Source organism: Hippopotamus amphibius, chromosome 11 (genome assembly GCF_030028045.1).
Source record: "Hippopotamus amphibius kiboko isolate mHipAmp2 chromosome 11, mHipAmp2.hap2, whole genome shotgun sequence".
NCBI lineage: Eukaryota > Metazoa > Chordata > Mammalia > Artiodactyla > Hippopotamidae > Hippopotamus > Hippopotamus amphibius.
In genome coordinates this window covers 19,074,242-19,218,420 of record NC_080196.1, presented here as the reverse complement: position 1 = coordinate 19,218,420, position 144,179 = coordinate 19,074,242, and the positions used below count along the sequence as shown (strand labels likewise).

Here is a 144,179-nt window from a genome sequence, read left to right as displayed (position 1 = left end):
AGAGGCGGAAGCTGCCCTCTCTGGGTGCTTAGGCAACCCGGGGAAAAGGAAATTGCCTCGGGGGCAGTGCGGCTGCTGGGGCTGCCTGGCTGTGGGCCGGCAGCACACGCTGACTGCCGGCTCCAAGATGCAGTATCTAGACCCTGAGGAGCTCCTGGTGGATGAAGAGGATGATGTTTTTGGTGAAGGTAAACATATCTTTCTGGCAGGAGCCTTTCTGGTCTACTTTTCTTGGCTTTGACACTGTTGGAAACTTTGGCCCGGCTTGGGTAAGGGACTTGAGGACTTTGAAGCTTCCTGGATGGGAAGGCATCCCAGGAGTGCAAGGCAAAACCGGGGACAAGGGGACTGAATGGTTCAAGCCGTGACTAAAGGTTTAGTTTAGGGTAGAAAATAGTACTAAATTTTCCCGTTGTCCCTCTTCTGGGCTCTCTTGTCTAACACCTTAAGGGAAGGAAGTCTGTCTCCAGACTCAGCACACAGCAGGACGGCAGGGCAGCAGTTGGACAAAGGGGCCAGGGATGGTTCTCCACAGTGCCATGTGCTTAGCTGTGCACTACCTGCCTCTCCCTCTTTCCTCTCTCTGCCTTTGGCTCTTTCCCTCTGTCACTCTTCCTCGGACTCATTTGGCACCCCAACTCTCTCACGGATGCCTTTCCCTTTTCCTCTTCTTCCGGCTGGGAGGTGGCAGCCTTGTGACATCCATTGCCTCGCTTTGGTTTCCCCAGGTAGACCTGTGTTTTGGGATTTGATTGTAAGGGTTTCAATTTGAAATGGCTAACTTTGTAATCTACAGATGCCTTGTTCAAATGCTGCCAGTGAGATTGGGCCGTAGGCAAGAGCTTTTGGAAAAAGCTCCAAGAATTTGGAACTGTCTAAATAAATGGTAATCTGGACTCAGGGACCTCATAAATTGATTTGTATCCACAAGAACCATACCTGGTAGTTTTTTAAAAAAAACTCTATCAAGTAATTTTTTTAAAGGAGCTCTAGTAAAATTTTTTGCAGTTACCCAAGTAGTACAAGTTCATTGAAGACAAATGAAAGAGTATAGCATAATAAGAATCCCTTGTAATCTAATCATCTAGGAGGTAACCGTAATTGATGTCTTTACATTACTTTGTTGTAGCCTCAGAAATATTTAAAACCATCATTTGGGTTTTTATCATAATTTCAATCAGCTTAAAGAATATCTCCCCGAGTTTCCTTGCTGTTTGCCATGTTCTCGAGCTGTTGCTCTACTTGGATGACAGGTAGAGCCACTCTGAAGTTTGATCTTAGGCTCCATTCCTTTCACTTCTATACTTAAAGATGTTTTCTCTGTGTATACATACTTAGATATTTACTCCCTTCAGGAATTAGAACATGTTTACAACTAGGAAGATAAGCCTAAGTGGAACAATTTCATAATTATCTACCAAACCTCCAAAATACCGGGCCACATTTCTTTCGCCAAAGGGATTTTTCTCTGTTACCAATCAATGGCTGCAGTGATAAAGAGCGCCACCTATAGACGGATACAACCACCACACTACGGATTAAGTGGCTCCACTCCGAAGGAAAGCGTTAGAGACGTCAACAGAGCAGGGCTTGATGAACCTGTAAGATCTCTCTCCTGAGCATTCATGATTATCGAGGTGATTATTTGAACTTCAACAGGCACAGCAAAGAGTCAAGTTGGGAGTCAAACAACATTCCGATTCAAATTCTCATTTTGCTTATTACGTATGTGATGTAAGCAAGGTAATTGCTAAACGAAACCTCTGTTTCCTCAGTGGTGAAATGGGTCAGGAATACCTATTGGGTTGTACAGAGTATCTTCATAATAGATTCATAATATTTGCATTGTACTTTACAGGTGATATGCTTTATACTTTCCAGACTGATTATCTCATTTAACTTAATCTCTAAAGGTTAGAAAGAGAATCCTTGCAACATCCAAGGTATTTGTATTCAGTTTTCAGAGTCATGAATCGTGTTTGCCTATTCATGTGAAAGCTTGTCCTGGTAGTTCCTTCATTTAGTAAGCTCCCTGCAGGGTAATAGTCAAGATCTTTGTCTCCAGACTCGCACTGCCTGGGCTTTGCCACTTAATTCACTCTGTGACTTTGAGCTGGTTACTTTATCTCTCTGTGTCTCAGTTTACTCACTTATAAAATAGAGTACAAACTTCCTAGGGCTGTGTGTGGATTAAATATTGTTACAAGGAAGGTGCTTAGAATAGTACCTCAAATATGGTAAGCACTTAATTTATACTAATTCCTACTCCATAGTCACAAAAATGGATTCCTTTGTTAGACAGCGATGTATAAAAGGAATTCTGCACAGAGTTTTTCCCCATGTCTGGTTAACCTAGTATATTCAAAATAGGACATATTAGAGGAAATTGGTGTATAAACCACTTTTTGGGGGCATGATAGGGTGGAAACAGCGCTGGACAAATGGTCAGGAGCCTGGATTGTAGCCCTGCATCTGCTGTTATGTAGATGCAGGATCTTGGGCAAGTCCCTTAACCTTGTTGACCCTCATTTTTCACCTCAGACAAGAGGGTTGATTACACATTCTCTCAGATCTCATTTGAAAAGCTCCAGCATTCTATTACTTCATCTTTTCTGCACAATGGCATACATCTACCTAGAAGAATTCAAGCTTGCTCTAGGTTTCCTCCATGCTTTTAGCTCACTTTAACATGCCTAAGAAAGCAGAAGGCTTTTGGTCCAATGAGTTTCCCCTAACATAAAGCAAGGAAGATGTAGGAGCTTGTTACTAAGGCAACCGTATTTCCAATGGATACATTTTTCAAGGCTCTTTATTGGAATCTAATTGCTTTGCACTCTTGTACCAGCTTGTGAGGTACACCAAAGTGAATCAGCTGTATTTATACACATATCCCCATATCCCCTCCCTCCCGAGACTCCCCCCCACCCTCCCCATCCCGGCCCTCTAAGGCATCACCCATCATCGAGTTGATCTCCCTTTGTTATACAACAACTTCCCACTGGCTCTCTATTTTACAGTTGGTAGTATATATATGTCTATACTACTTTCTCACTTTGTCCCAGCTTCCCCTTCGCCCCCCGCCCCCCCAACCCCGTGTCCTCCAGCCCATTCAATAGATACATTTTTAAAGGACCGTTTCTCCCTAAAGAAACACAAATTTAGAATTTAGGTCCATTTGGTTAAAAGTATATATAATCCTTTAGATTTATGGACCACATGAAGATCTGGGAAGACAAAAAAATGAGTCATGTTCACAATATATTTTTAACTGCCTTTCTGAGATCCTATTTGCTTCAGCTATTGTTTTCTGTGGTTAAAGAAAATGTTAAAGTTCATGGAATTAGGAAGCATTGTTGTGTAACTTTGCTCTTGTTCTAGGAGAGAGTTGCATATGGTTAGTGAGAAGGAGAGAGAAAAGCGGTCATCCAGGTACCCACCAGAAACCCCAATATTTATTCCTCCCTCTCTCTCTCTCACACACACACACACACACCCCTGCACACACACACACACACACCCACCTCAGATTGGCTTATCAAACATCATCATGCCATTTAGAAAATGGTTACTATCAGGTAGACTTTATCCTTTCTTGGGTGAATGATTGATTTGATTAGCATGATATTGAAAAACCAGTAATTGGAATTAGAGTGCTCCTTTCCCATTGTTGTTTCAAACTTATCAAATTAAAGGGCTTTCATCTGTTTTGTCACTGTGCCTTCTTGACAGCCAGTCTGGTGTATGTTAGCGGAAATAGCTGGATGGATAATAAGAGTAATGATAACTACTCTTAAGAATTATGATGGCAATAATAATAGAAAGAAAGTGTCATGCACAGTAGAGGCCCTTGGCCAGCTTTCAAGAACAGAGCAGAATTCGTGTGTGGGAGGAAACAGTTCCCCAGGTGGTGGTCAGCCAGTAGTTTAGCAGCCAAAATTACTCCTTGGCACAAGTTACAGTTGCAGCTCTTTCCTTAGAACCAGGAGCCCTGGCTGCCTTTATTTTCAGCACTGCGGGGTCATCAGCTGTCAAGTGCATTGATTAGAATAATAAAACACCACGCGTTCACCGTCACGTGGGCAAAGTATTTCTCAGCCTTATATATTCCCTGAATACTTACATGCCTTTTAAGCGCTTGCTTCTAGAAAGCCCACAGGAAACTGCAGAGCTTTTGCCAGACCTACGAATGTTCTGGTACAGTGCAGCAGAGCATAAGAATACTTCTCCTGTCCTGGATTACAGTATCTAGGAAAGTTGTTTCAAACTCCCCAAAGGAGAACTCTCCTAGATAGAGAGAAACTGGCAAAAGGAAGTCCTCTTGACCATTAGCTGCCTGTTGCTCTTAAAGAGACTGACAGATGCTTGGGAAAAAAGGCCACACACTTTTGAACCAAACCTCTCTCCTTTCCCCAAGCCAAGGAAGTTAGCATTTTCTCCCCTTTCAATGGGAACTTCAGCTCAGAAGGAGCAAGAAAATTGCAAAAGGTTTATCAAAAAGAGAATATCTACTTACAGTAGAACAGATGCCCACTTTGTCTTACTGTGTAAAGTGCTTATGAAGCTGAGGTAGATTTTTTTAAAAACAGGTAAACAATTATGCAACCTGTTGTAACCTGGCATGTTTTGATGTTTACCGAATTACATTTGCCCTTTCCAAAATTAAAAGAAAGAAGGAAGGAAGAAGAGATTAAATTAAGATTATGTACAAAACCAATAAATCCTGGAAGTTCAGACTGGTTAAGCCCAAAATATGTGTTGAAAAAGAGAACATAAAAGTGTAGGTGCCTTGGCTAGAAAGAGTTGGACCTTTTTGTTTGATTATGCCACGTTTTATAGCATATAAATATAATAACTGTTATTTAGCTATGTTAGTCCTTTCTCAAAAACATCCATAGCTGGGATTCTCAAGTGGACCCAAGTAATGAGATTGGAGAAGGGGAGGAAGAGGCACCCCTAGTTACCTGGGTTGAAAAAAGTTGATCACCCTTTGCTTTCACAATTTTCCAAGATTGCTTGGGTCAATTTCCATCCCTAGACTCCTGGATAAACACTTCAGTTGGAAGTTGTTTTCCCTGCTTTATTTGTCACAGGGTCTGGAGCAGACACAGACCTCCCCACAATAATTCATGCCTGTGTGACCTATGCCTTGGATTACTGCAAAACATTCTCTTCCCATAGATGTCTAGGAAGCTTGCTTTGGCTGATGCCAAAGAGATGGTGTCATTTCAGGGGCAGAAACTAAAATAGCACATTGCGCTGAAGCTATGCAGGCATCTTAGCCACCAGTTCAACCCCCTGATTTATGGCCCCCAGTGACCTCAGGGTGACTTATTTACATCAAGCCAAAGCTAAAAAGGGGCCCAATATCACAAATAAAGCATTTTAAATGCTTATTTAAAATCTCTATGAACAGCCAGTAAAGTCTTTTTAGGAATGGTATGAGATAACCTTGAGTATATCTTCTATACTAAGGACTGGAGCTGAAAACTACAAGTATATGTACACCCATTGTTTGTGTGGGGGGAAAGCAGTTAAAAAAAAAAAAAGGAAAATAAATATGTAGTTGTTATGACCAAAGCAGTGAAATAAATTGGGAGCATTGCCCTTGCTCTTTGATAGGAATTACTTCACTTACGAAGTCAACATATTTATTAAAGAGATGTGATATACCCAGTTATGTGTGCCTCCTGTGTTTCACTGTGCTTAGCAAATGTCAGCTTATTCCACTTCTCATTTATTTTTGGACAGCTAAATTTTGTGTATTGATTGTTTACCAAACAGCTGTGATGTTTAATGGAAATGTTTGTGATTCAGTTGGTTTCAGGAAAGATTTTAATTTTTATTTATTTATTTATTTTTCAATCTCTGTCCTGCATGGCCTAATAGTCTAAGAACATTTTCTTAACAAATTTATTTATTTATTTATTTACTGGTTGCCTTGGGTCTTTGTTGCTGCGCACAGACTTTCTCTAGTTGCAGCGAGTGGGGGCTGTTCTTCACTATGGCGTGCAGGCTCCTCATTGCAGTGGCTTCTCTTGTTGCAGAGCACAGGCTCTAGGCGTGTGGACTTCAGTAGTTGCGGCACATGGGCTCAATAGTTGTGGCTCACAGGCTCTAGAGCGTAGGCTCAATAGTTGTGGCACACGGGCTTAGTTGCTCTGCAGCATGTGGGACCTTCCTGGAGCGGGGATCAAACCCGTGTCCCCTGCACTGGCAGGGGGATTCTTAACCAGTGCGCCACCTAAGAAGTCCCTAAGAACATTTTTTTTTTAATTAATTTATTTAGTTTTGGTTGTGTTGGGTCTTCATTGCTGCGCACAGGCTTTCTCTAGTTGTAGCAAGTGGGGACTACTTTTTGTTGCGGTGCATGGGCTTCTCAGTGTTGTGATTTCTCTTGTTGTGGCACCGGGGCCCTAGAGCGCATGGGCTTTAGTAGTTGTGGCACACGGGCTTAGTTGCTCCGCAGCATGTGGGATCTTCCCAGACCAGGGATTGAACCCATGTCTCCTGCATTGGCAGGCAGATTCTTAACCACTGTGCCACCAGGTAAGTCCCTGAGGAGAGATTTTTAAAGAAGGAAAAGGTGTTAGTTGAGTGAAGTTGAAATGACAATTTGAAGTACCAGAAGAAGGACAGAGAGGAAGAAAAAAAATAGTGACTGGTCCTGGCAAGTAAAAATGGAGAGAAGAAAATGAAACCCAATGCAGGGGCTGGTACATCCATGTACTTCTGTGTCAGTATGTTCCAGGCTGGGTTGGGGGCTGGTTTCTGGGGAGACTGAAATGTGGATATACCTGGCTAACCAGGAGAGTGATGATTCCATAGCCTGTGTACAGTCCTGAGTGAAGGGATTTGTCAAGAATCTGAAGCGTTTGATCCTTGTTGATAGACAAACCAGGTCGTTTGAGCTGAAAAACCACTTCACTTTGTGCTGTGTAGACAGAGCATATCTCATCACTCATCAAGAATTTCCCTTCAAGAAAAAAAGAACAATTTACTTTATCATTTTTAGATAATTTTAAAAGAAAGATGTTGACATATACACTGGGATAAAAATCAAAAGGCAGGTGTAATGGCCAGTTTCACTCCAGAAGGCAAATTACTGACAATTTATATTATTATCATTCTTTCACATGTGGACCTTCCATATCTTACGCTTTTTCATGCCTCAACTTGCTTAACAGAGGCTTCAGGCAGAAGACCCTTAAAAGATCAATGACGGATACAAAGTAAAAGTTTTAAATGTTAAAATGTGAAAGTGAGGAAAATATGAAGTTTAGGCAGAGTGAGGTGTATTTCCCAGCTGAGAGAGAGAGAAACCACTGTGTCAAGCTTTGTAAAGATTGTCATCAATAGATAAGCTAGTAAACAAAGAAAAGATCTTGAGGGTATGTCATCTTCTGCTGTATTAGGAGGTTTAACCCCAGGGAATAATTATTTGTGAATAAAATAAAGAGAAGAATGAACAAGTTGCTGCCTTCTGGAAAATGATAAGGTTACAGTGCCAACTTTTCACTGCAAATCTTTCCTTCTTAGTCTTTGGTTGATTGGGAGTTAAAAGTTTAAATATTTACACTGTACAACTCAAAACAGCAACAGGGGAACACCGGCTGGTCTCTTCTCCCTCTTGACGTCATTCTAAACTGTCCATTCAGTGTAAGAAGTAATGAGCCGATACACAGGAAGAAAATAACTTGACTTTCAGATCACAAATTGAGTCAGCTGGCTGAGAAGTTGAAGATATATTTTTTCTCTCTCTATGAATTGGCATTCAGGAAACTCTAAGAGGGAGTAAATATGAAAACGTGGGATTTTCCTTCCTATTTATAACAACACAGTGATAGAATGGCATTTGAAGAAAAGTGTGTCAAAGAATCAAATATGCGGATACGATTGGTAGAAGGCACTTTTAACCACTTTCAGATAAGTTATATGACTGAAATATTATGAAAAAGAAGCTCTTCTTCAACTTCTAGTTTATATGCTGAGGGTTACCAAGGATGTCTTGGAGATGGGACATACCTCTCCATGAGCCTCTCCAATGACTTAAAAAATTAATTAGGATTTAAAGTCAATATAAAACATGACAAAAAGCTTTTTCAGAAAACATTTCTATTTTGAATGATCTGCACTCTACAATCTGAGTTAAAAAATCATATACTTACTCAGCAAACAGTTTCCAGTGGAGGACAGCTCCCTTTTCTGGCCATGTTGCTGCACTAAGTACTTTGCATACAGAAATTAGAGTCACCCATATTTGTAAATCTTTGATTTTTCGTTGTCATTCAGACTTCCAAACTGGGGGAAGATAGCATAGTTGAAAGAGCCAAATATTTGGATTCAAAAGACCTAATTCAAATTACTAGTAGTTTGACTTTAGGCAGGTTACCTAATTCATCAGAAGCTTCACTTTCCTTCTTCCACTTGGAAGTGATGATAATTATGGTGGTGATGGTGGTGGTGGTGGTGTGGTGGTGATGGTGATGTTAGAAAAATGATGATGGTGGTGGTGGGCAGCTCCCCCCAAAATTGCTTGAAGTTAAAGGAGATAATGTGTGCTATAATGGAAAACCAATAAGGGCTTACTACATAAACATCAGTATTTCTTTATTGTGATTTTCTCAGCTGTCCCAGTCTCCCAAGCCTGTATAATTCCCCTCTTCTACTCTTGGCCTGTGATTAACAAAGACACAAGCTGATGAGAGCAGAGCTATTGAGACTGCTCACTTCAAATGCTTTCCTGGGAATATAGAGGCGCGTCTGGCTCATGAATTAACAAGCCTGGCTGCTCTCTGATCTCCACCATGTGACCAAGGCAGGACTCAAAATAACCCCTTCGCTTGGCACAGAATAAGTATGTGATTTCCTACCTTTTTTTTGCCTTAATCAATCTGGTCTCCCTCTGAAAATCTTTTAAGTATTAAAGAGTGATGTAAGCTATGGCAGGTTCTTGCGGGGAGAGTCCCCTTTGCCTGGGTCAGGAATGCTGGAGGTGAAGAACCATATCTCTTGCTGTATCTTTAACAATACACAGGCCCTTTCTCCTGGGTAAATGTTTACTTGAGGTAAACACACCACAGTGACTGCTTCCCCATCACCGCTTTACAGAGTACTTTTTAAGACGTAATCTGATAAAGGCTTGGCTATCTATATTTGTTAAACCATTTCTAATTTAAAGATAACACTTATTGAAACTTGAATTATATATATGTTAATGGCATTTTAGGACAGTAATTAAGATTTTAAACAAAGCCTCTACAATGTTTCCTCTAGTGGTGTTTTGCTTTCTTTTTACTTCCATTGCTTTTTAAAATATTTTCAATGGTAAACCTGCTGGAGAAAATCATGGTAATGTGTTTATGTACATTTGCATGTAAATATATTTATGTGCGTGGATGTTTATAGGAGGACAAACATTAGTTCAGTTGTTCGATCATAACACTGTTCTGCCTGGGACAGAGAAGGCGTTAATAGGATCTACCCCCTGTGAACTAATCACCAAATCTTTATTGAGCACCACTCAGTGAAAGTTAGGACCAGGGCACAGAGCTGGTCAGGCTGGAAATGGTCCCAGCTGTAGGAGGGTAGACTGGGGAGGGCTCAGGTCAGATACTCCCCACTCCTGGAAAGACAGTCTCTGGTGGATCAGACGCATCATCTTCTGTTTGAGAAAAGACAACACCTCTTGTCATTTACAGCATGGACAACAGTGCAGAGGACAGAAGAAAACCCTGCGTGTCTTCCTAACATTAATGATACCCCCAAAAGACAGATATTTATGCCTTTATCAGCTACTGGGCAATGTTGAAAACTGCACGTAGCGAGTTAGTAACTCTGTACCCACCTCTTGGCCTGGGCAGGAGTTGGCAAACCATGGCCTGCAGGCCAGATGCAGCCCACTGCCTGTTTCTGTACATCCTGCAAGATAACAATAGTTTTTACAGATGAACATTTGCAATCAGTTTGATGATCGGGAACGTTGACCTTGAACTCCAATTAAGGAACGTGTTATCCAGAAGAAAAAGAATTCCGTTTTTCTCCTTAGTAGACTGGTGTTACAAAAAAGAAAAGAAAAGCTCAATTATTATTACATTTTGAATTTTGTCTATAAAAAATGTGAAATTTTGTTTTCTTTCTTGTCATGTGTAAGTATACAATTCCCTCATTTTTTACCTCTTGGTCCCCAAAGCCTAAAAATTTACTACCTGACTCTACAGAAAAAGCCTGCTGACCCCTGGTTTAGGTCATCAAGTTCCATCATTTTGCCTCTTAAGGTCACTGAGTGTTTCTTAACCATCTCTCACACTAGTTCTTCCCCTTTTCATGTCTGCTGGGAGGGTCTTATCATTTTTAAATCCCCATTTAAGAGGAGATTTATCCCTTCTTGTTTTTATAAGTATTCTTTTTAAGGGAACACATGTTTCCATATTACATTGCTCTGTAACGCCAACTGGTAGGATGATGAAAAATTAGTGGTGCAAGACGAAATCGAAGACAGAATGTGCTGGGTGAGGGAGGGCAGAGAAGGCAGCATCACGTAAGGGGAGACACACAAGAGGACTAAGGCCCAGCTCTCCCAGCCCATCGATGAATTAGGTGAAAGAAGGTAGCACGCAGGAGGTGTCCAGGGCCCTTCCCACTTACTCCTCTGCATCACTTCAAGGCGCTCTCCTCCTCATTTGACTCTTCGGGTTCTTTTCCCCGAGATCTGAAACCCTTGACCTCCTTGGAAGAGGTGACTGATGCACGAACGTGGCTCAAGGCTGTCTTCTTGGCTTTTCCACACACACGCCACTCTAAGTCTCCCAACTCATCAAGGAGTGATAGTGCCAGACCTCAGGGACATTGTTCAAAGAAACCACGAATTGGGAATATAGCCCCTTTACGTCAGGAGATGACACAGGATTAGCAGAGATTTGATCATCCCCAAAACGGTGCTGGCTCTTGCCCACTGTTCTCCGTCTGTGAGGCAGACCTGCGGGTGTCCGCTCAGCCTGCATGTTAATTCAAGGACAAGGAAGCCTTTTCAAAACAGGCATGAAGGAGAGAGCGAAAAGCACCACCACACACGTTCGGTGGGGGCCCCTCAGCTCCTGGTTGCTAAGCATTGGAAGCAGCTGGAATGTTTAGCGCTGTTAGGCATCTCTGAGCAGTTCTAACTTGCTGGAGGGGAAAAATATCTTACTATTAAAAAGAGTTCGGGAGCCGTTGTACAGTGTCTGTGAGACTATAAAATGGTGCAGCCACTATGGAAAACAGGTGCAGTTCCTCAAAAAATTAAAAGTAGAATTAACACATGATCTACCAATTCCACTTCTGGGCATATACCCAAAAGTACTGAAAGCAAGGTCTTGAAGAGATATTTATAGATCCATGTTCACAGCAGCAGTATTCACAATAGTTGAAAGGTAGAAACAACACGTGTCCGTCAGCAGATGAATGGGTCAACAAAATATGGTCTATACATGCAATGGAATATTTTTCAGCCTTAAAAAGGAAGGAAATTCTTACACATCCTATAATATGGAGGAAACTTGAGGACATTAATCTGGGTGAAATAAGCCAGTCACAAAGAGACAAATCACTGTATGATTTCATGTATATGAGGTGTCTAGAGTAGTCAAACTCATAGAGACAGAAAATGGCATGGTGACTGCCAGTGGGTGGGCAGAGGGGGAAATGGGGAATTGTTGTTCAATGGGTGTAGCTTCAGTTTTCAGTTCTACAAGATGAAAGGGTTCTGGAGATTGGTTGCACAACAGTGTGAATGTACTTAACACTACTAAACTGTAGTCTTAAAAGTGATTAAGATGGTAAATCTTACACTACATGTATTATATTCACATATAAATAAATATATATATATTTCCACATTTTAAAAAGTTAGGAATGGATACACCAAAAAAAAAAAAAAAAACCCAGGAAAGAACCAGGCAGTTCCTGAAAGTCTGCAAAAAGAGACTGCTTTTTCTTGAGCCATGTAAACTTAACAGGGAACTGAATTCCCATGTGAGATAGAAATTTTTCCAGGGAGCTGTTTCTGTCCAAGCCTGGGCATATCTGACACAATCTTAGAAAGACAGTTTTCTCCATAACAGGATGTGTAAGAATTAGGTCTGGGAATTTTTTCTACCAATGTCTGCTTCATTGGGAATCCGTTTTAGAATCTCTGTATAAATATTTTGAGCTTAGCATTTACTCCTTTCCTCTAGAAAGGAGTTGCATAATTAGCAGATGCAACCCCCTCATGAGCTTATGAACTATATAGGGATGGAAGATGTATTTTTTTCATTCATTAGACTACCTGTTGATAGTCTACCATGTACTAGATTCAGTTCTACTCAGCTCTTGGGACCAGCAGTCAATATAACAAAGCCCCAGCCCTTGTGAAATTGTGTTGTAGTGGAGAGAGCCGGACAGTAGACAAACAAGTAAAAATATGATGTGTCAGATGGAGATAAGTGTTACAGAGAAAAAGTAAGTGCAGGGTAAGAATAATAGAGCATGGTGGTCAGAGAAGGCTTTACTGACAAATGCCCAGAGGCTTAAAGGGACTGCAGGGTTGACCTGGCTATCAGGAGGAGAATGTTCCAGGAAGAGTCAGCACAATGTGAGCTCGGCCAAGAGCAGTAGAAGATGTGATCCAAGAAGTTTCTGGGGACTTGGTGGGGCGGGGGATGGGGGTGGGGAGGAGGCGGTGGTCCAGCTCTTGTATGGCCTTACAGGCCATTCATTGTAAGCATCTGGGATTTTATTCTATGGGAGATGGGGAGCCACTGGTGAACGCTGAGTAGAGTGAGGTAATCTGCCTTTCAAAAGGATCATTCTGACTACTGTCTGGAAAACAAAAATGGGGGCATAAAGGCCAAAAGCAGGGAAGCCCGTTAGGAAAGGATGGAAACAGTCCAGGAGAGAAACGGTGGGGAACTTACCAGGCCTGCTACTGATTGAATTCTGGAGGTAAGGAGGGAAAAGTTACCAAGGAAGATTCCAAGACTCTGGCCCAAGCATCTGAAAGGATGCTGCTGCTCTTTACTGAGAGGAGGAAGGCTGCTGGAGAAGTAGGCCTGGGGCAGGGGAGTACTGCCATGATGGGGAAGCAGGAAGGAGTCCACTTTGGGACAGTTTAGATATAAATAGTGGATGACTTCATGAAGTCCCACTCCACGTACCCAGAAGAGTGGGCACTAGGAAATATCTGTTGCAGTGTTGATGATAAAGCAGCATATACGTCAATGAGAATTATTCATAGATTTAGCTCTGGCGTATGGGGATTGGGCTATATAAGCTATATGGGCTGTTCCATAAAACCAGGAGGTGGAGAATGCAATACACGCTGTGCACAAACACTTAAGGGAAATTAAAGGCAAGATCGGGGGAAGGGGCGGATCATCTGGGCAGGCTTCTTGAAGGTGAATACTTGAAGGAGTGCGCTTAACATCCTTGGAGCATTGTTCTGACACATAGAATAACTGTGGAAATGTATCTATGAACTCTCCATCTTCACGTGGCCTCTCTGCATTTGGTGCCACGCTCACCACATTAAAATGCTTGCATCTCTTGCCCTTTTGGTCCAAGGCTGTACATCCATAGCATCTCAGCTGAAAGAGATCTCTTTAGAGGTTTTGAGTCTTATTCTGCTAATAGGCAGGCAAAGGGTCAATCCCATTGCTAAACTCCCTGCCTTTTTTCCTTCCCCAAGGAGATTTATCAGCCTCCCTCAGTCACGCATCCATTTAACAGTCAAGATCCAGCAATCGGCACATTCGCTTGTATTTTAACTCAAATCCCACGAGCTATGTCTTCAATCACTTCATTTTACTCTAATCCTAGGGGAAAACTGTTCTTCCTCCTCTAAGATAGTTTTTCGTATCCTCAAAAACCATTAAAGGAACATATTCACATGCCAGTAATTCTCCAGATCCTGCAATAGCCAGTCAAATATTTGTATTCCACCAGGCACTTGAGTTGAATAGTATATCTTTGCCGACAAGAGGGCAAGTGTATTCCGAGTGCCGAAGAGGACTGAATGTCTGTGAATTAGGATCTAAAGTGCAGGGGCACATGCCCCACAGCTGTTGAACTTGAATTTCTCTTTGAATGCAGCACCCAGGGCTGAGAGGCACTTCTCAGAGAGGCCTGTGTGCCCTGCCCTCGCCCAATGCTTACATCCTTATTCTGATCTGGCTGCCGTCTTGGGTGCAGAGAGCAAACGAGAGCAGGTGTTCAGATTTATCTTCCTCAAGTAGCCCCTTGAGGCTCGTTGAGGACGGGTCAGTGAAGGAAGAGGCTGAAATAAAGCCTTCCAGCCCCCAACTCTCGTGCCTGCCAGCAGACAGCTGTTCCAGACGCTTCCTGCTGCTGCTCGTGAAAACATAACTGCAATTCAGTGAAAGATATTTAATAGGGGATTGCTCGGAGCAGCTCCTTACTTTGGAGATTGGCTGAAACCAAAGCATTTGGATTTGTTGCCATCGCTGTGAAATTTTCATCTCCAGCAGCCTTAGCGTGAATGACCTATTTTGAATGTGACAGCCGATTACACTTCAGTGGCGTGAATAATTTAATAGGTGCGAGAGCTCTGTCAATGCTGTGATATTACAGCAACCTTGCCTGCCTGGCTAATTATGGAGGGTGACAGCGCCCCGTCCTGTTGTCACAGCTCCTATCCGAAGCTTCCAGGGATGTGGATTATGTGTGAGCAGAGAAGGAAAGAGGGGAAATGGGGCCAGGCCTGGTCCCTGCTACCAAAGAAGGCTTTGTGGGTTGAGCAAGTCAGCTGCAGGAGTCAGATTTCCACTTTCACCTCTGCAAAGCGAAACTGTGTGGGGGCCCACAGGGATGGAACTTGTATCCAGAATCCCAATCGTGCATAAAATGTATGTTAGTAGGGAGAGGTGGAGGCTGTGAAAGGGTGATTTAGGAAGGAAAGAGGCACTGGACGCTGAAGTTAGCAGGGATAGCTAATGGTTTCCAGGCCTCACCGAGGAGGGCTTTTAAACATGCAGCTGAACTCGAGGCCCAGGAGCAGAAATATGAGAGCGGCTCCAGAGAAGAGTGACCGATCAGGAGGAACTTCGGCCATGGCTTCAGAATCTTTCCCTTGTGTTCTAAGGTACCTTGATACTCCCTCCCGCTCTCTCTAGCTTTGCTTGAGTGGTAGTGACAGCCGTTTAACTTCAGAGACCTGTTTCCGTTGTGAATTGGAATCCACAATAATGTCCATGAAGGTGGTGAAGATTAACAACCAGTGACAAAGTTTTAAGTAAATTGGTTTCTGGGCCTGTAATTCCTCCTAAAATCCCCTCCTGAAGTTAACGGTTTCAATTTCATGACTTACAGAGGGACCAACCTTTGGAAAGATTTGTGCATCACTGGGAGATAGTAAGGAGAAGAGGAATTGAATGGGATTATGTGCAACAACAGTTCTCACCTAGAACTGAAAGAAATATGAAAATAATTAAAGGAGTTTCCTAAAGAAGAAATATTTTTAAAATATGAATGACTAGATAAAAACAGATTTCATTTTCTTTTTCAATAATCAATAGGCTATTAGTAATGTGTATCAACCAGGGCAGTGTCAGGAAACTGATGGCTCCCATTAGAATAAATCCAAGAAGGTTTATTTACACAGAGATGCCTTACAAAGGTGTGGGTGGAGTGTGGGGGAACCAGAGGGCAGAGTGGGATCAACACCATCGCTAGGTCCAAAGGATGGGAGAAGAGGTTGCTAGAACCTGCAAGGAGAGAGAGCTGTATAGAGGTGGCTGCCTGGGGCGGGGGGAGCAGTCACCTTTTCTGAAGGGGCACAGCCAGCCCAATGTGACCTCAGAGGGAGGAGCCACGGAATTAATATCCTCACCTCCCTCCTTTCCCTTCTTCTAATCTACTGTTGGGGTTCCACAATGGCCAAACTCTACTAGACATCACTGGATGTTGGTGTGGTCCGTACACAGGGACCCCCAGGGCAGAGAGCGGGGGAGAGAAAGGTGGAGAATGGATGGGAAGGGGCCACATGGGACAACCTGCAAGCCAGGGACTGCAGGGGGCCCAGGGACACAATATAAATAAATCACCTTGGAGAACCGTACAGACAAATCTCTTCCTTTATGTTTCCCCTAATGAAAGTCAATTTAGAACCTTAAAAAAAAGTCTACATGTCAAGCACCTAGCATTGTGTTTACACACGCATAGTGATGCTTTCCAGTCATTTCTACTTTCATTTTGCATTATTTTATACTTATTTTAATATCTTTGTGCAATAATATTTGTTGAGTTAAATTTATGTTATTTACCTTTGGCCTTACCAGGTTCAGAGCTAAAGGAATTTGTAAAGTTAATGTTCTCCCAAAGTGTCTGTCAGTCTAGAGCAGAGATTCTTAAAATATACTCTGAGGGGCCCTCAGTTTTCCCAAGACACTTTTGGGGGGTCCCCAAGGTCCTCAGTGATTTTTAAAAATATAAGGGGGTTTAGTCTAGATTATGTTATATATATAAACATGGGTTTTTAAAAATTGAAATGTAGTTGATATACAATATTATATAAGTTACAGGTACAATATAGTGGTTCACAATTTTTAAAAGTTATATGCCATTTATAGTTATTAAAAAATACTTGCTATATTCCCTGTACGGTATCCTTGTAGCTTGTCTTATACCTAATAGTTTGTACTTTTTAACCCCCCACCCCCATAATGTCCCTCCTCTTACCCGCCCCACTGGTAACCACTAGTTTGTTCTCTATATCTGTGAGTCTGCTTCTTTTTTGTTATATTCACTAATTTTTTTTGTGTTTTTTAAGATTCCACATATGACATCATGCAGTATTTGTCTTTCTCTGTCTGACGTATTTCACTTAGCATAATGCCCTCCAAGTACATATACATATAAACATGTGTATGTATGTATATATATATATATTATATTAAATGGTTAGTCTAGATTATGCTGTGTAATGGGTCTTGAGGTCAAAAAATTGGGAAGTGATTTTCATAAATTATATTATTGTAGAAAATGACCTCTACGTGTAGTATAATAATAATGTATGAGAAATCCGATCTCAAGTTACTGGATGGAAGGGGATTGTTTGCTACATGTAGGACATGTTTTATTTCCTGTCAGCCTTGCACATTTTGCTGACTGTCTTCCACCCATGCAGCTTCCAGGTCACTTGGTGTAGAAGCTAGAAGTGGAGGTGAAGGTAGGGTTTAGGATTGGGATCATTTGCCTGAATGCATAGACCTGATTTCAGCCCCCCGAGACATCCACTCCTGGGACATACTAAAATGCTAAGGGTGTTGGCTGGTTTCCCATTGTGCAAGCAGATACGTGTGACAGTGGTAAGAAAACGACAGCCTGAGAGGTCTACTCCCTTGAGGACCTTATCATCAGTACCAGACATGGGCAAAGGAAAATGGGGTTTTGCTCTCACCAGTACAGAAAGCAGAAAGAAAGACCCAGCTGTCAGATGGAAATGCACATCTGTAGGTACGGCTTTGATGTCAATAAATACAGGTTTGTTATACACTTTTTCCAGGGGAAAAGGTGACAGAAGGCAGCAGGGGCACTATATGCTCTCATTCCTGACATAATCAGTATTTATTGATGATTCTCTATGCTCATTAATATAGAGGTTACAATCCTGTAACTGGTACTAGGCATATTTCCTGACATCAAGGAGTTTATAAACTGATGAAGAGACATGTCCCAAATATTTATGACAGAAGGAAGGTGTGTGATAGGGCCTTATTCAGGGGACACACAAGGGACTTGCAGGAGGATGCAGGTAGGGTGTAGAGGGCCAATGAAGACATCGTGAAGGATGTAGCGTTTGAACGGGGCTTCATAGGCTAGGTAGGGCTTTTAGAGACAAAGATCAGAGGTAAAAGAAAAAGTGATGGGTAACTCTCAGCAGAAAATTTCCAGGCAGTAGAAATGGCCTGAGCAAAAAGGTAGAAGTAGGAATTATCAAGTGTTAGAGCCAAAGGAAGCTTGGTGATCAAGTGGTCCAAACCCTTCATTTGACAAGTGAGGACCCTGAGATCAGAAAGATTGCGACTCACCCTGAGTTTTCTACTGGCAGAAGCAAAATACAACCTATATGTTTCAATTCAAAATCCAAGACTTTTTTTCAGGGCTGTTTCCCAGACACCAAACACAATAGGAAGAGTCAGACCTTAGGGCCGGCACTGCAGAGTGGTGGGGGTGCAGCTGAAAGGCTTCTGGAACCACAGTGTAGTGCCAAGAGGATTGGGTACCTGTTTGGACCTTATCCACACCTGTGTTTCCCAAAGTATGTTCTGAGACAAGAACAGCAGAATCGTTGTGTGCTTGTTTAAAGGACTGAATTAGAATGAAAACCTGCATTTTAAACTCCTTCCTAGAGTGATTCTTATGTACTCTATAAATTAGAATATTAAAGGGGAATAGAAGTTATAGCAGCAAATGAAACATTACTAGATGTGAGCAAGGTGGAGGGTAAAGAGTTACAGTAGAAGAAAGGAGTTCGAGAATCTTAGAACTGGCAGCATTCCAAGTCCTGATTTGGCATACATTTGGGTGACCAAATGCCTATAGAGGAAGGTCACAAGAGTAGAGAACAAATTGCAAAATCAGGGAGTTAGATCTGCTATCCACATGCATATTAAACATCATAATTCTGAAGAGAGATTAGATCTCAGTGGTATCTGGCTGCCTCTCTCCAGGACTAGTCAACTAGACCAAGAGTAAAAGCCAGAATATACCAGCATCATAGGCAGAAGGAAAATATAGACATATAAATGGATAGAGGTCCCTAGATATCTCCAGGCATGTTCTGAATTCTGCATTAAATATCTGACGCTCTAAATCAAGAAATTAAATTGGTTGCACTTTGGATGCTCTGCTGCTTTCTTCTAATGAATTGTGCATGTACTAGGATTGATTGGTGGTGCAAAGAACAATCAGCCTGGCATTGCCGATTCTGTTCTCAAACAAAAACTGGCTTTAAAAATGCCCATGAGAGAAAAACAGGATAAAATTCAGTTTTTAGAAGAGACCATTTGCAGTGCTGCTGAAGTTCAAACACCCTGTTTTATGGCACCAAAAATAATCACAGTTCCCATAGCACCCATAGTACTTCCTCTTTCATAACACCCACCTCAGTTATTTACGGCTGTCCTCACCACCAGGCTCCCCAAGATGGGTTCCATGACTTTCCTGTTTACTTCTGTGGCTCCTGCCCTTAATAGAGTGCCTGGCACTTGAACTGAAACAATAGCTTGTTGAAATAATAGCTGTCATTTGCACCTAGGGATGTTTTAAATTAAAATTGATACATGGGTGGGGCAGGGGGAGGGGAACTTGTGTTAAGCTATTACTCCTTTGGATGGAATCTTTCTTTCCATTGGTGTGAAAGAGTGACAAAGTCTCACACTAGCAGAGTTTTCTATAACATCCCCACCCCAGTGCAGGGCTCTGCCAGGGTATCTCTGAATACTTTGATCAGCGACGTTTTTGAGACAGAAGAATTGGAGAGCCCTCACCAAAAGTCACATCAGCCAGCACCCTGATCTTAGACTTCCAGCCTCCAGCAACTGTGAGAAAATACATTTCTGTTGTTTAACCCTGCCAGTCTGTGGTCGTTTGTTATGGCAGCCCTAGCAGACTAATGTAGTGGGGAAATGGAAAGCCTGCTTCTCTCCAAGGGAGGTGTTAGACCCTGCTCCTCCCCCCCAGGTTTCTCCCAGGTAGCCTATTAGCTCTGATGCTAATCTGCAGTAGCTCTTATTTCTCCCAAGACTTTCCCTGCACATCTGTGCTTCTTTCCAAGCCTTTTCCTCTAAAATGAGGTAAATGGAGAAATGTTTGGAACCATCCAACTCTACACAAATAGCTGTAATACAAGGTGGCAGGTGCCCAGCATCTCAGGAGATGTTAAGATCTAAGATGTTATGAAAGTTCTGAGGTGAGAGGGCAGGGAATGGGGCAAGAAATATGGGGAAAAGCAGATGCAGACTAGAGTACTGAAGCTGGATCTTGATGAAGAGATGTGGCTATTAGAAAATGGGTGAAAGCTATGAGGATGGAGATAGGCTTGGGGGTGGGGTTGACAAGGGAAATAAAAAGATCAAGGTAAGAGTACAGGTGTGCCCCCAGAATGGCAGAGTTACTCATCTTTCATTCAGTAAGTAGATATTGAGCTCTTGCTCTGTTCTGGGGATACGGTGTATAAGACAGAAACAGTCTCTGCCCTTATGATCTCACAGTCCAGTGAAAAAGAGACAAGGGACAACTAAAAAGGTAAAGAAAACCATTATAATTTACAATTGGTGCTATAAAAGGCATGGGGCATTAAATTAGAAGAATTGAGGGGAAGGATATACTTAAAGATGTGGGTGGCCAGGGAAGTCCTCTCTGAGCAGTGACTTGGCATGTTTAAGGAACTGAAAGAGGGACCTTAGTCAGTGACCTGAGCTTAGTAAGAGGGAGGCCAGAGGCATGAGTGAGCCTGAAAGGACTGGAAGGAATTGGCTCACCAGGGTCTTGTAAGCATTGGCATGGAATTTGTATTTTATTCTATAATAAATGGGGAATGAAGGCAGGGTTTTAAGCAGGAGAGTGGCCACAGTATAATTTTTTTTTATAAATTTATTTATTTATTTATTTAATTTATTTATTTACTGGCTGCATTGGGTCACAGTATAATTTTTATTTTTAAAGATTACCCTTTCTACTAGTTATCTATTGCTACATAACAAATTATCACAAACTCAGCTGTTTAAAACAACACATACTTATTTTACAGTTTCTGTGGGTCAGGCGCCAGGCACAGCTTAGCTTCAGGCTGTAATCAGTGTGTCATCCAGGGATCCAGGGCTGGGGTCTCATCTGAAGGCTCACCTGAGGACAGACCCACTTTCGAGCTAACATGATTTATGGTGAGATTCTGTTGCTGTGAGCTGATGAACAGAGAACCTCAGTTCCTTCTCACATGAGCTTCTCCAACACGGCAGCTTGCTTTATCGAAGCCAGCCAGGGACAGATTCGGCCAGCAGTATAGAAGTCAAAATCTTTTATAATCTAATCATGCAAGTGACATCTCAGCCCATTTGCCATATTCTATTGGTTAAAACTAAGTCACTAGGGCTCACACTCATGGGGAAGGGATTACATAAGGGTGTGAATACTAGGGGGTGGGAATCATTGAAGACCACCTTAAAGTTGGTCCCCCACAATAGAGAATGGATTCTAGGGAAGGGCAAAGTGGAGGCAAGGTGATAAGTGATACAGGCTAGATAGAGATGAAGGATCTCAGAGGAGGGTGATGGTAGTAGAGCTGATGAGAGGTTACCAAGAATGGGAAGTGTCTTGGAGACAAAAGCAACAAGTTTTGTTGACAAACTGAGTGTGGGAGGTAAAGGAAAAAGAGGCATCAGTAATGATTTCCAGATTTCTGGCCTTCTAGCCACTGGTTGGATATTGGTGCCATTTTTTTTTTTTTTTTTTAACTAAGATGGTTAACTATAGGGGAGGACCAGGTCTGGTTTATGAGGAGAAGAATCAACAATCGGCCAGCAAGAAATTAACAGGAATTTTAGGTAGATACTCCGATATCTGACCTTAGAGGAGAGTTCTGAGCTGGAAGTGTAAATCTGGGACTCTGCAGCACATGAACAAAAGCCCTGAATGAGTAGAGGAGGCCGCCCTGCAGGGCCCTGAACACCCCTCTAAGCTGTTTATGTGCACATCATTCCTAGAACCCCACTTAGGCCTCTGTAAAGTGCCTCAAGCTATGTTTAGAACCCTGTCCTTCACTTGCCCTAATTCTAACTATCTTTTAAGAAGAGCATCCAGGTTCCATCCTCTCCTTCCTGCTGGTTTTGCTTACTTTGGGGGGCAAGGGGGGAGTGTATCATTTGACCTAATCCTACTTGGCCTTGTGGTCTATTTCACCACGGTCTTAAACAATGTCATTCAGCTCCCACTCTTCATCTCCTTATTGCCATTTAGGTTGTAAACTCTTTGAGGGGTGGGAATGGGGGGAATGTTCTTGCTTTTATCCCCTGTCCCTCTCTCAGTTCTCCACAAATACTTATGGTATGAATGAATGTTTCAATAGCAGTTTTATTTATGGCCATTTTAGTAGCTGCCAAGGGGCCAAGGGGTGCTATGGGAGTTGTGCAGCTGTTCGGACCTTTGTGAACCTCAGATTTATTGACACTGGAAAGGACCGGGGCAGTTATCGACTAGGTAAAAGGAAGTGAGAAAGGAGGTAGAGTAAGGAAATGCCTGCAAAACCTGGCCTCAGCTGTCAGGTTTCAACAGGGATACAACAGGGACAAACCCAGGTCTAGACTGGAGAGAAGAATGAGAATCTATGACAGACAGGATAGTGGGACCACTACCACCCATGTTTGCAGGTGCCGAAACCCAGTTTTCACACATGTATCTAAAGTTGATTCAATTGTGTCACCTTGGACAAGTCACATTAACTCCCTTGAACCTTGGTTTTCCCATCCATGAAATGGGAGCAATAATATCCACTGCAGACTTATACTCAGGAATAAATGACGCTGTGCTTGTAAAGTATCTGCTCTAGAATCTAGGATATAAGAAAATAGTCAATGAACTATAAGGATTGTAAGGATGATGTCAAGGCAACCAAACTCACTAGGGACACATATATCGACCAGAATACCAATATTGAACACATACGAGAAATAGCTTGCCAGGAAGCCTGGAATGTTATCATGTGGGCAACACATTTTCTCTGCTGGAGGAAAGTCTGCATGGGAAGACTGAGTGCTGTCAGCAACTATTTAGTAAGTCAGAAGAAGAACAGAGGGAGGTGGGTGTCTGGAAAACTCCAGCTGTCATGAAGCATTCAGCCTTTCAAGGCACTTACTGCTCAGGCTGTCCTTCACGGTCTAAGCAGAGACACGGTGACCAGAGCTTGCTCTTGGGTGCCCTTTCTAGGCGTCAAGCACACGCTGCTCCTACTGTTGTATCCTTAGGTCAGTTATGACGTAGTTGATTAGGCTATGGTTGTGGTGGTGGCTCAGAGTCCAGGCTGAGGATGCGGTCTCCTTATCACAACTGGATAAGGACACAGTGTCCTCAAATGTTCCCTTTTGGTCCATACCTATGCTCATTGACTCTTCCTCCCTCACAAGGCGACTGAATCTCAAGTTGGGGAGTGGGGGTTGGACATTGCAGTACCATTCTATTTAACATATTCTACGAACAGAATTTACTCAGGATGGTGGCTTTACAGATAAGGAGACTGAGGCATAAGGGATTCCCTGTTTAAGGACGGAGGCAGAGACCTTGTCTCTGGGTCCTTGTAGACTCCCAGTCTTGGACAGTTTCCACTCCAGAGACTCTTTCTATGGAATGTCTTTGTCAGATCCACACTTTCCTAAAGGAAAGCTTTATATATAGTTCAAATCTGCCAAAACAAAATAAAAAACAACTCTGTTTCTCCCCATTGTTATAAGATTTCTGTGCTCAAGCAAGCCCTAGTGGAGAGCCCACACAAAGCAGAGGTCAACTTTCCAACACAACTCTTGCCATGGGCAACCAACTTCACCCCCCAGCACACTCACCACCACCACCACCACCAAAGTCGCCCCAACGCACTGTTCAATGCACAGCCTCTCTTCGAAAGCCCAAAAGGTTAACCGAAAGGCCCTTTCCTGGCCTCGGCTGGTCTCCCCTGCCCTCTCCCTCCAATGGACTCGGTCCCCTGCGCGAATTTCCAGGATAACTCCGAAGTGGTGACACCAGCTAGTGCCCAGGAGCTCAGCGTGGCCGCGATCAGCTGGACGCGGACAGCAAAGCGCAGCCCTCGGACTTGGGCCGAAGTAGCTGTCAAGCAGCTGGCTCCCCCACCCCTCCCCGCCCGGGTGACGCGGGCGGCCCCGCGGCCGCGCCCCGCCCCCCGCGCTCCCCGCCCCCCGCGCGGCCGCTGCGCTCGCTCCGCGCGCCGCCGGCCCCGCAACTTCAGCCCGCGCCGCCGCTGCCGGGAGCGGACGCGGGAGGGCCGCCGGCGCCGGGGCCTGGACGCGGGGCCCCGACTGCTTCCGGAGACCCTTTGTCCCTGGAGCCGAGGGAGCGCGCTGGGGCTGTCTGCAGAGCCGGAGGTGCGGGCGGCGCGGGGCATCGCACTGGCACGGAGGCTGTGATTCTCAGCCGGAGACCTCAAGTGTCCCCCTGTCATGACAAGGAGCCTTCGTCTTTAGGTGTGTGCACCTTTCTATTTGTTCTTTTTTTGCTTCTGATTTTGCTGACAACCCGGGTGAGGTCTGTGTGGCGGGGGTGTCCTCGGCTTCAATGAGTGTTGCCTGTGAAGGAGCCGTTGGGACTGGGGCGTCCTCGGCTTCTTCCGCCGCCTGGGAGGGGTCGGGTCTCTGATGCCCACAGGATAGAGACGCTAAGTTGCTGAGCGGTAGGGGGCACAAGCACTTTTGCAGGCAGAACCGAGGGATGCCCAGGAGAGTGGAGGGACCGGCCCAGAAGATGGTAAGGGACCGCGGCTGTGCCCTGGGGCTGGAGCATTTCTGGGGTGAGGGCACGCGCGGCCGGATGTTAGGTGCCCTGGGCGGGGGGCGGGGGGGGGGTGCGAGCGCCCTGAGATGCGGGTCCTGAGCGGCCAGCTGCCACCGAACGACTTCCCGCACTCTCAGCGCCCCTGGGGAGTCCAGTTTAGGGCGAGGATCGCAGTGTCCGGGGTCCTAACTTGCTCCCAGGCTGCCCCCAGGATTCAGCTTGGCTGCGAACCAGCCTCATCCCCGCGTGTCTGAATTCCAAATTGACAATGTGGGGTGGGGGGGATGAGAATTGGGAGGAGGGGCAAGAAGGAGAAATGTGTTGGATTGATGCCGACCAGGGTCGGAAAAACGGGGGGAGGGGTGATGATGCACCTGAGGACGGGAGGACCCCTCCAAGTTTCTGTGGCTTGGGAGGTGGTCTAGAAAAGGGAAGCATTTGCAACTTTGTTACCGCAAGACTGTAACCTATCCCCCTCCCCCAGGATAGAGAACCTCATTTTAGAAGGGGGTAGGTGCTGTTGGAAATTAGACAAGCGGAAGCCATCCAGATGTTAAGGTGGCAGAAGCGCTGTGCCAGCCCCTCGTGCGAAGTGACAGCTCCCGCAGGAGCAAGAGAGCAAGTGGAAAAGCAAGATAACCAGGCGGATTTTGTTGGGGGAGGGGCGGGGGATGGTACAGAGGGAATGTTGGCAGCGTCGAAGGTTCTTATCCTGAAGATACCAACGTGTTGCTCGAGTGATGGAGAGGAAACGTTTAAGCTTTTGGTCCGGGGGAAACAATCATGATTGTCTTGGGAAACATGTTGGGTCTGTCTTTCCTCCCCGCTCCCTACTTCCTCCCTGCTCCCCACTTCCTCCAAGCTCACAGCCATGCACTTGGTTGAAGTTCTAGGACTGTGACTGATCATCGCCCCCATTCGCAAAGACATCGCACTTGGCGCTGTGTATGGGACTGGGCATCTCCTGTGAGCATTTGTCCCTTTGTTATCTGACACGCGATCACTTCTTCCTTTTTGTTTTCTATCAGGTTTATCTGGCTTTAAGAATGTTCCTCTCCTCCTACTCACCCCCACCCCAGCATATTCCTATTCACTTATTTCCCCTCTTCCTCTTGTTCCTCCAGCCTCTTTGGACCAGCCTCTGAGTTTTCCCTCTAACCCCCACCATCTACCTCCATTGTGTCCCCACCAGACAGCTTTAGCTGCTGTTCCAAGTGAGGGATGTCAGCTGTGAACTCTTGCAGAAAGAGCATCATCAGGCTACTCTCCAGTGGTTAATTAGGAAGCAGCCAGTGGCTAACCTTCTCTAGGAACAAATCACAGGGGTGTGTCTACTCAGGGTAACAGCCACTAGAGGAAAGGGCCTCCCTGCTCTTCACCAGCCCTCCTAGCCCAGCCCTCAGGCTCAGCCTCTTGTGCCCAGCTCCCCCTGCAGTTGAGATACTGCCAAGTCCTGGCTCTTCCCCAGGAAGGTGATACATGTGTCTGTCCAAAAATCTGCTGCATCCAAACATCTGAAACCTGAATACTGCAGAATCTGTGTAGTAAAAACGTACTGCATGTGTTGCTTTTCTGAAAGAGCCCCGATGGGTGCTGCTTCTCTCTTCCTCTGCCAGGCCAGTGTGGGATTTTTGCTCTGAATATTTTATCTTCAGGATAAATATAAAGAAAAACCAAGCTAGAGTGAGGAAAAGCTAAAAGCCTGAACTAGGGACTTGCATAAAATTCTGAGTACCTGAACACAAATGTCAGCAATGGCTCTCTTTTTGTTGACTGCAAAGTCAAACTATTTCCAGCAGAGAAGGGACCCGTCCCTTTTCAAGGGTGACCTGGAGAAACCAAGGGGCCTGGGAAGGAGATATTTATATCTACAGGTGTCGGTAGCTAAACTCATATCAAAATTCTACTCTTTAGTATTGAAGTCCATTGACTTGGGGCCCTGCTCATGATGGCCAGGTGTCCTACCCTGTCTGAGGTTGCTGAATGGATACGTCCCTAGTGTGGTAAAACCCCACAGTGCAGCTGTGATACCAACCACATGCTCACTTCTGAATATAACCAGATCACTTCTCTGCTATATTTTGGGTTAATCCACAGATTATTGGCTCACCCCTTGGTGTCAAGAGACTAAAACACAGACGAAGGCAGTTCTGGAGGGTGAGCAGCGCAGCCTGCACGTTCCATATTAAATATTGGAATTGGGCGAACAACAGTCCCTGGGGTTGAAGCATTTGCAAACCAGTGTTTTATTTTACTGTTCATTGCATTCATTGGGTTGGGGAAAAAAGATAAAAAGCTGTTTTGTGTCTATTCTGAAAAGATGTCAGAAGTCTCAAAACAGGTTCTTGCTTTCTGTGGAGGAAGTGGTGGTAGAAGTGAAAGTCTGTTTTATTTATACAGTGGGCGCTCCTCGGGGCAGTGGCACATTTGACTTTCCACTTGGGCCTCCGCTGCCCTGGTGGCCATGAGCAGGGCCTCCTGCTTCTGAACAGCTCCTTTACCAAGGTTATTTTCTTCTGCCAAGCTGAACTCCACGAACTGGAGGAGATAGACAGCTTGTGTTTGTAGCCATTCAACCAGAAAAGAATACCAGCTGAAAACAGACAATGAAGCAGGGGAATTGGGGGTGGGGAGAGGAGGTACAGATAGGCCAGCAGCACATAATTGGTTCCCCAAAGGCAAACCTAGATGTGGGATGGCTCGTAAAGCAGTTGTCATGTAAACACCCCACAGTGTGATTATTAGAAAGATCTGTTCAGCAAAGGAGAACGATTATGACTATGTGCCTTTTCATCTGGAGGGAACCCTCCTTCGGCTTCATTCCTCTCTGCTTTCGAAATCATTGCCTTATAGATGGCTTCTCTGCACAACATCTTCCCCCTGAAAATGAAAACCTCCCCATTGTGCACATGGCAGCCTTTCAGCCGGTCCAACTAAACAAAAGCACTCAATGCACAGATCTTGAATGAATTAATATCGAAAACACCCACACATCCTCCTCCCTCTTCCCATCTCCTCTCTGAGGCCACCAAGTTCCTCTTTGGGTGAATGGCCAAGGTTTGTTGTTGTTGGATGTTTTTGTTTTATTTTTTATTTTTTTAACTTAATTTAATTTTGTTTTTGTTTTTGGTCACAGTGCACTCATCCCACTTTAGTTGGAAGTATTCCCTAAAAATAGTAGATATTTTTCTCAGAATGTGACCAGCTATCTAGAAAAGATCATTTTACACATGGCCTGATGCTGGGGCACCCTCCCTGAAAACACCATCAAGAAAAGAAGCCACTCCGATTTATTTCCTTGTGCCCATTGTTTATATGACACTGATGAGCACTGCGTGGAGGAGATGAATGTTTTCACACGTCCATCACGCTAATTAAAAAGAAAATTAGATTTCTTTTCAACAGGGAAAGCAAATGAGGCGCAATATTTCTATGCTGTGTTTCATAAGATCAAAACAAGCTCTCTGCCAGACCGCGGAGGGCAGAGTCTCAGACAAAGGGAATGCTTTTCACACCATTTAGCATTCGAAAATATAATGAAATGATTAACAATCATTTTTATTTCTGAGGTGGATTGGAAGTCCAAGTCCTCAGTGTTATGTAATTTAAGGGAGTACTTGGATCTGGACAAAGTTAGATTTTTCATTTAATATAAAAGTGTAAGATATTGATTATACCTTCTAGGAAGTGCATAGTCTGGTAGAGAAGGAGGAAGAACCCAGCTGCATTGGACAGAGTGCTGTCCACACATGTCTTGGTTTGCCCTGTATACATCTGTTGTTGCAGCATAATTATTGATAGCACCCCTTTCGCTCAGGATTATTCCAGTTTGCTCACCCTAGAAATAAGGGCTTTGGGAGGTCAGAGAAAGGAGAAGGCGGCTGTGATTGAAATAGTCAGTGAAGATTTCATCCATGAGCCTATGGTAAGATTACAGATAAAAGAAGGGAAAAGGGAAGACTCACCAGATAAGAAGGCTAGGAAGATTGTGAGCTCCCTGAGGGCACAGAGGATCTGTTTTGTTCATTCCTGGATCCTCAGGGCTTGCATGCTACCTAGCAAATCATAGGCATCAAATGGGAACTCACTGGCTGTGACCTAGATTTAAGATCAAGACTGAAGGTAGGAAAGTTCAGGACAGCGAGGCAGTGTGCCTGGCAAAGGTCAGATGGGCACGATTACGAAATAAGGCTATTAATAATGGTGATGGTGCTAAAACCAAGCTGCTGGCAACGTCCATCCCGAAAAACAACCTGTGTACAGAAGAGCAATGCCTTGTAACTCTTTCTTGTATAAGTCACTTGTCTTTGGGGTTTAATGCTGTGGCTTTCACCTCTAGCACTGGAAGTGATCTCTTCCTTCTCAAGCAAATTGTTCAGGAAGGGACTGAAGGAACAATGACTCCATTCTCTTCAAGCTTGTCCCCTTCTGTCCTTGTCTTCTAGGAGGACATTTGGAAGAGAGGCAAGGGCAGGGCGGGGGGGGGGGGTACCTTACAAATATAAAAGCAATACAAAGAGCACATGGTTTCTCCTCCCCCCGATAGGAGGAATAAATCCAAAGTGACAGTTTCCTGGAGCTAGTGCAACTCCCAAGAGGTTATTCCTAGAACAACATTTGCTTTCCTTACTTTTTGCTATATATGAAGGCCTGGAGTGACTTGGTCTTGGCTTTACCTGTGACAGTCCATCTTCTAATTAATGTGACCCCCACTGATATACAGAGGTTCAAGGTTAACTTCCCAAAATGAAGATTCCATTATAACTACCAGGTAACCCTTGAATGGCAATGCCATACTTTTCATTTATAAAGTTATTTAGCAGCCTTTTAGCCACTTTGAAATGATCCGTATCTTCTGAAATTGTAATATAATTTAGTATTGTCTTGGTGATGGTTCACCCTCAGAAATATGTGAAGCTTAGAAAAGAGAGAGATAGATACATACTGGGATATAGCACTGAGAACATGCATCAGGGTTCCGTTGCAGATAACAGAATCTACTCGGCAGGAAGGATATAAAATAAAATGATCTACGGAATTGTCAGGTCAGGAAGGCAAGGGAAACACACTCTAGGTCGAGCTTTCTGGAACAACTTTGAAAATCATGTTGTAATGGAGTCACTGCCTGATCAGTAATCAAGAGGCTGCCTGCTGATTTAGGAAGCTACTGCCTCCAGAATGAGGCTGCCACGGCCACGATCAGGAAACAGCTAGCCAGGAAGCCACCACAGAAAAACCGGATAGTCCATGAAGGTGACTACCAGTGTTGACAATAGAAGAGGCCAAAATACAGCATAGTAGGCAAAATAATGTGACCCCCCTCCCCCCCCACAGATATCCGTGTCCTAATCCTTGAAACCTGTGAATGAAGATATTACCTTACATGGCAAAAGGAACTTTGCAAATATGATTAAGTCAAGCACCTTGGAATGATCCTGGATTCTCCATGTGGGCCCAGGCTAATTTCATTGGTCCTTAAAAGCAGAGAACCTTTCCCAGATGTGGTCACGTGACTATGGAAGAAGGGTCGGAGAGATGTAATACTGCTGACTTTGCAACTGGAGCAAGGGACTCCCTGGTGGCACAGTGGTTAAGAATCTCCCTGCCAATGCAGGGGACACGGGTTCGATCCCTGGACCAGGAAGATCCCACATGCCACGGAGCAGCTAAGCCCATGCACCACAACTACTGAGCCTGCACTCCAGAGCCTGTGAGCCACAACTGCTGAGCCCATGTGCCACAACTACTGAAGCCTGTGGGCATAGAGCCTGTGATCTGCAACAAGAGAAGCCACTGCAATGAGAAGACCGTGCACCGCAATGAAGAGTAGCCACCACTCTCTGCAACTAGAGAAAGCCCACAAGCAGCAACGAAGACCCAACACAACCAATAAGTAAATAAATGAATTTTCAAAAAAAAAAAAGAAGGAAAGAAGAAATGTGGGTGACCTCCAAGAGCTAGAAAAAGCGAAGAAATGGTTTTCCCCTAGAGTCTCCAGAAAGGAACACACCTGTGTTGACATGTTGATTTTAGCCCAGTGAGATCCATTTCAGACCTCTGACCTCCTGAACTATAAGATAAAAATTGTGTGTCACCTTATGCCACTAAATTTGTAGTAATTTGTTACAGCAGCCATATGAAATGAATACCTCCCATCATTTCTGCCTTCAACTCTCATGGCAAGTACACCTGGTGGAAGGCACCTGCATCAGGTGCAGAATCCGAGCTTGCAGGGGATTCTGGGAAATGTTGTTTTCAGCTTCTGGGCTTCGGTATTGAAAGGCACCGAGAGGGGGTAGGAATGACGTCGAGGGCCAATCACTCATGCCCGGTGCAGCTGCTGTGGGAACGCCTGGGGAGCCTGGGGAACCACAGGTGTATATGCACGGCGCCCTGAGGGACGGAGGCACGTGAACATGCAGAACAGAATTGGATGCCTGAGATTTTTAGGAAGTTTAACAAATGCTATTAAGTCATTAAGGCACAAGGGGGAGGGGAGACGAAGGCATCAGAATAGTTGCCTGTTTTACCACCTTGAAGTTACTGTCTAATCTGTTAGCTATTGCTGGCAGGGTGGTACTAAGGAGAGTTTGTACGTAAGTATCAGTATTAGGGATAATTATTGACATACTACAACTTTTCTCAACTTTCTACAGTCTATGTGGCAGACTGTATTCTCCAAAGACGGTGTAACAGTATCTCCCTCAACAGCATCTCCCACCCCACAGGCCCTTCCTACATAGTGACTTTGATACTCTTGCCATTGAGAAGTGAGATCTTTGTTCCCTCCCCTCAGAATCGTGACTCTCTTGACTAATAGAGAATGTGACTTGCAAGGCTAGATCACAAAAGATAACTCAGCTTCTTACTAGCTCTTGAAGCCATCAGCCACCATGTAAGCTATCTGACTATCTGGAGGTTGTCGTGCTGTGAGGAAGCCCAAACGAACCGACCACGTGGAGAGGCCTGCGACCACAAGAAGACAGAGAGGTGCCCGGCCCGCCACCAGCTCCTCTGGTCCCTACTGCTCCATGTCCAGCCACCATATGACTGCATGATAGACCTTGAACCAGACTGTCCAGCAGAGCCTTTCCCAGCTCCTGACTCACTGTTGTTTTAGGCCACTGAATTTTGGGATGATTTGTCACGCAGTAATAAATAACCGGACTGGTCCATGCCATCAGATGCAGAAAAAAAGGTCAATTAAAACCACAGTCTTGTGTTATTCCTATCAGATTTCTTCACTGTGAGGTAAATAGCATGACGGTTGTCAGTAGTAGAATAACCAAGTCTAAAGTCCACCTTCTCCTGCTGTAGAATATTGGCCTAAGAAACTCATTCTTAAGATATGTATAGAAGCAAGCAGTTTGTTAGTTGGTTTATTGGGGGAGGATTTAGGAAAAGGAGAATTGGTAGCATTGAGAAAGAATTTCAAACTGGCTAATTCAACATGTGAATAAGCAAGACTCCCGGTAACTTCTTTTGAAAGTAGAATTGTCTCAGTGTGGCAAGTAGAGGTGCTGCAAATCTTTGCTTTGGGGAGTGTCATCAAATTAGGGACCCACTTAGGAGATGGAGAAAAAGAGATGAAACACAGTCGGACTAACACACGATGAAGTGTGTGAGCCCTGCCTCCCCAGCAGGCTGACTGCTCTGGTTTCTTTTTCTACCACTTCTTTTTTGCACATGCCTCCTTCCTTGATACCTAACATTTACTGCTCCTGAAGTGCAACTTCAAGGTCCCCTTGGAAATAGTACATAATAATACAATTAGTCTAAGTCATAGTACCTTATGTTTCTGTGGGGTTTTGCAGTTTTCAACAACTTTCATCACATCCATTATCCCATTTACACCAGAGAACCCCATGATGTAGGCAGGGCTAACATTAATGTCCCTGGTTTCACCAATTAAGAAAGAAAGCAGAAGGACCAGCTGGCTTGTCTACAGCCACGGAGCTAGTATGTCTAAGAGGCTGGGTGAGTGCTGAGCTGTTCTCACCCCCATTTGGGGTCTGCCATCCCAGAATATCCACTCAACTGGCCTTTGTAGCAAAATCATGTTAAGCTGAAGAGAGGGAGGGGTGACTTGTTCTGCCTGCCCACCACCTTCGGTCACCAAAGCATGGCCTATTTGAAGCCCAATTCATTGAGAGCCTGAAGCATGACTGTCTTCTCTTATTACCTGACTAATAATCTCAGTTTGATACTGTATTTTGCAAGTGGAAACCTGCCCCGATAATGACATAAGAAAGGTCAGGAACTGCTCCCTTTGCTCCCATGACATCCCTAAAAAAGCTTGCCCTTTGAATTTTGTCAAATGGTCTTTTGCCTAAAATAGGATAGAAATGACATGTGCTGTTTCTTTTTTAAGGGTTATTTATCATTACTTTTTTAGATCCTCAATGTGTGCTTCTTCACATTAAGATATTTTCCAGATGTAATTTTTTTTTTTGACTCCGAGTATTGCAAAATGGTTCTCCCGCCACTAGTGGAAGAAAACAGCCAAAGCAAGAAGAGGCTAGGGGCTACATTAATTCAAGGTGCTTTCATATATGTGAACATACAGTTATCATGCTAGAGGTACTAAAAAAAATATTGAGAGAATGTGTAGTTTTCATTTAAGGAATGAGTCTCACTCCTTTGCAATCTAATCAGGGGGGAAATAAATGTAGGTTTACCTTGCATGTAGATTCTAGGTACCAAAAAGACCTTCGTTGCATCTTCTCCCTGTGAGTAAATTATGTGATTATTATCCTGAATGTAGGCACAGGGGAGTCTGAAGCCATTGCAACTTTAAAAAATAAACCCAATTTCTGAGTTATAGATGTGTCCACTTGTATCTCACACCACATGTTGACATAAAGCCCCTCTTCCATAGTGAAAAATCAGATCTAAATAAAGTGTTTTATATAATAATATTAATAATAATAGCTATCATTTAATAGCATTTCCGGTTTATCAGGCACATGTATTCATTTATTAAATTCTCACAGTGACCCCAAGGCAATTACTATTATCATCTGTCATTTATAGATGAGAGAACTGATGTTCAGCAAAATAGGTAAAGGCAGAGTACGATTTTATTTTTTTAATTTTTGATTTTTTAAAATTTATTTATTTATTTATTGGCTGTGTTGGGTCTTTGTTGCTGCACACAGGCTTTCTCTAGTTGTGGAGAGTTGGGGCTACTCTTCATTGCGGTGTGTGGGCTTCTCATGGCTGTGGCTTCTCTTGTTGCAGAGCATGGGCTCTAGGCACATGGGCTTCAGTAGTTGGGGCACATGGGCTCATTAGTTGTGGCTTGCAGGCTTAGTTGCTTCCCCGCATGTGGAATCTTCCCGGCCCAGGGATCGAACCTGAGTCCCCTGCATTGGCAGGCAGGTTCTTAACCACTGCGCCACCAGGGAAGTCCCAGAGTACAATTTTAAATCTGGGCTGCCTGGTATCTGTCTGGGCTGTGACTGTGGATGTATATATACAAAGACCCCAAATTCCGAGTTTCTGCAACTGCTGCTTAGTAGCATGTTCCACAAGCCTGAGTTCGCCCACAGAACTCAGCTGGGTTGTGGTTGCCAGGTCATTTGGCTTAGCCACTTAGTACTCAGATGCTCCACACAGTTTTTAGGTTGAGATTCTTAGCTGATATCAAGGCATTAATGAGACACTTCAGGATTCTATTGTAATCACTGAGAAGCTCTTTCACATTATCCAGCCAAAAGTTTCATTAGTCCAGCTAAGTGAGCAGTGTGGCTGTGCTGAGAGGGACCGGATCATGGGGAAGCAGAAACTTTTCCTCTGAGTAAATGATGCGACCTGATAAATGATGCAGTGTCAGTGGCAAGCCTTCCCCTTCCTCATGCAGACACCTGTCTCTTACAATGCCTGCGAGATCTGAAAACCCAACTGAAGGGGAGGGAAATGGAGAAAAAGCAAACTGGAGAGAAAAAAGGAGTCATGCCTTCTCTTTTAGAAGCACTATTGTCTAATCTGAACCCACATGTAAAGTGTCCCTTGATCAATTTTGTCTTAATTACTGAATGTAGGAAAACAAGATGATTGTTAATTCATGCAGTTTAATTTATGCATAAGAGAATTACGCAGGATAATTACCTGCAGTTGAAGGAAATGAATAGTGTCAGGTCTGGTTAATCCATGCATGGTTCACCCTTCCATCCCTCTCTCAGAAAAGACTTAAAGTGGCAACCAGTGTGTGTGATACTGCATTGGTTTGTTAAACAGAAGTATTTTTTGCCTTTGATTTGCATCACAAATAGAGTTCTCAGATTTGGACTGACTACATTTGAATATAATTTTCAGAACAAAAGCTTTGATTCACTGACTTAACTCCTGTTTGATCCTTTCCAGAAGTGCCCATTTTTAAAATCAGTGCAAGAGAAATTATCTTCACGGGCCCTGAGTAAAATTTCTTTCATGGGAATAATTCAAAGGGAAGGATGATTATTTCATTTATCGAGATTTATGGGGGATTTATAATAATGATTGCTAGTTTCCACACTGTCCAGAACCTCCGGGAATCCCATGGCTTCCAAAAACTAAAACTGAAACAAGCAGCTGGAACAAATTATGGGACAATGGGTGGACACGGATGGAAACATCCTCGAGACTTTTGTCAAGCAATAGAGAGCTGTTAAAGTGCTTTTGAATTCATCTGTGGTAATTGGGAGAAGAACGAGATTTGGTTAAAGTTTATTTTAAAAAATTATTCTTCACAACTTTTCAAAAATTTTAGACAGGTTACAATAATATACAATTAAAAAAGAGAATACGTATCAAAGGCAGGAGCTCAGAAAAGTCAATATTCTAACTTTAAAGAATTAATGTTTATGCTACAATTGAGCAGCAGATTTTGCTCTGAACTTCCTTGTAGCCAGACGAAAGGGGGTACATACTTGGTTATCACTGAACTTATTGCTATCATGAAGATGGACATGCAAAATACAACACTTCCTCAGAGGGCCAGTTCTCCCAGCAGTGAATTATAAAAGAAATGTCTTATGTGGGAACATACACAGAGGGGGTTAAAATGAGCTCATTACACCAGAGCATTGCAGTGAAGTTCAAAAGTCAGCACTTTGCACGTTGACCTTCACTCTTATTCTCTTTTCCCTCTATCAGGTTCTCCTAAAGATCCAAAAGGAGTAATCAAAGGAAACTTCATGAAGAGAAAAAGAAATATATGTATATTTGGCCTTCAATTGCTCCGTTTTGGAAAAAAAAAAAAAGATTTAACTTTTGTAAGGCACCGTTACATGACAATCAGATTTTTGTCTTCAGACAAGTTTAGCCCTAGGAGTTGGGGGTGACGCCTCCCTCCTACACGCCTTCTCAGGGGAGCCCGGCTGAGACAATTGAGTCACAACTTCATGATAATCTTGTTACAGTGCCGGAATTCAGCACTTGATATCTTGGGTTTTAGCAAGGCCAACTCGATTAGCAAAATGAAGCAGAGCATAAAAACATAAAACTTTCATTATTTAGGTAACGCCATTTGTCTTTTTATCTTGACCTTGATAATGATGGTGCTGATGGTGGTGGTGGTGGTAGCACGCATCCGTTTTACTGAGTACATACTCCTTGCCTGGAGTTATGCTTTACAGGCTTAATGTCCCTTAATCCTCACAATAACTTAACGATATAAATGTTATGAGAGCCCCATTTTAGAGAAGAGGAAACTGAGCAGAGATCGTCATCCAAGGAGGAGATTCACATCAATTGTGAATCTGATCTTAACACACACCACACAACTTGAGGTGTCTGTGTGTGCACGTGTGTGTTTAAGCTTCTGGATCCTGCCACTTCTTTGCTCTTACTTACTGCTTCTCTCTGTCGCTTACAAAGACACTGACTGTGACAATCTCTAAGATTCTGTCTAACTTGAGACCCTCTATTAATTAGAGCTGTGATGGCATGACATTGTCTCTGAGCTTACTGTCAGGAAATACATAACGTATATATATATTTGTTAAGTTTGTGTACTCTCATTTACTAAGACAAAGGCTCCCACTTAAACCATTTTCCTTGACTCTGAAAGTACTAACAGAAACATAACTGATAAATTTGATACTGCCCTTCCCTGCTGAGAACATTAATTGTGGCACACAGCGTGGTCTGAAATCCAGCTCTGGAAGGCAGCAGGAGGGTAGGGGGTGCAGTCACTGGCTGTGTCCAGCCACCTGTCCACGCTGTTGCCCCCTGTTTCTCTTCACCCTGAATACCCCAAGCTGAACAGTTGGAGGGCATCTGCTCTTGGGGCTGGAATACCCGCACTGCTGACTCGGAAACAATAAACCCATCCTGCCAAATGATATATTTTTGGTACAGAGAAAAATTTTGTCCCTCCTAGGGATCAAAATACATTCTTACATGAATGCATGCCATTTTTTAAAGACATTGCCTAGTTCACATTCCACATTCTGCTCATCCCATTGGATTGTACTCAACACCCACATTTAATGTTCTCTGTACTTTCAATTCCAAAGTCTTGGGATGAGGTTTAAGAAACACACAGTGTGAATGACATCCTTCAAAAAAGAAAATGTTCAGAGCAGCTGGTTATCTGGAGGGCATCCTCTGCAAAGCTCACAAATCATACCATAGAAAATCAACTCTTAAAAATGCCTGCTTGGTGGTAAAATATCCTAGGATCTTGTGCCATATTTAATACCAACTGCATTTTTTTACTTAGGAAGAATCAACTTTTTTTTTTAGCCCCCTCTGCAGATATTATATAGTCTCTACTTGAAGTCTAGCTCAGCTAATTCAAGAGACTTAAGAGTGCACAGTACTTATAAATGAGATCCTAGGTAAACTATAAAGCTCATGAGATCAACCTCCTTTGAAAGTTTTCTCCTCTGGGAGATGCACAGGAAGTCTCCATCTAGACCTCATTAAACTGGAGACAACTTGATAATACATCCTTATCACTGTAAGATAAGAAGAGGGAATGCTATTCTCTGTTCTAAGCACTTTAATTCATTAGCCTATTTAATTTTCACAGCAAACTATGAGCTTGGTTCCTTTCCCAGTTTTTACAGATGAGGTAATTAAGGTCTGGAGAGGTTAAGCAACCCATCAAGGCTATACAATATAAAGTGGTACTGCTGGGCCACAAACCCAGGCAGGCTGAATTCTTTGGTCTCAACAGCCCTGAGATGGAAGGCTCATTTGTTTTGTCAGCACACAAATGGAAAGTTGGAAAGCAGAAGATTAGATGACCATGAGTTCCAGTCCTGATAGGCAGTTACTTTTGAGCCTTTACAACAATGGAAAAATTTTTCTTTTAAATCCTAAGATTCCCAGAGCCATTCCTTTTTGCCACTAAATAAATAAGAGAGACAGTTTTGTCCTGTGTTTCTAGTAAAAACTGCAATGCCTTTTTCAAATATTCTTTTGTAGTGGAGTTGGAATCAAGTGACTAACGAACATTAATGACGCAATTTTTTACATACTGAAAGAGTGGAAGGCAGATGTGATCAAGCTTATGGCATACTGTGTGTAGAGAGGAAAATTAAGCCCTAGGAAGATTTTTTTTAAGTATCTCTGGCCAGGCTCCACCCCAGATCAATTAAAACAAAATCTCTGGGGATGAGGCTCAGACAATCACATTTTTAAAAAGCTCTCCAGGTAATTCTAACATGCAGCCAGGTTTGAGATTCTCTAAATTATATTAGGCTCTTTCTAGATGTTATTGATAGTTTTATCAATAGGAAGGTGCAGAGGCTGATATATAGGTTAAATATTTATTTTAATGCAGGAAATATCTTCAAATAAACCCAATAATTCAGTTCCTAACAGTGAGCATACTTTCTGGATTTAGTCACAAGAGTTTAAGGTACAAGGCAATACCCCTGAATAGCAAAGATTATCCATTCATTTTTGTTGAAACCTAAAATGCTGTTATTATTGTTATACATGTTATACTGTGTTATAATGAGCATCTCGTTGTGAGGAATGGTTATGGAATAAGAAAATAAAAAGCAAGGAGAGTGATAGTGAGACACGGATATTGAACACTCTGAGCACCTGATCAGTACTGATTAATGATGTCTGTGGGGCCACAGGGCATTCTGAGTACTGATGACCCTCCACTCCAAGTTGATGGAAAGTCACGTTAAGAAACAGGCAAAGGGGACTTCCCTGGGAGTCCAGTGGTTAGGACTCCATGTGTCCATTGTGGGGGGGGCATGGGTTCGATCCCTGGTTGGGGAACTAAGATCCCGCAAGCCACATAGCGGGGCAAAAAGAAAAGAAAAAGAGAGAAAGAAACAGGCAAAGAAAACTGGAGGAGGAATTCTGCTTTCTTAGCTAAAGGAAAATGGAGATGAATAGAAGCAAGACCACATGTGGGAGGTAGAAACTCTGATTCTAGTTCCAGTTCTGCCAACAGTCTTGTTGGAACAATTGTCTACAGGTCAATTTCCTTACCTAGGAATCATGGTAACTGTCCTACCTAGTTTACAGGGTTGCTGTCAGGATATAGATGTCAAAGCATTTGGAAAAGTAATCTGCAAACATGAAATGTTGTTATAAATCTCCTCATTAGGTGATACTACAAACAGCTGTGTGGCCACCAAAAGATGCACCATTCTGTTCATTTTTATTCCGCAAAGGGTCACCTATTCCAAATTCTTCTACATTTAGCATCAGGTACTCAGTTCTTTGGAAGCTCCATATGGTGGAGAGGGCCTCTGTCAATTGCCTTGAACACCTAACTTCCCTATACAGAGATTGTTTCATCTTTTCATTTTTGCGTGACTAATGCAAATACAAAGCTCCGTGCTGCCAGTATGTTCAAAGTATGTATTTGTTTCTCAAGTCCTGACAGCCTTAGACCGCTCTGTGCCCTTGTCCATGGTGAAAGCCTCAGAATATTCCCACAAGCTTCTCCCTACAAGCCAGAGGACAGAGGCGAAACCTGAGGCCCCCGACCACACAGCTCCCCTCCCTGTTGATCTGCTCTATGTCCAAGAGAGATGGTATGGTCCCAGTGTGGGTTTCTGTGTTTACACAGATGTTGGTCTGGGAGGAGTCGAAAATTAGGTGAATCTGGAATTTATTAAAGACAGTTAATTTGACCACCAATGTGGTCAAATTATAGGCTTCTTGTTGCTTTGACGTGGGATTGGGTCGACCCACCAAGCGAAAAGGCTAAACCAAATCTCCTTCTCCTTCTAGAGAAAATAGACAGATTTCCCTTCTCCCTGACCTCGTCTTTATCTGCACCGAGATTCAAGGAGGATGGGGTTATCGTGTATGACATTCATCCTGCATCTCCCATTCTTACCTTCACTGTGTTCTGAAGTGCTCCATAAAGGGGGTGAAGGTTAAGAATTCCTGTCTCTGATACTCTGCTTGCCTGCTTCATGCTAGATGCAGGCCCTGACTCCCATATGCTGTTTGGGATTGCCTTCTTATTATCAGCGCTGGGCCAGCAGACACCCAATAAATTAAAATGTTCAAGTATGCACGCAGATAAAGCAGATGGGATAACAAATTGCTAAAAACCCATCACCCAGTGCAATGATTGTCAAGAATTTTCCACACTTGCTTCATCCATCCCTTTTGTTATTGTTGTTGTTAAAGCATCTTAAAGCAAATCTAGACCATATGTCATTTCACTCCTACAAGCTTCCGTGGGCATCTCAAAAGTGTGGATGTTTTCCTGCATGATCCTAATTCCATTTTGCACCTGGCAAAATGAGCAATATTTCCTTAGTATCATCTAATATCGAATCCATATTAAAATGTCCCATCTCAAAAATGACTTTTTTCAGTAAGTTTATCATCATGATCAAAACAGGGTCTACACATTGCATCAGGATGGTATGTCTTTTGAGTCTCTTGTCCTTTCTCCTCCCTTTTTTCCCATGAATAAATGATTTGATCAGTAGGGAGTCTGAAGCCCCGTGAAGATCTGTCCAGAGGAAGCCTATTACCTGCTTTATTTCTTCCAGGCTGACCAAAGAATCACTAGCTCACTCTACTGTTTATAACTTTGACCAGGCTGACCAGATGGTGGGGTGGTGGAGACAGTGGCTGAGGACCCTAGAAAATGAATGAAAACCACTTTCTCACTAGTGAACCAGAGACAAAATTTAAAACAGAGCCAAAGAAGGCCAAGCATTTCAGAGTGAGATTTGAGTCCCAGAAAATAAAAAGTAGCCCTTCAAACAATTCTAATGTGACCCAGAGGATGGAGTGAATTCATAGGGAATGGCCTAGAACAGGGTTGAAACTGGGGAGAGTCAGGTGATGGAGTGGTGCCGTAGGAGAGACAGGTTGTCTTAGGAAGTCTTCCAACCCCTCTCTTTCCTGCTCTATAAACATGAATCTGCTCCCCTCTAGGCAGATTGGCTAAAGGCACGAACCGGCGAAGGGTCACAGCCAGCTAAAAGCGGAAGTTAATTTGCTAGCTGAGTGGGAGCTCGGTGTGATTTTAGACATTATGTGGGCATCTGAGAGGGGAAGCAGTGCCTTTGGGCTCAGAATCCAAGTCATACAGCATTTCACATGTGTACAGATAAGCCTGTAATGTATTCTTTTGTCTTTGCTGTTGGGAATTTGCCACATGTTGGTGGGGCTAGTGTGGGATCCATAAACATGTGCTCTTTCTTTGCACTAAATTGTGCTTTAAGCTAAGGATTAAAGGAACTTTGTGCTTCATTCCTGTTTTCACAGCTTCAAATCCTCTGGACAGAGCAAGGGATAGTAAGAAATGATTTTATGCCCTTGACGTACCGTTAAGAAGGAACATCATTCTGCTTTGTTGGATCATCTAGGTGTTTGCACATTGCTATACCTAACTGCTTCGCATTCTGGTTATAAATTATTTGGTTTTGGCAACCAGAAATAACTCAGCAGATGTTGTTCATATGACCACCTTCTTGGTATGCAGCAGCAAGGACCAGTGATGAAACCACTATCCCTATTATAGCAGTTTAATTTGCTAAAATTACCATGCAGAGAACATGTGTACAGGCCTCTGGGAAACCACCCAACTTTGAAACTGCTGGCATGTGATGGCACTTTCATACACGGCCTTATTCTCTTCAGACCACAGAGTAACTTTCTGACAGTGAGTTCTTCTGAAATGTCATCATTTGTGCCCTCCTTTTTCTCTTTTTTTCTTTTTTTTTTACCACCTCTACTTTGTTTAGTAATAATTCACATGACTTCATACTAAACGCCACAGGTTTAGGGAGACCCAAGTAAAATTATCAAAGAAATTGACTTCAAGGCAGAGAGAATTAACAGGACAGATACACTTCTCCCTATTAATACGTAATGATTGGGAAGTGCCGACATTCAACTAGCTCATTTCCTTAATAAAAAACATCTTTTTATTTGCATGTTGCTTAAAAATAAAGTTAGTGCTTGCTTCTGCAGCACCTATGCTAAAATTGGAACCCGACTGAGAAGATGAGCACGGCCCCTGTGCAAGGATCACATGCAAATTTGCAAAGCAGTCTATATTTTTCTATTATACATAAAATAGATAAGCAATAAGGATTTACTGTATAACACAGGAAACTATATTCAATATCTTCTAATAACCTATAATGGAAAATAATCTGAAAACATATATATATAAAACTGAATCATTTTGCTGTACACATGAAACTAACACAATATTGTAGTAAATCAACTATACTTCAATTGAAAAAGTTAAAACATAAGATTTAACAAACATTTCTATGCCACTATCAGACTGTAGTGGAAACACAACAATATTGCTTCATGTAATAGATTCACTCCAATACCACTATCCCTTTATCGATGATTAATTTTCATAATAAGTCTGTGTTATGGAAAGTCTTTCTGTAAAGTTAGTTACATAAGCGAATCATTCCAATAGCTAACAAGAAGCACCTGAAGTTGATCTGAACACACCATCATTTACAGACTTCTAAAAACTGCATGACGCAGGCTGTAATCAAGAGATCAGAACAGAGACTGTGAATACTAATGCATATCTTCCCACATAAATTCTTTCATCTTCCTTCCTCTGGATGAGCCCTCACTATTTTTTTTTTTTTTTTAGTAGAAAAAGCCAAGTTAAAGAGCTCCAGGGGCCAAAGCTGAGAAGGCGTCCAGGTGTTCTAACTCTGCATCTCTTGGTCCCTTTGAAACCCCTATGAGCTGCACTTTATACCCTCATGTATTATATTCAAGTCTATAATAAGATGCCTGAATGCTAAGCATTTGAAGTGCTGCTTTTAAAAGTGTTGTCATAACAACAGGAATAAAATGACAAATGTAACTTGAGTTTGAAAAGACTGCCTTAGTTTCAAGTCCATTGCTTTACCTAAATAAGGGCTTAACTGTCACCTCCTAGTGCAAACGAAGGCTGTGATCGTATGACGTTACCATAATTGAGTCAGTGTCTTTAGCTATAGTTGCCATCACATAAAATTGTCAGTCAGTCCTCCATCAATGCAATTTAATTGCTCGGATGGCCAGAAATAAATTAATTGACCATAAGAAAAATCTATTAGTTTGATTGTGTAGGCCATATCTGAAAAGCTTTAAGATAATTTTTTATCCTTTCTCTGAGATGAACTATACCATGTAGCTTAGTTATACGGCTCAATTCCATTTTCTACCAGACTCTCATGCCCACGAACGAATACCAATGTTGGTCACCCATGCTGGGCAAGGGAGTGGTGCATGATGTGTGATTATGCTACCTGGCACACTATTGGGTACATTCTTCTAGAACCTAAGGATTTTTTCTCTTTAAGCTGTCCAAAGATGTAGCTCCATTCTAGTGAAAACAATAAAAAATATAAGCTTAATATATATGGAATCTAGAAAAATGGTGCTGAGGAACCTAGTGACAGGGCAAGAATAGAGACGCAGACGTAGAGAATGGACTTGAGAACACGTAGGGGAAGGGGAGGCTGGGATGTAGTGAGAGAGTAGCATTGACATGTATTCTCTACCAAATGTAAAATAGATAGCTAGTGGGAAGCTGTTGCAAAGCACAGGGAGATCAGCTTGGTGCTCTGTGATGACCTAGAGGGGTGGGGTGGGGAGGGGGGAAGGGAGGCTCAAGAGCGAGGGGTATGGCGATATATGTATAAACTTAGCTGATTCACTTTGTTGTACAGCAGAAACTAACACAACATTGTAAAGCAATTATACTCTAATAAAGATGTATTAAAAAACGAGCTTATAAAAATGGTAATTTCAGTAAAGTGAAATAACAATAGAAGATGTCGGTGCATTTTGATGCTGTTTTGAAGTAAAGAAGCCACAGTCACCAGTAGCTCGAAATGAGTTGCCAAGCTCTAGGGGTAAACAGGCTACGTGCAAGAAAAGCCTGAAGGAGTTGATAATGCCAGGCATGGGGCCATTTTCTTCTATATTGGAGTGTTGTTTTTGAATCTGATGATCAAATAATAAGGATTTCTGGTGGGTGTGTTTTTTTCTCAGCAGAATCAGCCAAGCTGTCTATGAGGACCATGTTTCCAAGAAATTTTCCCTTTTGATGTACATGGTTTTTACTGGGTTTTAAAAATATATAGGTAAATTGACTTCTTATTGCTAACAGCTTTGACCTTCATTTAAATGCAAAATGTTTTTCCCTTCAAACCAAGAAACAGTTGGTCCTGTTCTGATGTCTAGTTTGCACCAAATGAGGGTCTCTGAGTGTTCCAGACTTTGCATTTTAAAATGAGTTAGGACAACATTAGTCAAAATCCATTCAACCCCTCTTGACATTTAAGCAAGTTTTATGTCCTGAATCATTTCTTTTCTAATTATTGTGAGGCCAGCTGCTTCTCCCTGCATTTATTTAATCCACCAGAATGGAAGAAGAAATGGAATTTTCATTTTCCCCAGGCTGAAATGGTGTCAATTATCTAGAAGTTCCTACAACTGACTGTCCCAGGGAGTCGACATGCAATTAATGTTTCTTCTTTACTCTTCAAATGGTTCAGCCAGGCCCTTAAAATAGCTTCACAGTGCTCTGCTGTCATTGCTTTGAGGGAGAAGAAAAGAGAAAGAAAGAGGAGGACAGTAATGTCAAGTTACTTTATTTCTGCATATCTCTTCACCTGTAAAGTATGTATGGTTTTATAATTAGTGCATTCTATTTGATGGGTAAAAGTCAGATATATCTTCAAAGGGCTCATTCTAGTTAGCAGAAGAGGCCATTACTCCACACTAAGATTTTTACATACGTTTTATCTCATTTTCTCCTTGCGATGACATTGGTGACTTAGGTCTTATTATCCTGATTTTATTGACAAGAAAAATTGGAGCGCAGAGAGAACCTGGGTGAAACCTGGGACTAGCCTGGCTCCAGAGACAATGCTTTTCTATCCTACCCTGCACTGAGCATCGAAGAAGTTGGTACAGACAGGTGGTACCTACACTCAAGAAGTTTGTAGCTTATTAAAGAGATGAAACATTCAGGGAAATAATTATAATACACTGAGTCCTTGAGTATATTAATTCCATTAATAACTGGAAGTTTTGTCAGAAGTAGTCACAGATGTAGAAAACAAACTTACAGTTACCAATGGGTAAGGGGGGGAGGGATAAACTGGGAGATTGGGGTTGACATATACACACTGCTATATATAAAATAGGTAACTAATAAGGACCTGCTGTATGGCACAGGGAACTCTACTCAGTACTCTGTAATGACCTATATGGGAAAAGAATCTTAAAAAAAAGAGTGGATATATGTATATGTATAACTGATTCACTTTGCTGTAGAGCAGAAACTAACATAACTTTGTAAAGCTACTATACTCCAATAAAAATTAATTTTAAAAAATCAACACAATAAAATAAAATAAAACCAAGCTTTGAAAACAATAAATAAATAAATAAAATAGAAGTACAACAGCAAAGAATAATTGGAAGTTTTGTGGTTCACAAGGCAAGATCCCTCTGGTTGAGCTGGTTGATCTGCTCAGAAAATGGTTTTTGTATCAAATGAGAGTCATGGATCAAACCCATTGGATAAAATAAGAATCCATGAATCCATCCCGACAGTCCTGACAATAAATAAAAACAAATAAATAAAAGGATTCAAGAATGCTCTTACAGTAAAAAACAATGATTGAGTGTAAAGCATACCATTTGCCACCATCATAGTAATAATTGATTTGGGCAAAAATTATCAATGGATGCTAAAACTTCCTTCTGGGTTAAAGAAACAAGATACTTGTATAGCCTCAAAGTACCTCCTTACTAACCACTTACCAGTTGCAAAGGCAAAAACAGAAACTTTCCAGGGGAAAAAGTCCAACAACACCTTAACCAAGTGATCAAAGTTAACATCACCAGTAATGGGACCACGTGTCTCCTTGTGCCATCTGATGCAGTGCCTTCAGAAGGACAACAATACCACTTATGTGATGTCACTCTCAAAAGAGCACAGCCTAAACCTGATGACGAGAAAACGTCAGAGAAGCCCAAACTAAGGCACGTTCTATAGAACAACTGGTATGTACTCTATGAAAATGTCCAAGTCATGAAAGACAAAGAAAGGACAAGGAACCATCCCAGATTAAAGGAGACGAAAGGCACATTTCAAGAAAGGCTGTGCGTGATCCTGGATTGGCTCCTGGCGTGGGAATGGGGGTGGGGGGACAGTATACCAAACATCATTGGGACAATTTGTGAAATTTGAATAATGTCTGTACATTAGATAATAGCATTGTGTTGCTGTTAAATTTCCTGATGTTGATAACTGTACTGCGGTTATATAAGTGAATGACCGTGTCTTTAGGAGATACACGTTGATACATCATATCTGCAGATTGCTCAATGGGGAGGAGCAAATACACACACACGTGTGTGTGTGTGTGTGTGTGTGTGTGTGTGTGTGTGTGTGTAAGTATGTATATACAGGTTGCTCTCAAATAATTCAGGAAATAATAATGTGTATATGTGTATGGGACAAGACAACAGAGTACAATGTGACAGATGTCAACAAATGGTGAATCTGGATGAAAGATATATGAGAACTTTTTGTTCTTTTCTTGTAACTTTTCTGTAAGATTCCAATTATTTCAAAATTAAAAAAAAACCAAACCAGTCATTGGCTTTTGAACCGAGCTTCCAAAGTACCCATGGTTTTAGTTTTTATCAGTCAGTATTTAAAGTAGTTCTACTTTTTTAATAATCTGAAATTTTCTATGTTCACAAAGATGCTAGTTTGTAGCTTCCTTCACTTTCACCTGTTCAGATCACATCCATCCTTCTGGATTTAGCCAACATTGTATCTTCTCTGTGAAAATTCCTGGTTGTTCCTGTCTCATTAATCTCCCTCTCTATTGAGAGAACTGTATTGTTTTAAATTATTATTAACAGCTAATTGTATTAAGCACTTACTAAATACCAGGCATTGAGTATATTAATTCATTTGCACCTCAAAAATCTTCTGAAGTGTTAGTTCTTCTGTACAAATGAGCAAACTGGGATTCAGAGAGGTTAAGTAACCTGCATAAGTTCAAACAGCTATAAACTGTAGACCCCAAATAGAGCCCAGATTTGTCTGACTTGGGAGTCCACATTCTAATCATCTCAGTCCTATTGCTTTCCTTGGAGCATTGAGAAATAGGCATCACTTAAAATTTCACTGTATGTTATTTCTTACATATTTCTTACATCAGAAATGATCTCCCATCTGCATTATGTACAGTCATGTTTTCTTCTCCCATTAAATTATTAAAACTGTTTATAGCAGAGATCAGTCTTTGGTTCTTTTTGGATCTTGAACAACATGTAGCACCCTGCCAGTGCTGACTGAGCACATAATATGTACTTAATAAGTGTGTTGATTGAGGAGTCATGGAAAATATGGAAAGAAAACCATTGATATCAATTTCCAGAGATTCTGAAAATGAGTTCCTTTTCTTCCAAGTTGGTTGAACCTCAGACTTCATTATCACAATCTTTGTATTTCTCAAGCACCTAACTTTTTATAAAGTACTTCCTCGTTTTCTGTATGTTTTTAAACAGAAGTTCTACCGTCTATAGGTGGGAAGTCAGGTTAGGAGATGTCCAAGTAACCTCATGATTGTAAGATCAAATGATGCTTTGATCTCAGTTGAACTTTACAATGCTTGTCTTTTAAAATGGGGAGGAATTACTACTCTCATTCTCTAGATACCAAATTTGAGCTTCAGCAAGTGTAGTATGTGCCCAAGAGGCCAGTAAGAATACCTGAGCTTGGTTCTTCCATACTCTCACTGAGAAGTGAGTCTATGTTCTCTAAGTTTTTTCATCCATTCACATCACTTGTCTTAGTCAATCAGTGTAATATCTCACGCATGTATTTATTGTTTGATTAGCAAACAAAGCTGACAACTGAGAAGTAAACATTAGCCTTGCCTTGGTTTATTTTAAGGCAGTACACTGCAAAAAAAAAAAAAAAAAAAAAGCCAATGACCTAACTATATCCACTTTTTTTTTAAAGATTAGTCAACTGTTCTGTAATAGGTACCTTGCACCACATAATAAGCAGACACCTATTTTTAGGATTCATCTTAAATAATCATTTAGCATAGCAGGCTATTTACATCTGGCCCACATGCCTCTTTCAGACAACTGAATTATACTTCTGCTCTTGACCAAGATGTGGGGGAGCATAAACAGGATGGCATTGTTAGGGGGAGAAGAGCAGAGGAACACAAGCCAGGCATGAAGAAATGACTCAGAAAGCACAGTGGGGCCAGTGTGCTGCGTCGTATGTGGTGTCGATGGGGAAAAGGATCAAATCACGAAAATATGCAACTCTCAGGTGGTTGCTTATTGATTGAGCTTTTCCTTTTCAGGTTCTGATTCCTTGGCACTTCCTCTTGCAGAAGGAATGGTGACTTTTTCTGGAAATTGATAGTGATTTTCCAACAGCTTTGTTGATGTAAAATTCACATATCATAAAATTTATTCATCTTAAGTATACAGTTTGAGTTTTAGTAAGTGTATACAGTTGTGCAACTATCACCACAACACAGTTTTAGAACAGTTCCACCTCCCTCCCCCCACCCAGGCTCTCTCATGGTCCTTTGCCTGCTCCCATCCCTGGCACCAGGCAAACACCTGGGTTGATTGTGTCAGTAGAATTGTTTACTTTTGCCAGCATGTCACCCCAGCAACCTGCCAACTGACCTACTGGCCATCCCCTTATCTCAGAGGATCGTCTCAGCCTAACGTGGAGATGGTGTAGCTTTGTGTCTGTGCAACTACTGATTTCTAAGTCGACATTCTCCCCACGTGAGAAATGCTTTGGTGAAAACTGACATACCCTTACTAACTTCATTCAGAAATCATAGATGTCTGTTATATTTTCTGTCAGCAGGGGGGATCTTCCAGAATTACCTGTTTGTGTTCTATTTTAGAGAATTTGTTTAAGTGAATAAAAAACACCATAAAAACCTTATTCTTCAAGAGTTAAGACACTGATGTTCAGTGTTGTGTTTTTTTAATGTCATAATGTTTGATGTTCTGAAACTCCAGCATGTATAAACGCTAATCCGCTCCCTTGTTTCCCATAGAGAGGCCCAGGTGTCATCCTTGCAAGGGTCCACTTCGCCTTTGACCATATCTTAAAATCAGAAATAAAAGGCATATATAACGTAGACTGGATGGAGTCCCTTTTATTATCCAAAGGAGCACATGGAATGTGAGGTAGACCTAAGTACCCTCTTAAAGGTGGTTGAAGGGAAAAACTAATTTATAAACCCCTCGACATAGCTCTAAAAATTATGATAGAAAAAGCAGGATACAAAATTTCACATGCGTTATGCTCAGAATTCTGTTTTATATGGAAAGGGAAGTGTTGAAGAAAATTACACGCACCAAACTTCTGCTGGCAGTTGTCTTTGGGTGATGGAAACAATGTGGTTCTTCCCTCCTCCTTCCTGCCCTGACTTCTTTCTACTTCTCTGTATTTTCCTAATACAGCAGAGTGCTTTTATGCGTGGAAAAGCTAAAAATAACCTAATGATTCCTATTTCCTTTCATGAGTCTCAGTATACTTAACTCTAATGATCAATATTAACATTCCTTCTAGCTGACTGGTTGCTTTGTCCAGTTACCCTATCGGTTAATCAATACCTCTGACACTTCTATGGTGAACTCATCAGTTTGGAGATTCATGCCTGAGAGGTGATGAAAGGAGGTCGGCCTGTCTTACCTAACCTTGGGCGTCCCCGAGAGGAATTGTTCACATTTGGGGAGAGAAGCTTGCTCACTCAGGCTAATCAAATTCACAAGAAAGTTTAAGCCAGAATCCCAGTTTATAAAAATGTAATGGGAAATGGAGGTGTCACCTAGACTGAACTTGCAGAGCGTTTTCTTCCACTTTTGCTGTTTCTCCCGGTAGCACTGTCAGGAGTGGCATGAGGGTCTGTCGCATAGGCCTGCTATGCAGTGGGTGCCCTTCACGGCCAGCCCTCCAAGCAACCTTCCACGGTGGTCTTCTATCATTCATTCGTTTATTCTTAAGAATCAGGTCTTCTCTTGAGTTCTCCAGGTCACTGACTACCTCTCCACTGCATTCATATTGCACCTTTTATTTCTGATCTAAACAAGGCATGAGATGATGAGGTGGGACCCTCTTGATCCCTTGATCTTTTTTTATCTGCCTGAGCCCCTTCCCCAGACCCTGCCATCTCCAGATTCAGGGCTCTTTCCAGACTGCCTGCTGATTTGATAAGCTACCTTCTAATTTAAACTAGCAACGTCAGGTCGGCTGGTGGCTCATTGCACCCACCAAGGCTCCGTGCACTTGTGTCACCGTGTCATATCAGAACACATGAAATCCTATACTCATTTTAATTTCACATCTCTCTGGTGTTTATTCAATTGGATCGTACCGCTGCATAATGAGGGAGAAGGCAGTGGTTTTCACTGTGTGAAGAGTGGAGAAGAGAAACAACTGTGGCTTTCTGGCTTCTGTGCTAAGAGGCTCAGCTCAGAAGGGTAGGGTTTGTTCAACTCTTAGTCAAGGTGCAGGGGATTCTTTCCAGAAAGATTCCGTTCTTCCCAGGGATTATGGGAATGGCGGGGCAGGGGGGGCCGCCTGGTGTAATAGCCGAGGCCTCCTGGAACAAAGCAAAGTAAGAAGCAAACCATAGCAGCTTCACCGTTTGCTGAAGATTTGAGACTTTTTGGGATTTAGTGCACAAAAATGAATGTTAGTTCTGCTGGCATTTTCAGAAAGACGAGGTGAGAAGTCAATAACTTAGGGACTAGAAACGTTTTTCAGAGCCCCAGGAGTTTCAAGTAGCAGCAGCCAAAGAAGACTTTGTTGTTTTATGTGAAATTTCTTGCTAATTAGATATGGTATTTGGTGAACCTTAGCAATATGTACTGGGTATAGTGCATCCTACCGCGAGTACAGTTCCATCTCTAGAAGTCCTTCAGTTGAAAATAAAGAAACTGGTATGTAGCTCAAAGGTCAAAATGGAAACTTCGTCGGGGAATCTGAATTGTTCTGGTGTAATCAGAATTTATGAAACCTAATACGTTATTTCTCCTCTTCAAGACTTACAAACAACTATATAAACATAACTGTTACCCATCAAAGTTATATGTCCTTGTATGTAAGCTCTCTCTCCTCTCCAGTCCCAACCCTGGACAACTCCAAATGTCTGCAATTTCAAAAAAGAATTTTGCATCATATCAATCATACATAAATCCATTTCCTTTATAAAAACTGAAGCAAGATAGAAAAAATTAAAATGTTTCTACCACTTAATCCCACCTCTCCATAGACTGTCTGTGTATACTTTCAGAACTTCTCTATTCATAAATATAATTTTATGTTTTGATTCCAACATTCCTGGCGTCATACTCTATTTTGTTCTGCAGTGTATCCTGGGCCTGAGGCGGGGGGCGGGGGAGGATCTTTCTAGTGGGCATATTGTTTTTAACGGCTATGATTATGCCATAATGTATTAACCATTCCTGTAATGATGAACATTTACATCCTTTCCTTTTTTCCCGCTATTGTATTGACTGTCATGAATATCCATGTATATAACTTTTTTGTGAACTTAAGTATTTCTTCACAGGAGATAGCAAAGAGCAGATGTGATGTATTAAAGGATATGTTTTACATTTTAAATAGTAGATACTACTATTGTTGTCTTCCAAACTTTGGGTACCACTTTATATCCCTACCCACAGTGATAATGCAGTTCTACTTCAGTCCTTTCTTTAGATGAAGGGGTTGGTTCCAAGAAGCATCTTCTACTAAAATGCAAATGACAGGCAACCAATTTGAAGTTCTTAAAGCCTGAAAATGAGTAACGTAGCTTTAGAGATAGTTTTGCTGGAAGAAAGCAGGTCTGTGAGATTCTAGGAAGCCAGGGAGCAGCTTGAAGACTTAGGGCTCCAAGAGGTGGGAGTGGTGCGTCAAAAAGATGATAACCGAGTTGCAGGATAACTAGCCACTGAAGAATGGCTGAGGTATTAGAAAGCTAGTAGCAAAGAACTGTCACCCCTAATTAAGAGTTAGGGGTGTGGACGGGGGAGGTGCTTTGTGTACTCTTACCCCTCATCCTACCTGCCCTTCCCTCTCCTAACCTACTCTTTTTCTCCAAGAGCCTGTGCAGATGCCCTCAAATTTATTTTATGATTTTATGACTCTCCTTAGGCAGCGAGTCAGCCTCCAGAGGCATTGACGGCAGGATAGAGATCTCAGCCTAAGCCAACTATCAGACAAATTCTTTTCTGATAGATAATGATCATTTCTAAGACCAGATAGGCAAAACAGAACATTCACAAAACCACGTACCCCACCCCACCCCCGCCCCACATACATACCCCGCTTCCTGTTCCCAGCGGGCATCCATTCAACACATAAATGTAATGAAAAGCGTCTGAGGATTTTACCCATTCTGAAGCAATTTACAAACTCAGAATCCAGGACAAACATTTGTTTTGTTCTCAAGAAACTTTCTTACCTATTACTGAAAAGAGGGAAGAAGGAAAGTTATTTCACTATCCAGTTCTAATGTTTAATTCATTTAATATTTAAACTTTGCAAAGAGAGGCTTATTTGACTCTTTTTAAAAGTTAGACACTTGAGAAATTGTAGCAGATTATTTTAACTGAAGCTTGAAAATTTCAACCAATTCAGCATCATCCTTTTATTCTTTTCTTGGCTGAGCATCAGAACCATCTGGGGTCCTTTTCAAAATCCCAGTACTCAGGTCCATGCTAGTTAAATCAGAATGCCTGGCAGTACATGAAACTACTGATCCAGTGGGTAAGAGAAAAAAAAACTTTTTGGTTTAAAAACATAATCTCTAGGAAGTACAAGACAGTAACACAGTTAAAATATTTCAAATACTTTAAGTCTTTTCCCAGTGACCAGTGAATGCCATGATGCAACAGACCTGTTGAACAATAATTTCCAAAATGAGATAAAACTAATAAAATTTGCCAAATTGAAAATTTAAGGTGGGTTTTGTTATAAAATTATTGAGTACAGAAAGAACACGTTTTCCTGATATTTATTAAATTTTCTGGATCTTCTCCTTGATATTTATTACATTTTGTTGATATTTGCTACGTTCACATGTGATACAAAGGTGGCACAGGCATGCTTTATGAACCTAAGAAGGTGTTTTTAATGAAAATAGAGACACTTCTTAGTAAGCAACAAAGAACACTTAAGAGAACCTCATTAAGGATTTATGTGAATCATGGTTATTTTTGAACCTTCGGGGTGGGGAGGGAGAAGTAACCAGAAAGAGCCTTATTTGAACTGCATTTTGTCCTGCCATTCGTGCACTAGATATTAATTTTTACCGCACACACATACTTCTACGTCACTACTTTGAAAATTCTAGAGAATGCTCCAAAACTTAAGCCTCCCTGCCCCCAGCCCTAGCTGGAATGGGTGGGATTCCTGTCCCACCCAGATCAAAGAGCAACCTGTTGCTCATTGCAAAGCCTCTTGCCAAGTGAGTCAGCGCCTGTACCCTGCAAGAATGCATGCAGCCCCAGAGCTGCTTTCTCCTGGGGTGGGTGGGGAGGAGGGAATTTAGAAACCTGCAGCCTCATGGGGCAGGGGGCTGTTTGTTCTTCTCTCTTTGGGGAAGCAACTCATTCAAACCTCCTCCCTTGGCTGAGCTGCTTCAAATAGCTTTGAGCAGGGTCCAGTGAAGTTGGCTTTTCCATTACATCTAGACGGACTACAAGAGTGTTTTGCTGCTGTTTTTTTAGCTTTGCTTACTTGCGTGCTTGTTTGCTGGGGTTTTAAAGGGCGACCATTGATGCTATTGGTGTCTGCCCACTTTGGACATCTTTAGTCTGGACAGCGGCTGAGTCCCCTTTCTCCTGCTAGCCCGTCCCCCTCTCTGGACTGAGGTTACCTGCTAAGACAATGGTATGTGTTTCAACTCTTCCTGATCTAAATAAAATAGAATTACCTAACTGTTCTAGGGCAGTCCTTTGGGGGAACTAACCTTGGGCTTCTGTCCAGCTGAAGTTGTACTTTGACAACGCTTCTTGGTCTGTGGTGATGAGAATTTACAAAAGGAGAGCTAGTGACTGAAACGGGGCATGTGCTTTCTGCTGTATTTTCCCTTTTACCTTTCTTGCCCCTTCTCCTGTGTTCTTATCATAACCTAGATTATCACTACTTTTGTGAACGCTCTCTGTGCTGTTCTTTTTTCTCACTGCCACAACAGCGGCACGATGTTATCTTTCAAAATATACTTAAGGGTAAGAAAAGGGAGAACAAGTTTAAGTAAGTTCATCTCTCAAAAAACTTAGTGTTTTTAGCCTTGTGACTTCTAAGGGTAGAATTCCACCCTAAGACTGGACAGTGCTTTGAAAGTGAGGCAGAACCTGTCTGAAACTTGACTTGGCCTATTTGTGTGCTTTTGCTGTTGTTATTGTTGTTCTAATTGGAGGGAAACATTCCAAAGTTTTTGAGTATTTTGAAGGTATGATTGAACCTTGTTTAAAAAATAATCCCTGAAGGAGCTCTAAAGTAACTGATAATAGTGTGTAATTTATATTTATGTCTTCGCGTGTTTCTTCACATGAGAGCTGAACCCTTTGGCTTAAAAAGAACATGTCGTAGGAAAGAAGTCTTACAAGCATCTAACGACCTCATGACTCACATTACCTCATGTCACCTCTTATTACGCTGACAAGCTTAGCATGTCTTCTGTTTGAACCTGCCTGTAATTTACCTTAATCTTTTCCATTGTCTTACAGGACTACCTGCCAGAGTGCCAGAAATCATGTTGGTAGGATCCCAATCCTTCTCGCCTGGAGGGCCCAATGGAATCATCAGGAGTCAGTCCTTTGCGGGGTTCAGCGGCCTTCAGGAGAGACGATCCAGGCAAGTTGTGTGTGGTTCTCTCCTGGGATGCAGCTTGAGAGGGATGTGAGCCTTGATGCTCTGAAGAGGGTCTGCATGCATGTGGCCTCGTCAAAACACACACCTGTGTTATCTTAATCTCTTTCATGAAGAAGACGTAGTGTTCCTCAAATTTTTATCATTTAGAATTCCTCCTGCGAAGAAGGTGGCTGAAGATTTCGTACAAGCTAACAATACACATGTATAGCTCTCCCTACTCCCACTCCACCCCCGCCCCGTTTTTTTCAGATCTTTGATACCTGTTGCCAAAGTGCCTCCAAATGTTTGAGCCCATTTATCCTCTAACCAGGAACAACAGGTGTGCATTTATCCACACATCTGTTGATACTGAGCATTTTCTAAAACTCTTTTCCAGCCTTTTATGTCATCCCTAATGAGGTTAAATGTGCTTTCTTAAGTTCACTTGCCTTTTGTATTTATTTTGGGAATAACCCGTTCATTCACATCCACTGCCTATTTTGGGGGTGGATATTTACATATTTTCTTACAAAACAATAAAGGTTTTTTATATATCCATTGCAACACCATATGTTGTAGTCTTTTTCCCGCTAGTTTGCATTGCTACCTTTTTTTTTTTAACCTTTTGACCCCCTTCACCCATTTCTTCTATGCTGCCCATACTCTCTGCCTCTGACAGCCACCAGTATCTACAAGCTTGGGTTTTTGTTGTTTTTCTTTTAGATTTCATGTATGGGAGATTGTACAGTATTTGTCTTGGTTTGACGTACGTCACTTACGTATGATGCCCTCAAGGTCCTTCCATGTTGTCACAAATGGCAAGATTTCATTCTTTTTTATGGCTGAATAATATTCCAGTTTCTTCATCTATTCAGTGGACACTTCGTTTGTTTCCATAAATCTTGTCTATTGTAAATAGGGCTACAATGAACATGGGGGTACATGAATCTTTTTGAGTTAGTGTTTTCATTGTCTTTGGGTAAATACCCAGAAGTGGAATTGCCAGATCATATGGTAGTTCTATTTTTGATTTTTTGAATAACCTCCATACAATTTTCCATAGTGGCTACACCAATTTACATTCCTAGCAACAGTGCACAAAGGTTCCCTTTTTTCCACATGCTTGCCAACACTTGTTATCTCTTGTCTTTTTGATGGTAGCCATTCTAACAGGGGTGAGGTGATAACTCATTGTGGTTTTGATTTGCGCTTCCGTGATGATTAATGATATTGAGCATCTTCTCATGTACATGTTGGCCATTTGTATGTCTTCTTTGGAAATGTGACTGTTCAGATCTTCTGCCCATTGTTTAACTGGGTTGTTTGGTTTTTGCTATTGAGTTGTATGAGTTCTTCATATATTTTGGATGTTAACCCCTTATCAGATATGATTTGCAAATATTTCCTCCCATTCAGTAGGTTGCCTTTTTATTTTGTTGATGATTTCCTTTGCTTTGCAGAAGCTTTTTATTTTTTATTTTGATGTAGTCTTACTTGTATATTTTTGCTTTGTTACTTTTGCTTTTGGTGTCATATTCAAAAAAATCATAGTCAAGACCTATGACAAGAAGTTTACTACCTGTGTTTTATTTTAGGAGTTTTATGATTCAGGTCTTACATTCAATCTTTAATCCATTTTGAGTTTTTTTTTTTTTTTGACTGCGTTGGGCCTTTGTTGCTGCTTGTGGGCTTTCTCTAGTTGTGGTGAGCGGGAGCTACTCTTCTTTGCAGTGTGCGGGTTTCTCATTGCGGTGGCTTCTCTTGTTGCGGAGCATAGGCTCTAGGTGCAGGGGCTTCAGTAGTTGCAGCATGCAGGCTCAGTAGTTGTGGTGCATGGGTTAGTTGCTCCTCAGCGTGTGGGATCTTCCCAGATCAGGGATCGAACCCTTGTCCCCTGCATTGGCAGTGAAGTCCTGAGTTATTTTTTTATATGGTATAGAAAAGGGTCCAGTTTCATTCTTTTGCATGTAGCTGTCCAGTTTTCCCAGCACCATTTATTAAAGAGACTGTCTTTTCCCCATTGTATATTCTTGGCTCCTTTGTCTTAAATTAATTGACCATATATGGGTAGGTTTATTTCTGGGCTCTCTAGTCATTGATCTATGTGTCTGTTTTTATGCCAATACCATACTGTTTTAATTACAATAGCTTTGTAATAGAGTTTGAAATCACCCCACACCCCTTTTTGAAGCTCATTTCCATTGTATCCAGATTTTGGAGATTATTTTTGGTATGAAGTTATGCAGTGGATAAAGACTGACTCTGCAGACTGACTCTGGGGAGCAGATGTCTTTCAGACACAGACTTGGGAAAGTTAGTTTTCAGTTTCCCCAGTATCTCCCCTCATCTAAAATAGGACTTAGGGGAACTCAAGGAAGAAAACACAGGTAGTGAAATAGGTAACATGGAATAAAGTGGGTACTTGGTTTTTCTGACATGATAAAGGTCTTACATTCTTAGGAGCCTTATGTGCTTTGACCTGTATTGTCCCCTTTAGTGCACATGGTGATGGCAGAGGAAAGTAAGTAAGAATTAACCTGGAAGGTGCACAGCAGATACCTACTAGACTCAGAGGTCTCAGCTTTCCACTTGACGGCTGGGTCAGTGAGTAGTCTGGCCTCTTAGCTTCCTAATCAGATCAGTAGTTTGGGTTTAAGTAACCAGGTGTCCATCTTACCACTGCAGGCTGCCTCCCTGCCACTAATAGAGATGTTGAGTTTCATGTTATACCTAAACAAAATTTACTCCATAAAAATAAAGCTTAAGGGAATTCCCTGGCAGTCCAGTGGTTAGGACTTGGCACTTTCACTGCCAGGGCCCAGATTCGATCCCTGGTCGGGGAACTAAGATCCCACAAGCCACTCAGTTCAGTGAAAAAATAAATAAATAAAAAATAAAACTTAAAAAAAGTCTGTTCATCCAGCTATGTGTGCTTTTCTTTACTTTAACACTACAGACATACCTCAGAGATACTGCAGATTTGGTTCCAGGCCACTACAATAAAGCAAATATCATAATAAAGCAAGTTGCACGAATTTTTTGGTTTCCCAGTGCATGTAAAGGTTATATTTACACTATACTTTAGTCTATTAAGTGTACAATAGCGTTATGACTAAAAAAACAATGTACATACCTTAATTAAATACTCTACTGCTAAAAAATGCTAACCATCATCTGACATACAGGGTTTCTACAAATCTTCAGTTTGTGAAAAAACACAGTATACAGAATTAGCCCTTGGTCATGCTTATGGCCATTTATTTATTTACTTACTTATTCATTCATTTATTTATTTATTTATTAAAAATGCTTAGTTTTATTTTTGGCTGTGTTGAGTCTTCGTTGCTGCCCACGGGCTTTCTCTAGTTATGGCGAACGGCGGCTACTCTTCGTTGTGGTGTGCAGGCTTCTCATTGCAGTGGCTTCTCATTGCAGAGCACAAGCTGTAGGTGCGTGGGCTTCAGTAGCTGCAGCATGTAGGCTCAGTAGTTGTGGCACACAGGCTTAGTTGCTCCATGGCACATGGGATCTTCCTGGACCAGGGATTGAACCCATGTCCCCTGCATTGGCAGGTGGATTCTTAACTACTGTGACACCAGGGAGGTTCCAATGGCCCTTTATTTAAAAAGTATTCATTCACATCCCAGTCAAATTTAATAGACGCCTATGCCTCATGTCACACAGCACACTTATTTTTTTAGCTGGATTATATCCTTCTGCCTGTTCATTATTTCCACCTAGAAATGGTTGTCCTTGGCTTCCCATGAGGTTTCAGTGATGTGACATGCTTTCACTCGGAGTGTACGTTACCTGAGTCGAGGCTTTGACTCTGGGTAACCACTGCCCAGCAAAGCTTCCAGATTTCAGCAGTTAAATCTCATACCACGGAACTAAATGTAGGATGGCTCAGATCTATTAATATATGAGGGAACGTTACCTTCCCCAATAGACACTAATACAAACACAAGATGGTTAAAAAGCTTCTATGTGGTCAGATCGTTTTGGATGCCCAAGACTCAGTTTCGACTTTTCTTTTCTCTTTCCACAGATGTAACTCCTTCATTGAAAATCCTTCCGCTCTCAAGAAGCCTCAGGCCAAACTGAAGAAAATGCACAATTTAGGACACAAGAACAGCAGCCCTCCCAAAGAGCCTCAGCCTACAAGGGTGGAAGAGGTCTACAGGGCTTTGAAAAATGGACTTGAGTAAGAACATCAAACCTAATAATGCACTGAAACCTTTTTCCTTTCTAAAATGCTCAGGAGGGTGAGAAAATCTAGTCTTATGAGATAATTTTAGAATGTCTATTTCTGTAGTAGGTATTTTATTATTGCACCATAATTGAAGGAGCTTTAAATAAGTCCCAAAGGTGTGAACTCTGTTGGGTTTCCATATCATAGCCAAACATTGAAGGAGATCTGAAATAGTAATATGTTTATATTTAACTCTGTGTAATGTTGGATTTTACTTAAACACTGGTAGACAGACATATCTGTTTTAGAGATTGCTGAAGAAGGGTTCTAAACCCTTCCTGAGTATATTATAGCAATGATTTGCTCAAAATGAAACTTCCCTAGTATGTGGTGAGATGCATACCGTCGATGTCCTACGGAACTAGGTAGAATTCTGTGAGCCCAGATCCAAGACGGACTCCCTAGTTCTTGCCCTTCCCTCCACATTGGTTTTTCTTTCCTGCACTGCCAGCCTCATAGGCGTTCTCCTTTTTGACTACCTGGATAGTGTCAGATGCAACTACTAGAGCTTTCAAAATGTGGAGATCTCGGGAAAATGCAGAGCCTCTTCCCCACCAGCTCTGCACTCCACAGAGCAAGGTTCGGGTTCTTAATCCCCGCCCTCCACCCTCCACTCCACCCCCACTTTAGAAAGGCAAGGTCAACATCAGCACCAGATTCCACTTGACAGTCACGGAGTTCACGATCATGTCTCTCTTATCTTCGCAGTGAATATCTGGAGGTTCACCAGACAGAGCTGGACAAGTTGACAGCTCAGTTAAAAGATATGAGAAGAAACTCTCGCCTGGTAGGTATCATCTAATCATTAGGGTGTTAACACAGTGGGGGTTTTTTCGTTGTTGTTTTATTTGTTTTGGGTTTATTTTTCGCTAAGTAGCTTCTCTTATTGCATGGGTATGGGGCCAAGGAAGAACCTTCAAGAAAAGCAGATCCAGGGGGCAGAGTACCATCTGCTTCCTGATGTGTGTTTCAATGCTTTATTCTTAATATGTTCCAGTAATTTTGAAGCATGTTTATGCAGACAAACTTTGTAATCAGGAAAAAGTACTTAAAAAAAAAGAAAACTCCCTATATTTCTCCTCCCAAGTAATATAAGGAAATGAAAAGTTGGGGTTTTCCTACCATTGTATTAGTACAGCATTTGGAACCCAGAACTTCTCTTATCTCCAGTTTTTTAAAAATATAATAGGTCAGTGATACCAGAGAGGGAAAGGAGGCTCAAGAGGTCATTGTAGGAGAAGTCAGAGGAGTCCTTGAGCAGTTCAGCTACACACTATGTTGTTGGAGATGCTTGCAAGTTTACTCTAATAAATCTGTGAGGACTTGTCTGCTTGAAGAGGTGTTTCTAATGATTTTAAATGATTTTGTGAAGTTCTAAATGATATTATGCCTTAATGTTTCAAGGCATCAGAAAGCCCGGGAATAGTCTACATGTATGAGGTACATGAATAGCTGTTATCTTCTTTTTTAAAAGAAGTGCTAAAAGGTATATTGTTGTCCTTTTCAAAGGCTTAGACGTTAAAGGCTTCATAGAAGTTAAAGGTTTTATAGTCTAATGATACTAGAAGATTAACTGCTGCCATGTACGTAGAAGTCTCTGTGGAGTGGCCTTCAGATCTTTGAATGTCCTTGCCATTGTCCTTGAACAATGGCAACAAACGTTCCCCCTTGGAGAACAATGGCGTATGGATGGAGGAGCTTCCAGCGGAAGCTAGTATTCCATAAAAACCCTCCTGATGGGGGATGTGGGCTTAGTGTCCTGATTCTACTGTGATACTCTGAGCACACAAGAATAAACTTGCTTTCAAAACAATTTCTGAAAAGCATACCAACACCCTCAAGGACTCTTCTTAAATAGCAGTTTTTATGTCTCAATATTTAAACAGGAAGGCATGTCTTTTTTAACACATATAATCACTGCTACTTTTTATGTTAACAACATTTATTTATTTTTTTAATTTTTAAGTGAACCTGAATTTACATGCCCCTCGCTATATAAGAGAGGAGAGCTCATAGCAAGTGAACATCTTGAGGCTCCCAGAGGGCAGAGAGGACAGGGTGGAATTCTGGAGACAGAGAGTATAAATAAATATCAGCTCTTAAAAGTATTCTTACTTGTATTTAAAATAACCCAGATATTTACTGTTTGAACGCAAATATCAAAAAGTCCAACAGAACATTATGGGGCTAATCGTTATTTCACTGCTGATGCAGAAATGCAGACAGAATCCTTCAGTTCATATCAGTAATGATTTTGAGGAAGATATGTTTTAATCCAGATACTCCTTTTTCTTTTTTTAATTTTAGGGTGTGCTGTATGACCTAGACAAGGTAAGTTATTGTTCTATGTTGCGGGAGCTACTGGGAAGTAAAATCCTTCATCCTTGAGAAGTCAGTGATCCCCTTTTGGGTCCAGTAAGATCCTAGAGAAATGATGATTTTTCTTATCCTGGAGATGTTTGTGCTTTTATCTAATGAGGATGATGAATAAGTACTATGACCTACAGACCCAATGATGTGTTTAAGGTCACTTTCGGGAAGAATGTCACCAGGTTTCAGGGTTTCTCAGTGTGCTGATAAGTTTAAGAATTTCCCAAGGGTTTGAAGGTCCTTACCTGTTTTCTCTCTAAATGGAAACTATCATATTTCATCAAATGGAAGACCTCTTTGATTGGAAAACACATCATTATCTTATGTGCCACTAAGAAAAAGAGTGATTCCAACTAAATTGTGACACAGTTCTTTCTTTTCACTTAAAAGGTGTATCTTTTATATATATATATATATATATACAGTGACAAAACTCTCTTATACCTATTTTAGATGTAGATTTTTTTCCCACACCTTCCTGTATGTACAAGACCTTTAATGTTGAATCATAGTATCATCTTTTTGCAAATATTTTGAAAGGTAATAAAATTTAACATGTAATAATATTTATAACTCATATGGAAGACATGACACATAATCAACTATGATTATCTTGGGGCCTGCACAGGCAGTAGCAGTTGTAAAATGCACCCCAATTTCAGAAACATTAAAATGTGGGGGGGTTCATTTTTGAGCTGATAAAATTTATTATGAAGGAATTTAAGTGTACTCCCATATGATACTGTCCTTCCATAAACCCAGTGAATTCCATTTGGGTGACCTCTCTTGATGTTAAACGTAAGGATTTCCATAGCTAATTCAGAGTGTTTATTCAATATTTTAAAAATATCAATACTTTGTAAATTGATACTAGAGAATCTTTAAAGCAGCAACAACGATAGGAGGGAAAGGGGAAATAGTTAACATTTTCTGTTACTCCTGATAATGAGATAATAAAGATAGCCACACAAGTCTAATCAGTGAAACTGTAAATGGCTGTACTTTGTCAAACTTCTTCTTTTAATTCCAGCAAATTAAAACGATCGAAAGATACATGAGACGCCTGGAGTTTCACATCAGTAAGGTAATTGACGTTCCTCTTGTCTTTGCCTGTTTTTCAGTTCTCAGTCACTGATCAGTACACCTTTGACCTGAGCATAGTGTCTAGTCCATGGAGAATTTCTCATCCAGTTGACTCCTAAGCTGATTAGCAATTAAATCCTCCAACAGGCAGTTAAGTTGGAGAAAAAAAATTAAGAATGAAGAGCCTGATTATCTAGCACATTTTTTTACTCTGCTTCAGTTCAACAGGTATTTATTAAGTGCTTGCTATGCAGCATGCCCAGTGCCTGAAGGAGGATACAGCCTCAGTGTAGTCTGGTTAGAGATAAGATTAAACCACACTGATCCTACGAAAATCTTCACACTTGCCTAACTTTACACTTGGGTCCCGCCTACAACTTGGTACCCCCGTAGCCTTCTTTACCAACGCCTTTAAACTACTTAACAACAGCTGTCATGTAGCTCCATCAATCTTTCTCAAGCTCTTAGTTCCTTCCACTTTTCTTTACGTGGCTTGGTTTCCAGGTACCTTTTCATCCTTGTTGTCCTCTGTGTGTACACCAATTTGTCAGGGTCCCTGCCATCAGCCCTGAACCCTACAAAGAGTTGACTGATGGTCCCACCAGCCTAGTGTGGAATGGGACTATCCCCCCTGTTCTGGACACTCTCAGGCAGTATCTAGAAACAATGTCCCTTTGAAGGCAGCCGAATCACACCATTGGTAATTCCTTTTCTCATATGCACCCATCAGCCTATCTTCCAAGTGGAGAGACTGGAGGTTCTAGCAGTTCTCTCTGCTAGGACTCAGAAGCCGCAGGTTTTAGTCCCATCTCTGCCACATACTCACTGGGCTATAACATCTGTGTGGACCTTGGCTTTCCACTCTGTGCAGTGAGGCTGGAGGTACATGTAGTCAATCCAGATGATCCTAAGAATCCTTTCCAGTTTAGAATTCTGTGATGATTTGTATGTCTGTAAACATGTGTATATGCCACTGCCTTTGTGCATTTCCCACTTTGAAAGATATTTATTACCTTGGCAAATCTGAAGTTGCTTCTATTTCTGTTCAACTCAATAAATAAAACAGGGACTTCTCTGGTGGTCCAGTGGGTGTAAGACTCTGCACTCCCAATGCAGGGGGCCCAGGTTTGATCCCTGGTCAGGGAACTCGATCCTGCATACCTGATGCAACTAAGAGTTCATGTGCCACAGCTAAAAAAAGACCCCACATGCCACAACTAAAGATCCTACATGCTGCAACGAAGATCCCTCGTGCCGCAACTAAGACCCAGCGCAGCCAAAATAAATAAATAAATAAATATTCATAAATAAATAAACAATGACATCCATTAGAAGATATTTATGTGGCAGGTGAGCTTTGAAATTAGTCTGTTTAGTTTGAAAAATAGCAAGAAAACAATTAGTATTTGGTAAGAGTGTATTTATCCATCTTGTGTCCATCGTTGTAAAATATAATAATCCTGGTGGTTATTAAAGGTTGGTAGTCCTCTCTCTGCCGCATCTTATGCATGGATCCCTCACAAATCCTAACAACTTGTATTTTTTTTTTTTTGGCTCTTTATTGGAATATAATTGCTTTACACTCTTGTACCAGTTTTTGAGGTACACCAAAGTCAATCAGCTATATTTATACACATATCCCCATATTCCCTCCCTCCCGCGACTGCCTCCCACCCTCCCTGTCCCGGCCCTCTAAGGCATCACCCATCATCAAGTTGATCTCCCTTTGTTATGCAGCAACTTCCCTCTAGCTATCTATTTTACAGTTGGTAGTGTATATATGTCTATGCTACTCTCTCACTTCATCTCAGCTTCCTCTTCGCCCCCCCACCTCCCCAACCTTGTGTCCTCCAGTCCACCCTCTGCATCTGCATCCTTATTCTTGTCTTGTCACTGGGTTCATCAGTACCATTTTTTTTTTTTTAGATTCCGTAATATATGAGTTAGCATATAATATTTGTTTTTCTCTTTCTGGCTTACTTCACTCTGTATGACAGACTCTAGGTCTATCCACCTCATTACATATAGCTCCATTTCATTCCTTTTTATATCTGAGTGATATTCCATTGTATATATATGCCACATCTTCTTTATCCATTCATTTGTTGATGGTCATTTAGGTTGCTTCCATGTCCTGGCTATTGTAAATAGTGCTGCAATAAACATTATGGTACATGTTTCTTTTTGGATTATGGTTTCCTGTGGGTATATGCCCAGTAGTGGGATTAGTGGATCATATGGTAGTTCTATTTTTAGTTTTTTAAGGAACCTCCAAACTCTTCCATAGTGGCTGTACCAACTTACATTCCCACCACAGTGCAGGAGAGTTCCCTTTTCTCCACACCCTCTCCAACATTTGCTAACAACTTGTATTTAATTGACTAATCAGTTTATTTGATGAGAGCCATTGCTGACTTATAGGTAAGACAAATTCTTGCCTACAGATGGGTCAGTTTCTACTTAGAGGAGTACATAGTTATCCTTTTTTCTAGCGTAGATTGATATTTAAATGAAAACAAGAATAAACCTCCTTTAAATGCAAAGTCGTGAGCAGTTTCCTTATTGAGAATATTACAGTCTTCAGACTGTAGTGGGGAAAGGGCTGAAGGGACAGTCCCCCAGGAGGCCACCTGGGTGAAACAGCCTGGCCTACATTGGAAGGGGTATCAGCTCTTGTGTTTCTAAGTCTCCAGGGGACCTGTCACATCAGAACAATCAGCATTGTTTATTTAAAACTTCAGGGTCCTCGCCCATCCCTACCCTACTGAATCAGCATCTCAGAGTGGGGCCTGGGCATGAGCATTTTAACACGCTCACCAAATGAATCAGCTTCGTTTTAATACATGGAAACCACCCTCTATGCCATTCACCCGACCACAGAATCTTATCAGCAGAGATGCCACCACCCTTGGATCCTATACCTCCCTCTTATTCAGAGACAAATCCACCAGCGCCAAAGATGAAAGACTGTTCCTTCCAGAGTTTTGACGATTCCTCTCAGTGAAGTGGAGAGAATTGTCGAAGAGCAACGAAGAATCCTTTAACCAAGAGAATCATTTTCAGTCTCTTCACATTCATATGCTAAGCCTCATTGACATCTGTGTAGAGAAAGCAACTCTGGAAAGTTGTACAGGTAATAGGAATGCTTTTTAGTGATCAGCCAAAAGTTGGCCTTCAGAACAAAAGGGGAATCTTAACCCTGAAATCCATCATCGTCATCTCTACTTTCTTCTGGATCTACAGCTGTAGCCTCTTTTTTTGAGGGAACAAAGTTTGTACTGAAATGAAAAATTCAAGTAGTCCTAGGTAGATAACTGCCTCCCAGAAAATATAATGTCTGGTGATACCGTTCTTTTTAATCTGCCTGAAAATTCCTATAGTTCACTGTGGTTGGTGTGTTGATAACTGAAGATAGTATGAGAAACTATAGAGATAAATGTCGTCAGGAATAACTGGAGGTTTTCTCAGCACTATTGATATCTGGGGATAATTCTTTGTTGCAGGGGGCTGTCCTCTGCGTTACAGGAGGTTTAGCAGCATCCCTGGCCTCTACCATCTAGATGCTAGTAGAACCTCCCAGCTGTGACGTTGAAAAATGTCTCCAGATGTTGCCAAATGTCCCATGAATATCAAAATCACCTTGGATTGACTGAGAATCACTGCCTTAGAAGCATTAAGTGACTATCAGGCTTATATAATGAGTATGATCAATAGCCATTTGCAAAGGGTATATTATTATTTAAAAGCCTAAGTATAGAGGTATTGCAGAGAAATGTTCATTTCCACTGCTCCCACTTATTTTGTTTTAACTGTGGTATAATTTACACGCCAAAATGTTATAGTTCTTATGTTCAGTTTGATAAGTTTTGACAGTCCTGCTTCACTGTAATTTTAAGAATAACTTACCTTTGTTTTCTCTCTATTGTTGAGCCACATCTTTACGAAAACCCTTGTCAATAAATAGCCTCGAGTTCTTTTTTTTAAAAAAGTTCTAAATCTGGATGCGTGAATATCACCTTGTGACACTGTTTCTTAAAATAAAGTGATAATAGCCCAGTGTAACGCAGAGTCTTCACATAGGTGTGAAACTGTATACGCTCTTCCAGTGCTTGTTCCTTACGTAAAAGACTCCTGTCTTCATTTTCTAAACCTTGTCTCACGCAGTCCACCAGTGTTAAGTTCATTTTCATTCTGTGTCATTTGAAAAGAAAGCTCAGAGTGAACTCTGGTTTGAAATAGAAAATGAATCATAGTGGCTAAAACAAAAATGATGGATCTGTCGAAAAGGTAGGCACTTCTATAAGATCCTCCTTCTGAGGTCAGAAAGCCAAAGTATCTTAAGCACTTAACAATGGCCAATGTCACTTCCTCCGAGTGTGACAAATATTTACGTCCCTTGTGTTCCTGTTTTGATTCTGGCAGGTAGATGAACTCTATGAAGCTTATTGTATCCAAAGACGCCTCCAAGATGGTGCCAGCAAAATGAAGCAAGCCTTTGCAACGTCCCCTGCCAGCAAAGCTGCCAGGGAGAGCCTGTCAGAGATCAACCGAAGCTACAAAGAGTACACGGAGGTATGTGCCAACCTGCTCGGCTGCTGAACTCCACCTGGCCCCATCTGAATTGTCGGTACCTGCCAAGAACCAGGGGAATGGCACCCTGCAACCTCAATCTACTCTTTAGAGAGAGATGTTTTACTATTTGCCTGTCTTGCATTTCCTTGAGGCCATCGGTGGAGCTGTTTAAAATGACTCTCGGGTGGTTTTGTTGGTTGTATTTTTGTTTAGAGCCTTCTGTGGACCCCAGAGCACGTGACTTTCTCAGTTTATGTGCGTCACCTGTCAGGCACTCCCCTCCTGGTGCCTTGTAATAGGCTTATTCATGGACGTGTAAATCCACAGGATTTTAGACAGCCTGAAGCCATTCACAGAACAAGTCATACTTCATTACGTGTATAATCTCTGCACAAGTAGACTACCAATGCATGTTAAAAATTTCAGCAAATGAATAAGCCACAAATGCCCTGGTTTTGGTCATTGAAATGCACTTCCAAATTCTGTAGTGTACAGTCTATTCTAGCTTTATCCCTGCAAGTCAAACAGACCTTGTGGTTAAGATGGCTGCCCTGGATGTTGGGTTCACTCACCTCCCGCCTACGATTATTTTATTGTAAGAAACTTCCCTTCTGTCTTAAAAGAAGCAAGATAAAGAACCATGAACAGAAGCATGCTTTCCTGCTTTCTGACTGTCTCTGGGGCCCAAACATATGACACAGGGAGGTCTTCACTCCTCCGGGGGTCACCTGATACCAGTGTCTTTGATGAAATGACTGAATTATTAAAGCAGCACTTCTCACTCTCCCATGTGTCCTTGTTCAGAGATCCAATTTCATGAATGAGGTCATCAGCCTGATGAGGGTCTGTTGGACAATTCCCAGAGCTGAGCAGCGGTCTCAGCCCTGTGATGGGAGGGACGTCTTGGATGACTTGCGGCAGAATCGCTTCCTGTATAACCCTGCAGTCCCGCCTCTTGTCTGAACCGAGTTTGTCTTTTTTCATGATCTAAACAGGGCTTCTTCTTTCTCTCCTTTCAGGAGAATGCTTTTCAAATGCATAAAATGAAACCCATAGGAAACAAATTATTTTGAAATATAGTTATCTCAGTATTGTCAGGGCCGTGATCAAAATATTTTTAAAATCAAATGTGTGATACAGTACAAGACTGCTGCTTTATTAACACATCAAACTACAAGATTTAGCAGTGGCTCCAATAACTATTGAAATTTTGAAGTAGTGAAAAATAGAAATGATTTCTCAAGGTACCTGCAACAATTAATGTGACATGAACATAGACGTGACTTTTATCAGGTCTGAGTCACAGGTACTGGTCATACGGCTGTGGTGTTTTCTACATTCATGATGTATGGACATATTAGATTTCAGTTAGAGGTTAGTGGAAATAGCAATGTGGCTTTCTTTTTTCCCCATCCAAGTTGATGGAGCACAGGTTAAGAATCTCTGGCTTAGAAGCAGCACTAATTCATGAGACCTCATTTCCACACGTCTCTGAAATCAAAAGAACAGTTGCCAATGACAGAGGCTGTTCAGAGTACTCATGCAGGGGGCTGAGCAGCAGCCCGTGCCTGTCCTAGAACTTCTGCAGGTTGTTTCACAAATACCCACCTGTGGTCAAGTGCCAAGACCTGGCATCATATTTGCTCACAATTTCAAAGTTGTATAATTTCAGCAAGAGGAGAAGGAAGTCCAGGGCTTCTGTAGCTTCCTACCTCACTTGACATCAGGTGGGTTTGTATCTTCACATAACCACGAAAGGCAGGATTTTATCACAAGGAAGGTATAGGAATAGCTGGTTCTGGGTCCTTTGCAAGGGCAGCAGTGTTCATCAGTGGCTGCCTGGGTGAGACAGAAGGTGATTCTGACCATGAATGTCCTCAGCTGTTAAACTAGCTGCCTCCCGAGTTTTTCAAAGACACTGGTTGCTGTCCTGACATGCATGATAACATCGCTGATGTATTTCTAGAAACAGTAATGCATTCCTTCCCAGAGACACCCAGTGCTCTGAGGAAGAAGATTAGTTTACAAAACTGAGACTTTGTTTTCAAAACTTTCCAGCTGCACAGAACTCAACCTCAGGAAGTTTTCCCCAGCTTTGCTAAGCTATTTGAGGTACTGACATTTAAGAGTCAGAACCTTTAGCTTGCAAATCAGTCCTGAAGTCCCCTGCAAACAAAATCCAGATGGAAGCGGCCCATCTGTGGTCACTGAGCTGCCCAAACCACACACGCGAGCCCCCAGCCGTGAAGGAGGAAGAAGCTTGCATATGCTGCCCTGGGGGGTGGGTGGGTGTGTGTGTGTGTGTGTCTGTGCAGGGGGCTGCTTAGAACAGCGGAGGTGGCATCAAAAGCTTAAACTGGCCCCGCTGCAGAAGGGCCACAGCACTTTTCCTCTTGATTTCTAACAGCAGTTGCTCTGTTTAGGTCCTCAGACACTGAGGAAATAGGGCGGGGGCGGTTAGATATCTAACCCCAGGCAGAGATGGTGTCACTCCTTTGCCTTTACTGTTCCCTCAACATTAGAGTGAGGAGTGGATGCTTGTCAAACCCAAGAATCATTGTGGGGGCCTCAGGGCATGGCAGCAGGAACTCTGCTTCATTCACTTTGAGTACAGTTGAGTTCCTGAGCTCTTTTTGCCCCAAATTTTTATTAAGAAAAATTTCAAACCTACAGAAAAGTCAGGACTAGCATGTTGAACATCATATACCTTTATTTAGACTTACCAATTGGTGATGTTTTGCACATTTGCTTTCCTTCTCTCTCATATGCTCATTTTTTTTTCTTTTTTGCACTCAGTCATTTGATAGTAAATGGTAGATAACATGCCATTTCACCCCATAAATATTTTAGCACAGATTCCTTAATGATAACCTATGTAACGTATCCCTTGCATGACCACACACCATTCTCACAACTAAGAAAGTTATACCAGTCCTCCTATAGAATTATCTAATATCCTGTGCATTTTCAGATTTCCTTTATTTGGCCCAATGATGTCTTTTATAACTGTTTTAGTTTGTTTACTTTCAAAGCAGGATGGAATCAAAGTTAACACATTGCGTTTGGTTGTTATGTCGCTTTAATCTCTTTTATCTAGGATTTTTTTCCCATAATACTACTGCCTTTTTATAGAATCCAGGCCAGTTCTTTTAGAATCTCCCACATTCCGGATTTATCTGACTGTTTATAACTTAACTTGGTCTTCTATGCTCTACATTTCTGGTACACTTGAAGTCTTGCTTAGGCTTAGGTTAAACATTTTGTGAAGATTGCTACCTATGCAGGGCCCTGTAACTCACTGCAAACAGGTAAACGCCTCCTGTTTGAGCAGGATTGTCCTCTGCTCTGAGAACATCGTGTGCTTTGAAAGAAATGTAGCCCTAACACTGGTCTCCTGTGCTTTTCCTAGAACATGTGCACTATTGAAGCGGAGTTGGAGAAGCAGCTGGGGGAGTTCTCCATCAAGATGAAAGGTATTGTTCTACCTGTTTAGAGAGAGTAGGGCGCCATCTCCGCAGAGCTCCTTGAAGTGTGACAGCACACTCTTTTTATTTTCCTTGCAAAGATACTGGGCCACCCTCTCTCAACTCCCCACCCCCCACTTACATTAATTTACTGATGCTCCGGAACCTTCTTGTCCTGAGACTTACCTACACACAAATATTTACTATGACAGGATCGCAAACGTACACAAACGTGGAGAGAGTATTACAAGGAACCCCCATAGACCCATCACCTCGATTTACTAATTAGCAAGATTTTGCCACCTTTGCTGCATCTGTTTTCTTGTCTTTGTTTTTCCTTTGATGAAATAAAACCCAGATGTGGGAGTCTACCCCTGTAGAGTGCAGTATGCCTCTCTTAAAGAATAGGGACATCTTACATCATCACCACAGTGCCAAGTACCATCACTTCTAATAAAATGAATATGCCTTTGTTATGAACCCACTCCATTAGCAAATAGCCCGGTCATCTCAAAAATGAGCAGTACAGTTGGTTTGTTCAAATCAGGATCCAGACAAGGTCCATGTATTATCATTGGTCGTCAGGTATCTCTTTTCAGTTTCCTTTCATCTAAAACAGACCCTTCCTTGGCTTTTTTCCTACTTGACTTGTTGTGTTGAACCCACTGTTGTACAGAATGTCCCACATTCCAGACTCGTCTGTTGGCTTCTTGGTAGTGTCATTTAATTCGTTCCTTTATGCTCTACTTTCCTGTAAATGACATACCAATTTCTTTATTCTTAAATGTTTTTTTAGTGTTAAACACACAGAGGACTGTGCATTTTCCTCTTTTTCCCAGTGCCTTTCTGGTGTTGACTCCAGGAAGTTCCGCTCCAGAAGCATTATTGATTTGTACCACAAGCATCTTTAGAACAAAAAGAAACTCTAGTTGTAGAAAACAAAGCATCCCCCAGGGGTCAGGTTTGCAGCTCAGTGGCCAGCAGGGCTGTCCAGTGAGCAGCCACCACAGCAAGTCCCTCTTGCATCTGAGTTTGGGCCACTCACCCACTCACTGCAGGGAGGAGGGCTTGTATGTGTGTCTTTCCTTTTCTGAGGTTGCTTAGCAGCTGGACCCCGGGTTGCTAACGGGGATTTAATCACCCTCTTGTCTACTTTTTGCCAGAGTAGAAAGGGGGCGCTTTTTTTTTTTTTTTAAAGTGCTCAACAGGAGAGTTTCATTTTCCAATGAGTCACCTAACTCTGGAGGGAAATTTTTCTGTCAAGTGCAACGCCTGTAGAGCTGCTCTGGTTGAGTGTACCTGCAATCAACACGACCTTGACCCTCAGCTGCCCACACAGCTGCGTTCTTCTCTCCAGCAGATCCTGTAGTGAATGAGTCTGTTATTCAGCGTTAAGTCTCAGCACTTAATTTACTGCTCAGGTGGGGCATCTATGCTTTTTCAGTTTGAGGGGTCCATTCTCTTCATTGTGGGTCCTCACCTAAGTCAGTGGTTCTAAAACCACCCAGGCCCTGCCCCCATCTCAGCAAGTTAGGGTGGGGCCCTGGGAGATGTATGTTTTTCATCCTCAGGATGAGTCTGTCAGCAGCCTGCTCCTGGAAAACCATTGCCCTGAGTCAGCATTTCACAGAAAACACTTCTCTCTCCTTCCCCCAACTCTTGGGCACCCTCCATGCAGGCTAGCACAGCTTAGAGTCTTAGAGCTGAGAGAAATTCCCATCACGCCCATCTTCTCACTGTGAGTACAAGCAGTACCGTATTTCCCCATTTCTGACACTCACTATTTTCAAAAGCACCAATTTGGGCTGGGGTGGTAATTTCCCCATTTTTTGTTGACAGAGGACAGGGTTAAGTGACTTGTCCCAGAAGTCACACAGTACGTTGGAGTCAAACTTGAAACCAAATTCCATGGCTCCTGGCTCCTAGTGCATTCCCACCCCCCAGCCCCACATGAGGAGGGAAGTTCTAAAATAGCTGAGCAGATACTATAAACTGTTGCTCAAAGAATGGTCTCTTCTATATGGGATGGTAGTCTTCCACCCAACACACAGGCACCCCAGCAGTGGGTGGAAGGAAGGGGACGCCCTAATCCACCAAATCTGGACCTCAGGCATGGTGGTTGGTAAGGGGATGCTCTGGGGGCCCTACTGTCCACTGGGGAACCTGGCTGCCCAGGTAAAGAGCAGCTCTGGGTTATGATGGGTCACCATGATGGATGGACTGAACTTTCTGTTGCTCCTGCTCTTGCATCTCTACCCTCAATGTTGTTCTCTCTTTCCTGCCCAATGGACTTCCCTGGCTTCTATCTGGGTTAATGGTTTCTCCCAGGGGTCGCTCAAATCTGCAAATGATCCTTTATTTTTTTTTTTTAATATTTATTTGGTTGCACTGGGTCTTAGTTGCGGCTCCAGGGCTCCTTAGTTGCAGCATGTGAATCCTAGTATATGTGCTGCCAAAGCGAGCACTGCAGCATGCGAGTTCTTAGTTGTGGCATGCATGTGGGATCTAGTTCCCTGACCAGGGATCAAACCCAGGTCCCTCCTGCATTGGGAGCACGGAGTCTTATCCACTGCGCCACCAGGGAAGTCCCGATCCTCCTTTTTCATTATTGATTTATCTCACTTCCACTTTCCTAATCTAACATGAAAACGTGAACTATTTCTATGAAGCCTTTCAAGGGTGACACCCCCATGGAAATCTTCCTCTCTCTCAATAAAAGGAAGTCCCTCATGCTGCCAAGAAATCTTGCATCTTTACAGTTAGCTACTTTCTTATCTGTTATTCATTCTGTTTGTAAAAAAAAAAAAATTACCTCTCATAACATACATAGTGACATAAACTGAGGATCTTTCATAATATTCTGAGACCTGGTAATCCGACTTCCTCCTGCTATACCCTTCCCAATTCCCTTTTCACCCCATCCCAACACACAGACAGCAGTCATTCTGTGGGGTTTTCGGAGGGTGGGGTGAGTGATGACGGTGAAGACAATTGAACAAGCGCTCACTGAGCTCCTGCTGTTGGCCACGCTCTTGGCTGCATCCTAGTGAATGGTCCCTGGCCTTAACTTCCACACAGTCTACTGGAGAAAATGGATGCACGAGCCAATCTAGTCTAATTCTGTGGAATAAATGATCTACCAGACCAGTAATGTGGCCAATTGCTTAGAAGCCTGGGTGAGAGGAGGGGCGAGAAGAGTGCCACCCACCTATCTTGGGGGAGGGAAATGAGGAAGAGGAAGGCTTCCCGTTGTAACCTTTGCCTTAGAATGAGAGGACCCTGGGAAGAGAGTTGTGGAGCTTCTTGGTACCAGATTTTGAAGAGGCTCCAAAGCAAAGCTAAAGAGGGAGCACTAGACCCATCCACCAATTTACAGATGGAAAGATGTACTCTGTTACAGAAAACTACTTCTCCCAGTTATTACTTGCTTCAAATTAAGTTTCAGGCAGTGCGTATAGCCAAAAACCTGTGCTGGCCCCTGCAGCTTTTAGGGCACGTCTGGCCTCAGGGGAGGGGACATCTAGCAGCGAGCTAGTAAATCTGCATTATTTACAACTGGTCAGTTAATCAGTCAGTCCTGTAATGGGACCCCCTAGCTATTCAGCTGTCTGGCTGTTTTCCTTGGAGTAGAAAGTATGACTTCCTTAGCTTCAGGGTTGCTCCCCCCAGTGCTAAATTTTGTTAAAATTGTTATGAATATCCAATCAGATTTTTCTCTGTGTATATGCTGCCTGCCAACATTTATGATCTTATCTTTGGAAAGGAAGATCCTCATAGAACTAGAAAAAAAGGTAGTGCATTCTTCTGGCAGAACGGTCCCTGAGCAAAAGAAGAACTGGGTGGGCGGCTGCATACTGTAGCATCTGGGCCTTCCTGAGGTCATGGAAGAGCTGTTTTATCAGTAATACGTGTTTACAGTAAAACACCCACAAAGTGCAGGAAGATGCACCATGGAGATAAAAGTCCCCTCACCCCCTCCACCTCCCCATACCCATCCCGTGCTAACCCCCATGATGGTTTTTGGAGTGGCGATAAGAAAAATCTTTGTAGACAGTGCAGCAGTGATCCCAAAACGGATGAGAAAACTTGAAGCTTTCTTTTCCCAACTGAAAATCCAAACAGGCCTCAGACCAGATTCTGCAAGAAACCTGGCCAGGTTTAAAAGACACTAGGTGGTAACTGTAACTGCCCCACTGTTAGTTTCAGTTCTGCATTCAGTACCATGAGTGGCTTACACAAGCAGGTAGGCCTTGAGGAAGCATAGCACAGCCCCCAGGCCTGCCTACTGCCATGTGCCACGTTATGGTTATAATCAGAGTATAAGTGTGATACCACCTCAAGCAGGTCCAAAAAATTTTGCTGTAATAATATCATCTGAGAAGCTCAAAAACATCGCTACCAAGTAGCTTTCTCCCATCTGGATAAGTTCTTCCAATATGAAATTTCTGGTGAGTTTGAAAGGGAAAAAAAAAAAAAAAAAAACCTTCAAAGGATTTTCTCCTTTACTCTCCTTCATCCAGCACTGATATCAGATCAGTTTTTTAGGTTTTTTTGTTTTCTTTTTAACCAGGCTTCTGTTGTAATTGCATAGGTAGGTAAACAGGCAGTAGATGAATGCTGAATAGTCTGCAGAGGTTTTTAAAGAGTGCTTAGGATTTTATTAGAACTGGCATATCCAGCCAATTCTGATCTATAAAAATCAGTCGATTGTGCTTTCTTTCAGAAGTATTAAAAATAAGACTAATCCTCCAGAAAACGATTAGTGAAAATTGGCTTCTTTAATTCTGTTTTTATTTCAGTAAATCTTTTTAAGAGGCTTGTTATGTTCTACTTGTTAGTGGAAACTGGTCCTCAGTGGACTGGCTCAGTGGATGGAGAGGTGTGACGAACTGATGAGTTGCTGCCATCTACTGACAGAGAGTGGTAACAGCAGGCGCTTTTTTAAGCCTTCCTGGACCTTCTCTATCATCTTAACCCTGGCATCGCCCATGAGGCTGGTGGAAAACAGATTCATCCGTCCCACAGTCTCACAACTTAACGGGGCTCCTCATAGAAGGAACAGCCTTCTCTGCCCCAGAGAGCACCTCTTCCATCACCCCAGCAAGGAATGTCCTGTCTCGCTGTGATAGATGAAATATCCCACAATAGCTGTGCCCAGATGGTCCCCAGAAACTATTACATGAGTTTTCACAAAGGCCTGACACTTTGTTTTATAAATGTGCCAGTGTGGGTTTATAAAGAGGGAAAATAGATTCTGCACCTCTGATCGCAGTTGCTTGCTTACAGGTCTGGCTGGCTTTGCTCGCCTGTGTCCTGGAGACCAGTATGAGGTAAGTATGGGGTCAGCCTGGGTGTTGGACTTGGGGGGCAGGAGTTAGTTGTTGTCATTTTGTTTCTTCAATTGTCTTTTTATTTTTACGTTTTTTTTTAATTTGAAAAAGAAATTCGGGCCACTGAGAAAGTTTGGAGATGAGTATCAGACCTCCCGCATACGGGTCCTCTAGACACCAATTTTTAACATTATGCCACATTTGCTTTATTAATATTAATACTATTATCGTTGTTATTTTGCTGAACCGTTGTAGATGAATGCGTAAATATCATGACCCTTCACCCCAAGTTGTTTTCCTAAATATGGAAAGAGTTTCTCTCATATAAACATCGTACAGTTCTCGACATGAACAAACTTTGCATGGGTCCTTTAGCTCATGTCATTTGATATGCTATCTATATTCACTTTTTCCAAGTGTCCCAATATTGTACTTAATAGCAGTTTCTTTTTTCCTGATGCAAGATCCAGTCCAGGATATGACTGTTCATAAGTATCATGCTTGAAGAGTAATAGGATCTAGATCTTTCTTTATAAAAATATACTCCATGAAAGTAAAAAAAGCATTTTATCTTTTCCCTCTTCAAAAGGGAACTTACATAATGATTTCATCTAAGTATCTCCTCCAAAACCTTCTGTAATCATTCATCTTGGCCGGGGGTGGGGAGCGTGGAATGTATCTTCCTCTAAACAGTAAAGCTGTCCGACTGAGGAGAAACTGCACACCCTCTCCCCAGAGTGTGTCAGATTTCAAAATCCTTATCCAGCTCTGTCTCCCTTATCCAGAAGGTGGATGTCTTATTTCTTGCTTCTGGCCGCTAAGTAGATTTTAGCTGATGGTTCCTTGTCTTTGTAAAGGAGCTGGGGAGTGTGGAGAGCTGATCCAGTGCTTGTTCTATTGAAGTAGAACTAACTAGAGAAAGAGTTGAGCCGAAGGGCGCAATGCAATAACCTTTTTCTAAAGAAAGCCCTTCTATCCTAGAGAAGCAGCACTTACTCCCTTTTGAAAGTCTTTCCCCACTGGTCCTTTGCTCCATCCGCCCCCACCCCCACCCCCCAGGGAATTTGGAAGAAGCCACAGTCAGGGGGTGGCTTGAGGATGCTGGAGAAGGGGAGGGGCGGCAGCTGCTATACTTACTCACCTTTTGGATCCTGGTGTTTGGTGGAGAGGCGGGTGAGGGCAGTGGAACCTGAGGGCCCTTTGGTGTCTTCTCCCCAGATTTTCATGAAGTATGGCCGACAGAGGTGGAAACTGAAAGGCAGAATAGAAGTCAATGGCAAACAGAGCTGGGATGGAGAAGAAATGGTGTTCCTGCCCCTGATAGTTGGATTAATTTCCATCAAGGTACAGTATCATCATTGCCGTTTGTTGTCCTTGCTGGTGCCACGGCTGGATGGTCCTTCGTGGAGACCTGTGCTGTCCCTCCACCTCACAGACCTCTGCTATAAGTACATCACAAGACCTGCCCTCGTGTCAGAGCAGGCAATGGAAATGTGAGATGGGCTTGGGAAACATTCACCTCTGATTTCAGATATCATTCTGAAATGCCTGCCCTGGCCAACAAAAATAAAGGAAAGAGAATCCTGCCTTCGTCCTCTGCTGTCCTGTAAGGCCTTTGTTACCTCTCCCTCTCTCACCAGGTCACAGAACTCAAAGGTCTAGCAACTCACCTCCTGGTCGGCAGCGTGACCTGCGAGACCAAAGAGCTGTTTGCAGCCCGACCTCAGGTGGTGGCTGTGGACATCAATGACCTTGGCACTATCAAACTCAACCTGGAAATCACCTGGTAGTAAGTTGCCCTTTTCAGTGTCATCACGATAGAAACAAGTGCTGTAGGTTCGTGCTGCTCCAAGGATGGCGTGTGGACCGTCAGAATCACTGGGGAGCTTGGTACGAACGCAGACTCTCAGGCCCCACCCCAGACTCGCTGTGTCAGAATCTCTCAGGGCCCAGAAATCTCTTTAATAAGTTCACTGGGTGACGTTCACACCTGTTAAAGGAGAACCCTCTGCTGTATCACTACTCTCCTCTTTGACTTACTATTTTCAAATATTCCATTCTGCCTCCTCCCCTCCTTCATAACCTTTAGAGGTATATAAAGAAATATATCTCTCAAGTCAACTGATTTGAAAGAAAATAACTGTCCAGTATGAGATATTTTGTCCACACAAAGATCCTGATTCTTGCTATGGTGTTTTAATCGCTTAGCCCTGTTTATCTCAGATCCCTTTAGTCTCTCCCCACTCTAGATACTGAAAAAGAATATTTCCAAAGGGCCAGAGATGCCTTTTGTCGAAGCAAGGAACTTAAAAGTGGTTTTCTGAAGTCACCCTGTGTGAAGTCACTTAACCGTGATACGTTATTAAGCACTGGTTGTTCACAACATTTGATCTTATGCCCCTGGTATGTTACCAAGTAACTAGGACATGTGGAGTATTCATGTTCGAGGCCCCCTTTACAATATAGAGGGTCAGCCATGGAAGCAGCAAAGACATGTTGCCTTGTCAGCGGAACAGTGTCCACACACCTTTTGCCCAGCCTGTCTCTCCTTGTAACTTGTAATGATTGACATCTCAAATGCAAGATCGGTGCTCCTGCTGGAGGAACCCATGGTGTGATGACAGATGGCATCACTGTGAACAGACTGTTATCCTCTCAATCACGCAACAGGCTCTGGGTCAACTGAAAGGAACAGGAGTTTTCTTTAGAACCAAACAGTCATCTATTACTCTCTTGTATCACTAAAGTGTCGGTCCTCCCAAGGCTCCAGGAATTTTTACAGACTTCTGCAACGTCTTGTGTTGGGACAAGCATTAATATGTTTATGTCTCTAATATGAACGAGGAAGCAGATTTATCTGGTATCCAGGTGGGCACATAAATTGTGCTTAAAGCTGTGATGATAATCTGTGGTCCCTTGGGTGATTCTAGACTCTGTTTTCTGCTCCACTTTTTTTTTTAACTTGGTTTGTTTGCTGACAGACCAATTTGGCCAAAACCAGCCCAGTTCCCACTGGTTTGAGTTTACGTTAGTATAAAGAGGTGCTTTCTTGGCCTGCGGTCCGGCGATTATAGGTGCCTTTAACAAATGCGTGTTCATGAGGACCTGTTGTTTTGCAGTCCGTTTGACGTGGAGGACATGACCCCATCCTCAGGCGCGGGGAACAAGGCGGCCGCCCTCCAGAGAAGGATGTCCATGTACAGCCAGGGCACCCCGGAAACACCCACCTTCAAAGATCACTCCTTCTTTGTAAGTTCAGTGTGATTTCTGGAGGAGAGATGATGAGCCTGAGGCAGTGCTTGCACCCAGCCTTTGAAATGCTTCACATACGATGTTAGGGAGTCTCTGTAATTCCTAATACAGTCGTCCCTCGGTATCCGCAGGGGATTGGTTCCGGGAACCTCACTTTGATACCAAAATCCAAGGATGCTCAAGTCTCTCATGTAAAATGGCATAGTGTTTGCACACAACCTATACACATCCTCCTGGGTACTTTAGATCATCTCTGGATCACTTATAATACCTCAGACAATGTAAATGATATATAGCTGTAAATACAACGTAAAGGCTAGGTAAGTAGTTGCCAGCAAATTGGCAAATTCAAGTTTCGCTTTTTGGAACTTGCTGGAATTTGTTTTTCCATGGATGCATAACCCTTGGATACGGAGGGCCGACTGTAATGTCATCTTCAAGTTCACCCTAACGAAGCAGTGACTGAGGAAAGCACATTCCGAGATGCCTGTGGCCACCCGCGCGCAGGTGGTAAACCTCCTCTGTCTCTCCCCTCCTCTCCCCCCACTTACCTGTTGCTTTGATAAACACATGTAGACTTTTCTGCACATTCTCTAAGGTCAGGCTTTTAAAGAAGTGGATGTAAATAACGCCCTCCTTGTTTTAATCAGAAACGCTTGCTAGAAAGCTGACAAAAACATGGTAACCTGCTGCTTTCCACTAACTCCCCCATCTTGCTTTGACTTCTGAAGAGGTGGCTGCATCCTTCACCAGACAAGCCAAGGCTGTCTGTCTTGAGTGCCTTGCAAGACTCTTTCTTTGCCAAGCTGCACCGCAGCCGCTCTTTCAGTGACCTGCCCTCCCTCAGGCTGAGACCCAAGGCCGTGCTAGAGTTTTATGTGAGTGTGGGTGGCCTTCCCGGGTGTGACGTGCTTGCCTTCGGGGGCTTGTGACATGTGTGCTTTGGCATGCCCCCTGTTTTGTCTTCTCTCTCTTGCTCGTTGGCTAACGGTTGCGGGTCTCCTGTCCCCCGGGTGGGAAATTGGGGCACGCATGCTCCTTTGTGAGAGAGGCCGTTTGTCCTTTCCTGTTCATACTCTCTGCTTTTGTGCTCTGACTTTTCTCCGATGTGGCAAAGATATCCATGGTAACAAGATTGTCATTTAAAAAAAAAATGATTACACTCAAGGTCAAAGAAGATTTTTCCTTCTCAAGTTAAGCTCATGTATCACTAATATCAATCTTCACAGATGTAGCCTTCAAAACCTGGCATTCGAGGAAGTCAGAGGATTTAACCCAATTTTCCTAGAGCTATTTTTATTGAAAGAGGTTCTAAGCCTGATTTATTGTAGTGTTAGTTTTATACTATCCTAGTAAAGGAAACTCTTTAATTTGCAATCAGGATAGGTAACCTGCATTCTGTGTGTTATCCATTCTGTCACGAGAGAATCCACATAGCATATGTACACACATGCATGGAATGTTCTGCCCTTTACAGACGTATAAAAGTAACCTTTGAATGTCCAGAGAGGAAAGGCTTCGAAGTCTTCCGGTTAATAATAATAATAATTGCATCTTATTCACTGGATTAGAAAACACAGGTGAAGTGGACTGGGCTAAGCTCTAGTGGGGTTTCCAAGGAAAGTGGGATGACTACATGGGAAAGATACCCGTGAAGGCAGGTGCAGGGAAAGAGTGCAGCCTCTCTGCAGTAACTGTCGGTGGCACCGTGACACTGACACGCTCACACACTGCAAGCTGGAGGGTTAGGGAGGGAGTTGGTAGAGGTGTTAATCGCATCCTTTAAACAAGGGCAAGATTAGAAACAAATGTGCTGGCTTCCTGTGGCCTTTTGGATAAATGCAAACTCCTCAGAGTGGCCATTCCCTTCCGGCCCAGTTTTCCCAGCCCACCTCTCATCTCCCCAGGCTTCATTCTCTGCCTGACCCGCACCCCCTGAAGTCCCCCCACTGTCCTCCAAATGCATACATCCTCTCAAGAGCTCCCACAGACTGTTGTTCCTTCTAGAACACACTTCCTCCTCCTCCTGCCCTTCCTCTCCCCGTTTTCCAGGGCTGAGTGCCAGGACCCTGTCTCTCCCAGGTGGCAGCCACCCCCTCGCCGGGGCTCCTGCTTCCCAACGTCATCCCTCAGTTACAGCACGCCTTCCCCTGGGGGCCTGGTTATAGGCTTGCCCCCTTCAGCAGGGCGTCTCAATCTGACTGGATATTTGCCACTTAAGTACATGCAAATTGGGTTTGGGATTGTGAGACTCGAGAGAACCAGCTGAAGAGGAGTCTGGAATTTAAATAAGAATCGTGACCCCCCAGGCCCTGCTCCTTACTTAGCCGGCGCCTCCCACCTCCCCCAGAGCTGCTCAGGAAGTGTGTTCTGAAGTCGAGCTGAAGCTGGGCAGGACCGCTCCGAGGACCCAGGGCTTCTGTGAGATCCCCAGGAGACCTCGCGGAGGAAGTGCAGCAGCAGGACTCAGCCTTCCCCCATCCCTCCCCAGAAGCTTCCTTTTTCATCCCTCCTGAAGGAAAGCATGTTTGGGGGGAGTTGAGGGGAGGGGGGTGCAGATACAGGAGGAAGGAAACGGAAGTAAAAGCTGGAGGTAGTAAGAGGGGCGTGGGGACCCACTCCCTCCCTGTCCGCTCCCCAGGACGGTCCCTGGCCCTCCCTCCACCCCTCACCCAACCCCGGGACTCTGGGGAGCACAGTTCAATAATCGCTAATCCAGGAAAACAGTCTCAGTTTTAGAGGCAAAGAAACTGAGACAGCAGAGGATACTTGAATGCCCCAGTGACACGACTCATCCTGTTGTTAAAGTAAAAACTCTTCCAGCCAGAGGAGAGCGGAGAGTTTGGGTTGGAACTCTACGTGTTGGGAGCTGGTGGCCCAGATCCAGCGGTGATGGGGCCAGGGACCCCGCTGGAGGAGGACGGGCAGCCGCTTTCTGTCTGCTCCCCATTTCACTAGTTGTAACAGTTTTGTTTCCTGGGCTAGTTCCCAGCACTGTTGTGATCAATTGTTGTGTTATTATTTTATGGTTTATTATTATTATTATTATTATTTTGGCCGCACCTCGCTGCATGTGGGATCTTAGTTCCCCAACCGGGGATTGAACCCATGCACCCTGCAGCGGACACGTGGAGTCCTAACCACTGGACCACCTGGAAATTCCCTCGTCGTTTTATATGTAATTAAAATAGGTACTTACATTTACTTAAATAGTCAAATCTGGAATCCAGGAGAAAGCATTCATTTTGAAGGAGCTGATTTCGAGTAACTAGAAAACTCTTCCCGCAGAACAACATTTGGCACTTCAATAAGACCACAGTGTCAGGAAAGATGACTTGGGAATTGTTTTAACGCCTGCGTAAACGAGTTATCTTGGTTACCTGGATATTTCTGACCTCTGTCTTCTGAGTTCTGCTTCACGGATCACAGAGCCTTGGGGCTGCCTGACAGAGCACTTGGGGTTTCTAGACGCCCTGGGAGCTCTGGGGTTTGCGACCCTGGAAGATAGTTGTTCAGTTTATCAGTCTTTTTCTCCTCTTTTTATAGAAGCTCTGCAAATGTATTTCTGGTCTTGAATTATTTGTGGCATGGTTACTGAATTAATAAACATGTTCCAGAGCTTGGGATTTGTAGGTAGAGATTTTCAAAAAATAATTTATGAGAACTGAAGCAGAACAAAGCATCACGTCTTTCGAGTGAAATAGCATGAGTGTTGGAAAGTCTTTTAAGATTGATGCCAAAAAACAAAACAAAACAAAATGGTGGTGGTGTTCTTAACTCTGGCTGCCAAATATTGTGAGATCCTGGAATTGAGGAAACAAGCACTGTTGCCCTGCCGCCAACCTTTCCTTTTGAAAAATGTCAAACCTGAGAATAGTACAATGAACTTTCACCTAGATTCAACAATGGAAACAGTTTTTAAAGGCTTGTTTTCTCTTGCCACGGGTGCAGACACACACATACACAAAATCAGCAGATACAATGTTCATGTCATGAAAGGTCTGGTTTTTAATTTTAATTGTCTTACATTTTGTCTGGAAATGAACTGTGCCAAACACATCCCTTGTATTTAAAATCATTTGCCTTTCATCCACAGTCAAATCTACCTGATGACATCTTTGAAAATGGGAAGGCACCTGAGGAGAAAATGCCACTGTCCCTCAGCTTCAGCGACCTGCCCAATGGGGACTGCGCCCCTACCCCCAGCGCCGCCAGCTCTCTCCCCAGCGCGTGCTCTGCAAATCCAGAAATCACTGTCACCCCCGCAGAGCTGAACCGCGGCAGCCGGTCCTCCCAGAACGAGAGCCCGGATGACTCCAGCTCGGCCTCTTCCAGGAGCTCCTCGGGAGAAGGCCCAGAAGCCAGACGCCGCCTGGAGGAAGACGCCGAGGGGCCCAAGAGACCCCAGGAGGCCTGCCAAGCATCCGCGGGTACCCGGACGGAGCGCCTGTTCCTGGAGAAGGGTGTCGCAGAGGCCCTTCTGCAAGAGTCTGACGAGGCTTCTGAACTCAAGCCAGTTGAACTGGACACTTTTGAAGGAAACATCACAAAGCAGCTGGTCAAGAGACTCACCTCGGCAGAGGTGCCGGTGGCCACCGAGAGGCTGCTCTTTGAGGGCTCTGTCAGTGGAGAGTCCGAAGGCTGTAGATCCTTCCTAGATGGAAGCTTAGAGGATGCCTTTAATGGGCTTTTTCTTGCGTTAGAACCACATAAAGAGCAGTATAAAGAGTTTCAGGATCTGAACCAAGAAGTCATGCACTTGGATGATATTCTAAAAGTAAGTACCCTTTCAGGGAAATTGGATTAGGTTTGGAGACAGGTATCTTCAGCCAACATTCTATTTAAAGTAGCCTATCTTTTTTTTTTTTTTTAATTCTGCCCCATCACAGGATCAGTAGATAATTGTCATGTAAATAGCATTGATTTTTAATACTAGTAGCATATATTAATTTTTAGTTTCCTGACAACTGATCAACTTAAGGAAAATGATGAGTAGTTAAATTAACAGCTCTAGAGAATATCTAAACTCCCTTAGTCCCAGGGTTCATCATTCAGATCCCAAATGTGAAATGGTGGGTGGGCTTTTGAGCATCATAATCTCATTGAGGTGTTACTGGATATGGTTCCTCTCTGAGTATCAGGGAAGCAGGAAGGCCCTTCTCTGGCTGAGGACAGTTAGGTAGCCTGGATGTGAGAGCCATGGGCATCTCTCTCCCGCCCAGGGCACCACCTCCTGAAGGATTCCCTTCTCTGCGATTGGCCCAAATCAGTGAGCTGGAACCCCAGATTTATCACCCACGAATAATCTAGATGCCAGAGAACACCGACTCCATCAGAGATACCTTCCTCTATCCTGTTCCTAATCAGCCCACTCAGGATGGACATGGGAAGATAGGAGTGAGGTGGGGATTTCCTCTTGGACAGGAGGTCCTAATACTGACATCGGTATTGCTACCCCAGAATGTATCTGTCTTCACTTGGCATACAGATGAAATTTTTAAAAACACAGCACAGAAAGACAGAACTGGAATTTCCGTCCCGAATCCCACTGCCACTTCTTGTATTCTTTGCTTTGCCACTCTGATTTATAGTGCCATAGAGAAGAGAACTTGGATCTTTTCTCTTGAACGAGCAATTCTTTGGGGACCTGTTCTATAAAATAAGCTTGAAAATACGGTGCCAGGGGCAAGCAGAAAGTCGACCCACAGCAGACTGTTGCATCACTTGGTATGACAGTTTTAAAATGTGGCCTTCCCCGTGGCATCTGGAACTACCTTCCCAAGGCTTTTCTGACGGTCTCGGGCAGGCTGACCTAGCCTTGGAGGGGATGTCTGCCCAGGGCGAGTGATGACTCATGCTCTGACTCTCCACGTCATCTAATGCTCATGGCAGATTGAGTCAGCTGTAGGTGTAGCCTCTGAGCAGCAGGGTAGGGCGCTCCAGATCTGCTTCCTGTAAAATAGAACTCAGAAGCACCTGCTCAGGGTTCATGCATGGAGGCTGCTTATCTACTATTTCAGTGAAAACATCTTTTATCCCCTCAACGAGCTCTTGTCAGCACAGTTGACCAGCTTTGCTTAGTGGGCAAAAAGGTATTACATGTAAAGAGTTAAGGCACAATTGATCCACCTAAAATAAATGCCTCAAATGCCTAGATGCCCCCATTTCCAGGCATCTAGGGTGCTGACCAGTAGCTCAGTCCACCAGGAAGCACTAAGCAAGTCATCCGTTAGTCTTACAAAAACCTGGTGGCTATAGGTTTCTTTCCAGAGTATTATTTCAATCTGCTGTTGTTCCAAAACTATCTTGCTGCTAAAATCCTTAACTGCCCATTTCTTTGTTTTAATCAATATTTAAATACATCCATACTGTGCAAGATCAGGTTCTGCGATCTAGCTTAGGAAAGAAGACCCTAGAAGTGGGTTGAGTCAGGACTGGCTCCTCCTCTCTTTCTGAGGTGGAAAACGGTATTAGGGTTGAGGTCTGGGGCAAGTGGCTTTGTCTCCAGCCAGGATTAAAGCATCCGCTGGACAAAGCTTTCTCTTTTTTTTCCTCCTTCACATTCCTAGGATGCTAAACATCTTGAGGATCAGAAACTAAATGATGCTGCCTCTTGGACGGCGGAGATCACTGAGGGCGAATGAAACAACTCTGATTTAAAAGACTGAAAGACGGTTTCCTATGTGCTTTGTGCCATCTTGAGTGTCAGAGACTCAGACCCCTGCAAGGCCCTTCTGACCTTGTGTTACAAAGTCAGCAGGGAGTGCCACCTAACTGGGTGGGGGACATTTAGTTCTCCTTACTTGCAGAATTTGTCCCGTTCAGTCCCCACCCCACCCCCACCACCAACATCCTCTTGGAAGAACTTCTCTGCATCTCTGTGTCCGTAACAACTGGTATTACCCAGTTTGTAATGTTTCTCCTTAATGTCCAGCAATGTGGACTTCTCCAGACCATAGAATGGGCTTGCTCACATAATCCCAGGGCCCGGTCAGGGAAAATATGGAACTTGTTCCTTCAAAGACAGAGCTGTAGAGGAAGCATGGCTACCCCTTGTCGTGCCCAGGCTATTTATTTTCTCCTCGATGCTCAAAGAAAAATTACATGCTGTGAATGTAAAATTACTATTTAAGTCTGCTTACCCTAGGGAGTGTGGATTAGGTGAATTTGAGTAGTTTTCTGTTTCTGGGATTTATTTTGTGAATCCTTTAGAACAGGTGCCTTAGATAGTTCACCCCTGTCTCAGGACACTGAACTCGTTGCCACTTGGAATGAGAGATTGGTTAGTAGTTGGCATTGACTCTGTGACTCTTTAAATTTGTCTGCCAGTTGAATTTTATTTGGGGTTGAGCACTAGGTGGAGAGAGTATAGCAGTTCTACTACCCGAGACTTCTGATTGTAATATTTTTTAAACTGTTTATTATAAAAATTTCAAACAGAAGTAGAAAGAATCAAATAACGGATCCCAATGTGCCCATCCCCCAGCCTCCACAGTGCTCAATTCATAGCCAATCTTATTGTGTCTATTCTTCTACCTGCTTCCTTCCCTCTGGATTATTTTGGAACAAATCCCAGATATTGTGTCATTTTATCCACGGTTGTACTTTTTTAAAAAATGAAGATTTTAAATGAATTTTTTAATGCCAACAAAAAAATAAAAGCTTGAAAAAAAAAGAAAGTGTCGCATCTCCCGTTGGGTTGTCTTTGTTGTGCTTCTCCTTCCGAATATGTTGATATTCTCCTTGGTACCTTCTACCTTTGCAGTGCAAGCCAGCAGTAAGCCGAAGCAGGTCTTCCAGTTTCAGTCTTACAGTTGAAAGTGCTTTAGAGAGCTTTGATTTCCTGAACACCTCTGATTTTGACGAGGAGGAGGATGGTGATGAGGTTTGTAATGTTGGAGGAGGTGCTGACTCAGTATTTTCAGACACTGAGACTGAGAAGCATAGGTAAGTCTGAAGTTAGTGTCTGCTTCTATTTCTACTGTCATAGCTGGTACAGCAGTTCTTTGTTGCTGCCAGACAGGACCTGATACACATCTCTAGGAAGATAAAACCCCCCGCATGAAATTGGCTTACAGTTCCTTTTCATTGTCATGTACAACTTTTAAATGTAGTTCACCTCTTTTGGTGTTGTTTAAGGAAAATTAAGTAGATTTTCTTCCTTATAAATGAAGGGGAGATTTTTGTATGAGTGTGTGTGTACATTTGTGTGTGTACACATACATCCTGTAGGTGTCAGTGTCTACAATTTGTCCCCAATGTAATTAATTCCAAGTTAACTAGGCATACCATGTTTCTGGAGAACTCTTACTGGATGATAAGTTTGGACCTGGTTCTCCTTGATTTGCATCTTATTTCTAATTTCTTCATTTCGTTAGACTTTGCTTTTCCCACCCCCTATCTCTCTGTTCCTTTTGGCCATTGGGTCTTTGCAGTAGATGAAGCTCATCAGTGCCTACATCAAAGCCAGGTTTAAGCCCCGTGGCACATATTTTCCTTAGAACATGAGAAGGGATGACTGATAACTAATAACTGCCACTGGATCTTCAGGCCTCCGGGCGGAATATGGCCTTCTCTAGGATGGGGATGGGACAGGGCAGTGGGAAGGGGGGATAATGGTAATATATTGTTACCTCCTCCATTGGGCTTTCTTGTACCAAACCACATGTTTAGAGGTAGAGCCTGGGATCCATTCTATAAGCACAGTGAACATACTCAGCTCCATCAATTACTGCAAAAGAAAAAAAAAAAATACACAAACACTTTCCCAAAGGAAAGGGTGGATTTCCATCCGTCTTTTCTTTTGACACATTATATACACTGGTTTTCAAGTTACAGCAAGCTATAGCTGGTTCAACCTTCGCAAATCTCTCTATAGGTGGTGTAAATATTTTGGAGTTTTGTTGTTCTTGGAGGGTGTCTTCTGCCAAAATGAAACCAGGAAAAGAAAAAAATGAGAAATAGAATTTATCCCTTGAGCAAACTGGGGGCGTAGCAAAGAAAATGTGTGAAATGAATGCATGTTTAAATTATCTTTCTACACTCTACACTGAGATTTTTCTAACTTGATTGAAATTGTGAAATGCTTCTTAAACCAGATATCTTCCTATATACTTGTTAGCTTAAGCTATTACATGATCGATCAAGGTCAGGCTAAACTTTTCTTCTTGCTATAAGAAGCATTTTAAAAACAAAAACATTATAACCTTTGTAAATTTTACAGAACATTGCTATTAAAGATGTCAAGCTTGATCAATCTTACTGTATGTCATCAGAGGTATTAGAGAAAATTGTGGAAATTATTTTGTATGTGTTAAATACGTGCTGACTACCACATCGCAAGCTGAATGTTTTCCCCTTGGGAGCAAATGTGAATCAGAGGAAAGCATTCAACGCCTCTAAACTCTGGTGCATGATCTTTTTAAATTGTGGAGGCTAGGGAGCAGGAAAGCCAAAAACCACCTAAATCTGTGTGAACTAGGCTGCTCTGGTTAACATCTCTGCTGGTCATTCCTTCCATGCGTGACAGGAGGCTCTTCCCTCCCCACTCTCCCTCCTACACAGATTCATTTTAAGAATAAAATTAGATAATAGATGCAACAGATTTATTTTTAAATGTAAGTTTCCATCATGATACAACTTTAGACAGTTCAACCGCAGGGTTTACACAAAGCATGAGAGGCAGAACTAAGTGATGCAAATACCCCTTTTAGCTTTGTCCAGAGTAGAACATCATGTTTCTTCCTAGCGGCTTTCCCTTCTCCTTTTCTTCAAGTAGCAGTTGATTCAAGGCCAGGAAAAAGCCTTGACTGATTATTTCTTAATGGTATTGCACTTGGGAAACCACAAACACAGAGGACAGTTTAATCCCAGAAAATTTGGCAAATCACCCCGTCCACAGAGCAGGAAAGTACCACAAAATGAGGGCACGTTTCAAAAGACTTCTTGGTGAGACGACTTTACAAATGGTTCATTGTGCTTGAGAAGCAAACAGGGAACTCTGGAAGCAAGCTGTTTGAAGATCTTTTTTGTATTAGGCAAATTGGTGACCAGACTTAGTTATAAAGTAATTTTTGAAAGGTATCTCAATTTTTCAAGGTAGGCAAGCGCAAGACTCTTTTCAGTGTGTGCTGTGGGGGCCTTACGCGAGCCATGTTGAGTTGACCTGTGGTTTCCACACAGAAAGAAAAAGCTAACGTTTCACTCACCTTCCTGCTTCAACAGTTACAGAGCAGTTCACCCAGAAGCCAGGGGGCATCTCAGCGAAGCCCTGACTGAGGACACGGGAGTCGGGACTAGCGTGGCAGGAAGCCCTCTGCCACTGACCACGGGAAATGAGAGCCTGGACCTCACCATCACCAGGCACCTCCAGTACTGCACCCAGCTCGTCCAGGTAGGACTGGTGACTGCACTGGGTTTTCAGAGCCCAGGTTGTTGATGCACCAAGACTGTGTGCTGTTTTTTTCCTAGTTTTCCCAGGAAAATGAGAATTCAGGAATAAGAGAACCATCCTGCTTTGATTAGAACTCAAAAACTCTGAACGGCATGGCCATGCTCCCTCAACCCTGGGTTTAAAACTTAAAAACTTAGATCTCCAGACCTTAATAGGTAGCAGGTGACATGTAGTGAGCTCTCGCTTTCAAATCATTTGATAATAGGTGAGAGTAACATGATTTTTTTAAAAAAAGGAATTTGCATTCTGCCGTCTACGAATGGACTTTGAAAGCCAGTATTACTGAACATATGTTAATAGGAAACCATCACATGAGCTAGTTTTCCACCACCTCGACAGCTAAAGGCAAAATGCTACCGAATATAACCACAGTTTCCCAGATCTCAAATAAGTACTTATCAGCAACAAGAAAGAATATTTTATAGGCATTATTCTCATCGGTTCACTTGCATTCTGAGACACCCTGGGGCTCATTTTTCTTCTCATTTCAGGCTATTTGCCACTTAAGATTTTGCCACAGTGGAGCAACTGTTTTGACATTCTTTTGTTGCAGGGAGGGTTTCAGCTGTCTTGAACAAAGCATTTCCCCTCAAACATCTGCTTGAATGCTTCCTCCTCGCCCTGTGGCTTGTCTTCTCCCAATCTTGTTCTTCTCCCAGCTTGCTTGGATGTGTGGGGAACAGGAAAAGAATGCGAAAGCAAATGTATAATGGTTTCAGGGGGACGAGCCAGGCAGGAAGGGTGCAAAAAGAGGAGAAATTGTGCTTGTAAGAGCACGTGGTCAACTGGAAGATGGAGGCAGGGTGAGGACAGAGGACCCAGGGAGGCCAGGAGTGGGTTAATGTCTCTTCTTTGAGAACACACCCATGATGAGACCTAGAAGAATCTGCTTCTCCTCCACGAATAGAAGAGCCGCCGCAGACACCTCATGTGCTGTGGGAAACTGGTTGGCAATTGTGATTCTTGCACTCGCTTGGCCGACACCCCAGCAGATCTCTTCTGTTGAGTGTTGAATTTACAACCCAAGTACTGACAACCAATCTGGCAGAAGGTGCAATTTTTTTTCTGACCAAAATGGACAAGGATTGTTGTTGACTTATAGCTATTCTCTATTCACCAAGCATTGGAATGAGATGGTTTTCACAGCTGTTTGTCCTCGGTGAGCCCGAGACTGTGTTGAGCAAACTCCGCGTTCACCTTTTAGACATAAGATGATTACTTTGTGAAACACGGGAGAATTCTCTTCCATGAAGGGATGGATGTTTTCTCTCAAAGAATAATTGGTGTGCAATAGTCAGTGCAGTGTTTCTCTCTATAATAAGGCCATGGTTATAACAATTCAACCCTTCTGTGGGGAAAATCAACACTAGAAAAACAAGAGGGGAGTTCTTCTTTACGTGCTAGATGGGATGCTGCCCAACTCCTGAATCACTTAACAAAGCCAGTTAGATCTTTAAAATTAAAAAAAAAAGAAAACGGAAGCAAAAAAGGTAGACATAAAGATGTAGAATAAAGGAGTAAGGGTCAGAGGGTTGATTTCTAATTCACACTCACTCCTGAAGCAGTGAGTTTACTTATTCATTTGGTATATAATTGCAAAGAGATAAAAATGGGCATTCTGATTACTCAGCTATAAAAAGGAATGAGATGGAGCTATATGTAATGAGGTGGATAGACCTAGAGTCTGTCATACAGTCAGAAAGAGAAAAACAAATACTGTATGCTAACTCATATATACGGAATCTAAAAATAGTACTGATGAACTCAGTGACAAGACAAGAACAGGGACGCAGATGCAGAGAATGGACTGGAGAACTCGAGGTTTGGGGGGGCGGGGGGTGAAGGGGAAGCTGAGACGACGTGAGAGAGTAGCATAGACATATATATACTACCAAATGTAAAATAGATAGCCAGTGGGAAGTTGTTGTATAACAAAGGGAGTTCAACTCGAGGACGGATGATGCCTTAGAGGCCTGGGACGGGGAGGGATGGGGGGAGTCGAGGGAGGAAGGGAATATGGGGATATGTGTATAAAAACAGCTGATTGAACTTGGTGTACCCCCAAAAAAATAATTAATAAATAAATAAATAAAAGAAAAAAAAAAGACAGTATGGTATTGGTCAATGAATAACGGGGAAAAAAAGGGCATTCCTTAAGAATCATAATAGCTATAATTATGTTTAAAATAAAGCAGTTCCTTTCTACTGCATTTATTTACATGAAAGACATTAGTACATATTGCTGCACTTGACTCTTGAATTTGAAAAATTCTCTTTGCTTCAGAGTCCAGATGCTTTAGAGCATACAGGATGGTGGTACAGGTCTGCATCCTGCAGCCATGCCTACCACGTGAAGGGGGCAGGTCACTGGGAGACATAAAAAGAACTAAAACCTCAGGCAGTGACTGACTTCTGTCCTTTCCTCTCTCAAGTCCTTCCTTTTTCTTGTGACCTGCACACAAGTGAAATCACTTGCTATTTATGTGCCCTTGGGCAGGTTACTTAACCTCTCTGTGCCTCAGTTTCCTCATTAGTAAAATTGATTTTTTTTTTTTTTACTGTTCCCACCTTATTGGATTGTTGTGCAAAATAACACAAACTAATACATGTATAAGGCTCGGACCAGTGCCTGGTACATACTAAGCACTCATTAACTCTGAGATAGCTTTGATTGTAATTATGATTATTCTACAACACGCTCTTCATTTTCAGCTTGAAAACAAGGAAATAAATCCAGGCTGTGAAAAATTACTGCACTTGTAAAATAAATCTTTTTTCTGCTTCCACACTGGTGGGCAGCCTAAATATGCCCTTCACGTTTCAAAGAGGCTTTATGAATTGACAGTACATACAAGAAAGGCAATTTTATAATAGCCTTGCAGCCCTACTGCTGAGAAAATTCCAGAATTTGCACAGGCGTGAAAAAAGTTGAGAGTAACAAAAACATATCTGATTTCATCAGATATTGTAACCAGCCTGGAATGAGGAACATGATCAAACTGGAAGAGAAACGTGTATGAGTTAAACATCCCCACTTTATTCAGAAGGACAAGGTTGAATGGGGAAAGCCCAGTTGACAACGTAATTGACACAGTGGTTTTGTTTGTTTTATCAGCAAATTGTTTTCTCAAGCAAAACCCCATTTGTGGCCAGAAACCTGTTAGAGAAGCTTTCTAGGCAAATTCAGGTGATGGAGAAGCTCTCGGCCGTCAGTGATGAGAACATTGGAAACATCAGTTCTGTCATCGAAGGTGAGCCCCTGCAGTTACACCGCCGTTTTTGTAAACGATGACACCACGAGCCCCCTCCCCTGCCTCCATCTATTCGTGGTTTTGTTAGGATGGCCGAGAAGTGCTCTTGGGCTGTAGAACAGAAGAAGGTCTCCACACTAGTGTGGTCGCAGTGAACACCAGGCTTCAGCCTTCGGAGTCAAAGCAGCAGACTCCTAGGTGTTTCTAGAGGGGCCTCGCCCTCCAGAAGGCAGCCTCTAGTGTATACACAGAAGCAGCATCCCCCCTCCCGGGCAGTTTCACAGACCTGTTTTGCTGGTGTGTGTGGTTCCCTCCAGGGACAGACAATCAGGATTGTGCTTGTGCCACGGAGCTGGCTGAGACAGCTCCCATCACGGTTGACTGTCAAAGGCAAGATGCTCCCAAACCCTACTGGGAAAAGTAGAAACATGAAGAGTCAAAGGCCTTCAGGAGAGTCCCTGGTTCGGAGAGTCAGGTGGAGAACTTGACCCAGGAAAGATGCCTTTGAATTTGTGAGGTCTGGGCTACAGGCTCTTTCCTAAAGACAAGAATTTGTGTCATTTTTCATATCAGATCATCAGTGGAAATAGTGGAAAAAACTAGAATCTTCTAGATTCTCTGCGATTAAAGCTTAAAACTCCCTGTGGGTCTTTTCTATACATTTCTGCCTCCTGCTTCCGGCCCTCCCAGGAGCAGGTGACCTTGGCAGGTCTCTGAGAGATGTGAAAAGGGGCAGGACAGTCAGGTTCCTGTCTGCTCCTCCCCCAGGCCCCTCCGCACGATCAGAGCCGCACGAGTGAAATGCTGACCTTGGCACATGGCTCCTTGATCATTTCAGTCAGAGAGCCACCTGGGCAGGGTGGAAAAACTTTCAGTCGCCCTCTGCTCTGTGTCGCCCTCTGCTCTGTTCCGCCCCCTGCAGAAAAATCTCTTGAGGTTTGATTCTCTGATCCTATACTTTTTTTTTTGCTGTCAAGTTACAGGAGAGGAGAGGATTGGACCTTCTCCCAAGGGTAGACCTGCTGTTTTCTATCACCTAAAGTAAACAGCTTTGCTTCTGCTGCATTTCCTTTGCTGCCCAGGCTGGATGAGTTCCTCCTCTCAACTTCTTTGCCCTCAAGACTGCCTGCCAACAACAGAGGAATCCTGTAGTTCTGATTTAAAACCAGTCTTTAAAAAGAAAAAATAAAGAAAGGCCCCTGGTGACGCCTGCCCCACCCACACCCGGGTCCATCTGTTCATCTATTTCATTCAAAACATGTGTCATGGGATGGGGGCTTGCTCTTCTATTCCAGCCATACCGGAATTTCACAAAAAGCTGTCTTTGCTGTCATTCTGGACCAAGTGCTGCAGCCCAGCGGGGGTGTACCACAGCTCAGCGGACAGAGTGATTAAGCAGCTAGAAGCCAGCTTTGCCAGAACTGTCAACAGAGACTATCCCGGACTTGCAGACCCAGGTACAGGGCAGCAGGAGCAGGGGTTTGAGAGTGAGGGCTGGTGGGGTTCCCGTAACACTTCCCCCGCGGCGGGTCCTGAGAAAGGGCTTACCCTCAGAGGAAACATCATCTACTCAGTAAAACGGAAGAAAGGAAAGACACTGAACATGTTTTCATTCTGAATATCAGCAGGGACTTTGAAAAGGACTATATGTCTGTGTTGCTGTTGAAGTATGTATCCTTTTTTCATTCAAGTGTTGCCAGTACTGGAGTGTCAGATGGTATAACCACTTGGGGAAAACTGTTTGGCAGTTTCTATGAAAACTAAGCATGTATACTCCTACCCTGTGATCCAGCAATTCCACTCCTAAATATGTCAAGAGAAGTACGTGCTGATGCTCATTTTTTCAAAAGGACATTTATAAGGCGGTTTATAGCAGCTTTATTAACAGGAGCCGGAAATCAGAAACAACGCAAATGCCTGTGGACAAGAGAAGGGATAAATTGTAATATAGTCATACAATAGGGTGTTCATTACACAGCAGTTTTCAAAAAGAATAAATTACTGCTACAGGCAACAATTTGGGTGAATCTCAGATATTTTTTGAGTAAAAGGAGCTAGATACAAAAAGTACATACAATATAATTCCATCTATATGAAGTTCAAGAACAGATAAAGCTAATATATTGATAGAAGTTCAATTATTAGTTACCTATGGTGGGGGTAGGTGGGTAACTATAGACTGGGAAGGGGCACGAGAAAACCTAATGGGGTCCTTGCAGTGTTCTCATCTTGATCCAAATGACAGTCACACAGGTCTATAGATACACAAAAATCATCTGGCTGTACACTGATTTCACTTAACAGACTTCACTCTATCGTGTACCACAACAGAAAGAATGAGTGAATGAACGAATGATTAATCACATTTCTTAAAAGCTGCTTTGTATCTTCCCCTTCCAAATAGTGTTTCGCACCCTGGTGTCCCAAATCCTGGACCAGGCTGAGCCCCTGCTTACCTCCAGCCTCTCCTCCGAAGTCATCACTGTTTTCCAGTATTACTGTTACTTTACAAGCCACGGCGTGAGTGACCTAGAGAGTTACCTGAACCAGCTGGCCAAGCAAGGTGGGACATGTCCTTTGGTCACACTGTGTGGGGGCTCAGTTTGGAATGTCCCTGGTCTTTCTAGTCATAATTTTTAATGATGGTAATTTTTTTTCCCCCAAGTCAACAACTGGGCTAAGATTTGCCTTTTAAATGACTTTTGGACCTTTAACCTTAGTAAGCCCCTTGGCAATGAACCAGGGTTTTGCTAAGCATATCCCGGTCATCCAGCAGGGGTGTACCATGAACAGGAAGCTGGTAAATGATTTAAGACTCCGCGGTGATTTCTCTCCCTTATTAATGTACTTGCCATTTGTTGGATCAAGCCTACAGGCAATGCTATTTTATGTTGCCCTTTTTGGCAGTACTTTCATAATACTAAGGAGAAACAAGGTTCAGAAGAAGGCCAGTGGGATGACATATTGGGAAGGGAAAGGAGGGAAAGATGAAAAGCCACATCTAAGGCTTCGTATCCAGGGATCGAAGAGAACAGGCACCAACGCAGGGGTGCGGTGATGAAGCTCGTTATTGCCTTCTCATGTGGCACTTTCGAATATAAGAAATAAAATCAGTATCTGCAATGAGTGAAACCCTCTTCGGGTGTGGAGCCAGGCAGTGAGGGGCTGGTTTCTGGTTCCCAAGTTTGCGCCCTCTTTCTTCACCCAGGCTTGACAGTGGTGGCGGTGGGGGCGGGGGAGTGAGGTGTATTCTTGGGAGTAGACAGGTTGGTTTCACCGCTAGTGGCGGAAACACCTCTGACCCTGACCCTGACCCTGACCCTGACCCAGACGCGGGCTCGGCCCTCCTCTTTCCAGAACGTTAAACCCTGTGACACCATGTTGAGCATGGTGATTGGCATCAGAGGGAGAAGAAGAAAATCTTCCTCCACCCAGGGCCACTCCAGCCTGAACACAGGAGTCTGCGCTTCGCCCCCACCCCGCCCCTGAATAGCCATGCTAGTCCAGAGCTGCAGAGAGAGCGAGCCTGGGCAGCAAATGCTGTTTGTCTCACTTTGCTATACTCGTCATTTCTTGATTCTAAATTTTTCACAGTCTAAATCAAGTTTCTAAAAAGAAAAGAAAAAATCAATTTTCTGAGTAAATTTCTATATTATTCAATTTATATCAGAGGCTGTTGACATCTCTAAGCCTCCTATTGCATGGTGCCAGAGAATGACCATGGGAAAAACTCTAAGCCTTTACATATCTTTTTTCCCCCTTTCTTTATAAAAACAAAAGCCCTTCATTGTAAAAAAAACATTTAGAAAACATGGAGAAATACAAAGGAAGACGTTCAAATCACCTATTCTCCTGCTTTTAAAATATAATGTATTTTTCAGTTGATTGTGCATTGGTTTTAAATTTCAAAACGACATTATATCCCATGTTATTAATTCTTTGAAACATTTTTTAGTTTTATAATATCCTTGCATTTAGATGCATACTAATATATTTGATTATTGTTGAATGTTTAGGTTGTTTTCGGTTACTTATTTACCTGTTGTAAATAATACTATCTTGAGACTTTTTACTAGAGTATTTATAAAACAGTGAAGTTACCAGAACATCCACAATAGGAGAAATAGGAAATTAAAGCAAAAAAATCTCAATCATTCACAAATGTGTCCATGTATAGAGGATGTGGTTCTATCAATGGAATGTGAATCTTAGGTTGTATTTTCCCATCTGCACTGAGCAGATACACTCTTATCCTAATGTTTTTGTGGCTAATGGATGTCCATGCTGGATACCTAGTTAGGGATTAGAGTTCATGGAGTGTGGTCAATTTGTCCAAATGAAACTCAAAATCCTATTTTTTTATCATATTGTCCCCATATTCCAACCAACTGGATTTTTCCATCGGGGTCCAGTTTCCTGAGTGCAGACAGAGAGAAGGCTGAGTCCAGGGTCACTCAGGGCCAGGGTTTTGCCAGGCAAGAATGACTGAAATACTGGGGGCAGGGAACTTCCCTGGCAGTCCAGTGGTTAAGACTTCGCCTTCCAATGCGGGTTCAATCCCTGGTTCAGGAGCTGAGATCCCACATATCTCTTGGCCAAAAAACCAAAACATAAAACAGAAGCAATACTGTCACAAATTCAATAAAGACTTTAAAAAAAAAAAAAAAAGACACGAAAAATAAAAGAACACTGTAAAACCGGTTTACTTGTATTTTTTTCACTATTATTTTTACATGTGACTGTTTGGTTCATCTCTAAGTTATTTTAGTAGCCATTATGAGGTGGAAATCCATCACTTTTTTCTCATATGATTCTCCATTTCCTTGATATAGCTATTAGAATAACCTGTCCTTTTCTCACTAACTGGAAACATCGCCTTTCTCGTATACTAATTTTTCATATATCCTGGGTTCTGTTATTAAGTATGTCCTTGAGTTTTATTTGTATTTTCAATGAGCATGTTACTTTACTGTCAGAAGGTGACCTCTGTTTTCTTCTCACTCTCCAGTTTCCATGATTCAGACTCTGCAGTCACTGAGAGATGAAAAACTACTACAGACCATGAGTGACCTTGCACCCAGCAGCCTCCCAGCCCAGCAGGAGATACTCAGGACTCTGGCTCTGCTCTTAACCAGCGATGACAGTGGAGTTAGTGAGGCTGTGATGCTTTACTTGGCAGCAGCCTCCAGAAACGAGCATTTCAGGGAAAAGGTGGGGCACGAAATGATGGACATCAAGGCAGAAGCTTGTTTAATTTTTATGCCATTTGCTGTTAATATTTTGTCATCTATTCCTTTATAAAAGTAATTTTCTTCCACTTATTAATAATATATACTCTATAAAATGATTTGAACTATAAAAATATACTGTACATATTTAAGTACTGTAAGCCCAGCCCCCAGAGAAAACTATTAAATGTAATATATCGTGGTTATTTTCTTTCCATGTCAGAATGTATCAACTTACTTCATTCTATTTGATGGATTAATGGCATCTCGGTATATAAATAACCCATTATTTTCTTATTCCATATTGATGAGCATTTGTGTAGTTTCCACATCTGAAAAATATAATGAACATATGTACGTGTGTTCACGCACACATATATCTTATGAGAAGCTTGGGGTTAAGTCCTCAAGCTATTGGGTCAAAGAATTAGAATATTTTTAATTTTAAAAGCCATCACTCCTGATGCTAGGGAAGAGACAGTTTACCTCTCCCTTGGCTTTAATTCAACAGCCATCCAAGTGTAACAAGCATCTGCAATTCAAGCACGTTGCGGCCCAATACAAGTGGGGGCCTCGGTCCTCTGGGAGCCCTTTACAATTTGAACAGTCATTCTGAAAATCAACTCACGTCAACCTTCAGATCAGCTCAAGAATATCAAACTTGGCCCTTCTTGTCCTTGGGGAGGTCCGATGTTGAATTCTGAGAAGAGTTTGCTTAAATTTCCCAAGGCATTAGCTAAGCTAGCGTGGGGTGGGATGTACTCACGGAAAGATATTCCATTCTAATGCCATTCTGGCCCAAGAACATGAACTTCATATTGCTGTTTCCTACAAAGTTCTGATCTTTTAGTAGAATTTGCTTAAAATGCTCTTCTATGGCCAAATACCCTCACCCCCACTGAAAGAGCAAGACATGAGAGGCCCTGTATTGTGTGATTCCAGTCATAGAATAGAAGGCATGAGTGAATTGTGTAGAGAGAAAGCTCTTTTAATAAACATGAATTTTAATGGATTTTTTTTGTTGTTGTTGTTCTGAAGGTAGTGCAAAATGTCTTATTTTATCTGTAGTTTATCTCGGAGTAAAAATGATAGATACATCTAAAACTACAAACAAATCAAAATGTCTTCACGGCATCCTTCCTTCTCTTTCAGGCCTTGCTCTATTACTGTGAAGCCCTAACAAAGACTGACCTCCGGTTCCAGAGGGCAGCTTGCCTGGCCCTGAAAAGCCTGAAGGTAAGGCCCAGCCTCAGAGCCCCCTCTCAAAGGTCAACTTTGAGCTGACTTTGACTTTGAGACTAAGCCAGGTGCATAGAACAGCTTTATTTCCATATTTGGAATTACCTGCTATAGCAGCATTTTTCTTCTCCTTTACACTGCATATTAGTTTGGGAGTCCTTTTTGTCTTTTTTTTTGTTAATTGAAGTATAGTTGATTTACAATGTTGTGCCAATCTCTGCTGTACAGCAAAGTGACTCAGTTTTATACATGTATACATTATTTTTAAAATATTCTTTTCCATTATGGTTTATCCCTGGAGATTGGATATACTTCTCTGTGCTATACAGTAGGACCTTGTTGTTTATCCATTCTAAATGTAATAGTTTGCATCTACCAACCCCAAAGTTAGTACCTAGATGTGACTTAGCTTTGTTAAAGTCAATATGTTTCTGAAAACAATTCCATTTTTCAATAGCCCACAGGAATCACTTTGCCTCAGAGTCACTTTTAGCAAAGTATCTCTCATCCCAAAAAAGAGATGACATGCTGATTTCATCAATTTTTCTTGTGTACAAAAAAATAGCAGAAACACATAAAATTGGCAAAGAAGTGCTAAAATCCAATGTGCCAATAAATTCCCAGATCCTTCCCTGTGAACTCTTTTTTACTAAGCAACTCATCAGTATTAATTGTGTCAGAGGGAGGTATAAATGAAAAAAAAAAAAGGGCTGAGAATTGCCAGCGTTGAAGAGTTTGCCTTTCAGTAGTCAAGATTTAATGTTTGACTGACCTTAATCACAAAATATAAGATTAATCATCCTTGAGAAAAGAATGAAAAGGCCACACCTTAAAATCTGCCAAAATCTTGGATGGGCACAGGGACCTGCAGGCCTGATGGGACATGAAGAAAGGGATTAACACCTCAAAAGAAAAAGTTAATGACCTGTGAAGAAAAACAGCTCTGGGAAAATTTGCCTTCCTTGTTACTTGGTCAAAAAATTACCTCGAGGTGGCCAAAAAAAGCCCACAGTGGTTGCTGTGTATTTGGGTAATCTCCTGATATACAGTGACAGGTCGTGGTGATGGCTGTGATACAGAGTTAATGCAAATTAAAACATGAGGATAAGTGATCTGCACCAGTTTTTGTGGATTTACATGCTGTGCAGGTTGCAGTAAAAGCTGCAGTTTTAAACTCTAGCATATCCAGGGTCTAGAAGCACCAATTCCTCCCCTTTACCCTTTTCTCCTAGAAGATAGGATCCTTTATACTGAATAAAAGACTTCTTTCTGAATCATCTGCAGCCCCCAAGCTCCTAAAAGGGGCTCCGTGCAGCCTGGTGTGAAAAACAGTGCAGACTCAACCAACCAACAGACATCTGACATTTTTCTTTCCTATTATCAAACTGGAAACAAGCTTGAGCGGTCAAGGTCCTCAAATCCAACTTGAGGTCCCCCATCTATCTCATTGGGCTGAAGTAACTCACAGTCTCCCCAGACAGCTTGCTTCAGTTTGCCATCTTTTGGCGCCCGGCACCACCGCTGCCATTTCGTAAGCCTAGCTTTCTTCCAGGAAAGAAAACCATAATTTGATACCCATTATCGACTCCTCAGAATCACAGAAGGAGCATTTTATTTCGTAGCAGCCTCTCTTTCTACCTGCCCTCAATATTGGCATTTGTAGAGGCACCCTGCTAGGCCCTCTTCTCCCTCTACGCAGCCTCCCTGGGGAAACACCGACTCCTACGTTTTCCATCGTCATCTCTATGCTAATAACTCCCCATGTTTCCAGTCCAGGTCTTCCCTTCCCGTCTCTGATCCAGCTAGCTCTTAGGTATCTCCCCTAGGAAGTCACCTCAAACTCGACCCATCTCATCTCCACCTCTAGTCTCCTGTATCTCAGTGGATGGTACAGCCACCTCGCAGTAGCTCAGGCCAGAAACCTAGAAGGCATCAGTGACTCCGCCCTCCCATCAGCCTTCAGGATCCTGCGGATCCCACTTCCTTAGTTGCCAGAATCTGTCCACTCTTTATCCCCACTCTTTTCACCTGGATTTGAGCCACCTTCCCACCAGTCTCTCTGCCTCCCTGCTGTCCATCCTCTCCACTGCAGTTAGAAAGTTCAGAATAAAAGATAGTTCCTCCTTAAAACTCCTACATGAGACTTCCCTGGTGGTGCAGTGGTTAAGAATCTGCCTGCCAATGCAGGGGACACGGGCTTGATCCCTGGTCCGGGAAGATCTCATATGCCACGGAGCAACTAAGACCAAGTGCCACACTACTGAGCCTGCACTCTAGAGCCTGTGAGTCACAACTATTGAGCCTGCATGCCACAACTACTGAAGCCTGTGTGCCTAGAGCCCGTGCTCTGCAGCAAGAGAAGCCACCGCATTGAGAAGCCTGCACATCCCAATGAAGAGTAGCCCCCGCTCGTGGCAACTAGAGAAAGCCTGTACCCAGCAGCGAAGACCCAATACGGCCATAAATAAATAAATAAATAATACAAAAAACAGGACTTCCCTGGTTGCGCAATGGTTAGGAGTCTGGCTGCCAATGCAGGGGACACAGGTTTGAGCCCTGGTCTGGGAAGATCCCGCGTGCTGCAGAGCAACTAACCCCTGCACCACAACTACTGAAGCCTGTGTGCCTAGAGCTTGTGCTCCGAAACAAGAGAAGCCACCGCAATGAGAAGCCCGCGCACCACAGCAAATAGTAGCCCCGGCTCACCAAAAACCAGAGAAAGCCCGCACCCAGCAGCAAAGACCCAAAACAGCCAAAAAATTAATTTAAAAGAAACAACAACAAAAAAAAAAAAACAAAAAACAAAAGAACTTCTACATGGCTTTCCGTGATCTTAGAATGATGTGCAAATCCTTCAATGTGGCTTATAAGCTTCCCCTTGATTTGGACCCTGTAACAAGCTATTCCTCTTACCTATAATGTATTTCCTTCTCCACACCCCCAAACGCTACACACGCATGTACACACACACACACACACACACCCCTACCATGTGTCCAAACTAGATTAACTTCTCTAAGATATCACTTCCTCCAGGAAGACTTCCCTGATCAGACCAGGCTGCATTTCCCATTCTGCCCTAGCACCCTGACTCAGCCTGTCATTCATCATAATAATTAGTTTGCTTGTTTCATGGTCTGTCTTTCCACCAGACTGTAAACTCTTGAAGGCCAGGACTGTGTCATGTTCTTGGCTGGGTCTCCCAGGCCCTGTGAACTGCGTGGTTCACAGAGTGCTTAGTAAATGTTTGTGGAATAAACAAATGAAAAAATTCCCATCCTTGACCTTTGCTCCCCTCCTCTATTTCAGTATATAGACTAAAATTAGGAATTCTTAAATTAGAGCTGTTTTGGAGGGAATAAGATACAGTAGAAAGAACTCAGAGAGGTGGATTGTATTCTAGAAAAGCAGGCTGGTCACTTCACCTCTCTAGGCCTGGAGCCTCCTGTGAAATAGGAACTTAGTGGTCATCAGAGCTCCCACAAGTGCAAATCCTGGGCTCCAGCCCAGGAAGTTCTAAGACGCTGTGTCCGGAGTGGCAGCCAGGAGTCTGTGCTTTCACAAGAGCTCCCCAAGCGATCTTGATACTCAGCTAGTTTGGGGAAGCCCTGGGTTAGATGGCTTTTAAAGCCCCTACCGCTGTGAGATGCTAAGTCTCATATAATCCCACACGTACATGTCACAACACTGTTTTAACTGTTTTCTCCTTGCAGGCTACTGAAAGCATTAAAATGCTGGTGACATTGTGTCAGTCTGATAGTGAAGAAATCAGAAATGTGGCCTCAGAAACTCTCTTATCTCTTGGTGAGTTGTTGTTGTTTTTTAATGATTTATTTCTAACACTCTCAAAGGAAATGGTAAGGAAAAGTTTCATGTGCCTTGTTTTTAGCAGTTTTTCCCCTGTAGGCTATCTGCGCGCGCGCGCGCGCACACACACACACACACACACACACACACACACACACACACACACACACACACACACACACACACACACACACGGTATGAAGGACCAATCGATTTCCATCTCACCCCAGTTCCTTGTTCTGACTGTCTGGATGTCGTGGGAGAAGGTTGCTCTCTGGAGCGTTCTAGCTGGGTTCATAGTCCGGGCACTATTTGGAATCAAGAATATAGAAATCAAACTGTAAAGCAGAGGTCAGAGTCGAGAATCCAGGCTGGACCGCCAGGTTGGGATTGGCACTACCTGGAGGACAGTGACGCATTCCCCAGGGAATGCCATGTCCCCCACGTACCACAGCCTCCCCCAGACCCTCAGGTTAACCTCTGAACGCCCTGACACTAAAGAAAAGAAAGGAAGTATTTATTTTACTCTGGAATAGCCAAATAACCCTTCTCCTTCCCTTCACTCTAATAAGAGTAAATACTATACTCCCGAAAGTCCTCAAATGTAAACTGCTCAATAATATTAGTTGGGAAAAAGCCACTGCCCTAGTTTGACTCCAGTAGCAGCTTAATAATGTGAGGAAACACTCGTGGCATTTATAGTCACCGTGGCAATCACACTCACTGTTTGGTACTCTTTCTTAGGGTTTAATAAGGCTTCATTCTGCTATTGGATGTATCATGCCATGCATAGAAATCTTAGCCAACATATATTTGTTTGAAGGATAAAAGTTATTCCTCACGGCTTGTTTTAGGCATAGCAATTATTTAATTCCCTAAAAATGTGCCCAGGGTATTATTAGTTGGAACTTCTCTTCTCCCTTAGTGTCCTGAAATAGCAGTGAAGGAAGGTATAACCAACAGCGCTGCTCTTCCCACTGTAACCTAAGAAAGCTCATCCCTGTAGATGATCCATGTGAGGTTCAGCCACACAGGCAGCAGGATCTCCAGGGCTGACCATCGCGCCTGCTTCACCTGAGCTCTTTACTGATGTGGCTCCCCGCATCCCCCACGCCCCGCCACACGCCCCGCACCCCGGCGCCCCACCGGTTCATGGTTCTCAGCCATGGAACCACCATGCCCACTGCAGTCACCTGGGAAGCTTTAAAATGCACCTGTACCTGGGCTCCACGTCCGATGATTCTGCCTTTGTTGGTCTGAGCTGTGCCCTGGCACTGGGATTAATAAAAGCCTTCCAGGTTGAGAACCTCTGAACTCAATGTTGTGAATCTCCTTTGACCCTAAGACACACATCCTTGTGTATTTTTGTCTCACACAGATGCCTGAATTAATGTAGTGAAAATAGTATTTTTGATGGGAATTGGTAAAAGATACTCTGTGATAAAGGGCTGAGGGTGGTCGCAGGGCATTCAAGGGGCTCAGAGCAGCCACTGTTTACCAACCGCTATGGAATTGTTTCAGTATTCGAACCCAGAGCTGTCCAAGTAGATGCCTCCGTGATGATGGGGCTGCTCTATACCCGCTGTCCCCAGACGCAGGAAGTATTCACATGTGGCAGTTGAACAGTTCAACACGGCTTTTATGACTGAGGAATTAGGGTTTAAGTTGGAGTAGCTACCATTTAAATGTAAACAGCCACGTGAGGCTGGTGACCTCTCTATTGGACAGAGCAGTCTTCACCATGGCTCTGTCCATTCCAGTGCGTACTGGCTGGACTTGTCTAGTTTGGAACCATGCTGCCTGACACCCCAAAGCTTGGGCTCTCTCTCCTCCAACACTCTGCCTACTTCAGAGGGCTGTTGACAGACTAGCAGAGGAGCCAATGCAGATCCAGGCCCCCTGAGAACTGAATATTAGTAACAGAGAGATGCCCTGAGACCCCAGCCCTGGTTGTGTCACTGTAATAATATTAGGTAACACGTGCCAGGCACTGTTTTGAGGGATCTGTGTGGATTAGCTCATTTAATCCTCCCAAGATGCTATGAGGGAAGCAGCACAGTTAGTCCCATTTTACAGAGGGGCACAGTGAGGCATGCTACTAGGGTTGCATAACTCACCCACAGACACCCAGATTCCGTTGAGCACTGCAATGGAATCCTGACCCTCTAGGTCACCTGGATGCTGTGGGATGCTGGAGGAAGAACTGAAGACCTCTAAATTGGAATCTCCCTGTGAGCAAACTAGGAACTAGCCTGGTATTAATGGGTTTTTAAGTAGCATTCATTAGCCGAGGCATCCATAGGGGTGTGTGTGAGCGGGAAGGGAGTATGGTATAAATGTGCTTAATTGGGGCCCTCTGTCTCTCTTCCTCCCACTTTCATCAACTGGAAAGGCGTTGTTTATGTTTTATATTCAGAGTGTTGGATAAATATTTTGTTTCAAATAAAGGATTCTACTCCAAAGCAATCAAAAGTTAAATGCACTGAAAGAAAAAAACAAACAGACTTTTGGTTTATTGAGAGACTTTTATTTCCAATAAATTATACATATGTATATTAAACAGTATATTATAAAATTCATTACACTCCTTTTCTCAAACCTGCTAATATCAAAATGTCTCCAGCATTTCAGTGAATCTTTTTTCACTTCTCTTTTCTGCACAATGAACTTCTAATTGAGCACAACTAATTATTTATATCTTTTTCTCACTTGTATTAAGTGTATGAAAGCCTGCTTCTTATCACTAGTTATCTATACTTCATTTTCCCATTTTCTAATCATTTTTTCTTAAATAGGAAAAATGGAATTAAATATTCAAATAATTTGCAAATACATATTGGCTGTTCAAGATAGGACTACTTACAGAACCGGCCTGGCTGCTGGCTGGTAGACAGCATCACCACATGTGTATAGGACGAAGAATAATTTTTTTAGCTGAAGTTTGAAAGCCTAAACTTGATTTTATGACAGATCATTTGGATGTACCAATATATAATGTATAGAAGTGAAAGTTATGGAAAAGTTCAATGCACTGAAATCAAGGACTAGCCATATTGAAATCGCTAAGGCATTTAAAATATAATTCATATAATTTCTCAGGAATAAATCTATTATGTGAAGTTATTGACATCAGATGCCCATAGGACTCTACTGTGTTTCACATTCTTTTAGTCTCTGGCATTAGCTCAAAAGTTCTTGGTTGTTCTAAACGTCACCTAAAAAACAACATAATTAAAAATAACCAAAGATGACTTTTCCTCACCTCACAGTCAACAAAATATATTAACAAAATACATAGCGACCCATACCTAAACAACTGGTATTAATTTATTATTCTGAGTGATGAATTAAAAACTTAAGTTTAAACTGGTATTCATTTTTGATGTTCTGTATCCAGGAGAAGATGGGCGGCTGGCATATGAACAGTTGGACAAATTTCCTCGAGACTGTGTGAAAGTTGGAGGTCGTCATGCAAGTGAAGTTGCCACGGCCTTTTAATTACAAGTGAACTCTGCCGAACAGCTGTCTTAATAAATGGCCCTGTTAATCAAGATGGTGCTGTGACTTAGCTGGAAGCTGTTGAGATTGTCTGGAAGTTTAACGGGTTATGGAAGGAATTCAAAGTCCAGTTCCACAGTACTTAGCTACTTTTCCTTCAGCCAATAGAATAGGAATATGTATATTTCAGTAGTATATATCGTTGATTGCGTCTGACAACACTTAGTAAAAGAGTCCCTCTTATCTAGTATGTATGGGATTTTAAAACAGCCATCTTTGTACTTTTTTGAAAGTTTTTCTGTAAGCTTGAAATAGTCACATGAGACTTTGGTAAATATTGCATACCGTGCAGTTTTTCCTCTGTCGTGTTCTCAGGGTTGAGTGGCCCCCTTAGCTACCTAATTTTACCTTAAATGCAAAGCAAAAAAAACGAATTTCTTCAAATAAAAGTTTGCCTGCAGAACCTGGTAAAAAGACACACTGTAAGAGGTTTTTAGTTTTGTTTTCTTTTTTAATTTCATTTTTTCAAGCCTCCATTATTTCTTTCGTTTCTTTTGTCTATTATGAAAATTCCAAAGGCATGTTTCCATTATGGTAAAAAAAGATGGGTAGATCACTAAAAACTACCTTATTAAGATTATATCCATACTCATTTTTAGAAAGATACTCAAAATTTAAGCTTTTTTTTAAGCCATTTTTTAGATGATGCCTTTACAATAGAGGTATTTTGCTGCTAAGACAAATCAAAATCAGAAGTTTTCAGAAAGCTGTGATTAATTCAGAAAGTTATGATTCTCCTTGAAGTAGAACATAGAAGTCAGAGGAATCCTAATGGGGTGAAAGCAGAGGGTCATTAACAGTGGTCCTTGCTTGTATACAAATTACCACAAGGTTAGGAAGAAGCATGCCCTGAATGATGGTTACTGCCCCAAAGAAATCATTCATCACTGGACAGGATCCTTTAGCCAAATAGTTAAAACAACAGCTCCCATACTGCTTACATATCGGGGTAGCCAGTCCTTTAAATAAAGTTCAAGTCCATTCAGTAGCTCTTATTAAATAACTTTTCTTTCTTTTAAGAGTATACACGGTGGGATATGCCAAGATATCAAAATAGTATGTGTGAGTATAATTTAAACAGCGGAATATCAACTGTTCTCTGAATGTGCTTATATAAAATATCATTTAGATGTCATTTTAAATATTTACAGTTTAGCAAGACCTTTAAAAACAACTTTTATTTCATTTTTAAGTGAAAATTGTTTGTCAGGCTTCCTGGCAAATACGTTCTTTCAACTGTGAAGTTATAATGTATATATATATTTGTAAATTTTTAAATAAATATTATATATATGCATATATCTTTCATTTTAAAGGTACACTGTACAGTCTATAGTTAGTATGTATAGTCTATAGTCTCTGTTAAATGGTGGAAATGATTCTTTTTAAAGAAAGTCAAATCACAAATGTTAGAGTTGTTTGTTTCATTGTTTAGTTTTTTTTTTTTAATATTGCATGAGTAATTATTTCCATATCTTTTGTATTCACTTCTGCATTTTATTTTTGATTGAAGGGGGTGCTTTTGGTTTTGTGGCATTTGTATTCGTCAGTCTTTCAATCATGTAAGTTAAAATAAAAATTATTTTTGAATTACTAGTGTCACATTCAGAGTCTGGTGTATGTGTTTCACAGGCCCTTCTTGAGTTGGTATTTACACAACACACTACATCTCATTCTCAACTTGAATTTATTCTTATCTTGAAATTCCTTCATCCATACATGAGGATAATATTTACTTCTCAGACTTGCTAATGCTAATTGGAGAGAAAAAAAAAGAGCTGCATTTCATCTTATTCCTTCTTCTGGAACATATTCCCATGCCGCCTCATTTTGTCTACAAGTTGCTACTGGTATTTTCATGTCTGTGGTAGGTTAGTTACGTTTCTTGGCCTTAGAGAAGTGGCCTACTGTAGGAGGCTCCTGTGCATCCCAGCAGTGCACTCTTCTCTTGTCTCCCAAGCTTTCTGCTCTGCGTGGGTCCTTCTGTTGTGGTGAGCTGACGATGTGGGTGGTCTGGTAGGCGTGGTCGGCCCCTAGTCTGGTGGTTGCCAGGCCCTGCCGGGTACACATGCCGCTGGCTGCTGTTTAGTGGGGCCTGGTCGTGAGGTAGCTAGCTGTGGAATCCTTGGGGGCCCGGAGGCCCGTGCTGGCTCACTGGTGGACAGAGTCAGGGTGCCGAAGACGCTGGAGCTGTGGCCCACCAACTGGCAGGTGAATCCAGAACCTGCGGTGAGTGCCGGACTGCTGGCAGCACGAGCCAGGTCCTGGAGTCTGGCTGCAGGGCCGGGGGATGCCAGAGCTCATGTCAGATGGTTGAGGGGGGTTGGGGATGGCAGTTCCTGATAAAGTTGGGAATGGGGTCCTGGGTGTCCAGAAGGTTGCGCTGGCTTGCTAGTGGGCAGGGTCCGGCCCCAGCTGGTCCCAGGGTCCCAGGGTCCCAGGGTCCCAGGGTCCCAGGGCAGGGTCTGGCTTGTGCTGGGGGATAGTGGTTTTCTTGCTTCTGGTGTTTGCCCCCTGGTGGGTAAGGCTGGTCTAAGAGACTAACGCAGGCTTCCTGGAGGGAGGGGCCCGTGCCTTTCCATGGGAGGGCGGGTGGAGCTGCGTCTTGGCCCTCAGGTGGGCCAGGGCGTGTCCAGAGACGTGTCCTGAGGCAGCTGTGGGCTCTTTAGTCTTTAGGCAGCCTGTCTGCTGATGGGTGGGGCTGTGACCCCACCCAGCTGGTTGTTCAGCCTGCAGGCTGTCAGGTGGGGCAGGTCTTCGCTTAAGGATCCGAGATGTCTGGCCGCCAGGAGTGTTCAAGCCGCGGAATGTTCTCTGCCTTCAGCATCCGTGTCCCCGGGGTGAGCTGCAGCCGTCCCCCCCCCCCACCTTCCCACCCCCGCCCCGCCTCGCCTCTCTAGGACACTCTCCAGAACCAGCAGGTAGGTTTGGCCTAGGCTCCTATCAAATAACTGCTTTTGCCCTGGTTCCAGTGCACAGGAAGCCTCAATTTCCCCATCCTGTGGGGCTCCTGCAATATAGCCCCACTGGCCTTCAAAGCCAAGTAAGCTGGGTGCTCCTCTTCCCAGTGCTGGAACCCTAGGCTGGGGAGCCTGACGCGAGGCTCAGAACTCTTAATCCGTATGGGAGAGCCTCTGCGGTATATTTATTCTCCAGCTTGTGGGTCCTCCATCCCGGGGGTATGAGATTCAATTATATCACGAGTTCTCCCCTCCTACCCATTTAGTTGTGGTTCCTTCGTTAGGTCTTTAGTTGTAGAAGATCTTTTCTGGTAGGTTCCAGTCTTTTTCATTGATTGTTGTTCTGCAGATAGTTGTGATTTTGACGTGTTCATGACAGGAGGTGAGCTCAGGGTCTTTCTGCTCCCACATCTTGGCCGCTCTCAATGTATCTGTTTCTTTATCACCAAAGGTCTTAACTTTTTCTTCCCAATGCCAGCTTTCTTTTTTTTTTAATCCAACTATATGCTATTTACAAGTGACACACTTTATTTTTATGTATTTATCTTTGGCTGCATTGGGTCTTCGCTGCTGTGCATGAGCTTTCTCTAGTTGTGGTGAGTGGGGGCTACTTTTCGTTGCGGTGTGCAGGCTTCTCATTGCGGTGGCTTCTCTTGTTGTGGAGCATGGGCTCTAGGTGCGTGGGCTTCAGTAATTGTGGCATCCAGGCTCAGTAGTTGTGGCTCGGGGGCTCTAGAGTGCAGGCTCAGTAGTTGTGGTGCACGGGCTCAGCTGCTCCGTGACATGTGGGATATTCCCAGACCAGGAATCGAACCCGTGGCAGGCAGATTCTTAACCACTGTGCCACCAGTCCCCCAATGCCAGCTTGTAATATCTTTAGGAGAGGTACCTAATTGAAGAAATCTTAATAGACACATGCACGCCTCGCTGATGCCAAGGTACTGCCTCCATCACAGGTAGCTTTCCTTGGTATAGTAACTGCTAGTGCCCATAACATAAAGCCTGCATTGTTTCAAAATAAGCTTCTATGTTCTGCTTTGTGATGATGCCTTGCAATGCCATCATGAGTGCGACTCTGCAAACCATATGTCCCAGAGCTGCATTTCAGAGTTATAGTATCTATGAGCAGAGACTGTAAGCCCCTTGAGGGTAAAAAGACTCTTTGTTTATTTATATATGTTCCCAACCCAACCCCCCACCAGCATCATCACAGAGTAACCCCTGACATTCAACTCTGAGAGTATTTACCAGGTGATTCATTAAATACCAGTAATTGCTTAGTTACTGAGTCAGCAATAAAAACAATTTCCCCTATAAGGTTTGTTGCTGTACTGCTTAACTGAATTGCTTTACTTCATAAAATTATAAGTTGTAAACCCAAATTCAGCAGAAAACACAGCACTTCTCACTATATCAGAAAAACAAATTAGTCAAATAGAAAAATAAATATTTTTATCTTTGAAATCTTCCTGGGGACATTATCTCACAAAACAAATATTACTGATTTTGAGAGATTTCTGAGTACACTTTTTGCAGGGAACAACAGTTGTTTGCTAAAAATTAGTTCTCTAACTTCTCATTCATTCAGCAAGTATTTGTTGCATACTTACTTACTATAAATGAGGTATACGAGATATACATGCCAGGAACTTTTCTTGGCAATGGAGCTATCACAGTGAAGAAAAAAAAGGGAGAGAGAGAAAAATCGCTGCACTCGCAGAGCTTGGGTCCTGGAAAGAGGAGACAATAAGACAGAGAAAAGGAGGGTATTCCCTGGCTGTGTAGTGGTTAGGACCCTGCAATTCCACTGCCAGGGGCCTGGGAACTAAGATCCCACAAGCTGTGCAGCACGGCCAAAAAAAAAAAAAAAAAACCACAGAAAAGGAATGTAATTGCCTGGTGTTGGGGGTGGGAAATGTGATAGGGTAAAGATCACAAGTTTCAGAGCGAGTGATCAGGGAAGGCCTAATAGGAAACGAGAAAACAACACTTGAGGATGAACTGAGGAACGGATGGGATGAGTCAGTCATGTGGATATGTGGACATCCCTGGGAAGAACATTCCAGGCAGAAGCAACAATAACCACAAAGGCCTTAAAAAGGGATCATGCTTGATGTTTTAGATTTTCTAGCAGCCACATTAAAAGAAGTAACAAGAATGGGGGGGCTAATTCTGATAATATATTTCATTTAACCCAATATATCCAAAAACTTTCAACTTGCGATCAATACAAAAATTAGTAATGACATTTTACATTCTTTTCCTCATACCAAGTCTTTGACATACAGTATATATTTTACACATACAGTATATATTTTACACTTACAGCACATCTCAATTCAGACTAGTCACCTTTCCTGTGCTCCATAGCCACATGTGGCTAGTGGGTACCATATTGGATGATGCGGGTCTATGTTTCCCCAGTTGTCCCAGTGATAGCATACACACACGTACATATATGCTCACACACATGCATGCACGCACATGGATACAGGATCCAACCATGAGTTACATGTTTAATTTAGTTGTCATGCCTCTTCAGGTTTTTTTTTAAATTGATTTACAATATTGTGTTAGTTTCTGAATCACAGCAAAGTGATTCATATATATACATATAGACATATTCTTTTTAAAATTCTTTTCCATTATGGTTTATTACAAGATACTGAATATAGTTCCTTGTGCTATATAGTAGGACTTGTTTATCTATTTCATATATAATAGTTTTTATCTGCTAATCCCAAACTCCTAATTTATCCGTCCCCCTACTTTCCCCTTTGAGAACCATAAATTTATTTTCTATGTCTGTGAGCCTGCTTCTGTTTTGTAAATAAGTTCATTTGTATCATAGTTTAGATTCCACATATAAATGCTGTCATATGGTGTCTTTCTCTGACTGACTTAGTATGATAATCTCTTTGTCCATCCATGTTGCTGCAAATAACATTATTTCATTTTTTTATGGCTGAGTAGTATTCCATTGTCTATATATATGTACCACATCTTTATCCATTCATCTGTAGGTGGACATTTAGGTTGCTTTCATGTCTTGGTTATTGTAAATAGTGCTGCTGTGAATATTGGGGTGCATGTATCTTTTCAAATTAGAGTTTTCTCCAGATATATGCCCAGGAGTGAGATTGCTGGATCATATGGTAACTGTCCTCTTCAGGTTCTTTTAATCTAGAACAGTAACGCCTGCCCCACTGCTTCCTTTTTTAAACTTCCACACATTACTATATTTGAAGCGTACAGGCAAGTACACTTTGCAGAATGTCCCAAATTTGGACAGAGCGTCCAAATCTAGAGCCAGTAGGATTTGTTGGTAAGTTGGAAGTGAGATGTGAAACAGACAAAAGCCAAGGAGGAATCCAAAAATTTCAATCTGAACAACTGGAAGGATGGAATGCCATCTTCCAAGATAGGGAAACTGAGAAGCAGCAGGTTTAGAGAAGACCAGGAATTCTGCTTTAGGCATGGTAAGTTGGGGAAGCCTCGTAGACATCCAAATGGAGATACCAAGTTGGTGACTGAAAGTACTTGTGTTTGGAGTTCAGGTGAGAAATCCAGTTAAAAATATAAAATTGGGAGTCTTCAGCATGTGAATGGTATTTAAAGCCATGAGACTGGTTTGTTTCATCCAGGAGGTATAGATAGAAAACAAGAGATACAAGAACTGAGCCTTGGGGCACTCCAATATTTAGAAGTCATAAAGCAGAGAGGGAGGCAGCAAAGGAAAAGAAGAGTGAGCGGTAGGGAAAAGTTAAAAGACTAGGACATCTTAGAAGCCAAGTGAAAAAAGTGTTTCAAGGAGAAATGAGTGACAAATGCTGAGGACCGAGAATTGGATTCAGCAGAATGAAGGTCATCAGTGACCTTGACGAGCAATTTCAGTAGAGTCCTGGGGTTGAAATCTAATTTGGAGCATATCCAAGAGAGGATAAAAGAACATTTCAAATGGCAAGTATGGCAAATCTTTGAGGAGTTATTGTTTAAAGGGGAGCACAATGTGCAATAACCAGGAGGAGGGGCTCTATGAGGTCAAAAGAGTTGTTTTATTTTTTTAATGAGAAAAAGTACAGTGTGCTTGTTGATGCAAAGGACCCAGTTGAGATGGAAAAATTAGTAAGGCAAGAGAAGAATAGTGAGCCACCTCCTCGAATGGAGTGAGAAGGACTGGTTGAAATCTGCGTAAATGGAGGGGGCATCCGTATAACGGGAGGAAAGCCAGAGGATATGGGCACACACGATGATTGGTGGGTGGATATGATGGGGAGAGCTATGGAAGTTCTCTTTTGATTGCTTCTGTTTTCTCAGCAAAGTAAGATCAATATAGGAAATCTATAATGTAGAGAAAAACTCTGTGTAACAAATAAGCAAAATAGGCATAATACTATGAAAGATCAATGGAAAGTTCAGTACATGTTGGAACAGTCAAAGCAGAAAGGGGAAGTTCCTAGTAGGTATCACCTAAGCAAAGGCACGAAGACAGGAACGAGCTGAGTATATTAGGGGAAACCAGTTTAGTTTAAGCTGAGATTCTGTGTGTCAGAGAAGTCAAAGTAAGCTTGGGTTAGCTCAAATTGTAGAAGGCCTTCCATGCCAGGCTGAAGAAAGAATCTAGGCATATATGGCTCCCCCCCCAGATCTGTGTATTCCATTCTACGGTGTTGCTAAGTGATGCATTCCAGAATCCTTGACTATTCACTTCTGTTACGGCCAGTGGTGTGACTGAAGCACCCTTGGCCTTTTTACACAATGGCAAAGGCCCAGGCTTATCATATGCAATTTTGGATTCAGGTTTATCGATATTTTGTGGGGATGTATCACCGCCTCCAGAAGTGCTGGAGTGTCGTTAAGGGCTTTTTCACTAAAAAGAAGGAGGAAGAACACATCCCTCCAGCTGAGAGTATTTTTCACAAAGAAAAAATTGTGGCGCTTGGCCATATGTTGAAGGATAAATCTCTAGCCCTTGAACAGAGAGCTCAAGCTGCCTATAGAATTGGACTGTTGGCCTTTACAGGTACTGATTTAACCAGCTCTACTGACAGAGGTGTCCCACAGTCTTTTTGCCTAACACTAGCTCTTGTCTTAACAGTCCAATAATATTTCTTTTGCCTAAATTATTAGTTTTTTGTCTTTGCACCACCAAAGATACTACTAATTACTTTCCCCTCAAGGATCTCATGTTTTTGTTTTTCTTATAAATTTATGTATTTATTTTATTTATTTATTGGCAGCATTGGGTCTTCGTTGCTGCACATGGGCTTTCTCTAGTTGCTGCGAGCAGGGGCTACTTTTCATTGTGGTGTGCGGGCTCCTCATTGTAGTGGCTTCTCTTGTTGCGGAGCACTATTGTTGTGGCACACAGGCTTAGTTGCTCTGTGGCATGTGGAATCTTTCCAGAGCAGGGCTCGAACCGGTGTTCCCTGCATTGGCAGGCAGATTCTTAACCACTGCACCACCTAGGAAGTTCAAGGATCTCATATTTTAAAAGAACGTGTGCATCAAATAAATTACTAATTAGGTACTTTTCCATTTTTATTAATTAAAAAATACATATACACATACACACAAATTGCATACCAGTTTTCAATATCATAAAAAATCGAAGAATCTATACTGAATTGATGTAACTTCAACCCTTTTACAGGGTAAAACTATTTGATATTTTATTTTTTTTGTTGTAAAAATGCATTACACAGACAATAGTTTAGAAAAATCAGTAAGAACTTATGGCTCTTAAAGTACCTACCAGGGAAGCCAACAGGTGTAGTAATGAAAAGCAACTATTAATGTATACTTGGCTAGAAAATTAAGGTAAACCATTTAAAGACACACTACTCTGACTGTCAAGTCCAAACTTGCTTCATTTTTTTTCCTAATAAATTTCAGGACACGTAAATGAATTTTATAGACAGTCCTCAGCGACACGTCTCCTTATTAGAAGCTCTTGTTGGTAGTTGTGAGTGTCCTTGGTAGACTGATTATTTTTTAAATGGGAAAGTGAGTTACTTCAATGCAGTTTGATAGACTACTTTCACAGAATGGTGTCCACAGAGAAGACATTTACTGTTTTCAAGGAGCAAGGGCTCCTAGGTACCAGAATGATTGAGAACCACTAGCATAGGACCAGAGAGAAGACAGAAACTCAGGAGAACGCCCATGTGGGGGGGGGAGGGAGGGCAAGTGGCACCCCCCACTTGAGGCAGGCTCAGTTCCCTGTAGAGCTATGGTCACCATCTGGGGTAAGAGTTAGCTAATTATAAAGAGATCAGAATCCTTTAACTTGATGTTGCCTAGCCTTGGTTGTACTGGTGGGAAATGATGGAAAGGCCGTATGCCTAGGCTTTGGCTAAAGCTTTGCATTGAATAGAATATCCCTGGGACCATGGAAGTGTGGTAGCGCAAATAAGAGAAATCCACGCAGGGTCAAACTCCAGTGGCTAGAATCCAGCCACCTATGCCAGCCACTCCTCCCAATGGAAATGGTCTTCATCAGCTCCTTCTTATTTAGGACCTTCTTGGAGTCTGAGATTTGAACTAGGAAGATCTGGGGTTCAGGTATATGATGGAAGTCGAGTCAAGCACCAGGTTGGTCCCAGATCTGCAAAGAGTTGGGCTGAGAAATGTGTAAGAATAGGACAGCGATGGACAACTCATGAAAAACCTCTCTCTTACCAGTAAGACCCTAGCTTTCTAGCTCAGCCTTTTGGTTCCTCCTTTGTTTGCTCTAATACTCTGATACTTTTTCAAGTACTAAAGACTGAGTGAAGGAACCAGGGAGCTTTGGGCAGGCAGAGACCTCCCAGTGCTTGTCACATAACTCCACGCTGATCAACACACTTTCTCTCATCTTCCCAGCAGCACACAGGGTGGGGGAAAAAGAGGAAAACTCAAAATATCCAAAGTGTCACATCCATAGCGATGAGAATAGGAACACAGGAGCACTCAAATGTCACTAGCTACTAGATACACCAAATACTTCTGGAAATGCAAATTCTTGTTTTACAGGAGGACCAACTGCAGGAAATTTTGCAGCTGAGTACATGAAAGAAGTCGCTTACTTGTTGCAAAATTGCGAGATGGCACCAAAAACAAAGATCCTGCTGCTCCAGAGTGTTGCATCTTGGTGTTACTTAAGCCCTGTCAACCAGAGAAGAGCCAAACATTTGCAGTTTATTCCCATTCTCCTTGATATTTTTGATAACAGACTTGAGTCTACCATGAAAAGTGAAATAAACAGCAACCTCCTGGTTAAATTTTGGAGTTGCTATGTTCTCTCTGTCATGACATGCAATAACTTGTCTTGTGTGCAGGAGCTTAAAGACAACAGTACTCTGAAATATCACCTGCAAATGTTGGCCAGTGAGAATTGGTCTGGATGGCCAGAGAACTTTGCAGAGGTGCTGTATTTCCTCATTGGTTTTCACAGGAATTAATTTCTCTAAATCCAGTTACCTCATGCAGCTGTCTGCACCACTGTATTACCCTGGAAAACTGAAATAAATAACAAAACCCGACAACATTATCCTTCAGCGTTTTCTTTTAGGTAGTTGAAAAATTCTATATACATTTTCATAATTACTGTGATAACCAAACTTAGGAAAAGTGCCACTGTTTAAAATAACCTCATAAAAATTAAGTTCATGAAATGAGAATTCACTGGAAGATGCATTACCTATATAATTGTAAGGAGCAATGGTGTGTTTTGGGGGCTATTAGATGACATTAAGCTAAGGCACCCAGAAAGGGCAAACCCAAACCTAGCTCACAGCCACAGCCTACAGTGGACACTGTCGCCCCCCCCCCATGTGTATCCTTTCAGCCCTATTTCAGTGCCTGCCTTCCGGTTGCCACATCCTTGGCTGAGGTTGTGTTCTGGCTACCAGAACATGATCTTTCTGCACATCAGGCTGACCAGGAGTTCGGGGGAATTTACACTGAACAGGAGCAGCGTTCACCTCCACTGGCACAACTCTGGACAGAGATGGAGTACCATGTGTTCAGACATAAAGACAGCCGAAAGCTAGGCTCTTGGACTCTGCACTCTTCCTACTTTGTCCGTTAAGAAAATATGTAAAAGAAAACTTGCACTTGACTTTTGTACCACCCAGCCTCAACAAAAGCTTTCTTACAAAAAATAATATTTATGGAAAAGTGCTTAAAGGATTAAAATTTATTTATTTTTGGCTGCATTGGGTCTTTGTTGCTGCATCCAGGCTTTCTCTAGTTGGGGCTACTCTTCCTTATGGTATGTGGGCTTCATGCGGGCTGTAAGGCGCGCAGGCTCAGTAGTTGTGGCACACAGCCTTACTTGCTTCGCAGCCTGTGGGATCATCCCAGACTAGGGATCAAACCCACGTCCCCTGCATTGGCAGGCAGATTCTTAACCCCTGAGCCACCAGGGAAGTCCACTTGCCTAATGATCCTAACATTTGCCTCTAGCTTCAGTCGGAGCCACCATAGATGGAACTACATACTTTCCTCTTTCACAAACTTGCCTTGGCTAAACTGACTTTAGCATTATGCTTCCACCTTTCACTGAGGGGCCTGTAAAAAAAAGTAGTGTAGGTCTGTGATCCTTGCCTGTATTTATTACAGGAATGTCGTTAGGGATGCTAATCACATCACGTGGATTCACGAGGCTCTCGAGGGCAATTTTCTCAAAACTTCCATCAGGAAAAGCTGTGTCCTGCTGAGTAACTTATCTTTTCATCCTTTGTGGATTTTGTGAATTGCATAATGCAGAGTTTCTCAAATTAGAATTCAGTTTATAGTGGGAGATTAGGGGTCGGAAATCATTAAGTCCCATTTAGAAATTGGGTCACGGTCAGAAATTACTTTTTTCAAATGCTTCTTAAATTGAATTTTAATTTTTTTCTCAAAGTGATTCATGAACATAGTTTAAAGAGTCAAGTGAATGTCAGGCCTTTGATGAGAAACCAAGGTTCAGATCTGGGCCTTAAGGCATTTTTATGTTAAACTGTGATTTTAAACTGGCTTACCAAAATTTTAACAGTAAATGGTTACTTTATGTTCCTTTGTTGTCCCTTGTAAGTTCATCTCTCTGCAACATTGGATTCTCTCAGAAGCAAATCCCTGGTAAGAATTTGAGCACAGGGGCTTTATTTGCAAATCTTCATGTGGACATATGCTTTCATTTCTCTTAAGTGAATACCTAGGAGTGGAACGGCTGGATCACACAGAATGTGTATAACTTTTAAGAAATTGCTGAACATTTCGATAGCATCTGTGGCATTTAACATTGCCACAAGCACTGCCAGAGTCCCTGTTGCTTCACATCCGTAACACTCAGTATGGTCAAGTTTTTGTTTTTCAAACTTTAGCCATTTTAATGGGCATGTAACAGTATCTCACTGTAGGTTTAATTTGTATTTCCTTAATGACAGTGTTGCCATCTTTTCATGTGCTTATTTGCTATCTGTACGTACAATTTCCAAGTGTCTAAATCTTTCCTCCATTTAAAAAATAAGGTTGTCTACTTAGTGAGTAGTAAGCTCTTTGTAGATACAAATCCTTTGTTGGGTATGTCTCGTGTTTTTTCCCAGTCTGTGGCTTGTCTTTCCATTCTCTTAACAGTTTTTCAGAGAGGTTTTTGATTTTTATGCAGTCTGATTTATGGTATAGCTCGTGATTTTTGTGTCCTTTTTGAGAAATCTTTACCAAATCCAAGGTCACTAAAATTTTCTCCTATATTTTCTTCTAGGAGATTAATAGTTTTGGCTCTGACATTAAATTTTAAAATCCTCTTCAATTCCCTCCTCTTTTGCTCCCTGCCACCAAATCCTGGCAATACAGTTTTGACTTTTTCCAGAAATACTTTCTATTTGCCAAGTCATCCTATTCTACTTAGCTCTTCCCTTTCTTTGGGCTAATGGGCCAAATCTAAAACATATAGAGCTGCACTAATATAGTAGCCACTGACCTCATATGGCTCTTTAAATATAAATTAAAATTAAATAAATTAAAATGTTAGCTCCTCATTCATACTAGCCACATTTCATGCTCAAAAGCCATATATGGCTAACTGGTCATTATACTGGACAACTCAGTTCCAGCATCCCAGAAAACTTTATTGGACAACATTGCTATAGATTAATAAGTTTCCATTTATTTAAGCATTTAGTTCAGGCACTCTAGTAAAAGTTTTAATCCTCACAAAAACAGAGGTGGACTTAATATGAGAGATAGGAAAATTAAAGTTCTATACATAACTTGCCTAAAGTAATCCTTTGAAACTTGACATTGCTCTTTATTGCCAATTTATACAAAGCTGCTTGTATGCTTTCCACAGAACTTAATCCCAATGCTACATACTTTGCAAACATTTCCTTTTATTTTGTCTTTTTCTTCCTTCAAAACAGTACATATGAGAAATCCTTAATTTCACCCTACTCTTACTTCATACTCCTTCAATATACAGTCTATACCAGTATGTGAAATGTGTGAACAGAAAGTTTCAGAGCCCTTAGCTAGTAGTTCTGCATCTCTCCATCTGCTCCCCGCTTTGCTTCTCCTTATCTTTCATCCTTCAAGATATACACAAAGTTCAATAGAATGAAGTTTATTTATCATATACACAAGTCATGTCTGACAACTGAGAAAATGCTATTTACACAAAACACCATAGATTAAAAATACATAGTATTTGTATTTTAATACAATAACAGGGTCCCAGGATACAAACAAGGAAGTATGATTCCAAGTTTTCATTATAAAGTTATTTGCTCTGCTACAAAGAACTATAGTGGAGGTAAATTTCGGCAGTATATTTCTCAAGAGTCGAATATTACTGTATTTCATATACATGGTTTTGCATCTGTAGAGGAAGAGACAACTTCTTCAGCACATGTACCAATTTCTGAGTCTTCTACCTCAGAATCCTCACCAGTTTCCTCTTCAGAATCAAATTCCTGACTATCCGGTGATTCGAAGTTATCCAGAGGTTCATGATTCAGTCTCTTTTAAAGAATAAACCAATAATTTATTGTAAAAACTTTACAATCCAAGCCCATTATCTGTCTGCTGATATAACTGACCCTCAATGTTGCAATGAGGTTTCGTTTCATAATGTCTCTATATTAAATTCACTTACAAGCAGTCAAGTGTTACATCAAAGTGCTAACCATGTTCGATCATATTTCTGCGAAGTCACAGTGTTTAAAAATTTGCTTATTTTTTTTTAAGTACTCCCATGCTTTTAGACTACAATTTAAATCAGTACTTGTCAAGCTATCTACAGTAAAGGACCACGTTCCCTAATTTCCCATCTGCTTTGGACCAATACTTCCATGGCAGGTAAGAGAGCTGTTACAGTACTTCCAAATGAAAACTTCAAACATAAATTCTATCACAGAGCTAAAATGTAAGGGCAGAAATTCAGTAGAAGAAAAGTTTTGATCTGAAAAACTTCCTTCCCAACAGCAAGATGATTTTTTACAGATATGAATATATTTAGGACCTATTTTTAAAGACTGGTAAAGTAATAGTGATCAGGCTAATTCTTATAAACACATTAGCTACTTCCAAATTAAAAAAAAAAGTCAGGTAAGACAACCAAAGTTATTTAGTACACCAATTACCAGTTTTATAAATGGCAGTAATACCTCATTGGCATTACAGTTAAAGACTGTGTGGAGATACATATATATTTATAGAACTGATTCACTGTGCCGTATACCTGAAACTAACAACACTGTAAATGAACTATACTCCAATAAAAATGAAAAAAAAACCTGTCTGAAAATTTGACAACTGTGAAATACAATAATTTTCCATATATTTTTCAGATACAAGTTAATTCCTTTCTGTATCTCTACAAGAAAACAGGTGTTCTTTTGTTTCATAACAGTAAATAATAGCATCTAACAGTTATGGGGCTCTCACTATGTGCAAAGAGTCCTCTCATTTTCTACCTACTGTAACTCGTTATTCTCATAGCAAGCCTATAAAGTAGGTACTAATACTCCCATATTATAGATGAGGAAAGCGGAGCCCTGAAAGGAAAAATAACCCACTTAACTCAAATTTAATGATGCCAGGCAGGGGGCTAGGACTCAAACCCAGGAAATCTGATGCTAGAGCCCAAACACCTTTTAATCACAGTACTGCCGCAACTTCATAGAAAAACAGATGACTCTGAATCAGGTGAATGTTAAAATACCTACCTCTATTATCTCTGCCATATACTGTACATGTTCTGCTACTTCTGCCAACTCCTTATTCTCCTTTTTCAGGCGGGCAATTTCATTGTCCTTTTGTTCAATTTCTTTATGAAGCTATGTGACATAAATCAAAAAGTTCAGTATTCCACAGATTTGCTATGCTATAAAACAAATTTTATGCCTCCAAGTACATAACTGACAGACACGTTTAGCACAAAGTTCCTAACAAAGGTGCTGCTTTGGCTCTCAACACAATAGGCTTCTTTTTGTGTAACAGTTCTGGTAACAGAGTTGCCTAATTAAACTTTTATTAGGCCAACATTAAAGCTAGTTTATATTGCTTTAATAAAATATCCTGGGCAGCAGAAGGAAAATAATCCCGGAATGTTTAAAAATGCCATAAATTATATTCAGTACATACTTTCTCATTTTCCTTAAGTGCTTCATAGAGAGCCTTCCTTCGTTTTTCCGCCACTTCTTTCCAATATTGAGAGGATGGATTTTCTAAAACAAATTAATGTTTTACATGTAACTTTGAAAATCATTACTGGTATTTATGGCTGTAAAAACCCAATAACTTTTTTGTCTATTTAAAAAAAATCTGCAATCTTATTCAGTACTTAGTAATATCCGTTTTTTTTTAAAGATTGAAGTTAGAAAGCCAAATCAGTTTTATTTTTCCCAATTTTCTGAAGATTTAAATCCTTCAAAAGAATTGCAACACAAGTACAATACATATATAACTTTCACCTAGATTGCTGAAGATGTTTGCAACATTTGCTTTGTGTGTTTGTATTTTTTTATCTGTTTAACATTGACATTTGTGAAAAGTCCAGATCAGTTACTTTTACATTGTCCTTAAATTTGGATTTGTCCACTCTCATGATTAGATTCAAGCTACACATATTGGCAGGAACACTGTGTAAGTATGCTGTATCCTTCTCAGTGTATCACCAAAGAAGCACATACTAATTTGTCACAATGTTGGAGATGTTAAATTTGATCACTTAAGATGATTTCTCCCTTGTAAAGATACTTTTTTTTTTTCCCTTTAGTAACAAAGGATCTATGGAGTAAAATTTTTGAATCTGTGGTATTAATATCCAGTTCCCTAACAGCTTTTCACCCAATTTTACCTCCACTGACGTTTCTTGCTTAAATCTATTTCTATGGTGGATGAAAAGTAATGAGTTTCTACTTATGCAGTTCCTTCTCCATGTAGTAGTTGGCATTATTCTGTAAAAGAATTTTCCCTATCCCAATTCAAAAGAAAATTACCAGTATGGATTCATGTATTCCTTTTTAATTCAATGTATTATAATCCATTCTTGGCATTATTCATTTTATGTTCAAACTTTCCTAAATTTAGCCAGGGGGATCCCTTCAAGCAGACTCCTTGTCCTTCTAACCTGGGTCCATGAGGTTTTGAGTACTTCCGTATTTTCTAACACAAGAGATTCCAAGCTCACTTTGTAGTTTCCCTGCCCCGGTCCTGGAAGCAGCCATTTCTCCAGGGAGCTTTAGTGGAGAACAGTGTTTACAAACCAAGAACTGGGTGCAACTGTGCTTCTTATTCTGGTGTCATTTGTTTCTGGGCTCTTTCATTGGCAGAGTTAGGAAAGGCTCTTTTTAAAAAATCATCAGTTTATACCAACACTCCAATTCCAATTCCACAACAAGACTTCTTCCTTTCCTTTCCCATTACATACCGTATCTCCCTTCACCATATTATGAACCCAACAATATCAACATATTACTCATTTGCTCAATCCTAAAATATACACAAATTTTTTTCATCTATGTGGTTATGTTAGCAATATGATGTATAGCTGAATTGTTTATGTATTTAACTTTAGTGTTTTTTCCCACGAATCTTCATTAGTTTTAGCCAAATCAGACATGAGCGTCACAAATCCTATTGTTTAGTCTACATTATTATTAGAGCTTCTTTATTTGTATGCAGTCAACCTTTCTAAACAAAATCCCACTGTCTACTTATTTTCCCCCCACTGTCCTCCAAGGAACTCAAAATGAGCCCAAATGTCACTATAACCATGAGTAAGACAACTAACTTCTCTAGGCCTCAATTTTTTTCCTCAATAATAATATCCAATGACCCATTTTGAACAGAAGTAATCACCTTCCATAATACTTATAAAACATCATTAACTTCCTCTTTTGATTTCACTGCCATTAAGAACTAGTATTTATTATAGGCAGATGCTTCTCATTCATCTTCACTCCCCTTACTGTTCCTATTGTTCCCTTATTTCATTCTCCTGGTATCTTTTCTTCAAATCCATTCTCTAGACATTTTTCTTCTGACAAGACTATTTCCAAGTCTTATAGGTCCAATATCAGAGCTGCCATATTAATCACTATCCTTTTCCTTAATATTTCATCCATATATGGATCTTACCAAACAGTAGCACCTGTCCAAATTTAGTGTTTTATATATTTACAACCATATAAAATCTTAAATTATCAAAAACATAAAAGTAAAACATCTAATAGATAAAGAAACTGTGGGCAGGGACTTCTCTGGTGGGTGCAGTGGTTAAGAACCTGCCTGCCAATGTAGGGGATACTGGTTCGATCTCTGGTCTGGGAAGATCCCCCATGCCTCTGAGCAACTAAGCCCATGCACCACAACTACTGAGCCTGTGCTCTAGAGCCTGTGAGCCACAGCTACTGAAGCCGGTGTGCCTAGAGCCTGTGCTCCACAAGAGAAACTACTGCAATGAGAAGCCGAAGCACCTTAACGAAGAATAGCCCCACTCCCTGCAGCTAGAGAAAGCCCGCATGTAGCAACGAAGACCCAACATAGCCCCGCCAAAAAAAAAAAAAAAAAAAAAAAAAAAAAAGCAGCCATGGGCGGAGTTCATAGCAATAGAATGAATAATATTTATACCCTTATTATAATTTAAAATTTTAAGATAAAATATATATGTATATTTATAATTTTTTTTCATACCTGTAATCATAAGATCAAATGCTTCTTGGGTGACTCCTCCAAAATTTTTATTTTCATTATGTTCTGGATCAGTGACAACTCCAGAGCTGGAAGTCTTAGATATTAACTGGTTGTTCCAATGTTTCTGTTTGGACAAACCTTTAACCAACTATAATGAAAATATGTACATCAGTCATTTTGTTTAATGAACAAGAAAGCTAAGTGGTTTTGTCTCACGAATTAAAACTAAAGCACTCATATGTCTTATCTTTTTGATATCTTTGGCTCTTTTAAGAAATTACACAATTCAAAACTCTACCAAAATATATAGTTATATTTTAGGAATTTTATTTACAGCAACTATTTTAAATTAGACTTGGGTCCAAGGCTTAGCTGAATTTATTTTGATTATTTAAATGATTCAGTACCATGGAAAGGCACTATTTTCAACCTGCAAAAGTCTAGAAACTCTCACCCATGATTTCATCATTTACATACAGGGGTAAATGATTGAATCTAACCTTTTATTCTAAAAAAAAAAAACAAACATTATGCCTATAGGTTAACTCATAACTTATTACATTATCCCAGTTCTACTATAGGTATTCATACCAACTCTGAACTTCCTAAATTGAAAAATTAAAACAAAAACCACTTTTGTGGGGAATATACAATTGTTATCCTTAAATTATTTTCAAATTTCAAGGATTTAAGTATTTCTGACCAAGGAACTCTTTGAAATGTTTTTAATGTAAAGATAGTATCATCCGTACCCCATTCCAGCTCAATAATACACACCTCATTTTCTCTTCCAACTAGAGATCCAGCCGTAGAAGGCTGAATCATCTTCAGAGTTCTTCTTGGAGCAGGACTACTCTGAAAGTCAAGATAATGAATTACCTGGTTACTAGGTTTCTATATGGATTGTTACGATCTTAATCCTACTATAATTTATCAAAGAAAGAAAGAAAGGAAGAAAAGAAAGAAAGAAATGGTAAGGACACTAATGTTTGACCTGCTACATAATTTTACAATCCTACAGATGATTTGACCAACTAGCAAGCCTGTTATTTCCCTAAAATTATAATCAAGATTGAAGAAATTCTAAGAATAAATCATATTATCCAAACTTGACACAAACAAGTAGCTCTTCTCCCATTTCAGTATATGTTCTTGCTATAGTCAGGTAGTCATTTGTTTAGTTAAGACAAAAATATAACATTTCTAAGTTCTAATACTCCAAACCATATATGATAAAGTTTCAGTGTAACAGGAATACTTGTATTCCCTCTCAAAAAGATCTACACAGAATCTAGAAATTTACCAAACATCATAACATTTAATGCTAGCCAAAAAAAGAGGTAAACTGGAGGAAAAGGTTAATTATCTATACTGTAAAATACTTCTTTCCCCTAATTAAAAGGATTCATCTCAGGCTTCCTTTAAGTTGTGAATATCCCCTAACACATTTATATGAATTCATCAAAACAATATCATTTTTAAGAACACTGCACATGTAAGAAGACCCACTTCCCCCATTTCAACCTTTACCTGACCGCAGAAGCAGTTTTGCTTCAAGCCCATTCATTAGCAGACAGCGAAAACGTCAGTGCTTGAGGCATACTAAAACTCTAAAATGCCCCAAGCTATTGTTTTGGAAAAAAACTGCCTTCCTTGTAATATGTAAATACCTTCCTATATATTTCCTGATATAAAAGGTCTCTCTATTTTTGCAAAAAATCATTAGTTATACTGCCACCATGGGATAGCAAACAATGGTGAATACTCAAACAACGTTAGCAAGAACATGACACCAAAGCAGCGTGAGAAAGTTGCTGATTCCACACTGTACTTCCCAGGACTAGAGTTCACCTTTCCCACGGTAAAGTTTCTACTGCTGATTATTATCTCACTATTTAACTGAAGAACAAATGCTGGCTACTGTGAGAACAAATATTACACCAACATTTCAGATATAATTTAATTACAGATTAGTTAACAGTCTCCAGACAAATAGAAGAAAATACAATGTTGGAATCTTAATAATAGGAGGCGTTAATTTATTTAAATGTTTGATACTCATAAAGGCCAAAGAAGCCAGCTGAATGACTGAAACCAAAAATGACCGTTTCCAAGATTTAACTTTCACAACTGTAAGCTTCATAGCATTCAGCCACCCAAATGTAATATTGCTATTATCATTTTATTCATACAGAACATGCATTAGAATAAGCTCTTTACAGCCAGAAAGGTTCTTATATATTAATAAGTCTTAATCTTTTCAGAAAACAATTTGAGATTCTATGAACCCCCTCCAAAAACAAAAAAAACCCCCACAAACAAGAGCACACTCACACAGCATTTTATGTATTGGCAAGGAATCTGTGAGCTCCTAAAATGTACTCCTACAGACCTAGTTTCAGTCCAACCCCCTCATTTTACAGATGAGTAAACTGAGGCTGAGATACTAAATAACTCACCCAATGTCACAGTTTTGAAGACAGAACCAGAACCAAACAGAACCCAGGTCCTTTTATATCCCAGATAGTTGTACTATAGCTAGTAAATACTAGATTTCTCTTTAAATATTAGAATCTGCTGAAATTATATAAGTTATCTGTCTGGGATTTGATTCAATGGAGGAAAGGCAGAGTGAATGGAGGTGGAGATGAAACAAGACTGGCCACAAACTGATAATTGTTGAAAATGGGGGAAGTGAATTGAGATTATACTATAGACTCTATTTTTGAATGTTAAAAAATTTTCATAATAAAAAGTTTAAAAACACACACAAAGCACAGTGGGAAGATGCCATCACCCCTTATGGAGGCTGATGGAATCAAATTCACAAATTATCGATGCAAAGTATTATTCAAGAAAAACAATGTAAGGAAGATACTAAGGCAAGGTAAACAAAACAACCTATCAAAAAGCACCTATCACTTACAAGAGGCTTTATACTATTTAAGTCTGGAAACATACACTTTCCTGACAATGTGGTCTCATTCCCAGGAATCCTGAGAATACAAATAGTCTAAGTTGTGTGGCAAGACCTCCTAGCTAAGTTGTAAATTCATTTAGAACCATATGAATGAAGCCAGTCAAAATTACAAACTCAAAATTAAGCTGTCTTTACTGTTATAAGAATAAACACTTGGAACAAGATTTCCAGTGACAATTTAATACACGGATTCAAAAAGTGTGGCAAAACAAGCAAGCTAGATGCTAACGAGTATGATGTACTCTGGAAATATATGCAATATAATGCAAAATGTGTCTCTGTGGTCGAAGACACTAATCTGAAGATACACACAAAGGATTTTAATAAAATCATTTCATGAGATGCAGTAAGTAGAAACAAAGCAACAATAGTCTTATATATAGAAAATCCTAAGGAATCTACTAAAAAAGTATCAGAACTAATAAGTTCAGCGAGGTTGCAAGATACAAGATCAAGACAAAAAAATCAATTGTATGTCTATACAGTAGCAATGGGCACACCAAAAATTTAATTAAGGAAATGATTCCAGCTACAACAGCATTAAAAAGAATAAGAAAATTTAAAAAAGAAGTGAAAAGCTCAAAACTCTGAAAACTTTGTTGAAACTTTTTTTTCAACAAAACATTGTTGAAAGTAAAGAAGATCTAAATAAATGGAAAGACATCCCATGTACATGGATCAGAAAACTTAATATTCAACCATAATTAATTTTTAAAGTTCTCTATTGTTACTTGCCCTCAGACTAAAAATTCCATAATCCAAGGTTCACAGAAATTATAGCTAGATTAAATGTGACTAAATTATGTCAAAAAACATCTAACTACGTGCTTTCTACAACAGATTAAAATGACTGTATCACATACACCACATACCTTTACATTCTCTTGGATTCCTTCTTGTTTCTGCTTCATACTGTGATTCATTATACACCTGGTGAAGAACAGAAGACTAGTAATTCATTACAGAATATGGTCTACAACAGAAAGTGAAATCTAGTTTTTTGTTGTTGAAAGTACAATCATAAAAATAAAAATTAAAAAATCATAACAATAAAAAATGATGGAACTATCTTTTCTCACTGTACCCAAACTCAGCCCTGTCAATGACAGGTGACTAAAGCTAATGACTCTTAATAGCTCTACATCAGACACACACCCACAATAATTCTGGCTGGAAAAATACGGTTACAAAAGGGAAAATCTGTATTCTAAACAAATTTAAGAAACATGATGGCGTCCTGGATTAAATACAGGGCTCTCAAAGACCTGAAAAATGGTCACCTGGAGAAGCAAAACAGATACCAAGTCAAGAACAGCATTCTAACTTTGCTGTTTGAAAGGCAGACTGGCTCTGGTGACCAGCAATCACTTAATAGTGATTTAATATCCAATCAAATAAGATTATGCATTTACATTTATAGGGAATGTTTAACCACCACCATGAACTGAGACACCGGTGGAAGCAAAGAAAAGGGAGCAAGAGACAAAGGGCTATGTAATGCTGTTAACCACACCACTGGGCTGGACTCACTCCAAACCCAACTTTGAATTCCCCAGCCATGTGTGTCTCTCCAACAGAATTCCCTGATTTCTGTGGCCATGCCTTGCAGTGGCTTTTAACCTTTGACTATAACCCATGCCATGTGAATATACTTGACACTGTGCCCTAGAACACACAAACGCAAACGCAAAAGTTTAGGAAAGAAAAATCAAATGGTGTGACACACCCTATTTTCTATTCTATTTAATGTTAAGCAAATGCTGGTCGGGCTGGGCCAGGGCAATGGTTTTCAAACTATGGGTCGCAGCCTGGGATTCCCAAATTACTTAAAGGGGAAATGTTTCTAGTATTTAGAAAAATGTAACTGAACAGATGAGAAAACATCAGAGTGCATGGCATGCGAGGAATAAATACTGCTTCGTGAAGGTTCTAATTTAGTTGAAGGGTTGCGTCCTAAACTGCGATGGAAAACATGTACGTCTCACGATTTAAAAAGTCGAAAGCCACGGATCAAGTCTAATCCTTCACTTGTTCATCACACTCCCGCCAGCAACCTGGCATTCTTTTTATTCTCTAGTTCTTTTAAACAGCTTAATTGAAAACTCTGGCAAAGAGCTGGGCCGAAGGAAATTCTGATAAACTGGTGAAACCAAACGTCACCAAGTTTTTTTTTTTTTAATGGGAGACGTAAGCTTCTGGGACATTCTCCCAGGAGCCCAGTTTTACGGACCCCCTTGGATCCCCGCCAGTTAATGACTGGTGAAGAGGGTGGATGTTCTGCCTCATCCCGACAACCAGGCACGCCCAGGCTGAGGCCCTCAAACCAACCAGCTGCACACAAACCGCCCCGCGAACCCCCAGCTCTTCCTATGAACCGAGACCCAGACCCAAAAGCCGGCAGGGGATCCGGTGCCGCGCGCCTGGGCCCTCCAGCCGCTGCGCGCGCCTCGGGACTGCGCCCGTCAGCCAATAGGGAGCGCGGACGGTACGGCGCGCCAAAACCGACCCAACCAATGGGGCAGCCCCGAGCCTCACCGCCCTCGCAGTCGCCGCTCCGGCGACCGTTCAACAGCCCCTTCACCCCGACCCGGCAGCGGCCCAGCGGCTGTCACAGGAGTACGCGGCTTCCGGCCGGCGGGAGCCCAGAGCGGCCGGTTTACCAGCCCCTGCGAACCCCCTCCAGCCACCTCTCTCACACTTACCGGATGGAAGCGCGCAATCCTCGTAGCGAACGCAGGTAGTTGTGGCTGCGACGCCTCGCGCAGGGTCCACGGGCAACCCGCGTTCGTCCCAGCAGACGCTGAAGCGCTCGCGCGCGCAGCTATGAAAGACTAGAACTCTGCCCACCGGCCCCAGACGGCCACGTGACCACCTGATGGGGACGGAGGGCGGGGCCGCCCGAATCCGGCGAATCGCCTCTCGCCTCCGCCCGCTTTGGCCCCGCCCCTTCCTGCGCCTGCGTGGTGGACCTAGGGTGTATTTGGGCTGGGAGAGCCTGGCGGCTATGCTGACTGGGGCTTTGGTGTCCTTGGATAATGCCCATTTTTGGGGGGGGGAGGGGGTGGACGGGGAAAAGACCTGCCCCCCACTAGTTGTAAACAATGGGAGAACAAAATATTGTATAGGTAGTACGGCTTATTTTCTGTAAAACCCTCGTTCAGCGGATGCCTAATTGCATTAAGAGCTTTTATATTTTGGCTTTCCGTATTTTGACTACATTGTGGTGCGGCAGTAGTGCTGCAAGGCCTAATCCTGCAGTGACTCCTGCTATTCACTGAGCGCCCTAGTACGTACCAAGTACTGTTCTGGGCGCCGGGAATATAACTGCCATTGCAGTTAGAAGGAGCAGGAAAACCTTGATAATAATTACGTCTCGCTTTGTATTACCTTTTTTCTTTTTTCTTTTTTTTGGTCGTTTTACAGATTTCTCAACTTTCTTTGTGGGCATAGTACATTTCAGTTTACCGGAGTCTTGTTAAATTTTTTGTTTACACCTACCATAGCTATTAATACAAGTCTTTTTTCCCAGTTTTTACCTTTTCACGGGATTATCATTCTCAGAGGGAAGGAGATATTTACTAAGCACAGCACCGCCTTTAGGAAATGCTTTCTCAGCTAAATACCCTGCAGACACTGCGTGCCCACCTCTTGCCACCCGCCCACCGGATTCCTTTTTGACAGAGCTCAGAATATACAAAGCATAGTAATATGATTCTAGTTTTCTTTGAGGTGAAATGTAATATAAAATCTAAATTCTAAATAAAGAAAACAGTCCATTGGTTGGAAAACTACAGTAGACGACTGAGTTTCTAGCTTACAAGCACTGTGTAATTTGACCAGCCAGTCAAAATAGTAAATCTGACTTCTAATTTCTTCATTCAGCTACATGCTAAAAAGGCATCACTGATGAAAAGAACCCAAATAGTAAGTATATATTTTAAAATATCTAAAAAGGTTATATTCAGGTAGTCTGTACTAAGTATTGTATAAAGCAAAGTACATAATTTTTTTTACAGAACTGAAAAGCCAGGTAAAAAAATGTGTTCTGGAAGTTCCCTGGTTGCCTAGTGGTTAAGATTCTGGGCTTTCAGTGCCTTGGCGCGGGTTCCATCCCTGGTAGGGGAACTCAGATCCTGCAAGCAACCAAAAAGGAAAAAAAAAAAAATGTCTTCCATATGAAAATGATAATCACACCAGAGGGGTAGAATGTAGAGGTTACCATAGTTGAAAATCTGCAGAGGCAGTAAGAGAATTGATTTTTTAAACGTCACATGAAGCCTACCTTGACAAATGTTAAGTATATGTAGTTGCTGATAGTATTGGTTAGTTTTGGCATGGTGTGGAAAGACTTTTACTTTATACATTTTAGTGTTTTTTGACTTTTTAAAAATGCAGTATAGCAAAGGAGATGATCCCTTCTTTAGGAAAAATTGTGAAGTCCCCAGAGTTTGAAACAGCCATGTCAGTAACTTAGGTTAGATCCCTCTGCTTTCCCTGCTAAATGGTTAACTAGTTGATGTGACAAATTAATTCAGGTCTCTGCCCGTGCTATTCAGCTGGGTAGCCACTGGCCACAGGATGGTTATTCAACACTTGAAATGTACTATAATATAAAATACACACCAGATTTCAAAGATTTAGTGCGAAAAGAATTTAAAATGTTTCCAAATTTTTTTGTATTTTTAAATGTTGAAATAATACTTCGGGTATACTGGGTTGAATCCAAATATTGTTAAAAATAATTTCACTTTTTATTGTTTTGATATGGCTACCAGAAAAAAATTTTAATTACACATGCGGTTCCCATTTATGTCTCACATTTTATTTCCATGGGACCGGGCTGCTCTAAACTATCGTAATATACATTATCCCCCTGAATCCACTCAGTAGCCCTGTGAGGTAAATGTTTTCTGCTCCCTTTTTTACAAGACTAAGAGGCTAAATCACAAGTCCAAGTTCTCACATAACTGGGCAGTGGTAGATTGAAACTTCAGACCTTCTGACTCAAAGTCCACATGTGGAAAGGGGGAGGTTCTAAAAATATTCCTCTTTCAAGAGACAGGATCCTCAAGCCCCAAAGTACTGGGGAATGTCTCCAGAACACATGCTTTCACATTGCTTTTGAAGAACAATTTATAAGAAAACAATTTCATAGGTATCTGGGAAAAAGTTATAAGTAGTTCATCATTTAATCAGAATTTTTCTCTAGGCATCCAAATATACTGTGTTATGTGTAGTATGAAGCCATGGTATTGATAGGGTTAAGTTTATGCAGTAATATTGGCTTGTATATAATTCTTTAATTTATTGCAGTCTGCCACTACAACTTTGAAAATTATAGGTATTTTTATATAATCTTACTATTGGTCACTTGTAGCTTAGCACCATTCCCATTGCTGGGCATTGTAGGGCTGTGTCTTCTTATCTTGCCCAACAGCATTCATACTCAGTTTGTGAATGCAAGGAGGAAAGAAACACAATATTGTATGATAATAGAAAAATAAAGGTAAATCATTTAGCATGGTATAAAGAATAATGCTAAAGTGTTAATGAAAAGAAATAGGACCAATTGAGATGACATGTACCTTTTTAAAATTTGTTATCATTTATTACAGCTAAACTAAATTCCCATGGTTTTCAGCTAGAGTGCAGAAATTGCGCATTACGTGATAATCTCTTTCCTTCTGAATACTTCCAAGGGGAACAAATAATAATTTGTTACGTTCTGATTCAAAAAGCTCATGTAAGATCATATGTAGTGCATCCATTTTACCCAATTCCCCAGCTCTGAATTGTGTTCGTATAGTTTAACTTAGATTTTAGGTTACCTGTGGCATGCAAGGTTTAACAAAAAAAAGAGTAGGAAAAGATATTAAAATTTAATGTATCAGAAATAAGGTTTTTATTTTTAAGATAACATCTTAATAATAGAGAATATGAGACAAGTAATTTTAAAGATAACTAATCAGCTTTAAAAGATAGTAAACAGGTGATTACAAAGCACCAAGGAATGAAAAATAAAGCACACAGTGAGTGCATTCATGATGAACATAAACCTTTTAAGCCATTGTAATTTCTCATCTCATTGTATATTTCATTCTTACTTTGAAAGGGTGTTTTCATTTTCAAGTGTCAGAACAGTGAGTACTGATCCTGAGAAGTTCCTTATTTACAGAAGACATATTTTGGTCTGCTAGTTGTCATTTGTATAAAGAAATTGTTGAATTTTCTCAATGGCTTGTCAGTGTTCTTTTTTTAAAACAAGTGCATTCCAGGCAGAAATTTTCTTCTTAAATCTCTCTTTCACTTGATATTTATTTATATTTTATTCCTTAAATCCAGGCCATTTCTGAAAGGATTTGGGCATGGAGAAATATTTCACAAAATTCATAGCAGTCATTTTACAAAAGTTAGTTGTTGAGTAAATTTATATGATGAAAATGAATTGTTGGCTACATAAGGAAGGATGGGTGTAGGAGGGTTCTCCTGAGAAACAGAACCGATAGGGTGTATATATATATACACACATATATGGAATTGGCTCACATGATTATGGAAGCTGGCAAGAGTAAAGTCTGCAGATCCAATGTCTCATTTTGAGTCCAAAGACCTGAAGCTGCTGTAGAACCAGGAAGCAGTTCAAAGGCTCCCAGGCAGGAGGCTTCTTTCTTGAAGGGAGAAGGGGAGGTAGCGAGGCCTTCCTTTGGTTGAGTGAGGCCCACCGACATTATGGAGGGCAATCTGCTTTACTCAGTTTACTGATTTAAATGTTAATCTCATCCAGAAACACCCTCACAGAAACGCTCAGAATAATGTTTGTTCAAATATCTGGGTTCCCTGTGGTGTAGCCATCTTGACCCATAAAATTAGCCATCACAATGGGAAAGAAAGCCTTGCCTGGACCTTGACTGAGGATTTACTTGGGTTCCCTTAGAACGGGAAAGCCTAGGAGTACACAGTCCATGCTTGGTTGATGGGTTAGTAGGAACATCTTATATGAAGGAGAGAGCAAATCATGTCTTTTTAAAATTTTATTTTATTATTTACGTATTTATTTTTGGCTGTATTTGGTCTCTGTTGCTGCACACAGGCTTTCTCTAGTTGCAGTGAGAGGGGGCTACTCTTCTTTGTGGTGTGCAGGCTTCTGAGCGTGGTGGCTTCTCTTGTTGCAGAGCACGGGCTCTAGGTGTGTGGGCTTCAGTAGTTGCAGCACGTAGGCTCAGTATTTGTGGTGCATGGGCTTAGTTGCTCCACAGCATGTGGGATCTTCCTGGACAAGGGATCGAACCCGTGTCACCTGCATTGGCAGGCAGATTCTTAACCACTGTGCCACCAGGAATGTCCCACAAATTATGTCTTATGACTTATTAGTATAAAGGAACCAAAAATTGTTGAGCTTTTTGTGTAGGGGAGGGATTGCAGCTCTGTTTCCTGACTGTAGACCTTGGTTCCTTTTGAGGGCTGTGAGGGAAGGATCTGTTCCAGGTCTCTCTCCTTGGCTTATCAATGGCTGCCTTCTACCTATACCTCTTCCCATCATCTTCCTGCTGTAGATGTCTCTGTCCAAATTGCCCTTTTTTGTAAGGATATCAGTCATATTGAATTAGAGTCTGCTATAGACTGTATGTTTCTGCCCCTCCAAGATTCATATATTGAAACCTAATTCCCTATGTGATAGCATTTGGAGGTGGGGCCTTTAGGCAGTAATTAGATTATAACGGTGGAATCCTCATAAATGGGATTAGTGCCAGTATAAAAGAGACCCCAGAGAGCTCCCTCACCCCTTCTACCATATAAGGAAACAGTGAGAAAATGGCTGCCTAGGATCTGAAAAACAGGCCCTCACCAGACAGAATCTGCTGGCCCTTATCTTGGACTTCCCAGGAGTATGAGAAATAAAATGTTTACTGTATAGGTTACTCAGTTTCTGCTATTTTTGTTATACCAGCCCAAACTGAAATAAGTTAGGATCCACCCTGATTGTCTCATTTTAACTTGATTACCTTTGTAAAGATCCTGTCTCCAAGTAAAATCACCTTGTGAGGTACTGGGAGTTAGGACCTAAGCATAGGAATTTGGGGGAGAAACAATTCAACCCATAACAGAAAGCTTTTCAGCTTTCCCACTCTACCTTTCTCAACTGCTTGCTCCTCACTTCAGAGTGGGAGTAGCCAGCACGAACTCTAGGACTGATGCAAAGCAACTACCTAAGCCATTCTGCAATTTGTGTGAACTTTTCCTTTTCATGGTCATTTCATTTTAACTTTATTGTATTTGAAGCAATGCTGAGCAGCTCTTGCATTTTAAAAGGGCTCTCAAGAGGAAAAACCCACTTTTCTTTGAAAATCCGTTTATCTTGTTCTCAGTGAAAAGAAGTATTTCTAAGTAAGTTTTGATACATGAGGCCCAAATTTAAACTTTTGATATTATACGTCACCAATCTCAGGAAGGTCTGTGCCATGTAGTGTTATGTTTATGAATATCCAAGATGTGTTCCAATAACACATTTGTCAGAAATAATACAGGAGACATAGAATTTTATTCACAGACATTAGGAAAATGGGAGGATCCTGAAATATGAATGAAAATCATAGCATATATTTAAAAAACAATTAAAACTCTTGAGGTAAAGAAAAGGCTTAAGAGTAGCTGAAAGAAAAGTGGTCAGACTTGTGTTCAGAAAGGGGCAGGAGACCTTCTGGGTAGATGGCTTCCCAGGACAGGAAGAGGCTTGGTCAAGTAAACTACATACATTTCCCCTCTCAGTAGCTCTTGGGACTAGGTTTCTGTCAACCAGTAAGAAAAAATTCTATTCTACTTTTGAGGGGAAATTGTACCAGTTAGTAAAAGTTTCAGTTTAGTAAAGTGTCTCAGATTGCACACAATAGACATTAATTGATTAACTTTAGAAAAGAAAGGGAAAATTAATGGAATGGGAAGGGATGAAACCATGGGGACAAGTCTGGGGATGTCAATAGCAGGAGTGCTTAGATTGTGTCTCCAGGATCTTCCCATAGTGCAGCGCAGCTCCAGTAATAGTCTGTGCCCCTATAGTCCACTCTTGAAATTCCTGGAAACGAGAATCTGACTCTGTTTGGTCAGATGCTCCAATAAGCTCTGGCTGAGATGTGTATATAGGGGTAAGTGGTGTGATGCATTGTCCCACAGATGTGCCATTTCCACCCACCCCAACCCAAGATGTAAGGGCTGTTCCTGGAGAAGAGTGGATGGCTGCTACCCTGAGAGGTCTCCTTCGGGCATTAAAAACTATAACAAGATCACACTTGGAGGGTGAAAGTAAAATGACTAAGAAAAAGCTTAGAATGGATCTTTGAGCCAGGAAAAGTCTCTTTAGTTAGTGAACTCTCAACCTGTTGGTTACTTCTACTCTGCAAAGTAGACAAAAACAGGGATGTTTCTCAGAATAATGAAACTCAGTGATCAGCGCAGAAAGTGAGTCTGAGTATTGAAAGTGGAAAATGCAAGGATGTAAGTCAGGTAATCAAACGTAGCTGAGGCCAAGGAAACTTTGAAGGTCAAGGATATGCTGTGTATATTAGTGTGGTGATAGTTACAAGACTGTATATAGTTACCAAAACTCATTAAACTAAATATTTAACATAGGTGAATTTTATTGTGTGTAAATCATATAATAATGCTAGAAAATAAAACAGGCCAGTCCCTGGGAGAGACTGCCTGGATGCTGAAGGAGATTACACGTAGAACCCCTGACTTGTGGGAGGCTAGAGCTGCCTTATCTGCCACCAAGTGACTGTGCTTCAGGAAATAACAAATCAGAAACAGAACTCGGGCTCAGGAAAAACTTCAAGTGGCCTGAGAAAAGTCAACAAAGTTAGCATTGGAGAGCCTGAAACCAAGGACAGGCATCCTTAAAGCCAAATAATTTAAAATCCTATCTTGGGCTTCGCAGGTGGTGCAGTGGTTAAGAATCCGCTTGCCAATGCAGGGGACACAGGTTCGATCCCTGCTCCAGGAAGATCCCACATGCTGCGGAGCAACTAAGCCTGTGCGCCACAACTATTGAGCCTGTGCTTTAGAGCCCGTGAGCCACAACTATTGAGCCCATGTGCTGCAACTACTGAAGCCCACGCACCTAGGGCCTGTGCTCCACAACAAGAGAAGCCACGGCAATGAGGAGCCTATGCACCATAACAAAGAGTAGCCCCCACTCATTGCAACTAAAAGAAAGCCTGTGCAGAGCAAAAGAAGACCCAACACAGCCAATTAAATAAGTAAATCCTATCTTAACATTTATCTTTTATGAAACATTTCACATAGGCCATTTCACTTTGATCAGCACAAAAACCTGTGAAATGAACAAAATTTATTTTTTCTATATGCCACAGTCAAACTGAACAGTAGGGCTGGTATCAGAATGTATTGATTTACCAGGTATTGATTTACTTCCTTTCAGCCCCAGATTCACTGTCAAGCTCCAGAGGGAAGATTTTCCCACAAGTTCCACTGGCACAGCACCACAGCAACTTCTGCCTCTGTCATTTATATCCTCTCCAATGAGGTCTGGATCTCAGAGGAGGAAATTCCTCAGGTGCTCTTTCTCAGCACCCAAGGAAGCAAAGAGAACTCTCAAGAGTGCAGTATGAGGAGCAGCCACCGTTCCTCCAGCTAAAACACAGCATCCAAGGCAGCCCCCACGCCCCCAGCTGAGATCTAGACCTTGTTGGAGAGGGCATGCCAGCAGCAGGGAAATCTCAGTGGTGCCGCACCCAGGGAACTTGCTGGAAATTTTCCTCTGGAACTTGCCTGAGATCCACCCTCTAGGGTGCCAGAGGAAGCTATTTCCTGGGAGGTGTCTCCTTAGAGACCAGAGGAGCATTTGGTTACATTATTGCCCAATATGTAGGGGCAGGGGTCACCAGGGAAGCTTCTGGCTGCTGGGTGCTGACGGCCTCTGCAGACTCCCTATTGGGAATTAACGGCAAACTTGGAAATGTAGCTTAGTCAGCAAAGTCTCCTTCTACACATGAACCTGCAGGACAGCAGTTGCTCTAACTGGTTGCCATGCCAGTGTCTTTGGGGTATGTTGATCCCTGCGCATCTGTAGACATATATAGAAAGACCCTTAATCTCCTTTAGAACTTGCTTCTGACTAAGTCTTTACCTCTAACGAGTAGGATGAACACCTTGTTTTGAATCAGATAGTCTATTCTATCTCCCTTGGGTAGAGTTCATTATTTTATCCCCAAGAGACTAGATACAGCTTGTTCAAGGCTGTCAGGAAATTGTATCAAGCTATCTCATTTGGGCACTGGGCTGTAAGCAGGGAAATTACATGGGCTTCCCAAGGCTTGGGTAAGTGCCTAGAAGGGCCATCATCCCAGGTGAAGCTGCCATCTGAGAAAACTGCTGGGAGTATGAGCTCTAAAGACTGCTCTTAAATCTTCTAATGTGAGAATGTCAAGAGTTCAGAATTTATTTTCCAGATCAGCAAGGCTATATTTAGCAACAAAGATTCACTGGCTTCTTCCTGGTCATTTCTTTAAAGATAAAGGCACCACCTATGAGGTCTTCTTACTCCCAAATTGAATGTGAATTGGAAATCCACTGCCAGTTGAAGGAAATACTAGGGACAGAAATGTGGTGAACACCATGGGGATGCCATCAGCAAAATCCAAAGTATAGGAAACGCTACAGGACAAATAACCTGGTTTCTTCAATAACTAAATGGCAAGATGAGAAGGGAAAAAAAAAAAAACAGAAAGAAAGCAGAAGGAAGGATTTGTAGAGTACAGAGAGACATAATAACAAATGCAATATATGGATCTTGTGTGAACTAACCAGATGTTTAAAAAAATGAAATAATAGGGGAAATCGGAATGTGGACTGGATATTTTATGATGTTAAGATATTAGATGTAATAACAGTATTGTGGTTTTTACTGTAATGGCTTTATCTGTAAATAATGTTTACATGTCAGATATTTTCTTTGAAATAATCGTTGTGGGAAGGAAGGGTAAAGGTATAAGTCAGGCTTTCTCGATGTGAGCACTATTGACATTTTGAGCCGGATAACTCTTTGTTGTGGAGGGCTGCCCTGTGCCTTGTATGCTGTTTAGCAGCATCCCTGGCCTCTACCCGCTAGCTGCCGGGAGCACTGCCCAGTTGTGATGATCAAAAATGTCAACAGACATTGACAGATATCCCCGGTGGGGCAAAATCACCCCCAGTTGAGAGTCTTTGGTGTAAATAAGACGAGATTGGCCTTGTGTTGATAATTGTTGAAGTCAGTGTACATGAATACATGAGGATTCGTTATTCTGTTTCCTCTACCCTTATGTATGTTTGAAACTTTTGATAATAAATTTTTAAAAAAACATCAACTTAAAATGGGTGGAGATAGAAATATTGCAAAGTATTTGACCATAAAAAACTTGGCAACCACAAATATTTGCACCGATTAATTTTTGGAGACAAAAGACAAATGACAAGCTGAGAGAAAATATATGTGATGTATTTCACAGATAAAGGGCTAATTTATCTAATTTATAGAGTTATAAAACATTGAGGGAGAAAGAAGCCACCAACTTGATAGAAAAATGGGCAAAAGACAGGAACAGTCAGTTCCCAGAAAAAGATACAAATAGTCCTTGAATATATGAAACAATACTCAACTCTGTTCATGATAAGCGATATGCAAATTAAAGCACTGAGAAACCATTTCTCACCTGTCAGATTAGCAAATATTTGAAAGCTTGATAACATCCTTGTGGTAGGCAGAATTCTAAAATGCAACCTGCCCCTACCCCCGGCCATGATGTTTGACCTCTGGAGATATACCCTTGAAGAGGTTAAGTTATATAGTAAAGGCAGTTGGATTTTATGAATGTATTTAAGGTCCCAAATCAGTTGTCTTTAAATTAATCAAAAGGGAAATGATCCAGGTAGCCCTGACTTAACCAGTAGGTTGCCCTTCAGCAGAGGACTCAGACCTTTCTTGAAGATGGAGACATTCTCCTACTGTCATTTAAGAAGCAAGCTGCCGTGAGTTTTATAGCCTCAAAGAAATGAATTCTGCCAACAACCTGAATGAGCTTGGAACTGGAATCTTCCCCAGTGGAGCCGTCAGATGAGAACACAGCCTGGCCAGCATCTCCTTTACCACTGTGTCAGACCCTGAGCACACGGCTCAGTTAAGCTGTGCTCAGATTCTTGACACACAGAAACTATAAGATAATAAATATGTTTTACTTTAAGCCACTAAGATTGCAGCAATTTAAAAAGAAGAAGACTGTAGCCATTTGCTACTCAGCAGCAGAAAACTGATGGAACACTCTATAGGTGAGGCTTGGTGAAAACAAGCACTCTGGTACATGGCTAATGGGAGTGCAAAACTCTAAAAGCCCTGTGGAATTCAGCAATATGTAACAATGCATTTCTACAGTGTCTATATGTACATTGACTTTTGGCTTAGCAATTGCATTTCTGGGCACTTACTCTGAAGATACACCACTATACATTTATAACAACAGGTGCTCAGGGCTTTTCACTATAGCATTATTTATAATACCTAAATATTGGAAACAATCTGTGGGAAACGGGTTGAATGATTATGGTTTCTTTACACAACATTGTACTATGAAACCATAATAAAAGAATTAGGAAGCTCTCAAAGATGGAGAATTCCTAGAACATATCATTAAATGAAGAGAGTAGAGTAAGAGAGTATATATAGCATTCTACTTTTACTAAAGAAAGAAATAAGCATATATGTATGCATGTATTTGCTTATGCTTTAGTAAAAAAGAAACACAGAAAGGCTAAATAAGACACTAATGAAAATTGAAAGTCATTACTTAGGAGAGTGGGGAACAGGACAGGAGTTTTTTTTTTTTAATAAATTTATTTATTTACTTTATTTATTGGCTGCGTTGGGTCTTCGTTGCTGCACACGGGCTTTCTCTAGTTGATGCGAGTGGGGGCTACTCTTCATTGTGGTGTGCAGGCTCCTCATTGTAGTGGCTTCTCTTGTCGCAGAGCACAGGCTCTAGGCGCGTGGGCTTCAGTAGTTGTGGCACATAGGCTCAATAGTTGTGGCTCACGGGCTCTAGAGCGCAGGCTCAATAGTTGTGGCACACGTGTTTAGTTGCTCTGCGGCATGTGGAATCTTCCCAGATCAGGGCTCGAACTCGTGTCCCCTGTATTGGCAGGCGGATTCTTAACCACTGTGCCACCTAGAAAGTCCAGGAGTAAGTCTTTTGAGTGTATATTTAAAAATTTTTTGAACTCTACGAGTGTTTTACCAATGCAAAAAAATTAAATCAAAAGCTCAGTTAATAATGTGGATGTGGCAGTGTATAGTGGGAAATGTACCAATATCTGCAGTCTATTTTGAAATGTTTTCAAACTTATAAGGTAGATGGATAGATACAGGGTTTTAGATGATATGATAAAGTAAATATACTAAGATGTTGATGGTAGAATTTTGGAAGTGGGTATATGTGTTCACTTTATATATTCTTCCCCTGCACTGTATGTTTGAAAATTTTATAATGAAATGTTGGAAAAAAATTAAACAAAAATAGATGCATAAAGAAAACCCTAAATTAATCTTAACTGTGCATCAAATTGATAATGTAACCACATAGAGAAAAGAATTAGTTCAAGTACATTTTGAACATAGTACTCTCTACACTCTTAGTGGGATATATTCAGAGGACAAAAAAATTTCAAAGGAATCTTGAACTTTTCTTATTAGGAATCTCCGTTGACTTCATGATAAGCAGTCAGTCAGATCTCCTGAATTAGAGTAAATACCAGGACAACAGAATTCTTCCTGAAATAGCCTGTTTAGATTCAGTTTCAGAATGTTAATAACTTTATTCACAATAATTTAGCAACAGTATTCATGGCATATAGTTCCAGAAAGAATTTTTTTTACTACCCACTAGGTGGCAGTGCTCTCTAATGTAATTAAAAGTAGAACTTGAATTGGAAAGACTCTCATGTAACAGTCTGTATACTACATTGATTTTCTCACCTATTGAGCAAACTAGATTTTCATTAATATCTATGCAAAGTAGTGTTCTTCAGAATTTTAACAACAAAAAATTTCCTATTTCCCCACACATGGGTTATATTAAATCAAATTCAGAATCACTGAATTGGTGGGGACTCCCAGAAGTCTGCTAGTCCCTTTACCTACCATCAAACAGAATAACCTTCCTACTCTTATTGTCTTTTCTCTGCCTGCTAAATAGGACATTTCCCAAATTTCTGTTCCAACATTTAGCATGAAGTCAAGTGGTTTATTTATCTCTTCATTCATTCTTCATAAGGCAAACAATTTCTGAGCAATTACCACATGCCAGGTAATTTGGTAGGTACTGGGGACAGGATGGTGCCTGCAGACATAGTCTGCTGCCCTCGATGAGACTATTATCAATTTCCCTGTCAGTTGTCCTTCCTGAAAAAATGGAAACGCTGGTGTGGCTCCTAGTAGCATGGCTTGCTCAGTTCTTCTCAGCTCAAGCAAAGGAAAAAGATCTTACAACTATAAGAATGAAGGCCCAGTGGGGAAGAACAGATACATAAATAATTACAAGGCAACACGAGAAGTGCAAGGGAGGAAGTAGAGGGTGCTGTGAAGCCCACAGGAGGGGGAAAGAGCCCAGCCAGTCTTAGGAGTGGTCAGGAAAAGCTTCCCAGATGAAGGGGCATGCTAAACTGACTCATGAAGGATAAGTAGACACTAGGCAGGCAGGGGGCAGGTAGAATGGGAGAGGGGAAGGGCCATGCAGGTTGCAAAAGTTGGAGGGGGAGGAATAGCATCTTATTCGAACCTGTACACCCAGTGCCCAACACAGTGTCTAGCACACAGTAGACTTTTGTTAAACACAACCCGCACTCTGATGCTATCATGCAGTATGACTTTGGACAGATCCACCACTTCTTTGAGCCCAGATGTCCTCACTCTGAAGGTGAATAAGATCACTTAAGGAGATTGTGGAGAGGGAGATAAGAGGGCTCAAGACCTAAGCCTGAGGATCTCAGATACTTAAGAGGCAGGCATCTTCCATCCTCGAGTTGGATAGGGAGGGTGGGGGGGAATCGAGGTGGGGGCGTCAAGGAAGGGAGGGAATATGGGGATATGTGTATAAAAACAGTTGATTGAACCTGGTGTACCCCCCAAAAAAATAAAATAAAATAAAAAAAAAAAAAAAAAAAAAAAGAGGCAGGCAGAGAAAAGAGAGTTACCGAGGAAGGCTGGCCATCAGCAACTCCAGAGGCAGGAGAAACCAGGCGAGTGTGGTATCTTGGAGGAGAGCATTTAAGAACTTAGCATTGATCAGCTGTCAGAACTCA

General features: G+C 41.9%; 3 protein-coding genes and 1 non-coding gene across 5 annotated transcripts; 3 read left to right on the top strand and 1 right to left on the bottom strand.

Annotated features, from left to right (window-relative positions):
- The first annotated feature begins 23,990 nt into the window (after positions 1 to 23,990).
- Positions 23,991 to 107,360, top strand: RIPOR2 (RHO family interacting cell polarization regulator 2). Its single transcript, XM_057699862.1, has 22 exons — positions 23,991 to 24,221; positions 54,751 to 54,877; positions 58,923 to 59,078; positions 59,835 to 59,913; positions 61,434 to 61,457; positions 62,527 to 62,580; positions 67,002 to 67,151; positions 70,561 to 70,624; positions 75,902 to 75,945; positions 77,164 to 77,289; positions 77,586 to 77,734; positions 79,065 to 79,194; positions 83,294 to 83,974; positions 86,963 to 87,144; positions 89,422 to 89,590; positions 92,766 to 92,901; positions 94,197 to 94,358; positions 95,306 to 95,464; positions 97,910 to 98,112; positions 99,282 to 99,365; positions 103,082 to 103,172; positions 106,573 to 107,360. The coding sequence occupies exons 2-22, from the start codon at positions 54,777 to 54,779 to the stop codon at positions 106,671 to 106,673; spliced, it is 3,045 nt and encodes a 1,014-aa protein (XP_057555845.1). The 5' UTR covers positions 23,991 to 24,221; positions 54,751 to 54,776; the 3' UTR covers positions 106,674 to 107,360.
- Positions 41,919 to 42,025, top strand: LOC130832199 (U6 spliceosomal RNA). The gene has a single exon (XR_009048271.1). It is a non-coding gene; the product is annotated as a U6 spliceosomal RNA (small nuclear RNA).
- A 1,281-nt stretch (positions 107,361 to 108,641) lies between the features above and the next one.
- Positions 108,642 to 117,720, top strand: ARMH2 (armadillo like helical domain containing 2). Of its 2 annotated transcripts, XM_057700179.1 has the most exons (3): positions 114,452 to 114,716; positions 116,708 to 117,245; positions 117,609 to 117,720. In XM_057700179.1, exons 1-2 carry the CDS (start codon positions 114,452 to 114,454, stop codon positions 117,133 to 117,135), a joined length of 693 nt encoding a protein of 230 aa, XP_057556162.1. In that variant the 3' UTR covers positions 117,136 to 117,245; positions 117,609 to 117,720. The 2 variants fall into 2 exon arrangements, 1 of the variants encoding a protein (XP_057556162.1); XR_009048113.1 differs by lacking the exons at positions 114,452 to 114,716; positions 117,609 to 117,720 and adding an exon at positions 108,642 to 108,962 and having other exon boundaries at positions 116,708 to 116,845.
- A 2,545-nt stretch (positions 117,721 to 120,265) lies between these two features.
- On the bottom strand, positions 120,266 to 130,703 carry GMNN (geminin DNA replication inhibitor). The gene is made up of 7 exons (XM_057700160.1): positions 130,538 to 130,703; positions 128,708 to 128,765; positions 125,633 to 125,710; positions 124,856 to 125,003; positions 122,303 to 122,385; positions 121,885 to 121,995; positions 120,266 to 120,678 (listed from the first exon to the last, which is right to left on the bottom strand). The coding sequence occupies exons 2-7, from the start codon at positions 128,756 to 128,758 to the stop codon at positions 120,517 to 120,519; spliced, it is 633 nt and encodes a 210-aa protein (XP_057556143.1). The 5' UTR covers positions 128,759 to 128,765; positions 130,538 to 130,703; the 3' UTR covers positions 120,266 to 120,516.
- Between the last annotated feature and the right edge of the window lie 13,476 nt (positions 130,704 to 144,179).

Coding starts and splice junctions, on each gene's coding strand:
- ARMH2 (XM_057700179.1), top strand. CDS start 114,452: ATGGCAAAGGCCCAGGCTTATCATATGCAATTTTGGATTCAGGTTTAT. Junction 114,717..116,707: donor TGGACTGTTGGCCTTTACAG/GTACTGATTTAA, acceptor CTTGTTTTACAG/GAGGACCAACTGCAGGAAAT.
- RIPOR2 (XM_057699862.1), top strand. CDS start 54,777: ATGTTGGTAGGATCCCAATCCTTCTCGCCTGGAGGGCCCAATGGAATC. Junction 61,458..62,526: donor TGCTGTATGACCTAGACAAG/GTAAGTTATTGT, acceptor TTTTAATTCCAG/CAAATTAAAACGATCGAAAG. Junction 92,902..94,196: donor CATCAGTTCTGTCATCGAAG/GTGAGCCCCTGC, acceptor CTTCTATTCCAG/CCATACCGGAATTTCACAAA.
- GMNN (XM_057700160.1), bottom strand. CDS start 128,758: ATGAATCACAGTATGAAGCAGAAACAAGAAGGAATCCAAGAGAATGTA. Junction 125,711..128,707: donor GAATCCAAGAGAATGTAAAG/GTATGTGGTGTA, acceptor CTTGACTTTCAG/AGTAGTCCTGCTCCAAGAAG. Junction 122,386..124,855: donor ATTTGATCTTATGATTACAG/GTATGAAAAAAA, acceptor AATTTGTTTTAG/AAAATCCATCCTCTCAATAT.